The 144179-nt window shown below is 39.2% G+C and overlaps 11 protein-coding genes across 17 annotated transcripts; 4 read left to right on the forward strand and 7 right to left on the reverse strand.

Annotated features, from left to right (window-relative positions):
* The first annotated feature begins 4108 nt into the window (after positions 1-4108).
* On the forward strand, positions 4109-4944 carry LOC145457880 (pleckstrin homology domain-containing family B member 1-like). Its single transcript, XM_080336176.1, has one exon. The coding sequence runs from the start codon at positions 4178-4180 to the stop codon at positions 4868-4870; it is 693 nt and encodes a 230-aa protein (XP_080192302.1). The 5' UTR covers positions 4109-4177; the 3' UTR covers positions 4871-4944.
* Positions 4945-5532: 588 nt separating this feature from the next.
* Positions 5533-8925, reverse strand: LOC145457879 (transmembrane protein 135-like). The gene has a single exon (XM_080336175.1). It carries the CDS (start codon positions 7414-7416, stop codon positions 5983-5985), a length of 1434 nt encoding a protein of 477 aa, XP_080192301.1. The 5' UTR covers positions 7417-8925; the 3' UTR covers positions 5533-5982.
* A 267-nt stretch (positions 8926-9192) lies between these two features.
* On the forward strand, positions 9193-10232 carry LOC145457881 (zinc finger protein 593-like). The gene is made up of 2 exons (XM_080336179.1): positions 9193-9522; positions 9937-10232. The coding sequence occupies exons 1-2, from the start codon at positions 9314-9316 to the stop codon at positions 10127-10129; spliced, it is 402 nt and encodes a 133-aa protein (XP_080192305.1). The 5' UTR covers positions 9193-9313; the 3' UTR covers positions 10130-10232.
* A 632-nt stretch (positions 10233-10864) lies between these two features.
* LOC145457877 (E3 ubiquitin-protein ligase HECW2-like) lies at positions 10865-43947 on the reverse strand. Of its 6 annotated transcripts, none has more exons than XM_080336170.1 (39): positions 43658-43947; positions 40981-41613; positions 40102-40254; positions 38881-39005; positions 35386-35409; positions 34531-34635; positions 33840-33934; positions 32954-33038; positions 28432-28595; positions 27588-27727; positions 27170-27258; positions 26759-26920; positions 26478-26561; positions 25467-26158; positions 25109-25189; positions 24596-24802; positions 23787-23880; positions 23618-23708; positions 22761-22813; positions 22594-22676; positions 21926-22065; positions 21356-21522; positions 20666-20826; positions 20232-20353; positions 19891-20004; positions 19645-19711; positions 18811-18935; positions 18455-18509; positions 18267-18394; positions 18004-18076; positions 17654-17750; positions 17485-17599; positions 16910-17035; positions 16709-16849; positions 15579-15807; positions 14332-14465; positions 14031-14158; positions 12804-13002; positions 10865-12216 (listed from the first exon to the last, which is right to left on the reverse strand). In XM_080336170.1, the coding sequence occupies exons 1-39, from the start codon at positions 43705-43707 to the stop codon at positions 12105-12107; spliced, it is 5643 nt and encodes a 1880-aa protein (XP_080192296.1). In that variant the 5' UTR covers positions 43708-43947; the 3' UTR covers positions 10865-12104. The 6 variants fall into 6 exon arrangements, with proteins under 6 accessions (XP_080192296.1, XP_080192295.1, XP_080192298.1 ...); XM_080336169.1 differs by having other exon boundaries at positions 33831-33934; XM_080336172.1 differs by lacking the exon at positions 40102-40254 and having other exon boundaries at positions 33831-33934.
* Positions 43948-50169: 6222 nt separating this feature from the next.
* On the forward strand, positions 50170-53267 carry LOC145456801 (uncharacterized). The gene has a single exon (XM_080334927.1). It carries the CDS (start codon positions 50383-50385, stop codon positions 51733-51735), a length of 1353 nt encoding a protein of 450 aa, XP_080191053.1. The 5' UTR covers positions 50170-50382; the 3' UTR covers positions 51736-53267.
* Positions 53251-53586, forward strand: LOC145457625 (acylphosphatase-1-like). Its single transcript, XM_080335847.1, has one exon. It carries the CDS (start codon positions 53251-53253, stop codon positions 53584-53586), a length of 336 nt encoding a protein of 111 aa, XP_080191973.1.
* A 588-nt stretch (positions 53587-54174) lies between these two features.
* LOC145456802 (putative tubulin polyglutamylase TTLL9) lies at positions 54175-62612 on the reverse strand. The gene is made up of 15 exons (XM_080334928.1): positions 62234-62612; positions 61803-61834; positions 61244-61333; positions 61059-61170; positions 60882-60998; positions 60216-60281; positions 60082-60150; positions 59836-59976; positions 58951-59038; positions 58762-58820; positions 58114-58176; positions 57832-57965; positions 57174-57287; positions 55310-55434; positions 54175-54659 (listed from the first exon to the last, which is right to left on the reverse strand). The coding sequence occupies exons 1-15, from the start codon at positions 62252-62254 to the stop codon at positions 54583-54585; spliced, it is 1308 nt and encodes a 435-aa protein (XP_080191054.1). The 5' UTR covers positions 62255-62612; the 3' UTR covers positions 54175-54582.
* A 230-nt stretch (positions 62613-62842) lies between these two features.
* LOC145456800 (cytosolic carboxypeptidase-like protein 5) lies at positions 62843-67514 on the reverse strand. The gene has a single exon (XM_080334926.1). It carries the CDS (start codon positions 67204-67206, stop codon positions 63781-63783), a length of 3426 nt encoding a protein of 1141 aa, XP_080191052.1. The 5' UTR covers positions 67207-67514; the 3' UTR covers positions 62843-63780.
* Positions 67515-70346: 2832 nt separating this feature from the next.
* Positions 70347-81174, reverse strand: LOC145457251 (uncharacterized). Of its 2 annotated transcripts, XM_080335438.1 has the most exons (10): positions 80991-81174; positions 77455-77604; positions 76508-76708; positions 75945-76114; positions 75624-75759; positions 75135-75298; positions 74611-74665; positions 72897-74543; positions 72653-72778; positions 70347-70648 (listed from the first exon to the last, which is right to left on the reverse strand). In XM_080335438.1, the coding sequence occupies exons 1-10, from the start codon at positions 81007-81009 to the stop codon at positions 70428-70430; spliced, it is 2889 nt and encodes a 962-aa protein (XP_080191564.1). In that variant the 5' UTR covers positions 81010-81174; the 3' UTR covers positions 70347-70427. The 2 variants fall into 2 exon arrangements, with proteins under 2 accessions (XP_080191564.1, XP_080191563.1); XM_080335437.1 differs by lacking the exon at positions 80991-81174 and having other exon boundaries at positions 77455-77739.
* Positions 81175-85748: 4574 nt separating this feature from the next.
* On the reverse strand, positions 85749-89667 carry LOC145457316 (membrane protein BRI3-like). The gene is made up of 4 exons (XM_080335513.1): positions 89527-89667; positions 89398-89472; positions 87531-87660; positions 85749-86278 (listed from the first exon to the last, which is right to left on the reverse strand). The coding sequence occupies exons 1-4, from the start codon at positions 89564-89566 to the stop codon at positions 86146-86148; spliced, it is 378 nt and encodes a 125-aa protein (XP_080191639.1). The 5' UTR covers positions 89567-89667; the 3' UTR covers positions 85749-86145.
* A 4824-nt stretch (positions 89668-94491) lies between these two features.
* LOC145457252 (uncharacterized) lies at positions 94492-131545 on the reverse strand. Its single transcript, XM_080335439.1, has 11 exons — positions 129429-131545; positions 124374-124459; positions 115491-115632; positions 105164-105377; positions 103999-104348; positions 102982-103103; positions 99884-100016; positions 99369-99476; positions 98981-99091; positions 98016-98131; positions 94492-97506 (listed from the first exon to the last, which is right to left on the reverse strand). The coding sequence occupies exons 1-11, from the start codon at positions 129979-129981 to the stop codon at positions 96601-96603; spliced, it is 2841 nt and encodes a 946-aa protein (XP_080191565.1). The 5' UTR covers positions 129982-131545; the 3' UTR covers positions 94492-96600.
* Between the last annotated feature and the right edge of the window lie 12634 nt (positions 131546-144179).

Genomic DNA, 144179 nt, shown 5'->3' on the forward strand with positions numbered 1-144179 from the left:
ATTGCAACACCGCTACACACGCCGCCTTTATCGTTACAGAAGCAATGATGATAACGGACACGGCACTTGATGACGATCATTTGGATCGATATCTCAAGGGCCAATTAATTCATAAATATAACAAACCGTCACGTTTTACAGTTTTGTCGCACAAGTAAACTGTATAGGTTAATTGCGAAAGCTTGAATCAAATCCGACTATATCCAGTTTTGTAGGATCGATCGGTTTTCATGCTTGTTATGGATTGATCAAGGTGATGATGATATATTATATTCGAAATTGTCACAAAGTCACAGCATTTCACTTCCGTATAATTGATATTATTGATTGAGCTATTTATTACCCGACTTTACAACATTGTGGTTGACTTTTATATCGTAGATCTCGAAATGCAAATGCAATCCCATATCGGTTAACGGTCGCAGTGCTATCATCTCCTGACTACTGTATTTAGCATTGGCGTGTGTTTACTTCGACTAAAACTACTACTACTTAGTAGGATATCACGATCAATATCTTTAATTTAGCTGAATTAGGACACAAGGAGGTGTATAAGTATATACTGCTCATTTTCAGTAGCTTCAAGTCAATGTGTTGGCTTTGTTTCAATTGTTTTGCATCAGTATGTGAAGAACATTATAGGATAAATTTAGGAACGGCGTATCAACTTTTTGGCGAAGTCCCACAGGTCCGAAATTCCGGAACAAAATCAAATTCGTATTGCCCGTAGCCAGAGAAGAGAGAAGGGCAATTCAACGTTATCAATTTTTGGGTATAGGCCTATTAGACATTACGACATTGTGGCAAGACTTATCACTCCATTGCGGAAATATCCGATAATCTGATATATTGAAGGTATGCGAAATCTGCGTACCATGCATGGCTCCATACCAATGCACATTAGGGCTGTTCAAAAATAACTTTTTTTTCCGGATTCCAGCCATTCACTTATTAAATTGTCAGGTTACCCTAAAAAACGCTGCACACCAAACTTGGTTCAATTCTAACAAGTATAAGCCTCCGCATATCCAATTAAAAAATTTAATTTATTAGGGAAAATTAAAAAAAAAAATTCCAATTTTTCTGCCAACCCTATAAAATTGTTGAGCTGTCTTCAAAGACGATGCAAAACAAATTTGACTCAATTCCGACCAGTAGAAGCGGAGTTATGTGAGTTTTTCGTTAATAATTCTCGGATTATCCACCGATCAAGGATAATACGAGGATTATTATCGAAAAACTCACATAACTCCACTTCTACTGGTCGGAATTGAGTCAAATTTGTTTTGCATCGTCTTTGTTTTGCTCGCAATTGAAACACCAATGTTCAGATAAAGTTTTCGACACGAGCATAAATATGGTGTCGAATCGCGGTGTGATTTTGCCAACCACCGTAAAATATCAAACGCTGTTATTGCATTACGATCAAGCTTGGTTTCCCTGCTTCGCACCATCCTCTTAAATATGTCGATTTCCACAGCTATACCTCCAGAAAGTTCACCTCGTCGTCGTCATTTGTGAATCGAACGGTAAAGTCTTATTTTGCCGCCTGCCCATATAGCGCAATGTGCGATTTGAGTGAAGTCTTACTGCGAAACTAGAAGTCTTGATATAGCGATATAGGCCTACGTATGGCTTGCAGGGAAAATAAAGACTATTCCACAATAGGGGTCTTCAAAAATGACTTTTTTCTGTTAGGTTACCTAATTTAAGCCTACACACCAAATTTGGTTCAATTCCAGCCAGTAGCCGCATTGCTACAGGAGAACAAAGTTTCTATTTATTATATAAAAATAAATTACCAAAAATTTGAAAATTTCCTTTTCACCCCATGAACGTGTTAGGTTGTCTATAGAAACGATTTTCACCAAATTTGGTTCCATTCCAACCAGTGGAAGCGGAGTTATAGCCGTCGAAAAAGTTTGATTATCAATAAAATAGTATTTACGGTGACCAATTCTTCAATTATTTATCATAGGTGTGCCCACCGTAAATACTAACCGTAAATTATACGAACAATATTTTCAATATATCCTCTTCTTTTATATTATGTTATTCAGTGTGCATGTGCATGTCTCCTTTTTTTTACATCGTAGAGGCCAGGTGACTGTCTGATTTCGAACACCAATCAATCAGTTTATTTTCATCATTTCAAAACACCACAAAACTGCGATACAATAAGAAGATAGGAAGGTGTCGAAACGACTTCGAGTAGTCTTAGGGATCAGACACACGCCTTAGCCCGGGCGAAGTGAAAAAGAGGCATGCACACTGAATGTAAAGTAAAGCAGAGAATATAAAAAGCAAAGCGTCAAAATTAGGTGGCATGTGGCGGACGGCGATATCGATGTCAGGTCGTGGTCCGGTAATACCGAAGGCTGACTAGCAATGTTACCTCTATTTTTGACGAGTTTGCGCTCACTCACCTGCTCACTTCGCATACCCTTGGACATTAGGGCTGTTAAAAAAACAACACTTTTTTCGTGAATCTTGCTGGCTACTTGATAAAATCGTTAGGTTGTCTTAAAAAACGACGCACACCAAATTTTAATTCATTCCAACCAATACAGTCCATCCTCAAGATTACCGGACAACGACTGACCTATCGATCTCGCTTCCCATGACATGCCGCCCTATTTCTTGTCGCATTCTTTTTCTATACTATCTTCTTTACTTTCATTCAGTGTGCATGCCTCCTCTTTACATCGCCTAGGCCAAGGTGGGTGTCAGATTCCATAGACTACTCCTTGTCGCTTCGACATCTTCCTGTCTTTTCATTGTATCGCATTTTGTGGTGTATTGAACTGATAAAATTGCTAATAAACCAATGATGATGATGATGATAATCGCGGATTTCGTAGGCCTGCAGTTTGAAAATTTTGAATTTACCCAAAGATGTAAAAAAAAAAATTATTTTTCCAATTTTCCTGTCAACCCCATGAAATTGTTGCGCTGTCTTCAAAGACGATGCAAAACAATTTTGACTCAATTCCAACCCCTAGAAGCGGAGCTATTTGAGTTTTTCTTCGATAATTCGGGGATTATCCTTGATCGGTGGATAATCCAAGAATTATCATCGAAAAACTCAAATAACTCTGCTTCTACGGGTTGGAATTGAGTCAAATTTGTTTTGCATCGTCTTTGAAGACAGCACAATTTTATGGACTTGACAGAAAAATTTGAAAAAAAAATTTTTTGCATCTTTGGGTAAGTTCTAAATTTTCAAACTGTACGAAATCCGCGATTATTGGTTGAATTAAAATTTGGTGTGCGTCGTGTCTTGAGGCAACCTAACGATTTAATCACGTAGCCAGCAAAATTCAGGAAAAAAAGCTATTTTTGAACAGCCCTATTGGACATGGACAACAGTGCGTAACGACTATAAAAAAGGTCATATCTTCGGATTTTTTGTGCTCAACTTAGATTTTCTGTGCGCAGAGACCGTGTCAGCACAGCGCATTTGGAGGGAACATTGCTGACTAGTATCATTTATCAATCAATCAATCGACAGATTATATTTTCATATGCCCAAGACACACACACACAATGTACGATGTGATATAGCCTACATGACACACAATGCGATGTAATGAACAGATACGGGGATGCCGACGACCATCTAGTTGGGGTCTCTTGAACTGGCATCCACCTCGAGCAAGAGCCCGTTTTCACAGTCTTCTTCGATGTTATTCTTTCTTTCTTCACCGGTCCTTTTTTAGAACCTATTTCCTGCTTTTTTCTTTCTTTATCGGGTCTGTTTTCTGGAGTTTTTTCGCCGTAAGAACAACGACACGGGGGACGCGGAGCCCAGAATAACCTTCGACGGCGAGAATCGAACCCGCGCCGTTTGCTTGGATGGCGCCGACGCTCACCAATACGCTATCTCCATTCTCCACTACTCCAAACCGTTTAGAGACAATTTACTATCTTTCACTGTATCGCAGTCTTATGGTTTATTGAAATGATGAAATTTTAGCAATAAATTGAATTGAAGCTTAGCAGATTGCAGGGTCAATTTGCAGCTTTTTTGGGATGTGATTGACATCATATCATGTGACCTTCGCACGTGACCAACCCGGATCATATGATAAACAAATAAATCGAATCAGGTCTGAGGAGTGAGCTGAGAGACTGAGTAAAGCGATACGGTTCTGATATATATCATAGTGATAACGCCATGGCGATACCACAAGTTAAAAGCGGATACCTTCTTCGGCTAAGCAGCGTTTTAAAGCGATGGAAAAATAACTACTTTGTGTTATACGCTGACGGGAACCTATCTTACTACGACGACGAAGCGAAACGGGAAAAACACGGCAATGTCAATCTGTATTTCAACGGACATGACATCAAAACTGCTCTTGAATGCGCGGTGGAACCACCGTCCGGACACAATTTCGGTTGTTTAATGTCGATTGTAACAAAAGATAAAGAAGAAGTTATCGTGTGTGCTGAGAATGGCGATGAATGCTTGGCTTGGAAAATGATGGTCGAACAGCCAATGGCTGCAAGAGCTCGAGGACTACAACCAGGCCGACCGCCACAAGGCGTACAACAGTTCTCCCATAATTTACCCCAAAATCAATACCCATACGGCGTGCCTCCCGGGGTGTATCCACATCAACCACCACCACAAGGAGCACAGTATCCTCAGCAACAAGGGCCTGTATATTATTACCCTAACTACGGCCCTGTTCAAGTTCTATACACTACCGCTGGTAAGCCATACTACGTTCACCCAAACACAAGAGTGGTACATGTCATAAGAGATGACGATCCATACTATTATAGAGGGAACGGCATGATGTGGGGTGTGGCAGCCGGGGCCATGCTGGGTGCCGCTCTATGGACACCATTTTTCTTTTTTTAAATCTTTGTTTATGATATTATGGTGACGTGCAAAGTTTTTTCATGCAAATTTAATACGAAGCATCAATGGTCAAATATTCCTATTCTATGTGTCGCTAACATTGCCGGATACAGATTGTATTAGCTCCAATCAAGAAGTGGATTAATGCCGTTAAAGTGGTGCATTCACTTGCTGCAAAGTACGGTAGCCTACGTATATAATATGGTTGAATATTCTTGCCTTCTCTTCATTGATAACCATGCCCTGTGCTTACATAGAATATCACAGGTGGAAGCCTACTGTGATTAATCATACAGTTGTTGGCTCACCTATTCTGTTCCTCATCATTATGATGTTGAGCTGTACAGATTTATCGAATGCACATGGCACATGTATGTTACAACCCTGATCACTGAAATTCCATACATTAAATTTTTTCTGTATTGTGTGAATCCATATGCAGTCAGCTCAAGAATATGAATAAAACAATCATAGTATGCCTGTTGCTTCTTCAGAGGGTTAAGAACTGTCAGTAGCGTGAGTATCCCTATACTGAGGACTCTTCTTTGGAGTACAAAGAGCTATCGGTAGCTGAATAACCCCATACTGATGACACTACTTCGGAGTATATAGAGCCCTCAGTTGCTGAGTAGCCCTATACTGAGGACACCAGCCACAACATGTAGATTTTTCACAGTTTTTGACTTGTTAAAATCACAAATGCTTTGAAAGAGATCACATTGCAAATATAATCATGAAACACCACAATCAAATGCATATATTCATGCTCAAATATCTATTGCATATATATTTGGTATTTTATGTAATTGTTAAATGGTGATAATTCCAAGATCCATGACTTCATCCTTATTAGGAAAGGTCATATCAGGTGCGGTGTGATTTAAATTCACACGAGGCAATCAGTACCTTTCTGGGCACTGAAGAGTGGCGAACGACACAGAAAATGTACAGTTTGAACTTTCTATATCATTCTTATTCTTAGGTCGTCGTAATGGGTGATACTCGATCTCGCCCACCCGTAATCATGATGTACAGAAAATTGATTTCCCATAACAAATTGCCGAACTTCTGAGCACTACTGTACACATATACCGGAACAATCCCTGACACAATTACATGGTGTAAGGCCATTTTCCAAAAAATGCCAATGCCTGCCTCACTTCTTCACTTTTAACCAATGCTGGATCAACATTAGGCACAAAATTCGGGTACAATTTTGAGGCATGCGTACCGAATTTGTCAAGAAGTATTCTAAATACAAGAGGAAAACAATTCCCACTCAAGGAAATCATGAATTTCCAATACCCAGGGCGGATGTTATGAGGCTCCAGCATAGCGGCATGAAACATTACGGCCATACTTGAACTATACAATAACACATCAAAATGCTTGATGTAAGGCAACCAATTTTTGGCGACAGCTTTCATAACCAATATTTCCATCATCTTGGTAACTGCGTACATGCTGATTGTGGTACTAGGGTATAAAGCAGAAGAAAAACCAGCGAATAATCCCGATAACGCACCAAATACTGCGGGATGATCCCCACCAAACGCCCATCTTAGGAGACAATTGGTGACGCGGAATAGAGTGACATAGGCACAAAAAAACTTTGGAATTGAGAATGCAGATAAAGCCGGTTTCAGCAATGATATTCTCAGTTTTATTATGGCTGTGATTACAGAACGATACCGTGTCAAAATCTGTAAGCCGTATCCAATAGAAAAATATTTCACAGCGCCATGACAGATATATCCAAAACAACTTCCACGATGATGACAGCTTTGCACATTTGGACCAATCAAGTTTAAATAATCAAGCAGTTGTTGATAACGAGTTTGTATGTAATTAACCAAAGAATTTCTTCTTTGAGCTGGATTGGAAACAGGTCTAGTCGAATGAGTTGTTTCCTCTACACCGATTATCTTTTGAAACAAATTTTGAATTGTAGGCGGTAAATTACCAGCACGAAACAGACTTAAATACAGCATGTTTGAAAGAGCGAAAAGATAGATTTCACCATGTTTGACTGGTCGCACCCAACCTCTAGCGACGTACATCTTAAACAAGGTTTCCAAAGCAAGGTTAAATACATATATGCTCAGAGCTCCGCGTCGCGATTTTCTTTCCAGTATAATGCTTAAAAACGATGACACAAACCCAGTGACGTACCCGTATACACCATGGAATTTACCAAAAATAGCACGGTACGTGCATATAGCCATCAAGAAATAAGTTCCATTCATAGCCAAAAAGAACGATGATTGCAAAATCGAGATAATCGTCTTTTTGAATATTTTTTTCCGGTCTGCATTTCGATCTCGTAGCTGCATCATAGCGGTAATTAAATATAACGGAATGTAAAGTTTCAGCGAAAATGGGAAAGCCCGGTGAAAACAAATCATCCATGTTCTAACGCAAGACGGCTCCCACGTGTGACCACATTCGTAACAGGAGTATGGTACGCTGTCGAATAATCCCAAGTACTGTCGAGGCGAGCACCTCTCGGTAAATTCAGCAATGGCATATTTGCTCAGTACATTCATTATTCCAATTCATTCGGGAGACTTTGAGATCCTCAAATAATTCAGAACCCGTTGATAGATACAAATTTGACATAAATTGTGATGTAAGAGATCTGAAACATTGTCCAAAATATGAACACCATCAATATAATGTATATTACAATAGACTTACAATAGTAGAGATATATTTCAGAAATTCAGGATGCAAAGAAATAGACTTTAATTCTAGAAGCAGGCACTTTGCTCAGATAGTCTGACCGACATGGTATAATTGTTATGCAATAAATGCGACGCTTGAAAAATAGAGGGTTCGACGGCTTGTATTTCCATTATTCATTTTTATTAACAATCTATTCTATTTCAATCGTACGGTGTTTTGAATTGATCATTGAAAAAAACTAATCATCATTATAAGTTATCACTAATGAAACATTTGGTGAGCACCAATTTTTATCACAGTATTCAGACCAGACAAGAATATCGGTCCATTTACGATAACTTATGACGTGCGAAGACTGATAATAGTCTGAGATTAATGCCAAGTTTTAATTACATAGGACATCCCATCTCTCTTCATATCATAATGTTACGGTATCTTTGAATCGATGAAAACATCAATTGATTGATTGAATGCATGTGTTAATGTTAACGAGTTGCGTTAGCCTTAACTCAAAGAAACAGACTGTTACGTTGTTGTAGGTATGGCCTATTGCTCATAACTTATGACAATCAACTACAATATCACTGCGTACTGCGCAGAAATACAGCAATTACTGTGACTAGTGTATATCACAATCTTGTGGTGTTTTGAGTTGACAAAAATTCAATAAATCATAAATGACAATCTGACTCGCTGACACCTACATTTTACTAACATACCGTAGTTCATGATGTAGGTTCCTAGCATTGCTAATCTCAGTCATCTCCTCATCTCTGCTGCCTAGCGATGTCGGCATCGTTTCGCTTTGGAATTGAATCAAATATGTCATATCATAGAAATTTACAGTGCATATTATTACTATGGTCATACGGTGATATAAATTATTAAGTTATTTATTGAAATAGCCTGCACTGTGGTGTTGTTGTAATTTGCATTGCTACCAGTACCAACTACCACGATTGCTGAATGGGTGGAGGAGTATTCTCTCTCTAAAATAGTCTACTGATTAGTTAAAAGTATATCCAACTTTTAATGACGCTTATCACGAAGCACCAGAGTACAGGTTAGGTTAGGTACAACGTACAATCGTCGTCATAAAATTGATGACAGTACAAGACATAAGACAACACAACGCTTTTAAGTATGATGGTATCGAATGTTTACATTCAATAATGACGGGATCGCGAATGCGGTGCAAAGCAGCAATTCGTCGGCAATCCGAAAGCTGTCGAGCATGTCAACATTCAAGGTAAGACAAAATACAAACAGATTCTAATGAATGAATACTAGTCTTGAGATAATCGGACATTAACGCGGCTGACATTTCGATTTAGCTTACTGAACTGGCGCACGCCACTTCATGCTGATCATTTTTATGCTACCTCCAGTTACTTTTCATTCTTTGTGCATGCTTTTCACTATCTGCAGTCCAAGGTGTGTTTGACCGAAATACTATTCCAAGTCATTTCGTCTCCGTTGCGACTTTCCATTGTATCAGTATCGCAATCTTGTGGTGTTTGAAAATGATGAATTCAACTATGGAATGTGATAGTCACATTCCATAATTCAACTCACTCGATCGGATCCGTTGGCACCATTGCTCACGGATTCCCGACACACCATTGTTATGTTGTCTGTTCGCGAAATACGCATCACTCATCTCAACGTGTGTATAATTTCGTTCGGGCATTTGGTATTATTAGATATTAGGACTGCAGTGTGGAAAGTCGATTTGAGCATCTTTGCACGAATTTAATAATGGGAAACAGCGGGAAAACAAAGGGTTCCGGAAAAAAACGGAGTACGTGCCACAATAACTATGGAAAACGATGGAAAACCAAACGAACCACAAAAGACGTCGATCAAATTCACGAAGATATGGGTCCGAAAAACAGAGAAAAACTACTAAATCAGCCGTTGGATGATGATTTACCGGGAAGAGGACAGAATTATTGTTTACATTGCGCGTAAGTACTTGTATGTATAATATAGCTTGAGCTGTGCTATGTTTAAGCTCTCAACTTTCTGTACGCTTGATAACATTCGTATTATATTACCATAGCTTACAACTTTGCTGGACCCCATAACCCACCCCTGACTACCCCAAAGTTAGTAGTGATGATTCTGAGCTAGCAATCACAAAACAGAACGCCAGTATCACAATTCCTGCGAAACGACTACGCATGTTCTCTAGTTTTCTGACAACTAATATTTTTTTAATAAGCAGCTAGAAATGCTCACTTTTCTATATCCAGAACTACTAAAAAAACTAGATATGTCATTTGTCCAAGTCTGACCTGAAACGATTCATGTGTTGGGTTTGATGGATAATGATTTGAAATATTCAAGTATTGCGCAGAGCCACTGATGTAATTTGACAGGAGGCACTTCATCGATCTCCAAGCTCTGAAGAGCCATTTCAAGACAAAAGTTCACAAAAGGAGGCTGAAAGCGCTCCGTACCGAACCGTATACTCAAGAAGAAGCGGAAAGAGCAGCCGGAATGGGAAATTACATTCAACCCAAAAAACTGAAAGTAGAGACGCAATCGGTTGGGGAGGACATGGTTTCATGAAGCACTACCCACAACATTGCTTATGTGATACTGCCTGCAATAAGTCTAGTGTTGACATGTGTTCTCACTCTACTTCTGACAAATATATATTCAGCGGCCGCAATGCATCTTACTTGTGTCAGGAAGGGACCAAAGTCTTGACTACTAGAAAATTTTCAGCTTTTTTTTAATTGGATCAGAATTAGAATGAGAATTACTGAATTCGTGCAAACTTGAAATGCAACGAAAATCAAGCTCGCTCAGCACAGGGTTGCAATGACTCGAGTCACGATTTTCTGGTGACTCGACTTGGATCGAGTCATTGCGCATGACTTGAGACTCAGACGGCCAAGACCGACATTTCATTGTAATTACGAAGAGAAGTAAAGTAACCGCACTCTTGGAATTTCGTATATTGGTACTGGTTCTTGAAAATGCGACCAGAAAATGCTAAAAGTGAGGAAAATTAGTATATTATAAATTCGAACCATTCGATATCACCAAACAGAGTTATTAAATGTGGGTTTAACAAAACTTTAACTGCAAACTGAGCAGTCAACACAATGACTTGGACTCGGACCCGTGAAAAAGGCATACAGGTTGGGAACCCTCGACTTGAATATGATTATAGACCGCTACAGGGAGTACTTTAAAAGGAAAAGTAGTCTGTTACTGACTGGCCTCAGGTGTCACGGCACTTTGCTGATCCTGTTCACGCTTCTGCCGCTTATAAACACCCTATCAGAATATGATCAATAATACTAATCATTAATTTATTTTTTCCATTACGCAGAGAGTTAAAATCGAGAGAAAGAAAGTTAATATGAAAGAAGGTGTCGTGCTCGTGACTTGCAAGTTGCACATAATATGATAAACGAAATGGCGGATACGTGGTACTATGTACAAGGTAATCAGTCTCACAGTGGGCAAGCTCCATGTGACTCGCGTTTGTACGCGGGATCTCAAACAACGAACTAGAACGCGAACACATTTTCAACTTGAACGGAATGCATTGCTGATACTATGTGAACGATATAGGTAAGCTTACATCCTTGTTGAAGAAATCTCAACCAAATTTTAAAACCTCAAATCGTAATTGGTATGCAGATCGCTTTAGTGCTTAACAACAGGAACAAAATGATAATCAGGCGAAATGCGGCAAACCAGATATAACTAACTTCATAAAACTGTCATTGACTTGATCGTCGGGAACAAAAACTTCAACCCGTCATAATAAACGTTACAACAAAACCTACATTGTACGAAACAGTAGGAAAATAGAACCACTACATTTTCAACACAGGTTAAGGAACCACAGTTCCAGTTTTACATACGTCTGGCATATTCAGTTGTCCTAAATTACGAGGTGAAATATCAGGGAAAACGACACCTGGGTTTCGTGTAATCGGATTTTGAAAATTGGGACAGCAGTCTGAATTTCTGATAGGGATTAGGGCTGGACACAATGATTCGAGTATTGATCCCAATAATTCGAGTTGAGTTGCAATCGTGATTTTTTCGAGCACTGAAATTATATGCTTCTTGCCACTAAGACTTAAGCTACGTAAATTACTGTAAATGACACATCTGTGGAGTCGTGATCAACTCAACGCATCGTCGCAAAGTGCAATGAAATAGGCATTGTCGAAAATACACCAAAATATCTTTAACGTCACCTAGAACTGGCAATATATTATTTGTGGTCGCATAAAAGGTACATATTCGAACTTTCCGCATCATCCATACTGCCGTAACTTCATAATGAGGGATATTCAAAGCCTAACACTCATTTAGCCCAGCCCAAATCTGGACTCTTTGATCAATAGTATTCTCCGAACAGTATTAAAGCAGTGAGATTGCACAGGGGCTTGTGTAGGTCGAGTGTAAATGACGTTGCTGAAATGGCTCGGGGCAACAAGGTACCGAGAACGCAATATGGCGCACATCGAACATTTTGCATCACTCCGTGTTGCTTTGCACTTATTTTCTCCGACGTTCATTCGATTCCGAAAGTGCTCGTTTCTTCCACCGCTATCGTGAGCTTTTCCCATAATACTTGAAACGAGGGGTAGGCGGGTAAGTCGACCCGATTGAAGCACGTATGCGCCCTGTTCAAGTGATAGTATTCAGTAAATAACACCGTCAACTTTCATAGACCATACAAATGTAGAGAAACTTGAAGGATCTGTTTACTGGGTCAGCAGGGTTGGTCAAAATTACCTTTTATCTTGTAATCTTACTAGCTATCAAATAAAAATGCCAGGTTGGCAAAAAAAAACGCTGCACACCAAACTTGGTTCAATTACAACCAGTAGAAGCAAAGTTACTAAAAAAACAAAATTATTTATTCAAATTTTACCGGCAACCTCACGTAATTTTTCAGTTTCAAAAAAAGAAAGATTAATAGCAAATTTGGCTCCATTCCCACCAGTAGAGTGAAGTTATCGATTTCCAAAATTTTAGATTTAAAATAGTAGTGTTAACGGTGGGTGGATCTAAAATTAATAATACTATGTATTTCAAATCCAAAATTTTGTACTCCAATAACTTCACTTCTACCGGTTGGAATTAGGCCAGTTTTTTTGCCAACCTTACAATATTATTGAATTGTCTGCAAAATACGAAGAAGAAAGCTATTTTTGAACAATCCTAATATACGATATACAAGAGACGTAGCTTGTCGCGTGACACTCACCTCGGCAGAAAATGCACCTTGCCCCACTTTTCGATGCAGAATTTCTTTGGTCCGTTGGGGCCGCGTAACGCGCTAAACCCTTCGTAAGGAATACTGCTGGTACCGGTGACAAATTGAAGAAGACGCAGACGACGTTCGTTATCGAACTTTTCCAAAGCTTGCCAAAACCATTGGATGACTTGATGGAGGTCGTGGTAACCTGTAAAGTAATGGATTTGTATTCGACAACTTGAAATATGATATCGTTTTGAAATTCGCCATAAAAATCGATACACAATTACCCGCCGAACCAGCAATTTTCAAGACGACACAGTAGAAAATGGAAATTACCCCGGTGAGCAGTTTCAAAAAGTAGATTTGGTCGTCTAGGGTGGAGTGAAAAATGGAAAGAATTGAACTACAAAAAGTGGTCTTGATATATGGTGCCAAACACCGAGTAAAATACTTCCATCACGGCAAGGATGTAATAACTCGAGTCATGACTCGACATGAGTCACGATTTTCTGATGACTCGACTTGACTCCAGTCAATCTGTGTATTGACTCGGCTTTGACTCGAGTCATCGCGAATGACTCGAACCACGTCATATGACTCGAGACTCAGACAGCCAAGACCGACATTTCATTGCAATTTCGAAGAATAGTAACGTAACCACCCTATTGGTATTTCGGCTATTGGTACTGGTACTCGAAAATGCGACCAGAAACTGTTAAAAGTGAGGAAAATTAGTATATTATAAATGCGGACCATTCGATATCACCAAACAGAGTTATATAAGTGGGTTTAACGAGACTTTAACTGGAAACTGAGCAGTCAACAGAATGACTTGGACTCGGACTCGAACCTTTGCTCGATGACTTGGACTCGGTGAATTGAAAATGACTCGACTTGACTCGTGACTCGGAGCCTTGCGACTCGGTCACAACCTCGATGTTAGGTTCATGCGCTCTCTAATGGCCGTGCAATCTCACCGACCGAGTCAGAAATGTCATCGTATCTCGATAACATCAGGATTACCATACGTCTTCCTTTAGGAGTTTTTGCACTTCGTTTTAAAGAAATCCAATTTTTTTTTCCAGAAACTTAACATACTCCGCAAAAATTTCCAAATTATATTTTTTGTAGCTTGTAAACGGTGCCCTCTTTTTAGGTTCTCAAAATAAGGCAACTCTATCTAACATGATAATGTTGCGTGCACTTATAAGATAGAAATCTTATCACATGTACCTCCTCTGTATTCCGTATTCTGCCTCCAATCGTTGAGATCGATCTCGGCAGTCCCGCACAGCACCAGCTCCAACTCCCTGGCGTCAAATACCGACACTAGCCGAAGGTCGATTACATCGTTAAAACCCCTGCAATACAGATGTTGTAGACATTAATTAAATTGGTAGATTTCATCGCACAAGTTATCATAATTTGTCAGCAACTAGTCGGAAATTGAAAAGGACTTTGTGCATCAACAGTGTGAAGAATTGTGAAGATTTGACGTTCTGGTGAACGCACATCTGCATGAATTCAAACGTACCGAACAATTTGATTGGTCTGCTCTCTGCAGCTTCGATTCACCCTCCATTTCACGATTCGCTCGATGTAATCTTTTTTGTTCTTCTCCGTGACGACAATGTTTTTGCCGTTGGGTTTCAGCTCCTTTTCGACTACCTGCAAAAGGAATGTTTACAAACGTCAAAATTGAACGTGTAAAACGAGACAGCGAAATACATCGAGTAATATAACCAGAGGCGGCCAAGACAGTCAGAGTTGATAAGTAGAAGATGAAGTAGAAGAATAATAAGTAGAAGAATCGACATAAATTTCTACTTAATTACAAGCGAAAGCAGCAATTTTTGTTGTTTTTGTTCTCAAGTCATTCTAATTGTACTATGAACTATGAAGCTATGATTCGGAACGTATTTAATAAGGAAAAACACTATGCAGCTATAATTCTAATTATAATCTTATTTGGAAAAAAATTTGAAGAACAACAACTGTGGCGCTATAATCCAGATGTAATTAGGAAAAAAACTATGTAGCTCAATTCCAATTGTCAACTAATTTGGAGAAAAAGCTATGCAGCTATAACTCTAATTCTTATCTGATGTGGAAAAATCTGTGTACGCATATTTCGGATTGTAATCTAATCGGGAGAAAGCTATGATGCTATAATCCTAATTGTGTACTAATTAGGGAAAATTCTGTAGCTATCATTCTAATCTAACTTGGAAAGCTGAAAACTTTCTAGTTGTCCAATAGGGCTGTTCAAAAATACACTCTTCCTTCAGATTTCACTGGCCACTTGATAAAATTGTTAGGTTGGTTAAAAAAACGCTGCACAGCAACTTTGGCTTAATTCCAACCAGTGGAAGCAAGATTCTTGCAGTGGAAAGTTTTGAATTTATCATGAAAAAATGAAGTTTCAAAAATTTTCTGTCGACCCCATAAAATTGTTAGGTTGTCAGTAGAGATGATGCACACCAAATTTGGTCCAAATCCAACCACTAGAAGCGAAGTTATTGCGGTAGAAAAATTTCTAATTCCATGATTTTATAATAAATAATTGAAGAGTTAGTCACCGTTAATACTATTTTATTCAAATCCAAATTTTTCTACTGCAATAACTTCGCTTCTAGTGGTTGGATTTGGACCAAATTTGGTGTGCATCATCTCTACTGACAGCCAACAATTTTATCAAGTAGCCAGTGAAATCTGAAGGAAAAGGTTTTTTGAACAGCCCTAATGTCAAACTCTTTCAGACGAGTCTCAAATCAATCTGACCTGTCCGAAAACCTCCTCGTCCGCGGTAAAAGTCAAGTCCAGAACGTCCGTGATGTCGTTGTCTTTCATCCACATGAGAGAATTGTAGAACTGCTCGTCTATGTACTGAAGATCGGAAATGTCGCATTTGGCACGGAGCAGGGCCTTGTACAGTGGTCGGGTGAAAAAGGCGTCCAGTAAATAATGATGAATCAAAGCGAGACCGATGATGCGGCCTGCGAATCGGAACCTGAAGAGATACAGCTGCTGTTAATCCTCACCAACAGATAAAACTAATTAAAAAAATATGGCATACAGATTAGCACGCATTTCCAAAAAGCATTTATCTGAATGCCTTCACAGTCATTGCTACACTTGGACACTCGGGCTCAGGGTTGTAACCAAGTCACAAGGTTCCGAGTCACAAGTCAATCACACTTTCATAGTTTTGACTCGAGTCAAGTCGAGTCATTTTCAATTCACTACCGACTCAAGTTCGAGTTCAAGTCAGCGAGCAGCGGGCCGAGTCCGAGTCATGGTATTATGACTCGAGTCTGAGTCCAAGTCATTGTGTTGACTGCTCAGTTTCGAGTCAAAGTTTTGTTACAACCACTTTTTCTAACTCTGTTTGGTGATATCGAACGGTTCGCAGTAAAAATATACTAATTTTCCTCAATTTTAACAGTTTCTGGTCACATATCTACAGCGTGGTTACTTTACTATTCTTCAAAATTACAATGAAATAGCGGTCTTGGCCGTCTGAGTCCCGAGTCATGCGCAATGACTCGAGTCCAAGTCGAGTCAATACACAGATTGACTCGAGTCGAGTCATTTCCGTATTTTCAGAAAATGACTCGAGTCAAGTCGAGTCATCAGAAAATCGTGACTCGAATCATTACAACCCTGCAATAACTTGACTGGTTTAAATTGAGCAAAAATTTTACGCACACCGATTCTCTGGCCAACCTCATAATTTCATGGCGCAGCCAGTAATGTTGAAATAAGTCTAATCTTTTTTTAATAAATCCAAAAATTTCTTCTCTTAGAGAAAAGCTTCTTCAGGTTGAAATTGCGCAAATCTGGTGTGCAGCGTTTTGAGCGGCCCTATCGGACGCGAAATGAACAAGACAGGAAAACCTTTTCTCACTCACCAGTCCATAGGATCGTCAATAAACGCCGACATGGGGCTGATTTGAACCGTGTAGGTGTCCACGGCTGAATATTCGAAAAGCCCGTAGTACGGATTGAACAGCTCGCGAGACACAAGAAAGAAAAACTCCCGAGAAGGACCGCTGCAAAAGACACATATTATGACATCACACACACCCGAAATCGACGCAAAATCGACAAACCTGTAATCGAGGCCCTCTTCTCCGACAAAAGAGATGTTGAGTTTGCTGCGTTGAAGTTCTTTGCGCGAGAGCGATTTCACTTTTTGAAACGCGTCTTCAAGAATGTGGTCCCTCCGAACTTGCATTCTTTGTAGAGATACAAACATTACATTCAAACGAATACTGTATTCATATTGAAATAAACCCAAATATTTTCGGCCGACACTCGCCAGGGGCGATAGTCAGCAACTGGTAGAGAATCAAAAATAACATTGCACATCAACAATTGTGTCAGCATCATAAACATTGGAATTATCGAGGCTAACAGATGACGTAAGCTCTCTATGCTACATTCCCACAGAGGTGATCAGTAATGAAATACTTTAATTTTTCAGAGTGTTCAGGTAGGATTTACCCACACGCCACACAAATTAGTTGGAATTGAGTCAAATTCGGTGAGCATGGGTTTTTTTAGGCAAGTAAAATTTGAATAAAAAAGTAATTTTTGACCGACCATAGTGTGCAATGCCTTAAAAGTTTTGTTAGCAATGATTGAAAAAAAAAACGCATAAAGTAAAATTATATCTGCAACTTACTTGATTTTATTGGGACCCCTCCCGTAGCCTTTGCCTTCCAGCTTTCGGTAGAAATTGTGCAATTTCGACTCGAAATCTCTCCTATAAGGAGCAGGCGCACGCGAGCGTGTGATAGCTGTCAAAAGTAGGACGTTACAAGCTCCGCGAGCGCCACGCAAGAATTACAAACCTTTTGTGATTTCATTTGTGGTAGGTCCCGGAGATCCCTGGTGCGTGGAATTAATATTTCGAGACGTTTCGGCCAGCACTGACCTGCTTGACGTGCTCTGTTGTAAAGATAACAGGGCGACATGATCAGACTTGTGCAAACGACTGTATTTAAAAAATTCGCGACTAGCTTGATTGGTCGATGGTCGTTTATAGGGTTACAATATTCTGAGATCCAAAAAGGAGGGCACTTTTAAAAGTTTTTGAAGCTATAATGGTGGAGGAGCAAATAGGTGGTTTGGAAATTTGGTGTAATGAATGTAATAATGTAATGAATGCAATGGAAGTACTTAAAATACAAAACATTCTTACCTTAGGAACAAAGTTCATGATTTCGTCTTCAAATTTACTCAGCATTATCGTGAGATTGACGCTGTACGATAACCTAAACACAAAAAAAAACCATAAAAACAGCGTAAAAACAATAGGATAATTAAAAATTTGAAAAGAATATTCAATATTCATACTGAAATGAACCCGAATATTCTCGGCTGACACTCGTCAGGGGTAATCATCAGCAACTAGTAGAGAATTGGGAAGAACATCGTATATCCGCAAATCAAACGTATGCTCACCTTTCCAAAGCGCTGACACCTTCCGTTCTGATAATCATCACTCGCTCTTTCAAGGAATCGCTTGTGCCCACATCTGGATGCCTGGCTTTTAATATTTCGACGATGTTAGGCTGTTGCAAGAAGGCCACCTACAAACAGGAAACGAAGCTAAAATCTGCGATGTTACTCAACTGAATTTGGCGACTTACCACTTTTTCATTGTACGCGGTCGGCATGTCTTGGGATAGGGATTCAGACGTTTGGCTGGAAAATTGGTTATCGACAATTATAACCAGAGGTAGTCGGTAATGAAGAACTTGTTCTTTATAAGAGCATTAAAGTATGTTTCGATTACATGCAGGTCTGCTAAATTTTCGACACAACTGTTCACTTGAATAGCATATTCATATTGAACTGAATTCGTATATTTTCGGCTGACACACTAACTAGTAGAGAATTGGAAACAACATTTGTATATCAACAGACGGTATCTAAAAATTGCTCACAGCTATCTTACGATACATGAGTAGCCTTCAGTCTGATATAGAAAATCAAGTTTCCTCACTCTGTGTTACTTGGCGGCACCACTCTGCTCGATTCATCGGTCAGGGTTCGTTCTGGCCGCGGTGGTATGGGTGGCGGCTGTTCCGAGACCAGTGGTGATTGCACAGGTCCCCGCGACTCCACGGTCTGAATTAGTGGGACAAAAGCTTTTCAAATAGTTGGAGACAGTAACTCACGATACTGATGCATTTTTTACTCAAATCTGTATCGAGTATTAATCCTAATAATTAATGAGTGGGGCGATTTTTTTGACATGTCAATGGTTCTTATATCGAGAAGCGCATGATGAAAAATTATGATGTAGACACCATTGTCAGAATGAAGCAACACGGTGCGTCACCAGCAGTGTACGCACAACTTCAGTGTTGTCAGCTAACAACTGCTGCTGTCGAATGTTTTTTCTCCATTCTTGGTAAGCTACTTACTAAGGACAGACACTTTCTACCCTAGAATATAGGAAAGTATTGTTCGTTGTACTTCAACAAATTTTAATTATTTCTACTAATACGTGATGTAACTACTGGAATTCTTCATAGGGCCAGATTTCGTTAAAATGCTAGTTTTTTTCAGGTGACAATTTATCAGTTTACAAGTTTTTCAGGTTTTTCAGGCCAAACTACTTTGTAAGGACAGACAATGCCAACCAGAAATGAAGATAAAGAGTACATTTTTAACATTATGTTCGAAAACACCCAATTTGCATACTCGAGGTCAAAATTTGGTCAAAATTCAGTTTTTTTAGGTAAAAAAAATCGCCCTATTAATGAGTAATGACCATGAAACAACTGCTAAATAAGTCGATCTTTTCGCATAAAAAGTCATTTATTTCCCTCACCGAAGTGCCTGCCAGATTACTGTCTGCGTCTTCAGATTCTGAAGGCCGGTTCTCAATAAGAGGAAGTCTTAAAAGAGAGAAACACGCATTAGAATTACCGCGGAAGTCCACAGACTCTCAGAACTATAAATCTTCTAAAACTATGAATATTGTGAAGTGAAACGCTGTGAAGTTTTATAAATGCGCTTTAAGCTAGACGCCATAGCTTTTGCATATACCGTATCAGCGAATATTAGTAATACCGACCTGGGGTCAATAAATGTGGTAAGCTTCAAATTGTGATCAATAAAAAAGGCTTTTCCGGTCGAATCTTTTCGCGTTTCCCAGCCCTGAGGCAGATCTTGCGACGTCAACGCGAAACTAGAACATAATTGATATAATTAATAACCCAAAATTTCAAATTTAGAGAACATTGTCGTTTTGGGTCAAGTCACTCAGACTCACATGAAAGTCAGTTGACAAGCTTGATACAAAACAAAGTTGGCAATAACGAGATATTGTTGGACGCAATATTGAAGTCGCGTTTTTCAGCAAATTGTTTACAAACACCAAGAGGCTGTAACAAGACACACGACATCGAAACTTACTTGTTAATGAACTTGACGAGTTCCTTGTTATGTTGGTATTGCAGGTAATTGGCGGGATCGCGAGACAGTTTCGATATAATGTATTTTAATACTGAACTGGATTGGAATGCAGCGTTCGCGTCCTGCAATATATCGCAATGAAAGCATGGTGTCAGCAGCTAGTGAAATGTCTTAACATGTAGATTGTAAGAAAGATTCACAAAGGGAAGTAGTTGGATGAAGGATAAGCAGGCTATAGTCCGAGAAATACAACTGGCAAAGAAGATAATACACTCCATGCCACTGAAAAAGCTATGATTTATCAACGAGAACTATAGTTTCGATACTATTTTCCACCGTGGAAGTCTTTAAACTCGATTAGTCATATCGAATCGTATGAAACATGTAATACAAAGCTAAACGCGTTACTGGAAATGACGTATCGTTGGACTTACCACATTTTGAACCAAAAGTTCTCGGAATCCCGGATGAGTTAGGAATTTGCATCCAGGCGATATAAGAGCGTTATCTTTTCTAGGAGTTGCGTCCTGAGAGGCCGCGCCAGAGTCGGCAGCGTCATCCGCTGTCGCAGAATCAACAGCTACAGTATTTGTACCTAAAGTAAAAACATAAAATTTACTTCACAACAGTGCTGGGAGCAAGTCACAAGACATATTGTGTCATTTCAGATTTTGACTCGAGATGAGTCAATTTGCAAAGTGAGTCGATTTGAGCCGTGTAAAAATTCCAATTCGAATTTGACTCGAGTCAAGTCCGCATTTCCGAAACTCCGAGTCAAGTGAAGTGAAGTCATTTTTGTAAAGTAACTCGACTTAATTCAAGTGAGAAAAAGTTGATTCAAATTTTGACTCGAGTCAAGCACACATTTTTGAGTCTAGTCGAGTCAAGTTGAAATTTCCGAAATGCCGACTCAAGTCGAGTAAAGACATTTTTGCAAAGTGACTCGAATGAAGACTCACAAAAAAGCGGATTCAAATTTGTCGAGTCATATCGTGTAAAAGTTTATTCAAATTAGACTCGAGTCAAGTCAAGTTTGTCAATTTAGTAGAGCAAGTCAAAAAATTGACTCAAATTTTACTAGAGTCAAGTCCTGACTCGATTCATCGCAGGAATGTAACGCCTACCTGGAGAATCTGTCTCATCATCCTCCTCCATTACACCTGCCGGAAGCGGGGAGTGTATCCCATGTGCCCCACCGTCAGCCACCGCATCTGCCCGGGACGGCTCACTTTCCTCCTCCTCTCCGATAACCCGACTTTGTCGCTTCATGGCTCGTTTGATGCTCTGATACCTGATGCGGGTGAACGTGGTTTAGAAAAAACGCTTTCGTCCTTGCAGATTTGGATCGCTGGATAACGCTAGTTATTTAATTATACAATTAGAGCCATCCAATTCGAATCTAAGTTGTTAAATGTGTCTTTGCTCTAACTGTCATTCTAATGTAATTCATGAAATGTTCCTACGCTGCCACATTTGCAGTTTTCCTGAAAATGTTGCAGCAGAACTGTATCGTGAACCAAGCTTGCCCTGCTTATGAGCATGAACTATCATTTGAAAGCCTACTACATCCACTGTTTGAGTGGGTATTGCGTTAGATTGCTTCTACTTTCCAGTTTTTGGCCAAATCTACGTGGAAATCTATGAACTACCACTCTGACGTACTAAAATCTAAAAACATCAAGTCTGAAAGTCACCTTTTCATCGCGGATTCGTAATTCCGATCGCCCTCCGTCGAATTCCTGCGTCGCAGGGTCGCGGCCCCTGGGACTATCTGCTGTCCGTCAACCACGTCTGAGAGACCTTGAAACTCCTCTCCAGTGGGCATCGGAGATAACTGATGAAAAATAATATAATATACATTCATACATAAGTCAAACGTTCAAACTACCTAATCTATACTGCTCAAAGATTTTTGGCCAATTCTTATCAATCAGTTCGAAATGGAGAAAGAATTTTGAATAATATATTGATACTGAAATAAACCCGCATATTTTCTGCTGACGCTCGTCAGGATTAATCGTCAGCAACTAGTAGAGAATTGGAAAGAACATTACATATCTCATTCTAAATCTTGTTAGCGCAGCATTAGAGAAACAATGATTCATTCCAGTTGATGAATATGAAACCAGAAACATTACACGGCAATGTACAGGGCCCAGGCATGGAGTAAAAGCCATAATAAACGCTATTTTTGGTGAGTTCAAACTGTTGACTGGCTTGTCACATGTCAGAAAATAGTCACAGTGCCAGAAAAATGAAGTTGCTAGCGTGCCCCCAAAAACTATCTCCTTTAACATGATTATATTATTATTTGTTGTGATATTGACGTTGATACAAAGTGACAAAAAACAGAAAAACTTACCGTGGGGTGATTCCATTGCGTCGTCCTGTTGACGTGATCCACGTAATAGATTCTGCCGTGCCTGTCTTTGAACGCTTCCCAATCTTCAGACGAAACATGAATGATAACAGGCGTCAAACACGAGTTACGCACAAAATCCAAACGGCTCAAAGAGCCATAACACTCACTAGGCGGTAATCCTTCTTGAGAGGGAATTTCGTCTTCGGGAGTGATGTCAGTTCTGTAAATGAGTAGAATATAGTAAGTTACCACAATATTGGTATTTCGTCTATCAGTACTGTTATTGGTAAAATACGACCAGAGGATAATTACTATTCTATGGATGTGAGCCATTCGATACTACCCAACAGAGTTCTAAAAAAGTGAGTTGAACATTAGGGCTCTTCAAAAATGACTTTTTTTTCTCAAATCGTACTGGCTAGTTGATAAAATTGTTAGGTTACCTAATTTAAGCCTACACACAAAATTTGGATTTGAATAAAATAGTATTTACGGTGACCGATTCTTTGTTTATTTATTATAGTTGTGCTCACCGTAAATACTATTTTATTCAAATCCAAATTTTTCGACGGCAATAACTCCGCTTCCACTGGTTGGAATTGAACCAAATTTGGTGAGCATCATTTCTATAGACAGCCTAACACTTTCATGGGGTGAACAGAAAATTTTCAAATTTTTTTTTATTTAATTTTATGTAATAAATAGAAACTTTCTTCTCCTGTAGCAAAGCGGTTACTGGCTGGAACTGAACCAAATTTTTTGTGTAGGCTTAAATTAGGTAACCTAACAATTTTATCAAGTAGCCAGTACGATTTGAGAAAAAAAGTCATTTTTGAAGAGCCCTAGATTGAACATGTCTTAAGCTCAAAATTGAACAGCGAATAAAATGACTCGACCTCGGACTCAACTCGAGTCGAAACTATAAAATTAGCTTGTGACGCGGGACCTTGTGTCTTGGTTACAGCCCCGACTGGCACATTCACTTCTACTGGACTCATTCCAGAGCCCACGAAAATAAACGCACCTGCTCATAATCCTGTGTCTGGAAGCCCGGAATCGTGCGTCCAACGCGGACGGTAATTTCACGGCGCCGGGGTGGTTGGATTTTTTCATTGCTGCAAAAAGTTTATAGCCACGAAGTAAGGACCACAATCTGCATAAGACCGCACTAAACTCATGTAAGTTCATCTAACCCGGTAAAGTAGATTGCCGACCAGTCGAAGGCTTGCGTTTGGCTGACGTTGCCTGTTCGCTTTCCGATGGCCGCGATCTCGGAGCCGAATTATTCTGGAAGTATCGCGACAACATTAACATTACGATCTTTGGTCAGTAACAAAGGAGTAAAAGCTAGGGGAATATTTTCTAACTAGTCAAAAAAGCTTTAAAAAATCAGTCTACATTGCCAAAATTGTTAACGAAGTTAAAAATTTCACAAACTGCATTGTCGTGGTGCGTTAGAGGTTGAACCGACGGTGAACTTCCCATCTTACATTATAAATCTTGTAACCTACTTCATAGTGTTGTTCGTTGTTCAATTATTACGAATCATATACCATTTTCAACCAAGTGAAATCACTAGGCCGTGACAGTTCGAATCAGATACCGGTAATGCAGAAAACAGAAAGGAACCACTTGATTCTTCGAAATATTTTTAAGGTAAAAAATATGTCAAAAATTTTCGATTAAGGCATAATTTAGTAATTTTTTAGGCAAAATAATCGTCATACTGTGTGTTGTTATATGCCGTTCGCAAATCTGTTTTCTTGTAATTATTACACTATAACGACAGAAGTCGAATTTGGCTAACTGTATTTACTGCTGTTCAGTCCCGATTAGAGTCACTCGAAAAGCTTAGTGTTGAAAAAATTTGGCATTGTGGACACGCTGCTGTATTTATTGGATAATTGGAAGGCACAAGATGTTTACAATATATAAGCCATGGTTCACCTGCTGACCATGTTAGATAATGATAAATGGGTCAACATGTGAATGTAAATCGTACTTTTGAATATCTTCTCTTTGCCGTGGAGGTCAACTTTCGTTCGACTTGCAATAGTACTTCAACGCCGCTGTTCCGAATCGAGGCGACAGCGGAATTATGATGGACGTTGATCATGCTCTCCGAATTGACGGCCAGTATCCGATCGCCGACCTGAACGCCGGCTTCCTGGGCCGGGCTGCCCGATTCCACCCTCTTCACGCGAATGTGCTAGGAACAAAAATAACAGGTTCTAGACCCAGATGCGATCAAAGCAGTACGTAGTCTACGTTAGGCTACTACTGTGGAAACAGTGTCATAAATTTCTACTCGATCACACGGGGTGCGTAAACATATTCATACTGAAATAAACCCGAATATATGGGCTGACCCGGTCAGCAACTAGTAGTGATTTCAAAAGAATATTGTATATCAACAATCGTATCACAAAATATTGTTGATATACAATTACCCCTGACGAGTGTCAGCCGAGAACATTCATGCTCATTTCAATATCGATATACTATTCAAACATACCTTTGCATGCGAGCTGTTGGCACCCCCAACAATACTGAGTCCGAGAGATCTACCGCCAGTACGATGGACGGTGATGCTCAGCTGAAAAAACACGTTTTTAGGCAACCAAATAATATATCGGTTTCGAAAATTGAACTGCTTTTGAACAGCACCACGACAACATCTGCTTATCAGAGTAAGAGAGAGAGGGTGTTTCTTCGTCAACCGTGCAAATCGATAACATGACTACCCATGGCCTACTAAAACAGTAGTTTAGCAGGCCATGGACTACCAAAAACACAATTAAGTACATTATATAATCACACGATCGCCATTCTCCAGAATAAGCAAATCTAAGTGATAAAGTAAGACCGCTCACCACTTCGTTAACAGGAGATGAGGTATCGTCAGGTGACAGCGAAGCCCCCTCCCTGTTATCTTCATCCGACAAGGCCGATCGGCTATTTGGCTGAGCCACATTTTTAAAAGACGTCTGCATTACCGCGCCTGTATTTCCCAGATCTTCACCCGAAAAATCGGGTTTCGGCGACATTTTTGCCACTTTTGGCTCGCTTTTAAAACTCGTGCCTTGCCGAGGTTTATTACTAACACCCCCCACGGCCCCGTACTGCTGCTGCAGTTCTAACGAGGTCAGTCGCATTAATGACGGCACCGTTGATTTTTGCGCCCCCTCTTTTTCGGCCGCAGTTTTCGATACTACGGTCAACGAAATTGTCTTTAAAGACGAAACCCCTTCTGGGGGGTCATCAGGAAAAAAACTGACGGCCCCCAGTCGATTTTTACGCATCGGCGATCGTTCTTTGGGGCTCTGTATGGGCAGAGTGGGTGAAGTCTCCATTAAAGCGGCTAAAACAGGGGGTTTGACTGCAGCCTCTTCGATAATGTGTGAAGATTGTTGGTTATCCTGGGTTACAGTGCTCGGGTCGGGCTGAGAATCTTCCGATTCATTATTGTCTGACGATGGATTGATATTTTGCGGTTCGGAGGCTTCTGTATTCTCCGATGTGGCGTTTGGCACGGTAGATTCTTCTGGCGGTACAGCGGTTTCAACTGTAACACAATTGGTACTGATTACTAGGGCTGGAGACAATGATTCGTGTATAAATTCTAATGATTCTTATCGATTTAGTTATAGTCACGATACTAATTTCCACTGCGGTAGCCTTGAAACCGCGATTGCTCATATTGTAGCATACGAAACATGCAAAGCTATGTTGTGTATCATTGCAGAATACATGATATCCCAAAGTAAGAATATACAAGTATAAATAGCAGAGGTGTGTTTCATCAGATGGCTTTTAGAAATAAAAACTACCAAGTGAATCGCGTACCACATCATGTCTCGACAAAAAACCTCAACATACAATACCTGCGACTTCTTCTATAACCGAGGCGGCAGAGCTGGTAGCCGTTTCTGACGTCGCGGGCGGCACATATTCTGGCACGGACGCATCTGTAAATGGAAATATCAAAATTACCAACATCGGATGCAGACTTTACAAACTACTGCATTGTCAGAATGCACAACTAGAACTGACTGAAACACTCATTTTATCGTATCGGAACGCCTGTACAGTTCAGCAATTAAATTTCTTTTAAACTTGCAACTAGAACTAGAACTACTAGTTGTGCAAACCTACGACGCCGTACCTGGCAATTCGGAATTTCCCGAGGACGCGTCCGAGCTGTAATTCTCCTCTTCCATCGGAGACTGCGCGGGTGACGCCGTCTGATCTGAGGAGCTTGACATGGAGCTTCGAGACGAGGCTACCGTCACCAGGCTACCGCTCGGCCTGATCTCCGACAGAGACCCTACAAAGAATGCAGTTGTCAAATGAGCGCCGACACAGATCGCCATCAGTCTTGTTCATAATGCACAAACTACTGAATTTTCAAAATGCGCAACTAGAACTAAAATTAGTACTACTCGCGTGTTCAAACTCGCAATCCGAACTACAGCCAGAACCGAGTTGACAGCATGATTATATTTAATGCATACAGTGAAAAATTCAGAGAACTATGAGCAACAAACAGGAAAACAAAGCAATTGAGATAGCTCACTTCTGGCAGTGGTGACTAAGAACGACAGGCTTCCAGAGGTTTGATCGATCGGTGTCCGTTTTCCGAGGGCCTCAGAGAATCGTTCATCCCTGGAAATACAACTTACAGTTCATATACACGATATCTCGCTAGATGCCAATAAAGCACACTGTTTATCATCAAGAATTTATCATCACTGGCACAGAGTTGGCTAACTAAAAACGTTTCAGCTTTTCCTGAGTAGATTAGAATTGAAATGATAGCTATATTGTTTTCTCAAATTAGATTAGATTGAGAATTACTGAATTCCAGCAATTAGAATGACAATGAGACCACAGAAAGATTTCAGAAACTAGATTAGAAGTAGAATGCAGGAATTTGGTTTTAACTACTTTAATTAGACAACACGAATAGTCAGACCAGGATTGAAAAATCGTACCCCTGTTCGAAAACATGCTGCAATTTCGGGACTGGAATGAGCAATCGGCCGAGAAACCTCCGCAGAATGGGCCTGCTTCTCTCAAATCTGTCTTTGACTTCGAGTTCGACCAAATCCGTGGGAAGGACTTGAACTATGAACTGGAAATGAAAAGATAATGAAATAACACTCCAAATGATAAATATATATGATCAATAAAGCTGTTAAAAACAAAATTCAAATTTTACTGTCTACTCCGATAAAATCGTTTTGCCGCCAAAAAATACGCTACACAACTACATATCAAATTGAGCTCAAATATAATCTTTAGAAGAGTAAATGTTAGATTTACTATTAAAAAACAGAGAATAAAATTACTTTAACTTTAACTAGCTGCCCTATGGAATTGCATAACAAATACGATCAAATTCCAACCCGTAGAAGCCCAGTTGTAGTGCTGGAAGATCTTCGATTTGAAAAAAAATAATAGTAGGCTAGGCAATTAACAGTGACAAATTTTATCATTATTGGTTGTATTACACCCTTATTTGATGGGCGGTGTTTTTGAAACGTTCTAATCAGATTTGTGCAAACCGCTCGATTTTAAAAATGTGCAACTAGAACGTGAAATATAACCAGCCTGCTCCCTTTAAAACTCGCAACGAGATGCACTCACAACTAGAACTACTTACTTTTTGAAATCATCAACAAGAATTAAAATTATAACTACTCAAAAACCAGTAATTTCTTGACTGTCAACCAACCACATTGGAAGTTTGCACAAATCTGAAATTGACAATTCGATCAACCAGCCTGTAAATTTAAAAAAAAAAATGCTATATTTGAACAACCCTAAAACACTCACCTGTTCCTTCCAAACTGGATTGATTGTGTTCCCCGCTTGCTTAGTTCGATAAAGTTGTTTATGGTGCGTTTGCTTGTTACATCTCGGACCGGGAAATACACAGATTTTAACGTAAGGATCGGGATTGAAGAAAACTCCCCTCTTCAAATTGTATCCGCATATATCTGAAAATAGGGATTAGTATTTGTATAAACGCTGCTGAAAAATGATATTCACACTTTACATAATACACCGATATCAATATACTCAGAGGTGGTGAAAGCGATTATGTTTAGTCAGTAAGTTAAAGGTGACCAATATATGTATCATCGCGGTGGAGTTAAAGTTATTGGAGTATAATATTTTGGGTTGAAAATTATAGTATTCATGGTGGCAAATTTTTCAATTACTTGTTATAGATATACCAACTGGAATTTTGAATACAAACAAAAGGGTAAAATATTGCAACGTGGTCATGGTCACGTTCTCAGACACGAAACGGTTCATTGCTGCTATATTGCGTGCGTCCTATGATGCCAAGGCTTATATTATACTTCAAGATTACGGTGCCGTGCCGGATCTAAATTTAAGCTAAGGTATAGGGTCAAGTCCTAAACATTCACATTGCAATCACATGACATCCACTGAAGTGCAGCGAACCAAAGAGTACGACTTTGTAAATAGTACATTTTGTTATATCAACTCTCTAAGAGATTCTTGGAGGTACAGAACATCAATATGCAATTGAATAATATATTCATACTGAAATATACCGGCATATCGTTCTTTCCATTCTCTACCAGTGGCTGACGATTGCCCCTAATGAGAATTAGCCAAAAATATTCAGGTTTATTTCAGTACGAATATATTATTCAATCTTAACTCTCTAAATTCCAAAAACGGTATGGCACTAAATATCCCGGATTTGGCTGCCACCCAAGCACGAGACAATTTTCAGTAATGTTAGGGAAACACCCATGAATCAATTACCAAGAAAGTTTTCTAATTTATAATAAATGAGTCATTTTAATAGCCATCGTTTGAGACCATGAATCAACAATAATAGAACTTCAAACTCCAAGACAAAATCAGAAATAGGACAGACTGTTTTTCCTCAAAATTTGAACTGGGCGGCTGGTCAATTTGAAATAACGACGCAGTCTTTGAACAGAAGCTATTGACTGTCATCAAAATATTTTATTTCAAAATTATGTAGACCATTACGGTGATAGATCACCCTTTTTAATGGCTTCTACACTTCATTTACTGCTCGTGGCGGCTGCTCGTGGCGGCTAAAGATATTACAATCAACATAATATCATCATGCCAGGATATGCGTCTCAATTAAGAGTTGAGTGAACGAAACAATGTTTGTCAATATGGGGAGGCGTGCGTGTAAATATTGACGACACTTGATACGCAGTTTCGCTCTCAAACAAATAGAAAGTGCCGACAATCAAAATATGGGTATTGAAAATCCCCTGATTCACAATGCCAATAGCATGTACCAGACTTTGACAACTAGAAAATTCTTGGCTTTGCCAAATTAGAGTAGACTTATAATTATGGCAACAGAGTTTTTTTTTTCCACAAATTGGATAAAAATCAGAATTATAGCTACACACAGTGTCTTTTTCAAAATTACACTAGAAAAAGAATTCTAGCAACACAGTTTTTCCAAAATTAGAATTAAAGCTACAAATTTCTCAAAATTAGATTAGAATTGGAACCACTCACTCTGCGGACACTAGGAAGTTGAATGAAGTTCAGTACATATCAAATCATAGTTCATTATCGTAAGCATTAGAATAGCAAATGGTTCGTTTCGCACTGTACAGTAGAGCTCTTCAAAAATGACTTTTTTTCTCAAATCGCACCAGGCTACTTGATAAAATTGTTAGGTTAGGCCTACCTAATTTAAGCCTACACACGAAATTTGGTTCAATTTCAACCAGTAGCCGCATTGCTACAGGAGAAGAAAGTTTTTTATTTATTACATAAAAATAAATAACAACATTTTTTAAAATCTCCTGTTCACCCATGAAAGTGTTAGGTCGTCTATAGAAACGATGTTCACCAAATTTGGTTCAATTCCAACCAGTACAAGCGGAGTTATTGCCGTCGAAAAATTTTGATTTGAATAAAATAGTATTTACGGTGGGCACAATTATGATAAATAATTAAAGATTCGGTCACCATAAATAATATTTTATTAATAATCCAAATTTTTCGACGGCAATAACTCCGCTTCCACTGGTTGGAATTGAACCTAATTTGGTGAGCCTCGTTTCTATAGACGACCCAACACTTTCATGGGGTGAACAGGAAATTTTGAAATTTTTGTTCGTTTATATATTAAATAGAAACTTTCTTCTTCTGTATAGCAATGCGGATACTGGTTGGAATTGAACCAAATTTGGTGAACATCGTTTCTATAGACAGCCTAACACTTTCATGGGGTGAACAGGAAATTTCAAAAATTGTTGTTAATCATTTTTATGTAATAAATAAAAAGAAGAGCCCCTCAGTTGTCCTGTAACATTTTCAGGAAAACCAGAAATTATATTAGAATTAAAATTGGAGAATAATAACATTTCATAAATTAGATTGGAAATACAAGTGGAGCAAAGACACATTTCACAAATTGAATTAGAATTAGATTACTTTCACCAGAATTATCTACTTGTCGACATCTGGTTTGTACATGAGCATAAAATAGTATCCACCTCTGATTACCGTACAACTAAGTATAAAATTACTCTTTTGAAATCTTTTGAAAAAAGCATGAATAGAATAAGTAGAAAAGAAATGACTTTGGATGGATACATGAAATGTCAAACAGCAGTTTTTCTTTGTGAATTTATGGCGTCGCTTGCAATCATTTGTTGCACCAGCACCGTGCCTCGGGGACATTATCGGCAAAATAATCAGTGGTAACATTATGTAATTCAAGTCTACAAGTTCGGCGTGGTGCAACAGCTTGCAAAAATACAGAAAAGGCACGGTAATCGTAACAAAGCAATCAGTATTTTAGAAAGTTCTCTGAAATGGTGACATATCCAAAGCGAGATTCTACCAACAAAGAAATCACAGAAATTCAAACAAAGCTATATTAACAACTGGAAACCTGGCCAAGAGACTCTCTTTGTGACGTTACAAGCATACAAAATTAGTCGTATCTGTGCTGTGAATTCAAAGTAGGCTAGCTCAGAATGTCCATTTTTCAAATTTTGAGAAAATCAAGTTTCTGTAAAATTTTCATTTTTTCCCCATATCACAGCCGTGTTCCAAAGTTAACCATGGCAGGAAAAAATGAGAACTTTACAAAAACTTAATTCTCTTGAAATATATACAATGGACATGAGTTACTCTGATTCCACAGCAGACGACATACAAAACTGAGTGCTATATTCACATTATAGTTATTTGCAGTTATTTGACCAAAACTTCACATCTGCATCGTCTAAATCATTTAGCAATCTAAAAATAACTACAACTTTAAAACTTTTCCTGTCGAATACTCTGTCAATAAATTGTGGATCAATGACAGCATACACTGTGTCATCTTTCAACTATTTACATCTGATATTTGAGAGCTTGTTCAAAATGGGAGGGTTACGTCACATGAAACAATACCACGCAGCCCCAGATAATGGAACGACACAACAAATATCCATGCGTGGATCAATGTAAACATGTTCTCATGACGTGATTTTCTCCCGAAACAATATTACAAATATTGGAAAGTTTTGAGTACGGTACTGCATTTTCAACGCTTGTTATATTCTGTTACGTTTTATGGAGTGTGCATGCCCCTTGTTTACATGCTTTAGGCTAAAGTGGGTGTCTCATTGAATGAGTACTACCTACATATTCAAGATATTGCAATCTTGTGATGTTGTGAATGATACAACTATAAACGCTAATGAACTCCTGATTGCTTTAAAACCAAAGTTAAAATGTTAGCAAAGGAAAATTTGAGCCTTATTTCATATTATTGAATAGTATATCCATATTGAAATGAACCCGAATATTTTCGGCTGACACTCGTCAGGGGTAATCGTCAGCAACTAGTAGAGAATTGGAAAGAACATTGTGAATCAACAAATTCTTATCAACGTAACAGAACTGCTATCAAACCGATATCTAGACCCTAATGATTCTTTATCATAATCTTGAGCTATTGTGATAAAATGAACATAGTCGTAACAACACTGAATCCATCAGAATTAGCTTAGGTAAGAAATAGTCCAAGATGAAAAACTAGAACAGCACCGATTTCAAAGCAACTATCACGCAGCTGACATGAAGTCATTGAACATAGCACAAAGAAATATCAGGTATCTCAAGCAAGCGATGTATATCAAGCTTTGAAAACACTTGTGGGGAATATCTTTTGGTATGGATAGAACAAGGCATGTAGGCCTACTGTATCATCACATTCAAAAGTAGGCTATCAAGGAGCCAATAATATCAGGCGAAAACTGGAAGAATTCTAATGCTTCAGGCCTAGTGATTGAGAAAATAATGCGACGTTGCTCACCAGATATCACAATGGTGGTCAAGTCTGGACTTGGACTGCTCAGCGGTGAAGGAACAACACTCCTCATGCTGTCTCCAGTACAATTCTGAATAATATTAACAATTGATTGCATGAAGACCATAGTAAGCATAGTAATTGAGGCAGAAAAAGAGAGCAAGCCCACTATGGAGGTAGCAGTAGATAGTATTGTAACATTGACATTAGCAGTTCACTGACAAACTTCACAAAATCTAGTATCTCGTAATATTGACATAGTAGCCCATACCGTTCCAAACGGACTACTCTTCCATTCCTCAACGGCGACCTATGTCACATTAATATTTGATCATTATTAACTGCTAGGTTTCAACATGTCGAGACTTGGTTTATAACAGCGATTTCACTTGCCATCCAAGAGTTGGGTCTTAGCAAAGGGTGGTTTTGTGGGTGCATGTCTTTGAAATTTTCATTGATTACTTCAAATGTTTATGATAAACAAAATTGAATAATATGTTCAAATTTACATTGAAATAAACCCAGAATATTTTGGACTGTCACTGAACAATGAACATTGTCATCAATTTCTTTCCAATTCTCACTAAGTTGCCGAAGAGTGTCAGCCGAAAATATTCTGGGTTTATTGCTGACGTCGGCTGACACTACACAGGTCCCTATATAACCACAGCCAGACTTGTATAAACTACCAATTTTGTTAATTACCGAGTTACTGGTCAGCTAACTGCTGTTTTTTTTTTGAGTAATTCTAGTTCTAGTTAAGGATTTCGAAAAGCGAGTAAGGAAGTTGTAGTTCTAGTTGCACATTATGAAAATTCAGTATGTTTACAAGCCCGGCGTGCGGCACATCACCACACATTGACTAAAGTACGCAGCCACTCACAGTTCGTACCGAATTGTAGACAATAACTTGCTCCGATGCGGCAACGAGAGATAATCCACCGGTCGAGGTCGGATGATAGTATTTAAATATGACAAAATTTTTTTCTGCAAAACATATTTCAGATCGTGTCATCAGCGCATGCATTATAGATCAGGAATCAGAACAAGGCTAAAAGTAGACACAAAACCAATGAATACCACACAACAGCCTACCCAGTAACAGCTTGAGTAATGTAGAACAAGTTCAGTGTTGCTGGTTGCGAGTTATATTAACTGTGACTTACATCTCAGTTGAAACAGCTACTCTCACCAATGGTATTTGATGATCGTGTCAAAAACGTGATTAAAAGCACTAATACTTTCGTCATGATCAAACATAAACACACGGGAACTTCCCTTTGTATTTACACACAACAGCGGCATCAAAGAATATCATACATGTTACTTCGCGTATCACACGGACAAATAAAATGAAACATAATTACTAGGCAGCACAGGTTGAGGTTTGATATTCAAAATTAAGAATATGATATCATATTTGGTGATCGATTGTTGATAAACAATGTTCTTTCCAATTCTCTACCACTTGCTGAAGATCATCTCTGATGAGTTTCAGCCAAAAATATTTGGGTTTACTTCAATATAGTATATTAAGTTCTGTGCATCGTCTTTAAAATCAAGAAGTCAAAATACAAGCAAACCTGAAGTAAATTTATCCAAATGTTGGTTTAGATCCCACGTTATTTCGCCTTTTGGCATATATCCCACTCCAGCGTTTCGAAAGCTCACAAGTTCAGGCACATTATCTGAAAGAAAACCAGCGACATTGCAGACAAGTGATAAGACATCAAAGACTTGATATAATTCTTCAAACAGGCCTGCTACATGCTATGTGTAGGTTAAATTGTTTTGATCAAGGTTGTCAATTAAGTACAATATTAAAGTACCCATAATGTCTTGTAAACCTAACAACTGTTGCATATATCCAGAAATTGCACAAAACCTTGCAAGGATAGTGACAGAACTTCTACAATGTAAGAGCTACGGTCTATAAAAATGAGCTGATAAGCCCATAAGCATACACATATCAACACTAAGACTAACTATGTGAATTTCTTTGCTTCCGTAGGCTAAGCAACATGCCATGTGAATACAAATCAGGTCAGTGAAACGTGAATGTTGGCCACTGTACAGTCCTTACTCATCTTAGCAAGAATAATGAAATCACGACCAGAAAAGCCATCATCCCATCAGGCTAAAGGAGTTCAGATTACTCAGATAGACTACGATTGAAAATTAAGTATGATAAATCAACAACTCGGGAATAGACCACTGTCAATTATGCAAAGGCATCTACAGAACATGCCAAATTGCCAAATGCCAAAATGAGGATCGGTATAACAAGCAGATTTCATTCACATTATGCGTACTACCAGATCATTCATCAATTCTGGTTTTGAATATACCAGAGACGCCATTTCTGATTTCAATGCCACAAGTAACAAGACATTAAAACATCTATTTGAAACAGTGCATGCCATTTCTCTAAGGCTAACCTGTTACGTTACTTCCGTGTTCTCCTGCACAGGTATGATAGGTTGACAAGTGTGTAAATATTGCACGTAGAAATTTTGAATGTTACAAATATATTTTAAATATAATCTAATAGAATCAAACACTTTAGATCAGCATAGCTTCTCGGGCTATTGATGTGAAACGCCATTTCTATAAACAAACAATAAGATAGGAAAAGGTACTTGTCAAGAGGGAGTTATGCTAAATGACTTTCAATAGAGTGATTGAGCTACACTTCAACAATAGAATTTCTATTGACATTTTCCAAATGTCAGGATAAAAACCTAGAAAATCCATGATTATATTATGCTTGACGCCTTGTTGACTAATTCCTTAATGCTATCCCAGCATTTTTACTATACTTGCTATTCCTAATCATGATGTAAATTACATTATAGCCTACCATAGGCCTACAGTCTGCTGATCTCAGTTTGTAATAAGCTGATTAGCACCAATTAACTCAGAATATCGTCCTAAAAGCCTTGGCATGGAATATCCAAATATCCATCTCAAACATATTCTAGCTCGACATGATTTGAAACTAACAGCTCCGTGCAACAAAAGCACTGTTCTGACGATTTCAAAGGATTACAGCCTATAAAGACAAGGTACTGATGGTGCAATACGGGCAGTCAAGAGACGGCACTTCATAGTAAACAACAGATTCTGTTTTGTCTGTTTTCAATCTTTGTTCTTTCGGGATTGGAAATTCGACTGGATAAATATCACACTCCAAGCAATCAACGCTCATAATATTATAAACTTCCTCAAATCAAAACATAAGCCCGGCTACGATCAGGTAATACTAGGTCTAATTAGGCAAATTTGAGCAAAATACCAAGCAATCTAATTCTAATCTAATTTCTGGTAAACTAATTCTAATCTAATTTGGAAAACATTTTGTAGCTATAATTCTAGTTCCTGTCTAATCTGGAAAATACTGTATAGCTACAATTCTGATCTAATTTAGAAGCTAAAATTTTCTAGTATAGAGATTTTAATCAAAAACCAAATACAAAAAAATCCTATCTGGTACAATCAAGGAACTAATTGAGCTTTATTCTAGTACCCTATATCATAAACTAATAGCAATCAAAAAATATCTTCTTTCTAGCGTCTAACAATTCTGTTAAAAATATCTCTGAAAGACTGAAGTAGGAAATGATACATTGGTAAATATATCTGCTATTTCTTTCTTAGAATTGTGCTCAATATCTCATGCATATTCAACGCCTGCATTTGCACCTCGTATGATGAACAGCAACGACTTATGTACAAACGTTTTTTGCATATAATCATTACGCCCGTACGTTACCTTGTGATTAAACAAATGATCTGTTCCATCAGTTATTAAGAAAAAAATGCAATAGGCCTATATTGCAACAGCCAACATGGCTGTGCGTTCAAGTAACGTAGCTCCAGACTAGAACAACTAGACAATTAGAAATGGTAGAAATATAATTCTAATCTAATTGGTGTAATGTTTCTACGCTGTAATTTTATTTCTAATCCAATTACTGGTTAACCTAGAATGCTACAGGAGACAGCATAGTTCTAAACCTGCCAAGCTTGCTGTACAGACATTTGCCATTCTGCTACTTATGAAAACGAACCCTGCTTTGTTACGAACTCAGCTTGATTCAATTTGAAAGTTTTCGTGAATTCAGTAATTCGGATTCTAATCAATTTAGAAAAACCTGGGTAGTTATAACTGTAATTCTATGCTAATTTGGAAAAAACTGTGTAGCATTAATTTTCAATTCTTATCGAATTTAGACTAGCTAAATATTTACTAGATGCCTAAGTTTGCGTGGTCACACACTATGCCTATTTAGGTCAGTTTGATATCCTTCTATAAAAGATTCATAACAAATCTTTCCTTATAAATCAAGTTGTCAGCTGCCAGAGTACCAGTACCAAATGACATCCACACCTACCATCATCAAACCAAAGTTATAATGCCAAAAACTTGGAGTTCATGCAGTTAGTTGAAGCAAAAAAGTATCGCAACCTGCCATTCGCAATCGCATAGTATTTCTCAACACATTCCAATACGTAATTTTTCTCAATTGCATAAAGCCTCCATCCTGTTTTGATGAACGTGACAAATACAACATGGCTGAGTTGTTATTGGCGGGTCAATGAAGTAACTGCATTCGGAAGCACTAATCGTTTGAATTGCGATTGTATTGTTATTGGATAGTCTGGCATTGCAGCCGAGTTCGTGCCAGTACGGAATCATTACTGCACCGGTACGGATCAAGATATTACCAAAACTATGCATCTAGTTATTATCTGTGATTCATAAGGTCAAGTGTCATAGCAACCTTTCAGATCATTTTGAAGCAGGTGGCGTGTGCAAGTTACCTATTGCTAATGGTGACCGATGATTTTTACGAGTTGGAAATTATAGATAGAATTACCTACCATTGAATTATGCCTGTGTGACGAATGAAAATTATGACTGGAAATTTCGATTTAAACGGAAAAGGAATTCCAACGTAGAATTGCGTGTGAATCGCACATTTTCAATAATTCATGGACGTGTGAATGCATACAGACGAATTCTCCAACTTTTCAAAATTAAATTATAATTATAATTATACTTAGTTTCTCTAAATTACATTAGAATTTCTCAATTTGCAAAAACTGGTCCTTTTTCGATAATTCTTGGGTATGAATGCAAACACACAAATGTCCAGCTTTTCCAAATTAGATTACAATTAGAATTATACCTACAGTTTCTCTAATTAGATTAGAAATGCTTCATTTGAAAAAACGTGTATATTGTCTTGTCGATAACTCTTGGGTATGAATGCAAACGCACAAATGTCCAGCTTTTCCAAATTAGATTACAATTAGAATCATACCTACAGTTTCTCTAAATTACATTAGAATTACTCAATTTGCAAAAACTGGTACATTTTCGATAATTCTTGGGTATATGAATGCAAACACACAAATTTCCAGCTTTTCCAAATTAGATTACAATTAGAATTATACCTAGTTTCTCTAAATTAGATTAGAATTATTCAATTAGCAAAAAACTTGCAAATTGAATCAAGTTCCGTTCATATCAAATTTAAAATTAAAATTATAGTATAGAAACATTTCACAAATTAGATTAGAATTAGACTACCTTCATTTCGCTCTAATTAGTTTAATTAGACAAGTAGAATTATATAGTTGTCCAGGTCGGGAACACAGCGTTGTGGATTTAAAACTTCCTAAGATGAAGGAGATGTAGAACTTATTTTGGTGCCTGCACTGCATCCAAATTGAAATTAGCTAATTCAATGCCATGTCAATGGTGAAACGGTGAAATATATCATTGATGCTAAAAATTTACCTGCTGCTAAAAATTAATATTTTACAGCAAAAGATGTGGATTTTCTGTTAATCCCGAAAGCCTACACCTTACAGAATTTATACAAAATTGTTCAGTTCATTGCATATTAGATATTAACGTTTCTCACCGTCTCTCCTCAAATACAGACTGATACAGTCCAACGATGATATAGAAGATGTAATATCCCAAGAAATAATCAGCGAGGGTTGGTCCGCCTTGTTAAGTGTATATTCCGTCATGTTCACACTTAGGCTGTATATACGAGAACAATAATTATTCGCTATCATCAAATGGTGAGCAGAATGCAGTTCCAGAATATGACATTAAGAGGGTTAATATTTTTAATACCAGCATTAAAAACTACTGTTTTAACATGTTTACAATTTTACACTCGGATCAAAATGCATGAAAAATAATTATGAAGATGATTATCATTCAACTGTGCTATAAAAGTAACTGTTATATTTTAAAAACTGGAAATTTATTAAGAAAGGTATTTCAAAGAAGTACCAAAAACAATTATGCCTGTTTTGAGACAAGATTTTACCAGAAATTACAGGCATGTTACAACAAGCTCGGTGCATTGGCTATTAACCAACAAAATATGACAAGCCTGGAGCAGCAGTGAATCACTATTCCAACCTATTACCTCATACATAATTCAATGCACACCGGGTGTCCCGACAAATGGACAGAAATTTGCTTATTAAGTCAAGATAAGGAGCTTCTTGGAGGTACAGAACTTCAATACACAATTGAATAGTATATTCATATTGAATTAATATACTATTCAATTGTATAAGTCAAGATAGAAGTAGATTATGATAATTTATTTAGAAAGGTATTTTGAAAGCACAGACTGTAGGCTACTCGGTTGGCTACCAGTACTTCATGTATAATGCAATGCACGCCAGGTCTCAAACAAATGAACAGTGAGGTCACAAATCACCATTAACAAGTCGTGCATAAACGTTTCAACATCATATTGCATGCAGATAGACGCAATCTGAGCAAGTGTACATGCAAGGGCGATAAATCACGATTGTCGCACAATAACCAATTGCACACAATGATGTACCAGAACACACTCTTGGAGGTGCAGAACTTCTTTCTACCATTGAATAATTTATTCATATTGAAATTAACCCGTATATTTTCAGCTGAAACTCGTAAGGGGTACCGTAAGTTAAGATTTCAAAACAACTTTGTACATCAACAACGATGATTACTCCTGACGGGTGTCAGCTGAAAATATTCGGGTATATCTCAAGATAAATATATTATTCAATTGAATATTGCAGTACCACAGGTATATGGAACCAAATCGCTGTGCATAGGCTCTCAATACCTCGACACACAGACAGTTTCCAGCAAATTGGAATCGCTGTTCGCAGAACGCATGACCGGTCTTGTCTTCATGGTTGCGGACGGTCCCCTGCCGACCCCAAATATCGGACCCGATATGTCCGTTCTCTTGTAATGACCTTTTTTCTTCTTAACTCTATCGTTCGGCGATAGCAACAAAATAAAATAAATCAACCGATAAAATGCATAATCATGTATGTCATGCTAAGAGATTTCGTTCTCACACCTTCACCATTGAAATAATTAAAATAGATGGACATGCTTCATGATTTCAATAGGATTTTTTATACGATGGGAATCTGTACAGTAATAATCATTGGTTGTGTGCCACACACATTTCGAGACAGAAGACCACAAAATCTTTGTAATTTACAGCTGGACAGTAAGCCCGTTTCGAAAACCAACTTTCAGTGATTATCTGATGAATTGTAGTGTTACCTATAAAAACGCTGCACAGCAAATTTGTCTCAATTCTGACCGTCAGAAGCTAAGTTACTACAATTTGAAATTTCAACCATTAAATAATAGTATTTACACTGGACAATTTCATCTATTTGCTATGACCTAACATCGTCTGAAGTGAGAGTGGTGCTTTTTTAAGGCATTTTCATCTCGAGAAGGGCTTGTGATGGTGCTTGGATAAAGACATTGTTACTTCATGAAGAAATTGAGTGAAATTTTGGAAAATATGAATTTTGAACAACCCTATTAGACAGGCTTACTGGTCCTACAATGCTTTGTAAGCAAATTAGATGTAAGTGACACAGACAAATGAATCTATTCAGCGTATATGATATCAAGACACGGACAAAATGGACTTTAGTAATCATATGAACGATCAAGATACAATATCAATCTCTACCTGTTCCTCAAATCAAACACATCCATGCTGTGTCGTCTATTTCTTTGGTCCCCGTCCTCGGAAGTCGCAAGGTTAACAACCTCCGGGCAACTGAGCACGCTGTGATGATTTCTGACTACGTTATGCCGATGGTTACGAAGTGGCGCAATTGGAGTTGCTTCCGAGGAATCTGGAGGTTCCGAATTAATGGTGGAGTTGTTATTAGACTGTTGAGTCCGAGAGAGGGGAGTGGACATTGAAGACTCGTTTGATGGAATGGTTACATCACAATCATATTCTCCAGATTTCGCACTTTCTGGAGAAGGGTCCTGTGATGATTCGCAGGCATTACTGGTCTGAGGAATTGAGCTAACACCCACATCGTCAGTCTCATTAACAGGGGGAGATTGGGAATCCGTTTCTTGCTGATCTTTGCCTGTAGCTTGTTGAGATGACCCAGTCTCAACAGCTACTTCTGTAGTAGGACTGGGTATATTTTCTGACTCTGCAACATCCACGATTTCTTTTGTATTCTCGATTGTTAAATTTGTAGCTTTTGAACTTGGTGACTCATCGTTGTCTTCCGACCTGATCTTCAAACTGTTCTCGTTTGTCTGTTTATTATTGTCATCTCCTTGGGCGCATTCCGCTGAGCTGTAATGTATATTGAAGTGAATTCACTATTTAAACGCATGGATGAACAATTGGAGTGGCAGAAAAATCAATTATTCTAATCCCCCAAGCTTAAAAACAAGACATCACAGAAGAATGGTAGCCTGCAATCAATATTGAATACATAACTACACAGGAAGATGTATACGACTTCAATATACAATTCATATTGAAGGAAGCCAATATATTTTCGGCTGACACTCGTCAGGGGTAATCGTCGGCAACTAGTAGAGAATTGGAAAGAGCATTGTACATCAACAATTCTATCAACAAATAAGACATCATCGAATAAGATGCTGACGATTGTCGATTACCCCTGACGAGTGTCAGCCTAAACATTTTGGGGTTTATTCCAACATGAATCCATTATTCAATTGACTAGACATTGCAAAACTTGTCCAAATAAAATTGGGGTGATCTGAGTAATATTACATTCAAATCAAACCAGATTTCAGCTGTTATTGTGCCATGGAAGCACTCAAATTTACTGGTTAATCTGCAGGATGCAGAATCATATCTAGAAACAAAGTTAGATCCATATTGTTACCTGAAATCCACCACAATTTACATTGCAGACATAAATGACTGCCAACAGGAGTCATATTATTGATCCTGGTTAGTGGTTACAACAATTATGACTATACATTACTAAGTAGACATTGTCAAAACAAATACTAAGTTAAATTTGAAACCTGACAACAACTTTTGCTCAATAAATCTCAAGGTGCCTCAAGGTTATTAGTCGTTGCAAAACAATCAACGCGAACTACCACTTCGAGTTTGCATAGCCCAATTTGTTCATCAAAATGTGAATATTATAGCACAATACAAATATTTGGAGAGCTTATTAGTGATTTCGCTAACATCAGGGCCTGTAATATACAAATCAGACTGATGTTAATTGCTCTAGAAGCATATGAGTTCTGAGGATTGTTTGATGAGCACACTGCATAAATATAAAGAAATGAGATTAGTATCAACATGATTTGTATATTACAGGACCTTTTAATATTAACAAAAACATACAATTTGGTTCAAATTATACTGAGCAAGAGAGAGTAACTGGCTAAACAAGCATACAACATCAGGCTATATCCTTGCTGGTAGATAAAAAGTGTGACTGCCTAATAAACATTTCTGTAACTTATCCATTGAGTTACTAATAGTGTAGTAGTCCATCAATTTCGAGGTACGGAAGGCTACAATATCTGGTAATCGAGGATCCAGTCAAAATGTCTTGGCTCCTAATGACAGGATTGGATTGTTTACAGGCGTAAAATGTCAACAAATTCAGCTACCATATGCGCAATAAGAAATCCTGGGTTAGAAACACTGGTACTTATTCTCTAGGGAAGGAGTCTAATGTACCTACAAATTCAATCCAAACGCGGTTTGCATAATAAATAATGAATTGAACGATATGAGAGAAATAAACGTCCAATGGCTACATCTTAGATCAAATTGATTATGCCTCATTATTGATTTGAATCATTCAAAGCCTTATATGTATCATGAAAGGTTACTGGTATGAAATCAAAATTCTAGGAATGCACATTGTAGTGAAAATACAGAATCATTGCGGCGATGAATCGAACACGATAAGTATTTTATATCAAAGAGTATATCTTCAAAATCATAATTATACCTTTTTTGAAAATGTGCAACGTTGAAGAATTGTATCAAATTCCAAGCTTAATACTTCGGCCTATTACCAAATTACATATTCCCATCACTTATAGTTCGGCAAAATATTATATGGTCGGGGAGGTTTATGCTATTTCCATTGCAACAAATTGGCGTATAACTGGTATAAGGATTTCATTTTAGGCTTTCAAGGGGGTATTGTAATAAAATCAAAGTGTTGATCGCTTAAATGGCGAAAGTTATAAAATAAAAAAAAAGATAATAGTCACATTTTCATCCAATGCTAGATATAGACACCTATTCGGTTAAAAAAGGTTATTCATCAAAAATAACAGTAGGACTATGTATAAAATTAAATATATATATAAAATACATATCTTACTCATTTTGCAAGGATGGCGATGGCACTTGTTCTGAAGTGATTGTTGACATTTTTTTAAGAGATAGTCATAACAGGACTGAAATTTCTGCAGATGTCGTTTGTGTGTTTACGTAATGTATATTATCCTGCCAAGAAAATGTCAATATTTAGATGTTCTGGTAAATCACTATATATCTTGAGATGGAGCGGATCGCATACACATACAGACTATACCATAACACTATAGAAAGATATTCAAGAACATAAATTATACTCTTGGAGGTAGCCTACAAATCTGGAGTATATATATACAATTAAATAATACATATTTAATGAAATCAACCTAAATATTTATTGTCAGGCACATGTTAGGGGTAATTGTTAGCAACTAGTGTTGAGAATTGGAAAGAAAATTGATACGATTGGTCATGTACAAATGTTCTTAACAATTCTCTACTATAGGCTTTGCTGACGAACACCTCTGACCCCTGACTGAGTCCTGACTGATGATTTGATTCAATACCGGTATCAATTTAATAACAAGGTTTATAATAATAAAAAAATTATCAGTAATGTTGAATATAATATATTGTTATACTGGAATCTCGGCACGTTTCGCCTAATATAACAGGTAAGCAGCGATGATCCTCCAAGTTAAAGTAGTTTACTGAAAATAAATAAAAAATTGTGTGAGCACAGGACAACCGATTCCACAGGGGCAGTCGTCAGTCCAATACCACTGTGCCTCTAGCAAGATACGTTAAACAGGGCGTAACCTCCTGTTCTAATCACCACTGCGGCTTCAGGACTATCAGCAATAATTAATAAACAACATGCTAAAACTAATAGCGATCCCCTGGCAACAGCCTTATCAATATCACTTCGATTCCAGCTATTTTCGCAATCCAACTAAGGTGAGGTGACAACATCATCAACACAATCACGCAAGAATTCCCTTCTATAACGTGCGATTTGGCAGATATAGATTGAAAAGCCTGTAAAATTATCCGAGGTGTTACCAACGCCTCCCGATATTGCACCACAATAATGTCCTTAACAAACGGTACCGATTACCGTACCAATAATATAAATAACCAATAGCATCCGATAATGCCCTAGTTATTTTATCTCTTCTAAATATGCATGGATCCACAACTGATCCTAGGAATTTGCGTAATCTCTTTGTAACACCCCAACAAGGCTTGTGGTATTTTTAAAGACTATGATCTTGCAAGCAGGCGAAGATTCCATATAGCCAGATTTACAGGCCCAGACAAACCCTATCGGGCAAACCAGGGTGTTGGACCAGAGATAGCGAGAAAGATTGATAATTTATTCTATCTTTAATTCTTTATCTACTTCAGCTGTTACGGTTGGAGTTCGTTCGCTTTGTTCCAAAGATTGTGTTTCATATTATTTTTGCGCAATTAACCAGAAATTTACGGACCTACGCATTGCGGTACCGTGCCGTAACTGCCCGTTGTCAATGTAGAGATTGTCAGCGGGGTGCTGCCTGCAAGAATATGCAAGACCAATGATATAAATACATGTATGTATTTATATCATTGTGCAAGACCCACTGCAAAAACTTCAACATCGGATCACCCGTATCATTGCCAAAGCCCCACGGGGGCCTGGATGTGCAACTGATAAATCGCTTCTCAAATGATTTGGTGTTCTAAACTTAGAATATATGAGAAAGCTAGAAATTACCAAGTTTATGTATCAGTTCCATTGCGGTCAATGTCCCTCAAATTTCAAAGACTACTTCACCTCAGAGACAAAAGCGCACAAGTACAGCACACGCGCGTCATCGAAAAACAACTACCATATCATCAGGACTGAATACAAGAAAACGCATTGCTCTATCAAGTATGCCGGACCCCAATTGTGGAACAGCATCTCGCCGGCTATCCGACAGTCGTCGAGCATGTCCGCATTCAAGTAGAAGTACAAGTAATTTCTTCTAAATCAATACTAGCCAGTATTCAGGATTACCGGACCACGACCTAACATCGACCTCGCCCTCCGCCACATGTCACCTCATTTTGTCGCTTGCGTCTTATATTCTCTGTATTACTTTCCATTCAGTGTGCATGCCTCTTATTTATTTCGCCTAGGCTAAGGGGGGGGGGGGGTGTCTGATCTTAATGGCTATCCCAAGTTGTTTCGACACTTTCCTATCTTTTCATTGTATCGCAGTCTTGTGATGTTTTGAAACAATGAAAATATTAATAAACCTGATTGATTGATTCATCCACTCATTGAATATCTGGAATCATGATATATATCAGTGCTTTTCACATTCAAGTCGAAATACAAACAATTTCTAATGAATCAATACTAGTTGCGCTCTAGTTTACGGGACCACGACCTGACATATCGAACTCGCCTTATTCCACAACATGCCACCTTTTTTGTTACCTAGGTCCTTTTATACTATCTTCTTTTACTTTTCACTCAGTGTGCATGATCCTTTGAACATCGTCTAGACCAGGTGGGTGTCTGATTTCGATGGCTACTCAAAGTCATTTAGACACCTTCTTATCTTTTATTGTATTATAGCCTATACTGTATTGAAATCAGGGATATATAGAACTCCGGGATGGCTGACTTCATTTTAGCCTTTACCTAAGTAGGTCCAGAAAGTTACCTGCAATCTGCCTCGAAATATCCACTTTTATGCAAGCTAGCGATACAGCTGTTTCTAGAATAATGATCCTCAACCTTTTGCAGAATAGTTGGTGAGTAAGCTAGACATTCTTCCCAGATCACAACCTTACTGCTGTATGGCCAACCTAGTAAAGTATGACACTGCTGTGTAGCCAACCAAGTAAACCATGACAACTCTGAATTTCAGTAAATCAGGAATGTGTTTAATTTCTACACATATAATCTGCACCAGGCCATAAATAACAGAGTGAATAACGAATAATATCAGCGTCTTCTACCTATTTACAAGCCATTGTCGGAATCCTTGCAGCTGGGAGGGGGGTTATAGGATTGATTAAATCAACCATTTCAATTCGCGTTAATCGACAATTACCATGGAGTATAGGGTTCCATTTAAAACAAACATGTTTAAAACCAGGCGGACCTTGTATAAAACATACTTTTTTTAAGCCATGACGTCAAGAATATTCAATAGTGACGCCATATTGGATTGAGATTGACAATTGAAAATATAGTGTAGATATAGCTCCTTTGACGAAATATCTGTGCTATTGCTGTTGAACCGACTATTTTGAGGGTTCCAGCCATCCTACATCGATATTAGTCGGCTATATCGGGTGGTAATAGTCTGTAGGCTCATACAACACGTATTTTGGAAAGTATTTACACAATTATGGCATAATTTTACAACATGAAAAGAATTTTTTTTAAAGGGCCTCTGTTTAAAACACTGTTTAAAGCATGTTTTAAACATGGTATTTCAAACACCGTTTGTTATAAATGCACCCCTACCATGGAGCATTTACAATAACGAAAAGATAGGACGGCCTGTAAGGACTCGAAATTGTGATAGCAGCATTGTCATCTTCTATGTCACTCAATGAAAGTTGATCAAGAAATCAACACACCATTGATACTTCTCTTCAGGTTCAAATGCAGTCTCGGGGGGTAGAAGTTTGGTCCTTATCATTATCAATTTAAGAAGCATTCGGTAGACCCAGTTGTTGAATTCAGCTGATATTTTGTTCACCGAGAAATAGTTTCATGACCGCAGTGAAGAAATTACCACCATGGCTTAACGGTACATCACGAATGGGCCTCCTGAAGCCTTTCATGCCATTTATCAGTTAAGAAATATTCAGTATCATTGTCTTGCAGATTTTCCGATAGAGCGATAGATGATTCCATGTCAAAAAACATCTCGGTGAGGAGGCAGGAGATCCAAATATTCAGATTGTGGCCATCTTTGCCAAGATTTCAATGGGATGTGCCCAGTATAATATATCAGGATATCCACTGTTGACATGATGCAAATGCTGGAACATTGCGTTTGTTTTTCTGGAATCTGCGACAAAAATGAACAAATGATGTATTTAGAGACACAAATTCACCTTAAGAATATATATAGAATATAGATGTAAGCAGAGTTGGTCAGTAGTGAAGAACTTCTACTTCATTGCAGTACTCAAGTAGATGTTGCCTATTTTCGAAGATACATCTTGTAATTTTGAAGCAGCCATCTCCAAACTTGAGTACCCTGCAGGCATTTCACTTTCTACAGCTACTTGAGGAAGTTTAAATACCAGTACGCCCGGGAATACGACTGTTACTTAAGTAGCAATGCAGACTACTTTAACCACATCAGGATTAATGTAAATAGCTCATTTAATAACGTATCACTAGAATCAGCCAAACTTACCTTGGGCCGACTGAGGAGAGGTCCATGCGTCATTGCGACGATTTGACGAAACCTTGCAAATTGAAAGCAATCTTCAGAGTTTTCTCTTCCTTCGTCGTACAGGCCTATAGCCTATAGGCTATAAGTGTTTATATGGTAAAGACAGGCCGTATCTCAGGGTCGTATCGTGTCCTGACGATTGTGTTGGCTTATCCATTCAAGGGAGTGGGCATCTTCACGGCTTCAGTAAGAGCCAATGGTCAACAAATGTCATGGCCATATTCTGGGAGTCAGCCGTTGGCAGTTCACAACAGTGCACTTCTGTTGAAGTATAATTCCAGTACTGTAGCCTTAAGGTGCCGTTCATTAACAAACATATGCCTGCCTTGTTTTACCAGACACGTAACTGATGAATAATATCTGTAACAAGAGATTGGATTCAACAGTTGTTATGGACACTTACAACTGCAACGACCTTGACGTGTTGTTTTTGTATTAGATTCAAATGGTTGGTTATCCTTAATTGAAATGCCTCTTGAATCTTGCACACCGGTAGTGTACTCAGTGGCTCCAATTCTTATACTAGGAATAATCCAGCAATGATCTGGAATACCGGTAAGCCTGCAATACCAGCACAACCTGCATATTCACATATTAGCACAAGATCTTAACAGACGAAGTCCCTCCTAACGGTCGCCTTCATAGTTGACACGGCACAGTGTAAATGTACACTTGTACTATTACAATGTACAACCTTGGATGGTGACATACATTCGCATGACATACCGGTAAATGAAAAACATACCGCAAGGCGTAATCGAAATCCTAATGCTGATATCAATGTCAACGTTGGAAATTATTGTACATTTTGTTATCTTCTCACGATTATTAACGCAGCAAAACATGTTACATAAGATACTACAGAAGCAGAGATATTCCGAAGGCGAGTATACCGGTAAATTGCTGCTGAAGGAATAAGGCCAATACCGCAAAGCTTCAGACTACCTGAACATCTCATGACCTGGTTAACCTCTAGCTTTATTATAAAAAAACATAAACATGGATATTATATGCCTCTACCGCTCTCAAAGACTCAAAATTAAAGATAGATGAAGCGGCTGACCAGAACGTGCATCAAAACTGAATGCGCGAATCGGGACCTACTTAGGTAATACGGCGATGACGCAATTGACGCAGTCAGCCATCCCGGAGTTCTATATATCCCTGATTGAAATGATGAAAATTTTAGCAATAAATTGAATTTAATTGAAGCATAGTGATGAACGTACTCTTAGAAGAAAGAGGTAAGTTAGGTTGAATACCCTAAGGGGATCCATGATCAACGGGGTGGCTGGCAAAACCACTGAGCAATATAAACACGCAAAACAGGCACGCACACCGGATAAAATGAAAGGAAAACATAAAAGTAAGCAACAAAAATGCTGCATGTGTTGGTAGGCGAGGTAGATATGTCAGATTGTGGCCCCGCAATCTTGAGGGCAGACTAATATAGCTTCAGCAGAAATTGCTTCTATTTCGATTTGAATGTGGACATGCCGAGAGAGACCTTTGGAAATTGGCGACTTAATGCTAGTATGTTTGGCAACAATGCAACATCGTTTCAGTCTTATATGATCTTATAAACAAGCCCATTACCACGGGAAAATAATTTTTGAAGCATCTTTTCTTCTCATGTAAATGTGCCGCAATCGTTTTAGAATTTTTCTAGTGTACCAAAAGCTGAAAAAGCAAGCCACAAGCTTTACAGCAGATGCAATATGGTTGTCAGCGGCTTTCTGTTTCAGTTTGCATCTGTGGTGCAAATATTGGGGACAGTATAACAGAAAATATATAAAGAGAGAAATTACAAGGGCACTTCAGAAGGACCAGGTACTGTAGGTGGCAAAGTATAGATAACTATAGGCAAAGTCAGCAGCATCCTCCTAGCGACTTTACAATCGTTGACCAAAATGCCGTGAGAAGGCGTTTACTAAAGCGTGACCGCTGACCAAACATAGCAACCTATCAACAAGATTCGTTGAAATATCGTTCAGTATTGCTTACTTTTGTTTCATAATCTTCTACGTAGGAAATATAGTATTGCAGAGTCGGATTATGCTGTATATTTTGGTCTGTGCTCGAAAAACTGTGTCGAATTTCTGTTATTCATACCTCTAATATTGCTAAATAGCATGATTTTATTTAAACTTTGACAGTTCGCACGGACTGAATAATTTATGAGAAACTCAAATTCTGCATAGATATACTGGTATGCTATACCATAGTTTTCTGCTTTGAAGAAAATCGGACGTACCGATATGCAAGGATTTTCTGTCTGATGGATTAAAGAAGATGCCACAGTCATTGGAAGCATTAAACCCCTTTTCACTACACAATGGAGTTCGATTTTGATATCGGCAAAGTTCTGAAGGATACTATAACTTTGGTTACCGGTTGTCAGTTGGAGAAATGGACCGCCTATCGAGAGCTTCAAGAGATTATTGACACGGCCGGAGCAAAATCAGCAAACGCACAAAGATTATCGGCTCCCATCACTTCGTTATCGAAGTTAAGGACAAATTCTCATAGAATATATATATTGACCAATAAAACTAATACAGCAAAAGCAACAGCCGTGCTGGGTTTTATCAAAGTAGGCACAAAACAACTCTTCGTTTTAGACCACGAAGGTGTCCATCATCAAACCCATCCGTTATGTGTACTTGATTTCTATGTGCATGAATCGCACCAAAGAAAAGAATATGGACTCAAACTTTTCAAACATATGCTACAAGCCGAACACGTACACCCTTCACAATTAGCGGTAGATCGCCCGTCCCAAAAATTTAAGTCATTCCTGCGCAAACATTTTCATTTATGGGCGACTATACCGCAAGTAAATAACTTTGTTGTTTTTGAAGGATTTTTTAGAAATAATAGCAACAAAAAAAGCAGAACTCGCAACAAACAAAATCATTACGATGAATTCCGCCCCCTATCCCGAGCCTTCACTGAAGGTGCGTTACATCAAAGTAATCACAAATTTCAAGGCGATTCGTTCGATGGAATACGACCAGCTTCTAGTACATATTCTGAAAACGATTACTACGACACCCAAAGTCATGTAATGTCACAACACAGAAATCATCGTAACAACGCATTTAGTAGATATTCAAATACGAACATGTATGTTCCGTCTCTTCCAGACAAGAGAAGGAGATCTTCTCAAAGCAGAAATGATGACGAAATAGTAACAAATCCTTACAGAGAATCTCACAATCCCAAAACAAAGATGTTTCAACAAGCGAGAATTCTATCATCCAAGAATAATGAAGAAAATGATTGTGCAAGAACATCCCCAACAGTTGAGCTTGACATCAAGAATATAACTCCTGAAAATGAAGACATCATCTTCAACAGAGACTACACCACGGAGAATTCAAGAGCAAAAGCATTTCAAGCGAATGAAACATCTCAAAACGATGTTGAAATTGATAATAATCCAAATTCTATGAGCAACGGAGACACTCCAGCGCTGAAACCGAGAAAAGAACTCTTCGAAGCTAAAACCGGTCATAATTCGTTGAGATATAATTACAAAAATCCTGCTGACATGTTGGAAGAATTGAAGAAAAAGGACAAGGAATTGAGTAGCAGACGTTTAACTAATCGTGAGAAGTATTCGTTCGGCAGTACATCATGGAATGTTTTCGGAATACCGTCACCGTCACGTTTCGCCAATCGTTGAAAATGTTCTCACTGAATGCATTTTTGACATTGGTTAATTAGTATCAACCTTTATATATGCTGATTTGGTAATGATTAGAGCTCGGTCGATTATATCGGTATCGGCCATTTGCGATAAAAAATGTCAGCAATATTTGTAACATCACAGCATGGTAGTGGGGAGCTAGAGAACAGTGATCTGCAACTGACTAGGAACACTGATCTGTCTTCTTACAGGTGTCCAGATCCAGCCTTTCTAGTTTATTTCATGTGCAAGCATTGCAATGGCTGGAAGGCTGTTCTAATAAATGCTCTAAATAAATGTGCTTTTAGCTAGATGCCATATCCATATCTTTTGAATATTGATAAGTGTATATTTGTACAAGTTACCAGTTTTATTGGTATCTCCTCAATAATCCGATTCAGGCTCTAACGATGATCAACAAGTCTATAAAATTAGGGGTTCACACGATGTACAATAACAGTAATTCAAAAACGCAGCATTCTAGAACTTTGTGCGCAATATCAATTACCGTATTCAGTTATTTGAAGGCATCGTGAGTATTATTATAGGCATGATTATAAAATTGCCTTCTTTTTATTATGAACGGTCATTAATATTTTAAATTCCACTGCACTCCATTCATTAGCTATCTTCATATTTCTACGTAAAAAAGACGAAATTCAATGAGACTAGCCTTGTTGATATATTTGGACCTTACTTGAAATCGTTGAGACTGCGTAATTGCTGTATTCCTTTTTATTTTTGATGAGATGCACTTTTTATGCATGTTTTATAAGAAACGCAAATATTGTGGGAGGAACGATATGAATAGTTGCAATTACGTTGATTCTGTATCAAGCAGATTGAGTACCGTATATGCGATTTCATATTATGCTTGTCCGGAATGTGTCTCAATATGCTGGTATTGTACCAAAAGTTCTTATAGAACTGTTACATGATATGTCCATCACCACTGGCAATCAGCATAACCTGACAGTCTCTTGGATCAAATGAAATATGAACTGCCAAAGTGATAGAAAAATTTGCTGTGTCACTGTTGGTAACAGGCATTTCACAACGCCGTGTTCGTGTCTGCGCAAACAAATCAATTAAGAGTTTTGTATTCCAGTGGCAAACAAGTTCACAATCTCGTTTGTTTTACGGCTCATGAACTCACTGTTCGCTCGCACTATACCATGGTTCTGTAGCTTACTTAGTCTATAAAAAGAAGCCCTACTTTGAGTCATTATATTGTGTAAATATTCAATCTGTGTTACTTAAATTTACAATTCCTTGCTGTCTAGTCCAGATGTAATGTAAAGGCTGACTTGTAAGACTTGAACTCAATGTTAGCTGTTTTCCTACCGGTTATTTTAAAAATATTACTTCCATGTCTTGCTTTGCCAGCTTGCATTATTTTCTGTGCTACAACTTCAGTACGAATTAGCATTTCTGCAATTTAGATAATTCGCTACCTAGTTTTTACACTATTTGTCAATGAAATTCCGTGGACAGGCTCGATAAAAATGAGCAATGTCATCGACGAAGAATCTGCGATCATCGAATTTTGAAGTGTTTGGTAAAGTTCAGGGAGTCTTTTTCCGGAAGTACACAAAAAAGAAATGTGACCAAAATCAAGTCACCGGTTGGATCATCAACACCAAACATAAAACAGTGCAAGGCACGATAGAAGGCGATGCGAATTCCGTTGAAAATGTAAAAAGGTGGCTTCAAACCACTGGCAGTCCGAAATCCAAAATAGATAAGGCAGAATTCTTTGGGGAGCAAATGATTTCCATCAAGACATTTGAAACATTCAAAATCATCCGCGACACCGCAGAAGTGGAAAAAATAACATTTCAAAGATGAGACATTACTATTTTCATAAAGACTCTGGAACAGTCACATGTCAATGAATACAGAGCCATAATCAGAGAGGCACATGAATAAGCTTTTGCTCTGTGAAGTTGTATATATCAAATTATTCGCCCATTACATTATCTTCTCTATCCTTCCTGCCTGTTACAGACCAAATGTGAAAAGAGTAAGAGACTAGATCAGTCATAGCAGTTAGCTAGTTGGTGTATGATCTCGGAAAGTAAACTTCCGAGTCAAATGAAATTATCTTGGTACTACAAAACGTTTTGTGATGCGATATTGATGTTCTGACTTCTGAACCCCTGAATTTTCAAAATGTGTAACTAGAAGTAATCACTTTTCAGAAATAGAACTAACGACCTTTGAAATACCGCAACTAACTAAAACACAACTAAATTGATTCAGTTCTGCAGCAACTCATCAATCATTATTGAGCTAAGAAATATTGGAGGTGTAATCAAACTTGAGTTTGACATTGGTGGGGTGACGACCACCAAAACCCACCCCTGGCTATGGCACTGTTGGTAGTGATGACTCAGAGCTAGCAATTCACCCAAGATTTACATAAGTACACATAAATAGTAACCATCCACGTTTATTCATTGCAGTAGATTCAAACAACAGTAAACAGTTTCAGTATTTAAAATAGTAGCATTTATTGATGAAATATGACATATCCTCACTCAGCTACTGAGTAATGACTCATCCAAAGGCACAGTTGTGATATATTTTATAGACTCTTTAATACCAGGGTATAAATATGAATATGTTTTAAAAATGTATTATGAGGATCTGTATTCTAAAGCGTCACGGATAGTTCCATTGCTCTATTACAAGTTTTACTGCATTACTTAAGCAGCATATACAAAAAAATATGGCAATATATCACACAGAAATGTAGAAAAGTATGCTGGGAACGTAATCTCTGACGTTACTAGCGAAGTGAGAATTCCACGCCGGACCGATAAATATCGAATTCGAAGAATTTCACACCGTGCCAGCTTTCTTTGACTGAAGAGATCGGAATAGCTGGATGAGTTGGCGTTTTCTGTCATTGTGACAACCTGAAAGAATACGAATTGGTTTGAATTAGTAGACAGGATGAAATAACACCAGAAATGAAGAGTAGCGGGCTGTTAGTTGTACAACTAGAAAAGTTTCAGCTTTTGCAAAATAGATTTGAATCAGAAGTGCACCTACACAGTCTTTTCCATACTATATTAGAATTGGAATTACTGAACTTGCACAAACTTGGAATAAAATGCTTTCGCAAAGTTGCCACACGGGCCACATTTAAAAAAGCTAGCAGGGTGAGTGCCCTATATTTTCTGTTTTATTACAAGTGGGCCGGACACAAATAGCTAGGTAAAAGCGCAGGCTTGATATGCTTGCTGACTAGCCTTTTGAACCCTTTGCCAGACTTGGGCAACTAGATGATTCTAGTTGTCTGATTGGAGAAATGCTAGCAATCAAATTCTAATCTGATTTGTGAAATGTTTCTGTGCTTCTAATGTCAATTTCTGGTTTCGCTGATAATGCTACAGGAGTAACGTATAGTGCAAAACGACCCCATTTTAGTGTGCAAACATTTGTCGTTCCCGTGCTTATGAGAGAGATCTCTGATTTGAAATGAACTGAGCTCAATTTTCAGTCTGCAAGTCTGCCCAGCATCAACTCACATTTTCACAATTCGATACAAATTGTAGTAGCGTACCTAGGAATGTGTTTGTGGCATAACTGGGACCTCCAAGACTGTCCATTCCGGATTCATCGGCATAGATCGGACCGTCATTCCACATCAGATCGAATCCGCCAGCTCGCTTTTCTTTACCCGTCATTCTGGCGAATATTATGCACGGTGAATACGAGTGTTACAAATAGGGCTGGGTGATGTCAAGTTCCTGAGTGATATTCCAGTCGGGGTTGTAATGACTCGACTCGCGAATTTTTGGTGACTCGACTTGACTCGAGCCATTTTTTCACAATATCTTGACTTGTACTCGAGTCATTGTGCATGACTCGAACCAAGTCACATGACTCGAGACCAGGAAGGCCAAGACAGACATTTCGTTGTAACTTCGAAGAATAGTAAAGTCACCGCATGATTGAGATTTTGTCTATCAGTCCTGATACTTGGCAAATAGGGCCGGAAACTGTTAAGACTGAGGAAAATTAGTATATTATGAACGCGAGCCATTCTATATCACTCGAGCAGGGTTGAAAAAAGAGGGTTGAACCGGATCGAACTGAAAACTGTACAGTGAACATAATGACTTGGACTCGAGTCGCTTCTAGCTGACTTGGACTCGGCGGTGAGTTGAAAATGACCAGAGGTGGTCAGTAACGAAGTACTTCTACTTTTTCAAAGTACTCAAGTAGTTTTCCTCTACTTCTGGTACTTACCCAAGTAGATCTTTTTTCCCGCTACTTCTTCTTCGTAATATTTTGTGAACTACTTACTTACTTTTCGCTATTTCCAGTTTGTCATTTTCAGTTCGAACGGGCATTTTCAGTTTGTCAAGTAGAAGTAGTTTAATCCCCCCCAATAAGAAAGATAGCCGAAGGAATTTGGAGGCTGTGTTCACGTAGTACAAACATTTAATTTGCATAAAAGTCATGTAATACCCAGAATTTTCGTTGCGATTCGCACACAGTAGATATGGAGTGAAAAATATGTCTTAACGAAATTATCACTGAATATAATTTATATACCGGGTTGGCGTGGTTCCGTTCACACCACATTGTCGCCTATATCAAATATTTCATCACAGTAAGTATAGCCCCCATAACGTTTGAAACTACCATTTCGCAATCTAGCAATTACCTGTTATACCTAGCAGCCCATGAAGTGTCCTAATCTGGAAAAGTGAACTTTGACTTTTTTTTAACGTTAGACCTGTTTTTAGCAGACCACCGTTGAAACATTCTGGATAAAAGACATGAAATATGTTTTCCGCTGTTTAGAAGTAGTTTTTGCATTTTTGTTTCAATTACGAGTATTATACGTTGCGTTCTAATTATAGTGTCCGTTCCTTTGTCTGGCGAATATACACGTTGAAGTATAAAAGCAACTGTAGTAATGCTTTATATTTTCCGAAAATAAAGCTATACACTATATGGCATTTTCACGAACTGCCATATTTTTAATTAACTTGACTCGAGTCAGAACTATAAGTGAGATTGACTTGTGACTTGGTTACAACCCTGATGCCAGTATCGATCATTATGACGCCCATAACTGTACGAATGATGCGGAAAGGTGAAATATGCACCACAAAGAAATGCAACGACAATTCTCCATCACATTAAAGACACTTTGTACAACGCGGTGCATTGATCTCGATTTCACAGATATGTCATTTTCTCTAACGTGCATAGCTTGGTGCTACATGTTCGTATGCTGCAATACGACCGATCGAGGTTTTACACAGTGGAAAATTGTATCGAAACTATAATTTTCGTCGATAAATTAACACTTAGTGGCAAGGAGCGTTTAATTTCAATACTCTAAAAATTCATCTGTCAATACTCGACTCGAATCATTGTGTCCAGTCCTAGTTACAAATGCAACTGCTCACCTTCCTTCCAAATCTACGATATTCAGAGTGTCCTCGAGAAGGCCATACTTCAAATCGTAGTCCTCTTGGTTACTGGCTGTCAATGATGGGGATGCGTTCACTTCAAGAAGCCATCTGAAACATTTCAAGTATCAGTTTATTAAGAATTTTGTCATTTCAAAACACCACAAGACTACGACACAACGAAAAGATAGGAGGGTGTCTAAACGACTTGGAGTAGTCTTTGAAATCAGACACCCGCCAGGGGCTAGGCGATGTAAAGATGAGGCATGCGCACTGAATGACATACAAGAAATGCTGCTGGTATCTATGCCTACAGACAATTTTCAGACAGATTTCTCTGTCCTGATCCGTTAAATATATCATAGAAGAGAAATATGAGCATCAAACTTGTACAAGAAGCATTTTTCGAAACAAAATTGGCCTGATTATTATTCGTAAAATTATTTTCCATTTCATCAGCGCGTCACATATCCACAGGTATTCAGAAACAAAATACTTCAACTTTTCAAAGTAATCAAGTAGGGTTTGCCTACGTTGGCTTCTTACTCAAGTGATTATGCATTAAGACTACTTCTACTTGAATAGATTTAAAGCTTATTTATTTTCATTATATTACTTTACTTATTATACATTACTTACGTCATTTTTCACTTACAATTTCAAGTTTGAGTCGACTAAAATGTCATATCCATACAGCTCGAAGCAGTGTTTGTCGTTGATGATGCATTTCTGGACGCTTTGAAGGCTTTTGATAAAGATTTCATTCATTTGACGAAACATATTTTCCACCTGAAACATGAGTGTACATTTGTCTTTAGTATAATAATTCAGCTTCTGAAAACAAGTGTTTCAACATAAGTTATAATTCAATGGTGCTACATTTATTGTAATGTACACAACCATTGCCTTTCATTTGGGGTTCCACACAAACACTCACCGCTTCATAGCCATGCCTGGCAGTTAAATATGTTCGCAGTTGTTGAAGTGACCATTTACATCCCTGAAAAACATTGGCATTGGATTAAAGAATAAGTGTAAAGTCTTCACAATATTCCCGAATATCAATAGCAGAAATCAAGCTGACAAGATATCAATATACTTGTACCATGTTTTTGAAAAATATGTTTATTCAGAGAATAGGTGACAGAGAGAGAGAGAGAGGGAATCTTTACAAAACTCAATTGGGCACAATGTGATATACAGATCAGCAAGGTATAGATATAACAGAGTCATCAAAGCCAGGCGACTCAGGCCAGGAGCATCTTACCGCAGAAGTCGTTACCCTCTAAACTTCAGATTAACTAAAAAATACAAGGAATGAAAAACAAGGAAAAATAAAAACACACACATCATCCCGGAAAATTGGAAATCAAATGTATATAAGCTCATTGCAAATATAATTTAGCAGTAGCTTGAGAGAAGAGAGTCAAAACATTTTTTTTTACCTCAAAAGTAGTACTGAATTATAATATGTTAAAGCAAATTAATGACAGCGTTGTAGAGTATATGTGTGTCTCAGCGTGTAGATAGAGTCATAAAAGAGACTGGAACATGGAAAACCAAAGACAGTGGGATTGCAACAAACCTTATCAGGGTCGTAGTCAGGAGCTGTCTTCTGTATGGCGACATTCGTCAAATGAACATCTAATTAAGACAATTAAGGCTTCAACAGAGAATAGAATAAATTATAGAAATGCAGGGTGGATAACTTTTAGGTAATGCATTTCAAATAAATTATATAAAAACATGCGTCGACATTAATTTTCAAGGATACAACTGTCGTCAATACTGTCCAGCGAAAATCGAGTGTTGGAAAATCTGGCAAATCCGTCCCGATAAAGCCAAGCTTTCAGAGGAACATACTGAAACGAGTAAACCATTGCTTCTTAAAGATTGATTTGTAACCAAAGATCGATTATATTTGAATCCCGTTTGCGTTGTCTAGGACTGTGGTTCTCATCCTTTGCAGCTCACGGTAATATTTGATAACACATTTTGCGGATTGGTGGAGTTTGAAAGTCAAAATCAACCCTGAATGCTGCTATGACAGAAGTATCCAACTCAAAATACAGAATTGGACCATTAGTTAATGAGAAATTGGCTGTTGGGTGACTTTTGAATGAAATGTTCGCTAGATTAAATTATATAGTCAAATTGCAGGCCTACTGCTGATTTTTGTGAAATTAACTTCCGCATATTACTTGTCTTAAACAGTTTGGTGGCCTGAGACTTGCAGAATTTAGACGTACGATTAATTGAAAGTAGCCCACGAACTCCATATCAAGTGAGAAAGTGTTTCAAAAGTAGTTTTCCTGAATCAATCAAAAATTTGGTGTTGCAAATCTCTAAATAATGGACATTCCTATATTTGGCAAACTGGCTGGAAAGTTGACGACAACCAGCGGTTAAGAACCACTGGTCTAGGATTACAAAGTATATGTAGAGAATTTATTGAAGAGATTCTTGGAGGTACTGACATTCAATATACAATAGAATAATATGCTGATATTAAAATGAACCCGAATATTTTCGGCTGACACTCGTCAGAGGCAATCGTTATTACTAGTTGCTGACGATGACCTCTGACAAGTGTTAGCGGAAAATATTCGGTTTTATTTCAATCTGAATATAGAATTTACTGAAAATATCGGCAACTTACCGAATTTACTAAAACATAAACGCGAAGATCAAATTTTTTCCCTCCGATCAAATACGGGTTTTCGAGATATCTCTGTACAATATAAGTCTCGACGTCTTTTGTCTCTTCCCTCCGTTCGTCTCCATTTACTCGATAACCCTCCTGGTTTGGAACAAAACATCAACAACCAATCATACCAACGACGTCATTCATAGAAAACAAACACGCTAAGCCTGTTATTAAACAGGTAGATGAAAGTTATGTCACCTTTTTCCAATCGGTGATGTCTTTTAATCTTCTGAAAAGAAAGATGCCTTTGCCTTGTGATTTCGCAACCTGTGACGCGAGTGAATTGAAGTGATGTAACTCGATTCTACACAGAGTTTGTAAAAGATACCGACCGGCTTCATTATCCACACCGTTCCCGGATTCTTTTTAAACTCTTCAACAAATATATGATATTCACTCTGTTACAAGAGACATCAGTAAGTTATTTTTGCTGTTGTGGAGACAATTTACGAAATAATAAGCAGGTTGTGCACACATTGATGCTGGCACAATATACTCAAACATACATTACTTACAAGTCATGAAGGCTGGGCACTCTCGAGTACCTCAGTGATTATTCTGGATCGAGTAATAGGCGTTGAGACAAATATTCGAGCATCACTCATTATGGCGTCATAACAGTATGAAAGATGTGGGATATCTTTAAATATGTCCCTTTTATGCAGCTACAAGAATAAAATGCCTGTTCTACATTGCATTTAATATAATTTGGATTCTGTAGACCATACTTATTTCATTGCACTTTGTGACAATGCTGTGGGTTGATTATGACTTCACGGATGTTATTTCCATTGCTATGTGTAACTATATAACTATACGACTAATCTAGGTTTCAATGCTTCCACAGTGGAAAGTAGTATCAAAGCTATAACTGTCGTTGATAAATTAACTCTTAGTGGCGGTTGGGTATATGCCGATGCGAGTAATTTATATTTGAGAATATACTTGGGTACAAAACAGTTTTGGAGAAATTATTGAGACGCAATAATATTACTCACCGGTAACTCGTATGTTGTAGGAAAGAAATCACATTTCGTTGCTTCCGACTTTGATTCTCTTTCTAATTGCTTTTTCAACCTTTTCAAATTTTTCACCATCAAATTCTTCCTTGTCAACTTGAATAAAAATCAGAGATTATACAATATAGACAGGTAGTCATCAACATCATTAATTACCTCATAATGATTTCTAAAATGGCATATCCTAACATGTTCCTCCATGTAGATGTGATCGAAGTTCTCACGTAACCATCCTACGTCGCACCAATAAAAATCCCAATCTTCACCTCTGTGTAGAAGATGGTAAACTCTTAACGCTGATGACAGCTATGTCACTGAATACGAAGCTTTGACAAACGTACTCCTTTGATTCCACCCATCCAGGTCTCTGTTTGAGCACGTCGGCGATTGTATTATTCATTGCACATTTGTATCTGATTGTTCTGTGGTCCCTAAAAGTTAAATCGGCAATTCATAGTATAATTTGTGCGGTAAATTGAATATGGGTTTGGTTGGAAATATATATTGATAACTGCAATAGAAGAATGAATTACAAAATATATACAGTCGCACATTAGTTATACCTTCAGTTGAGATTAGGGGTCACCAACACGGGGCCCGCAATCTGATTTCAGAGTTCGGAAGAACGCTTAGTAAAGCATTTTGAAATGCTGAAATTGATTTCAGTTACAAAATATTGTTTTTCTTCAAACACATCTATTCTCCTGTGCCCAGCATCACTATTCCTCACTGGCCGAAAGTGCACATACTGATTATAGTAGCATATCAAATTCTTACGATGAAACAATACCAAAATTGCCAGCTTGTATAAAAGATCAACAAAAATTTGTTCCCTAAACATGATGTTCTATGCTACTACATTGGTACAACTAATCAGACTGAATATAACACATTTCATACCCAGCCACTTTCTTCTGGAAGCCACGTCCAATCTGGAAACAGGGATACAGGTCATAAATTAATGAAACAGAATGTAGCAATTTCTTTCATACAATCAGCTGAAAGAGCGACACAGAGTATTCATGGATGCTATGTAAACCAGAGGGCACATAGGGCATGGCCCTCATGTCCTACCTAGCTATGCACAGAAGTAGTCTAAGTAGTCAGCATTACTACTCAGGTAGGAATAGAACTAACAAGTTAAATTTCAACTCAAAACCAAGTAGACTTGACTTAGACTTAGACCAAGTAGGATTATGTTACTAAATGGTAATGTTATATTGAAATCATGAATGTAAAGAAATACATGTTTATCATTGAGCGAGCGTGTCTCCCACTTTTCAGTCCCTTGAAGAAGACCTAATTCAACAAGAAGTAATGAATGAACTCACCCTTGTACTTTTGGACAACATTTTCACATTCAAGCGTTAATTCAAATCAGTCAAATCAAACTAAAAGAACATCAAAGTTTTTATACAGTGTTCCCCTCTAACGGGATCATATAAACATACGCTATCTATTAAAATAACAAAATCGGAAAATAATAACAGAACAGGAGCGCCAGCAATAGCCTCCGTGTATAGGACTGGATGTAAAGCTAAAATTGCTCGGATGTACAGTACACTGTACAGTGTACACCTGTAAAAATTGTGAATGCATCACTCAAAAACACTTCATGGAAAATCAAGCAAAAATTTCATTTATACATATAACAGGATGGGAAGTAAAGCTCTTTAAACTGGAATGTATACCTACGTTGCTTTTGATTATTTCAAGAACATATTGCATTTTAAATACATCTTGATACGGTATTAGGTGTTCAATAATCGGTGCTTACCGCATGAGTATGTCAGAAAATGGCTGTAGGCAGATGTAGCAGCATCTCAGAATGGGGGGGGGTCTCTAGTTTGAATATTTTGAGAAAGAAATTATGTCTTACAGGCCCATATAACTAGTTAAGCCGGCATAGTACATTATACTTTTGTTGGCTTATAGTGATATTGAGGTCCAATTATGAAATTCATTAATTTTGCTCAAATTCAATTCAAACGGCACGCACTAATGAGGATTAAGGTGAGGCCGGTACCGAATATCAACTTGCAATAGAATAAATCTAATAATGATCGATAAAAAATCAGGATGACTACAAAGCTAGCAGTCAATCTGTTTGCTTGACGTGGCAATAAGAAAACGGTATTATCACTACAACTATTATGCATGAAATACTACAAAAGAAATAATCTCGGAAATTGGCACAAAGTAAAATATGTTACTTACACTCATTTTTGACATTTTTGGAAAATCGGTTAGGCATATAATCAGATCTGAAAAACGCTATATCGGAGTCCATTCGCAGTAATGTTTTGATTCAAGTGAAGACCTTTGAATTGGTCAGGGATGTTTCCAATTGTGGATGCTGGCATTTTGCTACTTTGCTGCGGCAGTATACATCATTATCTAATCATGCATTGGAAATACGATCAGCAAAAACGGAATTCCTTTCGCCAAACAATTTCATCTCAACATTAAGCTTCATTTCATATCACAAATCTCATATTTGATTGGATAGCATATTCAGTAGGTGGTCATAGAATATCAACAGATTATATCAACCTACAAATACCTAAATGCCATAACCGTAATGATGGTAGTATATCCCAAAGCAATCGTGTTGCAGCTGAGAGGCAAGGAAATACAAACATTATATCGACAGCCAATCAATATTTTCTCCAAGCCACAGGGCTTAATTTATTACTGTATATAATCCAAGTCAACAAGTGTTTCATGACGATTGTCCATTCCACGCAAATGTACAGACATTAGAATTGAAAAACATTATTCATCTTTTCAAGAATCCAATACTTTTCCATGTGAAGCTCCATCCGATAATCCGCGACAAATAAGACATCTTCTTGTCCAACATAGTCAATCATTAACTCTACAGGAGTTCAATCTCACTCTCTCTCATTATCGGACTACAGTTCATCATCATAAGATTGGCGTTGATAGCTGTAGGAGATGTGTTATTGCTCAAATCTCCAGACGGGCTTGTGTTTGGAGTCGGTGCTGTGATAAATTGATGTGTCTCCGCTGGCTCTTCGGGATCGGCAAACATTTTAGGCATTCGTGGAGCAAGATGAAGTGCTTCTCCTGATAATACTGGCTCGCATGACACACGTCCATTTTGTCTCGAATTGGTGGCGCTGCGTGGAGGTTTTAGCGGTTCTGGTGTTAGCTTAGTCACGCTACGACGGCCGAAATCGCGTCCTGAACTGATTTTTCGCGGGGGTTTCAACTTGCTTACGAATTTCTTGCTGCCAGGCGTCGTTAATTTCCTGTTCTCTACTTGCATAGATGCTTCTGGAATGAGACCGCTGTTGGGTTCGAAATGCACAATGGGTGGGCGTGTGGTAGCCTGCGAAGGTGCTTCTGCGTGACCATTCGCAAGTATACCGTCGTCTTTGGAATGAATCAGTGGTTTACGTGTTACACTTAATGGTAAATGCTTTTCCACGCCGTTCATAGAAAATACGATCGACTGTGGCGTAACTGTACCGTGCGATGTAGCAGACGCGATATACCTTGACCTGTTGAGGTCTGATCGCGACAGCGTCATTTTCTGATTCAACGGTGCTTCAAAAGAATTATTTCCTTTGCCTGTAAAAGCCGGTGGCTTGCATACTTGCGGTCCGATAAATCCGCTTTCCCGTAATCTCGGATATTGTATGCCTTGCGGTTTCTGCTTCGGACTGATTCCAGTAAAAGGGCTTTTGTTGAGCATGTATGCTTGCTTCTTGGCCATCAGCACTGATTTATTATCTGGAATTTTCAGCTCCAAATCAGTGAGATGGTATTCTTGCGCTAAGATTTGCATGATCAGATAGTTTCTGACGTGTGGCGGTATTGTATGATACGGCGGCGGTATGGCTTTTGGGTCGAACTGCCCGTTTAAGTTTTCGTGATGGCTGAAAAGGTTGGCCGCGCCTTCCAAAGGCAGAGGAAGATTCGGGTTGTTTTCCAAACTTTTTATATACTGCAGTAAAGGATCGTTTGTATCATTATGTTGACCGTTGGTCAAAATCGGTATTCCTGATGGAAATGGTGCTGTGGGAGACATATTTGGTGTGCTGGGAGATGCCAAGTTTTTGGTACCGTTGTTCATTGTAGTGAATGATAACGTAACTGGTGTGTCTGCAGTTGATTTCGTTTTGGGCGCTGGTAGTATGGGACGACCGTTTTTATCGTAAATTTTCTGCACATGTCTGCTGTTATTATTAACAGTGACTTTGATTAAGGATTTTTGGCGGTTCGAGAATCTATTCCCTGATTGATACGATCCGACTGTTGTTGTCGACGCTGATTTAAACGCAGACAAGTTACCTCTGACGCTGACCTTTTTTCCGAACGAAGTATTGTTCGAGTTGTTTTGGTTGCCATTTCGCGAATTTTGCGTCTGCCCATTTTTACGGGCTTCGTTACTGCTGTTGCTGTTTCCAGAGTATCTGCTTTGACCATTTTTCCCATTATTTACAGTATTCCCGTTACCATTGGCATTACTTCCAAGGTTTGCGTTAGTAATCGGTATGCGTGTCGTCATTTTCCTCGGCAGAATCGGAGCACCCCTCGATGATCTCACGTATCGGATCATCCAATTCCGTAAATTATCGAGCGACGTGAATTCAGATTGCTTCAAACGAGACCACGGGTTGATCCCGTTAAAATCTAACGCGGCGATAGCCATCGCTCTTCCAACGCCTTCAAAAATTTCGGGCGTGTATTTAGGAGGGAATCCAGCGGGTGGCGGTGGCGTAGCTCTACCGTGAGCACCGGCCGCGATACAATTTACAGTCCTTCCCGTGTTATAATTACATTCGAGCGTGTAACTATGTATTATGCCGGTTGTCTTGAATATAGCAACACGCCCGCTGCCTTCTTTGGACATTCCGTCTCTTTTATCTTTGAGGTACATGTTTCTTTCGGTGAAGTTGCATCCGTTGAAGTCAAAGTGCGGAGTGTTTAACGAGATTAATTTCGGAAAAAGCAAATTATCCACTTGATGGTCTTCGTTTTCCAAGTGATTTCCGTATATGAAGCATCCACGTTTTGAGGCGTGTCCGTGCAAGTCTACGTAAAACGCGATTCCGCTTTCGCGAGGGGGCACGCTGCTATGATCGCCGCGATAATATTGAGAATAAGAATCTGCGACATTTTCAACTTTGATCGTTTGTTCTGGCGTTGTCAATTCAGAATCATCGTCGGAGGCATCTCCGATCGTAAAAAAATCATCATTATTGTTCTTCTCTGTAATTGATGGTCCATGGCCGTTTTCCTTAGCGCAAATCCTATAAAAATGGTGGTAAAATAATAACAGCGATCTTGACGTGTATATCGACGGGTGCAGATTGAAATCGGGTTGTAAATATAGCCGATTTAAATTCACTCCTTTTTGGTCTGTCCTGTAATGGCCCCTGTAGACTCCATCTGGGTTTAGCATTGGTATCATTTTGATTACGTATTTGTCTCGTAACACTTGAGCTCGAGCATCATTATCGCGAAGTACAAACTCGAGAAACCCGTTAAATACAAAACTCGCAGGCGTCTCGCCGGGATGTACTCTACTGCTGACGTAGTACACCTTTTTTCCTGCAAATTTATGAGGTCTCTTTATTGTGTCGTCTTGAAATAGATTTTCTAACCTAGGCTCACGTTCGTCGGACATTCCTTTGCACGATGTGATCGTTAGCAAATCGATTTTGCGTTTATCAAGAGAAAGACACGCCACTTCTCTGTGATAATATATAGTGCTGTCTGGTGATTGACCAGGTCGAAGTTCAGCGCATCCAGGGAATTTTTGGTCAAGTTTCTCTAATTGATCTTGACTTTCTGTGTATGACCACGGGTAGCAGAAGGCAAAATACGTAGTACCTCCTTTAGATTCGGAAAAACGATGTGTAAATGATAGGGTAAACTGTCCGTCTACGACTTGATAAGTAGCGCGGTCGCGTACACGCTCCCATTTAGGTTTTGAAGGCACAACTTTCACCATAGGCGACATACCTTGACTGTACAGTTTACCTTGCCTATTTAAATTCACAATGTTCAGTTTTATGATCTTGCTTGGATTATATCCTCGTACTCCGAAATAAAACCACGATCGGTTTCCATTTTCGAACGGCGTACCTCCACAATCTGGTTTTGTGCTGACGTTGAATTCGTAGTCCGGTACGATCCGTATTCCGTAAGGATCGGTGGTCGGACCATCGCTGTCGCTATCCGATTTTTCGACCTTTTCCACGGAAGCTAAATTTCCAGAATCGAACTTTGACGTGAAGAGAAGCCCGCCGCATCTGATATCAGAACCCATAACTATGCAATAGTATTCATTTTAACAAGGAACACCTGTGAATAACGGAACAGAAATAGCCATGAACCTTATGCATTGTAAAACACAGTCAGCTTCATTAAATGTGATTAAAAATATATTTCCTCAAAACAGCTACAACTAAGTCACAAACAAATCTGTTAAAAGTATGGGAAGTCAACATTGACTGAACTCGAAATCAGAATCAGAATTGTGTTTATTTGGTTCAGCAATATGCAGTCAATATACAATTAAGAATAAAAGTAAGGTGAACAATATGTGAAAAAAACAAGGTGTAACAAGGAGATCTGGATATCGTCAAGAATAATACAAAAAATATATGCAATTGGTAAGAACACAATTCTTTCCAAAACGAACAGAAATACCAGATCCTATATTTCACATGTATTTCCTTGAAATAACTGTGAAGCATAACCTGAAAAGTCACACCGATGCATATCCGATTTTCAACCTTGATATTTAATTGGTTCCAGTGATATATGCTGCATCCTGGGTGTGATCTAGGTAGCCTAAATCTTCTGCAACTAATTGCAGTTGATAGAAATTTTCCCCACATTGTGTAAAATCGCAAAATCTGTCACAAGAGAGGTGACTGGGGCACGTTTAGAGGATTTATGTCCCAAGCATAAACACATCGAATAAAATGGATTCCTAATGTTAGTGTGCTACGTTTTGTGGCCATGTATGAACTAGAGAAGGAGCAGACAATCAGTTGTACGCTACGCAACTCTACTAAACATGATTCATTACGAAAATGTGAGGTTAATGTCACTGAAATTTATCCTCTTGTACGACTCCTGTATTGTAGGCTATTGGTAAAACATGAGATGAACTTTTCCACGCTTTCTATATGCACCGTACCATGCAGTGGAGTATATGTCATTACCGGTATGTTTTAAATCAAATAGGCATGATGAGACTTGAGACAGTGTGTTTACTTCAACGGAGTGCGTAGAACCGTTCTCAGACATCGTTTGGGTATGCTAATAGCCAGGCTGATTAACGCGAATTTGATTAGAACAGAAAGCATTGCTCGACATCTTCTAAAGCAATTCAAGTTAATACCCATCCACTGGAAATTAAACCTTCAGCACTTCAACTGTTATGACGTTTCAGATTCCATTTCCGGCGTAATTCGCGTCTCGTATCCTTGGCTACAAATTTCACTGAGCTGTGTAAAGATATATCGCCGATAATTTTCACGGTCTGTTGATTCATAGAATTCGACAAGCCAAAATCAATCAATCAATCAATCAATCAGGTTTATTAATATTTTCATCGTTCAAAACATCACAAGACTGCGATACAATGAAAAGATAGGAAGGTGTCGAAACAACTTGGAGTAGTCTTTAATATCAGACACTCACCTTAGCCTAGGCGAAGTAAAGAAAGAGGTGTTGTCTCCAGATTTGGTCAAACTACCGGATTTTCAAAATGCGCAGCCTGAACTAGAAGTAGAATTACTCACTTTTCAAAATCCGCAACCAGAACCAGACCGACACAGAAATAGCAGTTAGTTGAGTGACAGAGGTGGTCGAAGTAGTCAAGAAAGCTACTCAAGTAGAACTAGATGTAGCAATGAAAAAAATCTACTGAAGTACGAGTAGAAGTACTTTCTTCATAAGCAACCTAAAACTACTCGAAGTAGAAGTAGAATTGACTGACTTTAAATCTACTCAAGTAAGTAAGTAGTTGTGAAAACGATCGTAATTCGTTCGCATGGACTGTCAAAAGCTACAAATGCTGATATGCGGAAGGTTTAGAGAGCTTGATTCATATTGATACCAGCCAGGAGGTGTCAATTTTTGACAGAATAAGTCGCAGTCCACATCATGGGATGTAAATGATGGTATTGATATGGAAATGCGATACTAATCTTTGTTTACTCGAACACCCCGTTTTAGAGAACATCATGGCAAGCGCCCTCCCCCATATTAAGGCCCCAATAGTTCGGTCGAAGAGCAATACGGATAAGTTGTATCGGATGCGGCTCTAACACTTTGCGCGATTATTATACGTTAATTAAAAATATGGCATATCGTAAAAAATGCCATGTAGGCTAGTGTATAGCTTCGTTTTCGGAAAATATAAGGCATTACTACACTTGCTTTAATACTTCAACATGTATGTTCTGCAGACAAAAGAACTGAAACTATAATTAGAACTCAACGTATAATACTCGCAATTGAAAGAAAAATACAAATACTACTTCTAAAAAGCGGAAAATATATATCATGTCTTTTGTCCATAAATTTCAACGGTGGTGTGCTAAAACAGGCCTAACGTTAACAAAAGTTCACTTTTCCATATTAGGACACGTCATGGGCTGCTAGCTATAATAGGTAATTGCTAGATTGCGAACAGTAGTTTCAAACGTTATTGGGGGCCCATACTTACTGTGATGAAATATTTGATATAGGCCACAATGCGGTGGGAACGGAACCACGCAACTCGGTATCTATATTATATTCAGAGATACTTTCGGTAAGACATATTCGCCACTCCATATTTACTGTGCGCGAAGCGCAACGAAAATTCCGGGTATTACATGACTTTTATGAAAATTAAATGTTGGTACTACGTACGTGAAAACAGCCTCGAAATTCCTTTGGCTATCTTTCTTATTGAGGAAATACACTACTTCTACTTGACAAACTAAAAATAGCGAAAAGTAAGTAGGTATAGTTCACAAAATATTACGAAATGAAAGTATCGAAATAAAGATCTACTTGAGTAATTACCAGTATAGTAGAGGAAAACTACTTGAATACTTCGAAAAAGTAGAAGTACTTCGTTACTGACCACCTCTGTAGTTGACCCAAAACTATATAGATTGGTAGTTTCTTCAAGTCTGAGTGTTCTGATTCCTAGTGCATGCCTAGGATATTAGATCTGTAAGCCCTGTCCTTGGTTTATGCCTAATTGTCCTGGATTCACAAAAATAATATCGTAATCTAGGTTCTTTTATGAGTTGCCAATTTCCCCTGCCATTTTAGAGGTCAGAAGAATTTTCGGCTCTCAATAATGGTTTACTTAAAATCTGTGGTCACTCCCTTATAGAAGTCCCAACTATAGAAGATATTTAACGAAGTCACCACCTTCGAGTCAGACAAGTCAATCAATTCAATAAATTAAAAGATTTATTTCCAAAACCAACATGATCAAGGCCTATTATGTAACACTAGTAGGTAAAACTACACGCATTAGTTTCGATTGTTCAAAAACTCATATAAACTGAGGCCATTCAGTCTAGCTTCCGGAACTTCAAAAATGTCCTGTGATGCAAAAATGCTCCTTGGCTTTACACGACCGGTCACGCAGAATCCACATGAATTCGGACATGATGTCAGCATTTCCCGATAATTGCTCTCACATTCGCCCCTAGCGAAGCTTGTGAAACATTTTCTTCTTCTATCAACGCAGCCTGTAGAGAAATTATTTCGGTAAAACGGGAGTTTTTCGTAACTATATGATTCTGAAATCATGGATTGAGTGAGTATACTAGTGTGTAATATAATATATAACCGTTTTGGCGGGCATTTTTGCTACTTGAACATTGGGTTTTCGGTCGCTAAACCGCAAACGCCTAAGATACATTACCGAGGGTTATAGCAATATAGGCTCGAACCCACTGAGCTATATAAACACGAATCTCAGTAGAGTTGTTCTAAAATCACTTTTTTTCCGGATTCCGGGGATTCGCTGATTATATTGTTAGGTTGCTTAAAATAATAGCTGCGCACCAAATTTGGCTCGATTCCAAATTGTAGACGTGAACTTACAATAGTTTGGAAATTTTTCGGATTTTACGGTCAAGCCCATGAAATTGTCTAAAAGAAAGATGCTTACCAATTTTGCTCACTTCCAACCGGTAGAAGCGCAGTTATCACAGTTGAAAATTTGGGAATCCAATAATTATAATGAAAAACTCAAACAACTTCGCTTCTGCGGGTAGGAATTGCGTCAAATTTGTTTTACAATTTCATGGGGTTGACAGTAAATTTTGGATTTTTTTTTTCAATTAATTTCAATAATAAATTCAAAATTTTCAAACTCCTGTGCGTTCTCATCTATCAGAGGCAATCGAGCCAAATTTGGTGTGCAGGGTTCTTAGGCGACCTAACAATGATCAGAGACTCCCATGAATCTGGAAAAAGTTATTTTTTAACAAGCCTATGTCCAGTCTATACGCACCATTATAATTATTCATGAAAGTATGGGTGTATTTGGAGCATTAACACCAACTAGGAACGGTGTAAAAGGCCAATACAGTACAAGTATATGTGTGAATATCTCTTGCTGCTATCACTCTCTCTCTAATAGTTTCCTTAAACGCATGAGCGATCTCGTCTTCTTGTTGTTGTGATTGCGCGACGTGTGTGCATGTATGTATTAGCACCCACGTCTTGTGAGTTATTGGAGTAATAGGTATTAGGCTAGTCGATGCAACTGTTCTTTTGTATTTCAGTTTGATCATTTATTACGGTATTTAACCTATGAATAAATGCAAAGTTGCACATGATCAAACTTTAATACAAAAGAACAGTTGCATCGACTAGCCTAATACCTATTACTCCAATAACTCACAAGACGTGGGTGCTAATACATACATGCACACACGTCGCGCAATCACAACAACAAGAAGACGAGATCGCTCATGCGTTTAAGGAAACTATTAGAGAGAGAGTGATAGCAGCAAGAGATATTCACACAGTATAGTGTTGCTGACTCAAATACACCCTGCGCCAGGGTGTAAATCGTGAAAACACAGGACGGCAGTAACCGGACCACGGTGTAAACGAAAATCGTGTATTACGCTGATTTTCACCCAAGAAGAGGGTGTAAAATTAGTAACCGGCACTTTTAGGAACACAATTGTACACTCACACCCTTGCAATCGGTGGAAATGAGTCAAACTCACCAATTCTTATGGAGATATATTGCAGGGGTGTATACAGCTCTGTTTTGTGCTTAAAATTTTGGACTCTAAAAATGATATTTACAGTGGGTAGTTCTATCATTCTTAATTAAAGAATTTTCCATCGTAAATACCATTTTTTCGAATCCATAGTTTAGTACTCCAAAAATGTTGCTTCTGCTGGTTGGAATTGAACCAAATTCGGTATGAACCGCTTTTTTCCATAAATTAACAATTGCATGAGGTTGAAAGTAAAAGTTGAAAAAAAAATCTTAATAAATTTAAAATTTTCTGACTCTACTATACTAGTTCGGCAGTTCCGCTTGTAGAGATTGGAATTAAGCTAAATTTGGTGTGCAGCGATTTTTAGACAACCCAAGTATTTTATCGAATAGGCAGTAAAATTAAATTTGAAGAAAAAAAAACATGGATTTACAGTGAATACCATAGATTTAACTAATTGCTGTCAATAACACCTGATATTGTAAACTTTTCAACAAGATCTCTTACTTTCTCCACACAATTTGCAAGTTAGAGGACACGTGGTCGCCATGATTTCGACATTTCGGACTTCTGCGTCTTGGCAAAAGCCAAGTCCCCCAGCCATTCGACATCCGGTAGATTTATCATCGCACCCTGTAGAAAGATTACCATTTGTTGATTTGTTTTGCTATAAACCACCTATATGGCTATATATAATGGATGCATATTCAAAAACATGCTCATTATACTCATTCGATAAGATTGTACTGACCGCACATCCGACAGCCTTTATCGCACACTTTTTTAGACTTGTACGGTTTCTTGTGACACAGTCCGGCCCTTCGTCTTTTTACGCAGGTTGAGATTTCGTTTTGACAAATTTCAGGTTGCTCTGTGGTCGAAAGACGAGTCTCCAGGGGTACCATGATAGTTGTTACTAAAAATGAGTCAATGCCAGATTCAGTGGTCGCAGTATAAGCTGGTACGAACGTGTTTGCTTCGGACGGCTTATCATACTTGCTAGTAGCCTCAATCACCCTCGTCGAAACTCCGTTTAGTTCTGTCGCGGGAATTTCATTTGTAGAAGTCGTGACCTCTGTTGTAGTTTCCCTTACGATGCTTGATGTTGTGAATTCACTTTCTTGGTTATATTCAGTAGCATTCAAAGCAGATTCCGCGGTGGATATCTCCGCAGAATTTGCTGTCGAAACGGCCTCCATGGTAGAGCTTCTTTCTGCTAGCCTTACGGTACTGGTTGTAGGAGTATACAAAGCTGTGGTGGGTGTGCTTGATGTTGTTTCTTGCGTGGTAGGGTCTGATGAAGTTGTTGATACAATCCTTGGCGTTGTGGCTCGTGCGGTGGAATCACTTTCTTGCTCTTTGGTCGTTTCTACTACTCTTACGGTAGTGGTCGTAGGAGTTGACGAAGTTGTTGTTGATATGCTGGGCGTTGTTTCTTGCATGGTGGGTTGGAACGAAGTTGATGTTACTATCGATGATGTCGTTGTGTCAGTGGGCTTCAAAGCAGATTGCTCGGTAGATATATCCCTAGAATTCGCTGTGGAAACAACCTCTTTGTCAGGGCTAGTTTCTACAACCCTTGCTGTAGTAGTGGTGGCAGGAGTAGAGGGAGTCGCAGTTGATTTCACGGTAGAGTTTTCCCTATAATTCTCTGTAGAAACAGCCTCTTTAGCAGCGCTAGTTTCTACCATCCCTGCAGTACCAGTGTTTCGAATAGACAAAGATACCTTTGGTGTTGTTTCATACGTGGCAGGCTCCTCAGTTGAAATAAGCATATTATCAACAGGTCCAGTAGAGATTTCTTTTTCTATCCCGACATGCGCGGTCACATTTGTCGAGGGTATTTGTTTGTCCGTTATCGTCGGGTTTGTGGCAAGTTCTGATGTCTGCAATTTAGCAGTTGAAAGCGAGATCGAATCTGTAGTGTGTGTTGTTTCTTTCTGGTCAATAACGCGGTTTTGTGTTACTTTTGCTGATGTAGACAACGCTGCTTCCGACGTAGTTTGTATTGTGGGCGGGTTGGTGGATTCAACCTTTACGCTTGAAGTTGTGTACTGGTTTGTGGCTACATTTTCAGTGGTGCGTGAAGAAATAGTAGTCGAATATTGTGAAGGCTGCGTGTAAGCTGCTGTTTTAGTTTCGACCTTCTCACCTTTCCCGGTCTGGGTTAATATATTTGTATGCGTACTAGTGACAGAGTTATTCTCCGATGTGAGACTGGTAGACGTAGAAGCAACATTTGTTGATGTAGTCTCTAGTTTAGTTTTTGATGCTGTCGCAGTTGAATCAGGGGTTATCGAGCTTGTCTGAAGGACATGCGTAGCAGTAGACGATGAAGGTGTGCTGGTCGCTTCTATCTTGGAAGTAGTCGTATTTCTTTCGGTAGGGGGCGCTATGCCTGCATCATAAAATTGAACGAATATGACAGATATCGTCTCGTTAGCAACATGAATTTGTATACTTACCGCACCTGTAGGCTTTTACTAGCTTACTCACGTCACCTCCTGTCAATCTGCTACCCTGAACGCAAAAGATATGAACAGTGTTGATGGAATGGTAGGGGTAGCATGGTTAATAGATCGCAAATGCCGCCCTTGGAGAAGACTCTGTTTATCACTTTAAACCAAACTCAAATTTGCTCGCGCGCAAATTTCCTCCTCGTTTTGATGACACCGCCGGCCGCATCATCAATAATGGGGGTATTCAACATCTTTCCAAATAGGCAAGCAGGCCTAATTTGACGGGACCTTGCAGAATGACATTCTACATCCATCGTGAAAATGTGAATAGCCTATATCGGGGTTATCGGTGAAGGCGCTATAGTTATTAGTTCTATCGGTATCGGATATCGCCTGGGCTCTAATTATGGTTATATGGCCGTCCCAAAAAGTATCCTTATATATTTAAAACATTTGCGATAATTTTAACACGCCTGCCAGTAAGTTGACGCCTGCTTCAGTAGCCTTCATGCATTCTACATTCAAAATACCCCTGCTGTTTGGAGTCGTCTTCCGTCCAATGCCATCATAGTCTTCGAAATCTGATCCTTAGAAAACGCCGTGTCCCTGTAATGCATGATGGACCTTGCGTCATATTCGTCCCCGTTCGAATCCAACGAGGATGATGTCATTCGGTAGAAGTTTGCCTCCAGACCTTGAGTAAATCAATAACAACGTTGTAGATATAGCTGACAATGTTACGAACTATTACCAATATATATACCGCGGTTTTCGAATAATATATTCATATTAAAATACTATGAAACGATTGTTGATATGCAATGCTCTTTTCAATTCTCTATAATTGCTAGCTAATACCTCTGACGAATGCCAGCCGAAAATATTTGGGTTTATTTCAATACGGATATACTATTCAATTGTATACTAAAGTATGTAGCCTACCTCGTAGAGTATCTTAAAATATATATAACGGAAACTATTTTATCAGAATCACTATCACATAAAATAATATAAATCACCAGGCTGTATGTTCTCCCATATGACCTTGACATGATCGTCCCTGTCTGGCCGTTGATGTTCATGAAAAAATCCAAGGGCGTGCATCATTTCTTGCATGACAATCCCAATGTCGTTACATCCCGCGGACAAGTTAATCTGAGTTTGTGGTATAGAAATAGCTAGAATTTACATGTATTTGTTGGGTGGAATCTCGCCGAAGACAGGTTGCCTTACGCCGCTATACTGCGTCTATTTGTCAAGTATCGACTTTTCAAATCAAACAGAATTGAAATCGACAGTGCCTTCAAGATATTTCATGTGCCATTATTCAATATACATACCACATTTGGCTTCCCAGACATTCTTCTCCCCACGTAAGACCAACAACCTCCTTTTCCGTCGTCGGAGAAATCCAGAAAGTATTTTTGGCTCGTTCTGCGAATAAATTTCAAGCACACTCTCCTCTCGAACTGGAAAATCGCTTTTCTTATTGTTGACCACGTCGCCGTGTCTGAAAAGAACGACAAATGTCGATACCAGTGGTTTGCAAAGTCTCAGGTTTGGATATAGCTGTGTTGCTGTAATTCTAATTTAATTATAATGTAGAAATAAAGGTTTGTAGCTGTAATTCTAATTCTAATCTAATTTGGAAAAAGCTGAAAATTTTCTAGTTGTCCAAGTCTGCCCAGGGTTTCGCCGGAGATCAAGACACATAGCATAATGCACACTGATCTGAACAACATATTTGCTTCTACAGGTTAAAATCGAGCGAAAATTTGATGCGCAGCGTTCTGTTTAGCCAACTTAACATTTTATCGGACAGCAAGTAAAATTTCATGAAAAGAGTTATTTTTGAACAACACACTACTCTACAAAGATATTTCTAAAACGAAAAACTACATACCGAGCGAATCATTGACCCTAAACGGGATGACCCATCGATGATTTTCGAGGATGTTGTCCCATTTCCAAACCCCAATTTCGGCCTCTTTCGAACTGTCTGTCATCGTTTTAGTACCCTGCTTGTCATTCAAGTTTGTTATGCCCATGAGAACTTCCAGAGCCAGGCGTGTGTTACTTTCAAGTCTCATGTCGCCAAGTCGATCTGCAGATGTACAAATGAACGGACTTAAAAACTGCTCACTATGATTAATATGCACAAATTGCACATACAGTCGACTCGTCTTAATTCGGAATCCGGATAACCGGCCGTATTCGACCAAAATGCCCAGGAATGACTCAGAAGTAAAAATTGTGTCTATATAATCTCCGTTTAATTTGGACACAGAATCGCAATTCCTATCGTTCCTGTCATTAGGTTATAGTTAGCACAATAAACAGCACTTCGTTCGTCTTATCACAAAAATGAGTGATTATAGTGAAACAATGACGATCGATGTAGTAACCATCGACAATGCCTTTATACAAGGCCGTGACTGCTTCACATTCGCTTTTTATTACGTACAATTGGGCGCATCTTCTAGACCAGATTGGTACAGAAAAGTTTAGCAGAACAAGTTAAATTGCGTGCAAAAGTAAACGAAAAATATTAAAGACGCGTCCTTGACAGATCGGCAGTTGAATGCGTCTATATTTGAACCCTACAGTAAACACAGTATTTGTTAAATGGTTTGGTATCGGAAACACTCTACAATACAAGTAACCTTGTGCGTTTTATGCGATCTGTGCCAATTTGCATTTAATTTATTACGCAATAGTACCGTATGTATAATGCGCTGTGTGACTTTTGCCCGCATCCATGAACCGAACAATTGATAACCAACTCTATTCGGCCAAAATGGTCGGACATAAAGTGTCCGAATCAAGCGGACTCGACCGTAATTGAATTACCTGCATTTTGGACGCATTCACATACTGGACATCCGTCCTCTCCGATTGCGAATTGGATGCATCGCGTCACCCCGCACAGCTCTTTCGTATTTGCACATGCTTTACTGAATCTTGTAGCTTGCACGGTGCCGAGTATGACGAGCGCACTTACTATGAGAATAACCTTGGGTTCATTGTTCTTGTTCAATGTAGGCCAATAATATCGAAACTTTTTGCCCTTTTCCAGTAGTGCCATGAGACACAACTGTCACAGTCATGCTACCTATAATAGCCACTGTTAATGGAAGCCGCCGTACCATCATAAGACCTATCTATAGCGGTATTTCAATACTACAATAATAATTTACAATGCCAATAATTTATATTAACATAATCAGTCGGGGGTTATATATGATATTATCAGTTCGGCTGCCAACTGTTCTCCTATAATTAGGGTCGTTCTCCATCAGACAAATGATAGAGTCAAGTGTACCTGTTTGTTACGGGTGTGACTCACGAAAACATGCAGAACCTGACTCAGCATTATACCACGGTATAAATCAGAACTACATTTTAATCCAAATGATACCTGACAAATCGCAATAAGCACAAATAGAGTAGGAAGGAATGTAGGCACTTAGGATTTACATAAATACCTTACGGTTTACTTCCGGTACACCATGAATCAATCGGAACAGCCTCTCCCTCAAATTTACCAATAATAATAATCAAATCATCGTCAGATCGGTGTCCGGTCAATACCGAGAAAACCTTTACCGAAAATGCCATTATCGAGAATGGACACCACCGAGAAATAACGTTACCGAGAATGCAATGTATGCAATGCAGGCATGTTAGGCTTATGTACAGGTCGTGTGTATAATATGCACTGTAGAATGTGCATTACGGCTTTTCCACATTCGGTGTCGATTCTCAGGTATAAATTTCTCGACAACGCCATTTCACTAAGTTCAATTCTTGGCATTGGCCATTCTCGGTGGTGTACATTCTCGGTAATGACAAGGGCAAGTTTTTGCAACTTTTTTTTACAGCTTCCGGCAGCTTCCTAAATACTCAAAAGTTATGTAGAATGTTGTTTTAAACTGTTTGAAGGAATCTTATAGTGCAACTTTTTGCAACTTTTCTTCATTTTTTTCATCATCATCATCATCATCATTGGTTTATTAGCAATTTTATCAGTTCAATACACCACAAAAAATGCGATACAATGAATAGACAGGAAGATGTCGAAGCGACTTGGATTTGTCAATGGAATCGGACACCCACCTTGGCCTAGGCGTAGTAAAGAGGAGGCATGCACACTGAATGAAAGTAAAGAATACAGTATAGAAAAAGAAAGCGACAAGAAATAGGGCGGCATGTCATGGGAAGCGAGATCGATAGGTCAGTCGTGGTCCGGTAATCTTGAGGATGGACTGTATTTATTTAGTAGTAATTGCTTGTATTTCGACTTGAATGTGGACATGCTCGTCGACTGTCGGATGGCCGGCGGATACTGTTCCACACATCAGGTGCGGCATATTTGATGGAGCGATGATCTTTTCGGTCGATCATATGATATTTGGACGACGTGGACGCGCGTGTGTTGTACTTGTGCGCTTTTGATTCAGGGGTAAAGAAGTCATTGAAATATTCGGGGCAACGACCGCAGTGAAACTGATACATAAACTTGGCGATTTCTAGTTTCCGCATATCTTCTATGTTTAGGACGCCGAATCTCTTCAGCAGCGACTTATTGGATGGGCAGCCAGGCCCCTTTGGGGCCCTAGCTATGATTCGGAGCACTTTATGCTGTAGTTTCTGCAGTGGCTTGAGTGCAGTTTTACTGGCAGCCCCCCAACAGAGGATGCCATAATGTAACTTCGATTGGATTAAGGATTTAAAAAGTATCAGGAGAACCCATGCTGGCATGAAGCGCCCAAGGCTGTAGAACAGGCCAGAACATGAAAGTTTTTGCAACTTTTTTATTCGAGTTTTCATGCAACTAACTTTCTACTGGAAATATTTGGCACTATATTTAAACAGATCGCTTAATAATGTCATTGTCGTTTGAATTTGACGTACATTCAGGCTATACCGACGAATATTATATTTTACTGGGTCCATTTTTCAGGCTATTGATTTTGTTGAAGTCGCTAACACCGAGTTTTGCTACAGTGCCTTGGATATGGATCGATTCGAGCATGTCCATATAAATCAGGGTTACCATATTTTTGTGACTCAAATTACGGACACTCTTTAGCGCCCACTAGCGGATTTTACAGTGAGTTATGAATACATGGTCGGTCAATATGACGTCACACTAGCATCATCTTGGGCAACTCATAGGGTAATCGATGGAACTCCGTGGTGGTTATTATATGCATCTGGTTTTTAAATTTTGTAAATGAATTCTGTCGAAAAGATTGGCTTTTCCATATATCACTATAAAATGCGCCAGCAGGCTGCACATCCGGTGGTTTCCAACCTTTTATGGTCGCGACCTCATTTCCAATTTGAAGATGTTCCGTGGTCCAGCTCAAAAATTGATAGGTTGCTTTCTAAAAAAGGTCAGCTTGCCCAAATTTACTCACGGCCTATTTTGAAAGCTGATACCGTCCAACATCTTCGCTATCCCCAGAATAAAGGCAAACAACCATGAGGTTTAGAGCAACTGTCTTTGACTAAAGTATTCAAACGGCCCCAACCAAATCAAGGAACATGCCGTTATCTTATTATTGCGATGGCAATTAGACTTGGTTCAGTAAATGATGGTTATTTTAATTTACTTTTGATTGCATCTTTGCGAGGGCGGTAGGACGTGGTTCCCATATTAATATCAATAAACGTTGTGCTAAATCGCGCGGAGCGCGAAGAAAAATTTCAAAAGCATGAATCTGATTAAAAATATTCTCGTTTATGTTGATTTACGAAAAAAGTTTGAACCTACTTAAAGCCTTCAAAATTCCGGACATTTAGGCATATTTTAGAATTTCCTCCCGGACGCCTTTTTTCAGTGAAATTCCGGACGTATGGCAACCCTAATATAAATGCAACTTTTAGTGCAACTTTTGTGAAAAATATATGGAAGTTTTGTCGAATTTGACTGCAACACAAATTTGCCCTAGTAATGACCATTCTCAGTAATGTCCATTCTCGGTAATGTCCATTCTCGGTAATGGCATTCTCGGTAATGTCCATTCTCGGTATTGGTTTTCTCGGTATTGGTATTGATCCGTCAGAACTAAGCTAGCGATTGAATACATACTAAGTAAAATGCCGACCTACACCCAGCGCTCAGGTGGGCGTGTGATTTCAAAGACTACTCCAAGTCGGTTTCGACACTTTTTATCTTGTCATTGCATCGCAGTCTTGTAGTGCATTGATCCGTTTGAACTGATTGACTGAAACCTTAATTGGATTGAAACACACAAATAAGGAAATGCAGGATAGAACCCTGTCACCCTCATGCTACAAAACTAACCTTGAAGCTCTTAGGAGAGCAAATATGGCAAGTATAAGAAGCTAGTACAATAACTATATGGTCTATTGCTTACCGATAATATTGAACATCATCTCAAGGTGTATTATATAGCTCGCGATTGCTTTGTGCCGGGTATTCTTGGAGCTAAGCTACGACTTTCCAGACTGCAATCCTGGGAAATCAATCTTTCTTGACGATTCTACTGCTAATCCTCCGTATACGACAGTAACATATACGGCGTCCTTTTTAAGGCATCTTTTCAATTTCTAATACTCGCAGTGCGTGAGCCGCAGTTCGGTGCTCCCCACCTTTCTAACGAGTGTTATTCTTCTTTTCTTGATTTATGCGATACCGTTTAAATTAGAACTATAAGCTAATGAAGGCGATGAAAGCATTTTCTTCGACCTAAAGGCTTACAGAAATCACATTTGTGCCAACTGCAATAAATGGGATTTAGAAGCACTGAGTCATACTTGGACGGACATGTTCGTTAGAGAATGAAGTGCATGCAACATGCGTAACAACATCGCCCGAATGCTGACCCCTTCAAAGTGCCACGGAACTGTATTACGATTCTTAATCATTGAGTACTATATTCATATTGAATTAAACCCGAATATTTTCGGCTGATACTCGTCAGCAACTAGTAGAGAATAGAGAAGAACATTGTATATTGGTGATACGTTTGTTGGTAGGCCTATACAACAGTGGTCACCAACGCGGTCGTAGTAGAAAATATTTAAATGAGACATTTGGAAGTCGAAGCGGAGAAGGGTTTCATATGAACAGGAGTTGGACGGACATTGGTCAGTTGACCCTAAGGAACATGCGAACGTAGTTTTCGATCGGGGCGTTGCTCGTGTTGGCCCACGCGGAGGCTTCTTCTATTACAAAACCTGTGTCGGCCAGGTCAGAGGTGAGATCGATATCCCAGTCAATTGTGCTTGAACCTACGACCAAATACGAAGTAGAAGTAGCCATCCACAAACTGAAATCGCACAAGGCCGACGGCTATGACCAAATCCCATCATGGTTTCTAAAAATGATAAGCCTGCATATCGGTCAATATATGGCCCATTTTTTCAACTTCATGATAGAAAATGGAGTCTACCCAAGCTATCTAAAAAAAGCCAGAGTAGTCCCTGTACACAAAGCTGGGGATAGAACTAATGTCACCAACTACCGTCCGATATCCGTTCTCCCATGCATCGGGATTGTATTCGAAAAGTTGCTCCTCTCCCGCCTGTCCTCATTCCTCGCCAAAATGTCTGTCATTTCCCCTCAACAATTTGGCTTCCGAAACAAACACCAAACCGCTCATGCCCTCCTAACAGTGGCCGAACAGTACTATGATATCTCAGAGAAGCGAAATGTGGGATGTAGCATTTTTCTCGACCTAAAAAAAGCGTTTGACTGCGTAGATCATAAAATTCTCATCTCGAAATTGGCGCGTTACGGACTTCGGGGCCCACAACTTGAGCTCATGAAAAGTTACCTCACTGGACGCCAACAAATTGTTGCGATCTCAGACACCTTGTCCTCTCCTCACCCGGTGACCTGTGGTGTGCCCCAGGGCTCAGTACTTGGACCGGTCCTCTTCACCTTATATGTCAACGACATTTTTGAAACCTCCTCATTGAACACCACACTGTTCGCTGATGATACTCACCTCCTCTCTTCCGCATCTTCGACGGCAGAGCTAGATGCCCTGACTGGTGACCAAATGCCCAAAGTCCATGAGTGGACGGCCCAGAACAACCTTTGCATAAACGCCTCGAAATCGCAATTGCTGACAGTAAATTCAAAAAATAACCTAACCGTTAATATCGCTGGTCAGCCCGTTTCCAACACAGATAATGCCAAATATCTCGGAGTTTTACTGGACTCGAACATGTCCTGGAAGAGTCATATTCAGTCCCTAGAAACTAAATTATCACCGAAGTGCGGCCTGTTCTACAGCCTTAGGCGCTTCATGCCAGCATGGGTTCTTCTGATACTCTTTAAATCCTTAATCCAATCGAAGTTACATTATGGCATCCTCTGTTGGGGGGCTGCCAGTAAAACTGCACTCAAGCCACTGCAGAAACTACAGCATAAAGTACTCCGAATCATAGCTAGGGCCCCGAAGGGGCCTGGCTGCCCATCCAATAAGTCGCTGCTGAAGAGATTCGGCGTCCTAAACATAGAAGATATGCGGAAACTAGAAATCGCCAAGTTTATGTATCAGTTTCACTGCGGTCGTTGCCCCGAATATTTCAATGACTTCTTTACCTCTGAATCAAAAGCGCACAAGTACAACACACGCGCGTCCACGTCGTCCAAATATCATATGATCGACCGAAAAGATCATCGCTCCATCAAATATGCCGGACCTGATGTGTGGAACAGTATCCCGCCGGCCATCCGACAGTCGACGAGCATGTCCACATTCAAGTCGAAATACAAGCAATTACTACTAAATAAATACAGTCCATCCTCAAGATTACCGGACCACGACTGACCTATCGATCTCGCTTCCCATGACATGCCGCCCTATTTCTTGTCGCATTCTTTTTCTATACTATCTTCTTTACTTTCATTCAGTGTGCATGCCTCCTCTTTACATCGCCTAGGCCAAGGTGGGTGTCAGATTCCATAGACTACTCCTTGTCGCTTCGACATCTTCCTGTCTTTTCATTGTATCGCATTTTTGTGGTGTATTGAACTGATAAAATTGCTAATAAACCAATGATGATGATGATAAACGGTAATCTAGTTAACATTCCCGAGTTTCGATGCGGAGATTGGCGCTTCGGTGCGCAGTGCGGCAACGCGACTGAGCCCGGAGACGGCGGTTTGAGTTATCTGTTCTCGGTAAGGGGCGGAAACTCTGCCCAGTGCTCTGAATGTCCAAGTCAGGGGGTTCGTAAACTAGGGTCCACGAACCCCTTGGGGCCTGGGGTTAGCGAACTAGTTTTGGGGGGTCCGTAAAATAGCAATATATGCCATCAAGAATAAACTATACAATAACAGATTATCCTTTCAGAATGACGTCGAGAGTTGTACTGTGACTACCGTGTCCATATTAGGCTAATCATCAGTTCTATCTAGTCTAGACATGGAATAGCCTGAATAGTGTTGAGCTTGACGTGATGACTTTCCGGTAATCTGCTTCTGAAATTTAGGGGGTAAGTGCAATCGCGCACAAAACTAGAAGGGGCCCGCGATCAAAAAAGTTTAAGAACCCCTGGTCTAAGTGAAGAAATCCAACTGAGCACGGATACATGGCGGGAGCAACTTAGTAGCCCGTCGCATTAATCAGTACCTAAGAAATTTCGTGATCTACTTACTTACTTTTCGCTATTTTCAATTTGTCAAGTAGACGTAGTTTAATCCTCCAATCAGAAAGATAGCCTGAGGCTGTCTTCACGGAGTATCAACATTTAATTCTCATATCTGTACTATGCTGAGTTATCAAATAATTTTAGTTTTTTTCCATTTTGACAACTTCATGTGACATGTTTTGCAACAAACATGGTTACAATATGTCGTGCTCGTCAAATCATTTGGCGAGCCATGAAAAATCATCTCGAGTGCCGGGGGTTGCCGACCCTGGTCTAGATAGCAGCCGACATTGATGCTACCGTAATCAAGTATAATGAAATATTCTTCGGCAGAGTCTAGATATAGGCCTACTTGCCGACACTGACAAAATAGAGAGATATGGTACCTTAATTCGCCCGCACCATCGAGATGCGATACGACCATTATAGTAAGGTCATCTTGTCTGCACCCTCACTTTTTTCTCCTCAATGCTATCCGTGGATGGTGAGCGCCTAGCAGGATAGCTGCGGATACCAGTTTTTGAGTCTTTGGTCTGACCCGGCCGGGGATCGAACCCACGACCTACCGATCAAGAAGCCGGACGCATCACCATAATACACCATCTCGCTCTCGCTCGGTTACATACGACCACGACCAGTCTACTGGTACTGGCTAATTTCGCATTATCGCACGTGGTTAGTCCAATAAGTTATGAGGTTTATTGCAGATGGTATAAGAAAATAATCAGAATTTAATCCATGAATAGGAAGTCGATTATAGCTATACCCCAACTCATCAGTCCACACGGCACTCTTCTTTTGTTGGGCAAGAATGCTGCATTGTTGGTGTTTTTTTCGGATACAAGCTTCAAACAGCTTCTCGCCATCTTCAATTTATAACTCATTCCGCGAGCAATATTCATGATTCAACCGTGATGGAAATATTACACAATCCATTACAATATCAGCAGGTCACATGATGCTAGATCACGGGGTCGTCCACCGCACACAATGAAATCACGAGGTCGCTACAACGGATGCAATCGGTAGAACGCATCGACATGGGATGCTACAAAAAGGTACATACAGAAATTACTCGCATCTCGGCCTGCGTGGAATACTCATCTTTTTATGCATATCGAAAAACCATTACTGTCAGAGTTATAGAAACTATTTCATGCCACGGCGTGCAATGTCGTCTATAAAGGAAATGTAAACACGCGATCGCAGCACGTAAGTCAACAATACATTACAAGGAGTATGCACAATTGCACATTTGACACAAATTTTAAAAAATGACTAATGTACATCCGCTTTTTACAACTCCAGGCTTGGACAACTATAAAATTTCCAGAATTTCAAATTAAATTAGAATTATAGCTACATTACAACTAGAATTACTGAATCAGTTCACATCATTCGCATGAGCATGTGAATAGAAAATATCTGCACAGCAAGCGTTGCCTGTTTGGCAATACCGGTACACAGATCTCCTAAGTTATGCCAATCAAAATTAGAGCTAATCAACATTTCACAAATTAGATCACCAGCATTAAGCTATAAACATCATAATTAGACAACTAGAATTTAGTTGTCCAAGTCTGCACAATTATCAAAGACTTAATGCGTGTCGCGCTGCGAAAAAGAAAAATATGAGCTCAGTGCTACTCTGTCTGCACCAACAAAATAAACGAGAACATGGCGTGGAAAATAACACACAATTATAATACGCGCATTCAACAATATTCGAGCACAAAAATTCAAAGGTAGACGACAAAAATTTAGCAGCTCTCACAAGAGCCCTGGATAGCAATGAAAATAATGTTTCGTATTGACAGTTTTATATGTTCAGCGAGAAGCAATATCCTCAGATCCTCCAGAAGATATGATTTACTGGCACTGATCACAGTTGACACTGATAAATTCTCATCCGAATATGGCTCCGCAATTAGGACATCTCCTCTGTCGCATAGCTAAGCAGCACAGAATTCCGATCGGGAAAAATAAAATGGCGCAACACACCCCGCAGCACGTGAAATCGTCTTCGAGAACCCCGACCCTGAAATCAGTTCTCAATTCAGTCGAAAACAAATTAACACAGGATGAATAACGCTATCGGTTCAAACTACGAAGTGAGTCGAACTGGCGACCAACCAGACAATTCGGACATTAAGCGTATCAGACAATGAACCAGGGTTGTAATGACTCGACTCAAGTCACGATTATTCGATGACTCGACTTCACTCCAGTCATTTTTTCAAATCCGTAAAATGACTCGACTCGAGTCATTTTACAGTCAATTTACATTGTGCCCGACTCGAACCGAGTCATATGACTAGAGGCTAGGACGGCCGAGACCAACATTTCATTGTGACTTCGAAGAATAGTAAAGTCACCACATGATTGAGAGAGATGCCGTCTATCAGTCCTGATACTTGGAAAATGGGGCCGGAAACTGTTAATACTGAAGATAATCACGATATTTTGAACGCGAGCCATTCTATATCACTCGAGCAGAGTTGAAAAAAAGTGGGCTAAACTGAACAGTGAACACTATGACTTGGACTCGAGTCACAACACTTTGACTCAACCCACTACTCACTGACTTTGACTTGACTCAGGGGTGAATTGAAGATGACTCGACTTGACTCGAGTCGAAACTAAAAAAGAGACATTGAATTGTGACTTGGGTACAACGCTGCAATGAACACTAGGACAGAGGTGGTCAATAGGGTTGTTCAGATTTGAAAAATTGTCAGGAAACTTCGATGCTTGTGACCAAAATGATGGTTTAGTACATAAAAACACTTTTATGAGCAATTTTGGTCATCTTCATCGTGATCTTGTATCCCCGAAAACCTGCCAAAGATCCACGGGGCAATTCTCCTTACTAGTGGATATGTAATGTTGACCGCGACACCGGTTTATAGCTTTTGTGACGTTATCAGTTGACAACGGCCGGTAAGAGATAATATATTGCAATAAAATAGCCATGTTTTCAAACTGTACTTGAATGCAGTCCAATTAAGGCCAAGTGTATATCGATTTCACTCTGCACAACCTGTCTATCATGCTCATGGGAGTCATGTATTGGTTGCACCATTGACATCGGCTTGATTTGGATCGTACATTGAAGAAGCGCCGTTGGGTTGCAATTCGTGAACAAATACTGATATTTCCAGCTAGTTTTCAGCCATAAGGTATTATTCAAAGGTATGTAATGTCAGTAATACTTTTCTCAACTTCAAATCATCTGTAAAATACCGAGTTATCTTATTTTATGGTGGACTGCAATTTATCAGATCAATCACCTGCAAGCTGGACAGCCGCCAACTACAACGACAGAAGGAGCAGGTTGGTGAATGATTGTTGTTTGGCCGGCAACGGTCGTGTATCCCCCGTGACCTGAAGGCACACCGAGCAGCGGCTGTTTGGCTGATGCTGCAAAATATTAAAAGTGTGGTTTAGTGAAAATTTGGGGTCTACTGTGCTGAATCCACGTCGTGACTATCACTAATCAGTGTTCCCAGTGAACATGTCAAAATTTGTGGTGTTTCTAACTGGTTTAGGGTTAAGGTATCTTGTAGCATTCATAACACTTAGTCACTTACCCACAATCCTAATCCTATAATAACCCAACATAACTCAAACCCTACCGCCAAATCCAACGTTAATTATTACGATACCCCAACCCTACTGCTACAGTCCCCCCCAACCTAGACTAGGACAACTACATAATCCTGGTTGTCGAGAGCTTAATGCTGGTAATCTAATTCTAATTTAATTTGTGAAATGTCTCTATGCTCTAATTTTAATTCTAGTCTAATTTCTGCTTTCCCTGAAAATGCTACAAAACTGTATGGTGCGAAATGAGCCAATCTTGCTGTACAGACATTTGCTATCCTCATGCTAATGAGAATGGACTCTGATATGAACAGATACAATGTACAAGTTTTCGCAAATTCAGTAATTCTATTGCTGATCTAATTTGGCAAAACTGTGTAGTTTCAATTGTAATTCTGATCTAATTTCGAAATGAAACTGTAGCTATAATTCTAATTTGAGTCTAGCTCGGAAAAACTTTGTAGCCATAACTCTAATTCGAGTTGGAAAAGACTGTGTATCAGGGCTCTTCAAAAATGACTTTTTTTCTCAAATCGTACTGGCTACTTGATAAAATTGTTAGGTTACCTAATTTAAGCCTACACACCAAATTTGGTTCAATTCCAGCCAGTAACAGTTTTGCTACAGGAGAAGAAAGTTTCTATTTATTATATAAAAATAAACAATAAAAAATTTGAAAATTTTCTATTCATCCCATGAAAGTGTCAGGCTGTCTATAGAAAAGACGCTCACCAAATTTGGTTCAATTCCAACCAGTGGAAGCGGAGTTATTGCCGTCGAAAAATTTTGATTTGAATAAAATAGTATTTACGGTGACCGATTCTTTGTTTATTTATTATAGTTGTGCTCACCGTAAATACTATTTTATTCAAATCAAAATTTTTCGACGGCAATAACTCCGCTTCCACTGGTTGAAATTGAACCAAATTTGGTGAGGATCGTTTCTATAGACAGCCTAACACTTTCATAATGTGAACAGAAAATTTTCAAATTTTTCTTTGCTTATTTTTATATAATAAATAAAAACTTTCTTCTCCAGTAGCAAAGCGGTTACTGGCTGGAATTGAAGAAAATTTTGTGTGTAGGCTTAAATTAGGTAACCTAACAATTTTATCAAGTAGCCAGTACGATTTGAGAAAAAAAGTCATTTTTGAAGAGCCCTACTGTGTATGCCTAATTGCCTACCTGTAATTCTAATTCAAGTCAAATTTGGAAAAATCTGTAGCTATAATTCTAATTTGAGTCCAATTTGAGAAATAAAGTTCAACTTAAATTTTACTGCTAGTCTCATTAGGAAAAGATGAAAATTTTCTGATTGTCCGAGTCTGCCCCAACTCCAACCGCACCCTAGTATTGTGATACCACAGCCATAACCCTAACCAATTATGTTCATAGGGGTGGTCATATTGTTACGGTCAAGAAAGTACACCAGACCCAAAATTTGAACACAGTTGTGGTACCAGATGCGTACACACTTTGTCACACACACACACCAGCAGTTTGATGCAACATATCAATAGATATCAGTCAAATTCACATTCAAAAGTAGCTTACTTCCGTAAGAAGATGGCCCATAACCCTGCGGGGGTGCGTTGGGTGGCTGTCCCCAATTCGTTTGGTATCCTTGACCTGAATTCAGAGACATACACCACGTTTCTTCCATTGAACAGAACAATTACATACCTTGATAACCATCATACGGTGGAGGTTGTGGAGCAGACATCTGTATGAATTCTGGCGATAACTCCGATCAGTGAGTAAACTATAATGATAAGTTAACCAAATAGGATACACCGGTTAAGTGGTTAAGCAGCAACTGACTGCAAAAAATACAGTAAAGTTTTACAAGAGAATCAATATTTATCTGGTAGTATTCAATACTTGCACTAATAGCTATTCCATTGATCGTTGAGAAACAATTCATTCATGTCATTACAGTAATCAGACTTGGACAATTCGATAATTCTAGTTATGTAATGAGATGAAAATGTCAGTAATCTAATTCAAATCTAATCTGTGTAATGTTTCTATGCTCTATAATTATAATTACAATCTAATTTCTAGTTTTCCTGATAATGCTACAAGAGAACTGGCGCAACGAGCCAAGCTTAGTGTACAGACTTTTGCCATTCTCGTGCTTAGGAGTATGAGCTCTGATTTGACATGAACTAAACTGATTTTAGTTGTATTTATTGTTAATTCAGAATTTGATGAATTTTTCGAGTTCTTGCGAATTCAGTCATTCCAATTCTAATCAAATTTAGGAAAAACTGTGTAGCTACAATTCTAATCTAATTTGAAAAAGTTACGGGAATTTTCCTGATAGTAATAATATCATTCTATTTTGACAGTCAACCTCTCATTCACTGATCACTAGTTAGATTTTAGTTACCCGACGCTGATAAGCGCAGCAGAAAAATAACGATATTCGAATTCACATCTCAATATGCCCTATTATACTTTTATGATCAGCTTACAGAGAAAGAAGAACCTTTACGCGCAACATCGTCAAAGCTTCCATGCAACAGAGAAAATTAGAGTATCCCTCTCAGCATCACGTGACTTTGTTGTTGTCTGCTGTCATATGACTTGTGACTTATTTGCCTCACTCGCTGCCACTAGAGAGGGCGGATTCTCAAATCCATAACCTTTATAAAGGCTATGCTCAAATCCGTATTTCTCCTGCTCCAGATAGACATTCGAAATCAAAAGTCTGTTAAAATCCAGCTGAACCGGACAAACCAGCTATACAATCACTCATGTCCAATTGCCGACATAAATATCTGACGCCCGAAGCAATGTAAATATCCAGATGCAGTCCGGCCACGATCAGTATCAGTTTATTATCATTTCAAAGCACCACACCACTGAGTTATATAAACACCACACGACTGCGATACAATGAAAAAAGGAAGGTATCGAAACGACTTGGAGTAGTCTTTGAAATCATGAAATCACACATAACTGACCTAAGGGGGTTAGTTATATATAATGAAACCTTTATAGATATGACCGTCTTTCTCCAACACATAAATCCCTAGGGGTGTTGAAAGTTCGCGACCTCGGCACCTATGAAATTGCCAAGACCATGTTCCGATATCACCATGGCGAGTTCCCATTAGCCGCATATTTATGCCATATACCGGTGTCGGTGTCCATTACCAGGGAACTAGATCGACATCTGGAAATATTTTTAAACCAAATTTAGCCGCTAGTGTGTGCCAGAGATCCATAGCTGCTGTAGGCCCACGCAGACATGCCACTATAATGCCACTCCTGTGTTTTTCCACCCAGATCTGAGTTTTTCGAGCATCACCTGGGTTTCTGGGTTTTTGTCCTTGAAATCTGGGCTTTTTCCACATCATGTTTACCAAGTTAATTTTTTGTTCGAAAAATTATTATATGAGATTCGTAAGATCATAATGTCGAAAAATGCACGAGCTTCAGTTGTCGATTGACTGCTTGATTGCTGCATTGTCGAGAATTTTGTTATATTGTAACGACATAGTTTTGAGACGCGGTTTCACTGCTAAAATGAAAGGGCGTGATGGGATGGAGCTTTATTGTATACCCAGCACCGTAACTGCCGCACCCCAAACCCCCCAATTGGGGGGGGGGCGAGCTCGAAGGGGGCCCAAAATTATTTCGTGAATTAGCATAAATCATAAAGTATTTTTTGAAAAGTTATGTCAATTTTTCAAAATTTTTCAAAATTCAAGAACCCACTTATCTTTATTATTGGGTATTAGGCCATTACCGCGCTACGACCCACCAAGACCTACAATCAAGTTTTAGGCCATATAACATGCGACTCCAAGAAGTGTGCCAGAACGATTGGCAGCGAGGAAACCTTGGCCGAAAAGGTCTATGCCCTTATGCTGACCGAAGACTGCGTTCAATATATAAAATACACATAGGTTTAATTGTACATAGGCGCCTAAATGACTGACGCCGAATGTTCCTGTCTTTGCAATCTGAACCTCACAAGACAAATACCATCCCGCTGGGAAAAAATTTATGCCAGTGAAGAAATACCAATTTGAAATCGTGTGCGTCTCTTAGTTTAGAAGCCTACGTTTGGGCGATTCTATATGTTTTGATATAGCAGACTGGAAGTCACGAAATAACATCATGTAACGAAGTCATACCAACGGGTCCGCCCGCCAGAAGATGTTTAGTTATTATTTACGGGCCATCCCGTTTTCAAGACACTTCACTCAGCTCTACCGGTAAATCTAATTACGTGAGTAGAGAGGAAAATAAATTGATAGCATAATATATATGCAATCGTCGATCTGATTGACCGATTTTATCATAAATTATCGAAAATTTTCGCGCTTCGCGCTGGCTCACAATACAGTACGGATGATTTCGTGACAAACGCGAACAACGTGATGGGGGGGGGTCGTTTTATCACCCTATGGGAGCCCAAGACCCACGTTTTTGGGTGGCTGACGAGGTGCTGTTTCGTTCCTGCCAACGGGTATACGCCTGAAGATGTTTAATGATTAATGGAGTGGTCCTACCTTTTCAAACACACCTCACTCAGCTCTACCGGCTAATCTGATTACGTGAGCAGAGAGAAGATAAAAATTGATAACAATATAGGCAATTCCCGATCATACTGACCGATTCAATCATGAATTCTAGAAATTTTTCCGCGCTTGGCGCGCTTAGGCGACAAAAGCTGATTCAGTAAACAAACTCCCAAATAATATGATAAATAGCGGTAAATAGTGTAGCGCCGGAGGGGGGTCTGGGGGGCGAAGCCCCCCAGAAGTTAGGTCTATAAGCCTATGGGGGGCCCAAGACCAAAGTTTTGGGGGGGGGCTGACGAAGTGCTTTTACGGCCCTGTGTATACCAATGTCCAGCTCGCAGAAAGTCATGTTCATAGGGCAGCTCATTGGAATTCGGAACCGTTTCCTTACAATTTATGTCGATTCAAGACTTGACTGCTATAGTATCAATGAATAAAATAAGATCTTGGTTGCTTTCACAGCTCATCATCCACTTGCAAAGTTATAATTTTATTTATCACACGACCTTTCGGAGCAATGCGCACCAGTTATTTTCGTAGCATTGCGTCAGAAGGACAACAACAACCGAGCAAAATGTATAGTATGAACTGTTATAGTTTCAATACCCAGGGCTAAAACTTGGTTCTATGTCAATATGACTGCAATTAATGACTGTCAGTTTCCACTTTATCAGCTTCCGCATAGGAATTTGAGTGAAATATAGGATCTGGGTTTTTCTGGGTTTATTTAGCGTCCACTTCTGGGTTCCTCCGAAATATCCCAGTGGCATCTCTGGGCCCACGGATTTGAAACTACGTATCTGTAGAGCACAGAGGTTTCGTTTGACATTTTGTCGGAAATTTCAGTTTCAACTCATATATCTTCATATTGAGAGTTCGGTCTGGTATCGGATCTAGCTGTTGTACTGCCGTTGTACTATTGCGTATACGCGTTGTTGTTGTTGCATGAATTATGGTGCTCGGCAGCAATGGCCCTGTGCACCAGGTCGATTCTATTTGCATCATTCAATTAAATAAACCTTCTGGTCATCAAAACAAATTCGCTTGCTGGGGAGATCATGGCGGGATGGGTCAGTAATCAGGGCGTTTTCTATGGAAAATGACACGCCTTGTTGCCTAGCTGCAAATTACAGGTGCTCCCGATTCTGTACTAGTGTTGCCGTTTTACACTTTACTGTTTTTTTTACAGATTTATGCCAGAACCAGCAGTTTTTCGTTGTTTTGTGTTCCTGACCGACAGATATGTGATATCAATGATGGACCACCATTAAGCCACGACTACAGGTCGTCTTTCTGTTCTGATGTTCCATTTATAGCTCACAGTCATCACCACGAACAGTGCTGAAGTTAGGGGGTGTATTTTCGGGGTCGAATCCCCTTCTATTTCAAATTCAAAACCCCGGCCCTTTTCAAATGCCGATTGTATATCCCTAATTTATTATCAACTAATTTGAAATTTGGTAATTCGTATTAGTTGCTTGGAAATCGAATCTGGTTAGTTGCGCATTTTGAGAATCCAGTAGTTTGTACATTAAGTATGGATATATTGCGTAATTCATGATATTTAGCCTTGAGTTAAATCGTTTTTTATGTTCTTGCTTTATTGTTATATCTAGTCTTGTCACGGTGCTGATAAGAAGTTTCCTTACAATTATCACAGCCTGGAGAAAGTTGGTTTTAATGAACCGATGTTTGGAGTTACCATACGCCCTCTTTTAAGAGGATTGTCATCTTTTTTCAATAAATTGAAAGCATCTTCGAAGGGCGCCTAAATGTCCCCTTTTTGAGAATTTGTCCTCTTTTTTCTAGAAAGAATATTAAAATGGTATCACAAACTAGACCCCGAACGTCAGAATTTCGTAAAGAATCGGGTAAGACGGAAATCGAGACCTATTTTTTTAGTCAACGGGTTAGCGGGTAATTCGAGAGTCGAGCTGAAATGACGACGTTTTTAGTCAAGACAGTACCATCGGTGGCTTTTAAAATCACCAGTTTTCTTTTCCGGTGCTGGAGCTTTCACAATTTTTGAACAGCGTCCTTATTTTCGGATCTCAAAATATGGTAACCCTACCGTTGTTGCGCGAGTCGTCTGGCGTTCCACGAAAAGCAATTGCCGACAAATCGTTTATTCATATGACGCGACAAAGTCAACATAAAAATAACCAAACTAATATGCAGCTATGACTTTATACAAACGCGATGCAATTTGGCGAAAACTGCGTCCGTCGGCTACACCGTAAATGACGCTATATCTCGTAGTATAACAGTGACGTCACAATAAGTCACCCTGACGCAATAAAGTCATGGAGTGGCGCAAATATGAAATCGAGCGAACAGGATTGCAGCAATAGCATTAAAAAAGCTATAGTAAAAAAGCATATTAGACTGGTAAAAATATTGGCTGACGGCTAAATTCAACTCAATGAAAAGCGTACGACTCGATAAGATTTTCATCAGAAGGGTTTTTTAATCTCTAATTACGTAATGAAATATAACCATTTTGCTCCGATCCGCAGAAGACGCCTGAAAAGTAGGGCCGTGCACACTGCACAATGATTCGAGCACTCGATCCTGAATTCAGTATTAATTCCAATGACTCGAATCGATTAGTGAGACATGATTATTTCGAGTACTGAAAATGCAAGTTCGTTGCCACAAAGAGTTTATTATCGACGAGAATTATAGTTCCAATACTATTTTCCACTGTGGAAGCCTTGAAACCTCGATTGGGCGCATCGCAGCATACGAAGCATGTAGTATAAAGCTACGGACGTGTTATTAAAAAGGCATATATGTGAAGTCTTGATCAACCCACATCATTGGCAAGCGCAGTGAAATCGGTATGGTCGAAAATGTATCACATGATCCATTATATGTTGTAAAATTTTGCATTATATTCTTTGTGGTGGAATAAAAGGCACATATATGAACTTTCCGTATCTTTCATACTGTTATGAAATCATCATGAATGCTCGGATAATCGGCTCGAACTCTAACAGGATCGCTCAGGTACTCGATTTTGCACAGTCCTACAAAAATGTGAGGTGATAATATCGTACTACAAGACTGCAAATGGCTTATTCCAATACATTGATTCGTATCGAGTCGGGTTATACACGGAATATACAAACAGCTATCAACTTACTCGCACATGTATCAAATATCACGCTAGCAATGCGGATAATATCAATTGAATATCAAAGGCAGACGGACACACAACAGACTAGGGAAGACAAACGCATTCAAAATTCTAGCACACGGATTCGGATTGACAAGAATTCTCAAGGCGGGCAAGGCAGGCAAGCGCGGCGCATTACGGAAGGCACCGGTAGTACAAAATAGATTATTATTATTTACACGAATAAAGTATTTGCATGCCCGACAGAATAGGGACTGACAAGTCTCGAGTACGCAGCTTCAACTGACGATTTCAAGTAAGGTATAGTTAGATTTTAATCGCTTGGTAGCAGCATGGTACAGAGCAGGAATTCAACGGCGCAAAAATGTGTTAAGATAACTACATAATAATAACTAAATTTTTGTCAGAAGTCGCTTGCAAAGTCTTACAGAGATAAGCAATCAGCAATCTCGATGTCATCGTAGTTTAGTTGGAAGGCCTAACGGATTGACTGAATTTTCGAATCTTATTGCAAAGGAACGTCATTTAAGTCGCGTGACGTTGTAAGACGGCGTTCGGTACAGAGATGGTCAGCAACTGAAAGCATATATTTTCGTAGTTTTCACTTCATGAAATACAAAAGCAACGTCACTTACGCATTGCATTTTGCCAGGTAGTAACGTGAAATCATTCTTGATAGATTTGCAACAGTTAACAACCATCTAATCCAGTGGTTTTCAACGTGGGCGATTTTGAGAAACAAGGGGGCAAAAATACAAGTGGGGGCGATAATGTTAGAACGTCCAGTGAGATATACGTAACTAACACGGCCGAAAAATGCACGTGATGACCGCTTATTCTGCATATCACGCGTAAGTTGACTAAAAAAGTCAACCCAACGGAAACCATCTCTGGTTAAGTTGCTAGGTTGCCTATTGAAATTGACATTTTTGAATCTATGATATCGCATGCTACGCTGCCACTTTTCATTTCGTCGCACGCTCAAATATTGGAAAATCACGATAAGTCAGAGTAAGTAAGCAGTAAAAAGAGCAATGCTCGCTAACGCTTTTCAAGGCTAGCGCAATAACAATCTCTTTCTTAACCGCTCAAATTCCCATTACGCCCATCGTCAAGTTGCCTCAAGTCCATAGGCGATTGCGACCCATTTTCAAGCTTAACATGGCTATCATGTCTAGGCATCTGTACGTTATTACTAGCGCCTGTATTTACAGGCGTGATGCTATGCACGTTCGCTGTGTACATCTGAACAGGGAGTAAGCTATCGCTTGACATAGCCTGCATTTGGTTGTAATGAGGATCGCGGTACATAGCCTCAAACTCGCCGTTTCTGGCGAACGTAGTCAGAGCTATGTTGATGTCTTCGTCGAAATCACGCGGGAAATTCACGTCCGCATCCGGAACTGGTAAAGAACAACTGTTAGCATCATTTCCAGACGATGATGAGTTACTAGAATCGCTTCTACCATGCCCGGTAAAAGGCTCCAAAGCCATCGCACCTTCACAGTAAGATTGTGCAGGCGATTGTCTTTCAACATCGCCCGTAACGCGTAAAGCAACAGACAAGTCTACATCTTCGCAAGAAGTGTAAGGCTCTGTCTTGTAGACAAAATCTGTAGACTGTGTATGATTATGCGCGTGTGATCTAGGCGAATTTCTAAGGACATCGTGTGATGTTAAGTTTACAACGTGTCTCTGCATGTGCGAATTACTGCCACTAGCAGATGACATATCTCTTAGTCCTGCTTGTAATTGTAAATCTATTGGGTTGCGTCGGGATTGCTGCATGAGCGATTCTGTGCGATGCTGTGAACACATGGGCGACATGTCTGCGTAGTCGCCGTCGCTCGCTGCGCTGTAGGGTAACTTGAAGAGTTCACAGTAGAGGCTGGGTAGGGTGATGCCGGGAAATTCCTCGACGATTTTGCGGGCGTACACGGCGTGGATGTCGTACGCACGACGGATGAGACGGATGGTGTCTAGGACCTGGTGAGGACAAGTGATTTAGGATTAGTTACTGTTGAATATAACATAGCGACTGACGAAAACTAGTGGCTAGCTAGACACATGATGAAATACGTGGCACAGAATTTAGCTAGCATTATATGTTTATAACGATGCTAGCAGTAAATGGAACAATATTACGCAACGCCGGGCAACCAGTAGCTAAAAGCGTTGACAAATGTAAATCTGTAGCGCAAGTCACCGATTACCAAGATATCAAGGTATCGCTATAATAGGGTTACCATATTTTGGAAATGAGAAAAGAGGACACTTTATCTACACTTTCAGACTTGCAATACCGGAGTAAAATCCTGAAGAAATGATAAATTTATTTTTGCACTTCGTAGTCGGTTGACTAAAATAAGGTTAACTTTCCGGACCAGCTCCGGAAGTAGCCGCCGCAGCGTTACTTCTGTGCTGATTTACTGTATCTCAGTCGAAGGACAATCCTCTTAAAAGAGGACGTATGGTAACCGTACGCTATAAATCACCTTCTCAATGATGGCGGGATCGTCAGGATGTGTGGCTTGCAAAGATTGGCGAAGAAGAGAAATAAGCCTACGATGCAAATCAGCGATAATATCACGAGAACTAAGCTGAGGGCGATCTGGAAAATAACATGGAAGTCGATTAGTGTTATAAATTTTATCGCGCTCTGTGGGATTAAAGAAGATTTTGTCACATTCTCACACAATTACCTGATCCCGAAGGCTCAACAATTGCGCCAAATTACATTGTGTCTTCTCAAATGCCGGTTTTACAAACGGACTTATATCCAGCGCCCAATAGACCTTCAAATACACTGCAATAGCGCGCAGTGCATGGATAAATGCAAAATCAATTCGATTAGTGAGTGATGGGGATCTAAGAACAGTACTTGTGTCCATTAATCAGACAAATGAAACATCAAATTCAAGATTGATTTAGAGATTTGGAACGTACTAATCTGCATCGTATCGTAATATAGAGTTCACTGACTTACAAACCTCATCACAATGCTGCAATCTCAAATTGTTATAAAAAACTGTTTATAAGTATCTTACAACTCGTTTAGGATCAGTTATGTATGAATAGGAAGAAAATTTATCAAGTTTTGTAAATTTGGACATTTGCGACATTTACCAGGTATTCACATGTAATATAAAACGGCAGCATCGAATTTTCCATTAAACTTAACTTTCCAATGATTGCTTCAGCATATTTTTCGTCGTTACAACCTAGAAGGGTAATTAGAACCATTTTTTTCTAACATCGCGTCAGCACAATCCTCCAAGTCTAAGACGCCACCTGAAGATATCGCGTCGACACACTTAATTACTACCGATTACTATCCGCCGCGGGTCTATATTGGCCCGCTGAATACATTTCCCGATGAACTGTTACGCTATAAGCCTCGTGATTCCAAAAGCGATCTTAGGCCTGCTGCTTCAGTTGCAAAAGGAATTCGTCACATCACCTGCAGTTATCAATATTGCACATGAGAATAACGCCAGCTCCTCGTCGTTCATGTTCAGTCTCGAGAGTCGACGGCCGCACTCGAAGATAATCGCGATCAGATCATCGCAGCCTGAAAGCAGTTTTGAACTCGAGAAATAACTGTGGACTCGACGACAAATGGGAAGGAAACACAACAACATCAAGTACAGTTCATATCAGTTAGTTCCCAGAAGCAGGAGAGTGACAATAATGTCTGTACGGTAAGCTTGGCTCGTTTCGCACTATACAGCTCTACTCTAGCGTTTTCAGGAAAACCAGAAATTGGATTAGAATTATAATTGCAGCATAAACATTTCGCAGATTAGATTAGAATTAGTCGAATTGGACAACTAGAATCATCCACTCACCCAGCGCTTGGAACGACACAAGCGAAGTAAACGAGCCCCGGAAAAGCACAGTTTCGTTTCGGTAGTTGAAAGCCCTCGCCATGAACACCAGCAACATGTCGAACGCTCCTAAAACACAGCGGTAAATTGCAGATTCGACCAAATGATTCTGATTGTTTTCGTACGTGCGTGACAATACATACCGTATAGGTAGGATGTCATACATGCATGATAATAATTGAATGATATATTAATATTGAAATAAACCCGAACATGTTCGGCTGACACTCGTCAGGGGTAATCGTCAGAAACTAGCAAAGAATTGAAAAGAACTTAATATATCAACCACCCTATCACCAAATATGACGTCACTGACATATTAATAATTAGAAAAGTGAAAGCAATCGGTTTTGTACAAAGTCCAAACGTTCCTATTCAATTTTTTTCAAACGTAATCAGACACAAAAATTCCATGTGCCAAAACTGCTGTGAGGCTCTACACACGTCAGTATCTTCGCCATGGCCGGGGTAAATACCTGGCGTCACTAAAGCGATCTGGTCGTTCTGCGAGAGCTCTTTGAAAACGACAATTTTCTTGGCGAACTCGATGATGCTGCGGGTCGCCGTCACGAATTCGGACGTACACGCCTCCCACATCGATCTCTTGTTCTGTGATTGGGGAGGAATATGTTTCGAAACAGCTTCTTGGAAGTACAGAACTTCAATATACAATTAAATAATGTATTGACATTGAATTAAGCCCGAATATTTTCGGCTGATAGGCCTCCTCGTCAGGGGTAATCGTCAGCAACTAGTAGAGAATTGGAAAGAACAATGTATATCAACAATCGTACGATACGTATGATACGATTGTTGATACACAATGTTATTTCATCTCTGCTACTTGCTGACGATTACCCCTGACGAGTGTCAGCCGAAAACATTCGGGTTTATTTCAATATGAATATTCAAATATACCTCCATGGTCTCGGTAACATCAAGCAGAACACAGCGGCCTCGGGGGAAGTGAATCGTGATGTAGGTAATCTCATACGGCATACGCTCATCGGGGAAGAGTGGTTACTAGGGGCCCGTAATGATTACTATGTAGGGATTTCCAGTATTGCATATACTTGACACTTTGGGGTGGTGTCAATACTACTGCAATGCAAATTATACTACAAATATGCATGATACAATACGATTGTTGATATACAATGTTCTTTCCAATTCTCTACTAGTTGCTGACGATTACCCCTGACGAGTGTCAGCCGAAAATATTCGGGTTCATTTCAATATGAATATACTATTCAATTGTATATTGAAGTTCTGTACCTCCAAGAAGCTCTTCAAATATACATGACGATACAAGCAATGCAATGATAAATTCATCATTTCTACATTTATACACGGATGGTAAATTCAACGTCCAAACCGGATGAACGAAATATATGTACCTTGTACGTGATGTAGAGATACATACGGTTAACGGAGAAAGATACAGCTCGTATCACAAGGTGGGAAAATGTACTAACACAGCAGGGATTGGTTGTTTTACATGGTCGTGGAAATGCAGTGGTACAAGAAGATTGCTACTATACAAGTGTCCATAGCGAATTCTGACATGTAATAGGTGCTAAGGACCCTAATACAATGTAAAGTAGATAGTAATGCAAACAAGACATTGATAGTTGACACTTTGTAGCAGCAAGATATTCAATTTCTCATTGACTCGCACGAGAACGCAAGACCAACTTTACAATTACCAAATCAGCCGTTACTATAAGTAGGGCTGATCACATTGATTTGAGTATTAATTCTAATGATTTGAGTCAAGTATTTAGTAATGAATTTTTCGAGTCCTGAAATTACACGCTCCTAGCCACAGAAAGTTAATATATCAGCAAGAATTATATTTTCGATACTATTTCTCACTATGGAAGGTTATGAATCTCGATTGGCCGCATCGCATCATACGACACATGTGGTGCAAAGCTACGGACGTTAGTACAATTAACATATCTGTGAAGTCCTGATCAACCGAAAGTATTGTCACAAAGTGCAACGAAATAGGTATGGTCGGAAAAGTAGCAAATCGTCTTTGACGTGATGTGAAACTGGCATGACATTCTTTTTGTGCATATTTGAACTTTCCAAATAATTAATACAGTTATAAAGTCATCATCAGCAGTGAACTCGAATATTCGACTCGAAGGCAGGCAGGCACTCGACATGGCAAGCAAGCCCTAACTATAAGTACAGACCTGTCTTATTCATAGTTAGAGCCGTTCTGTGAAACATTATACGAAACATTATATGAAATTGTGGACATAATTTCTTATTCTCGAATGCCGCGACGAAAACCATTCGACCAAGTTGTTTACCGACGCTCCGCGATCATTTCAATAATATATTCGCGTCTTGACACACTTTTATCTAAATCCTATGCTTCGTCAAAAAGAACTGACTACGAAATTCAATATCGCATGGGAAATGTGTTGTTGTTTTATTTCCTGCTGTGCGAATCTTATTGTTTTGCAGCTACTTCCGTCAGGCTTCACCGCCGGATTACGTTCCAGAGGTTTGAGGATTATGTCGCATGGTCGTTAAGCAAGGAGGGAAAAGGCATTATCGTAACAGTACTAAGTAATATTCCGTCTGGAAACAATATTTCGAACACCCGATATCATCGGATATACGTAACGGTACTGATTTTGGGTCAATTTTGTCAAGATAGAAATGAATAACTACATCCACATTATAACAAATCGCAAGGTGCTGGCTGTGACCGCTTGTCTCAAGTCATCACGCAAGATGAGATAGATACTTATCCGTCGAATAGCATATACCAGTGGAGGATCGAAGTATCTATACCTGATGATAGGGTAAAGGATTGGGTCCCAGGTGGCATGCAATTTAGTTCAATCCGCTAAAGTAGACAAGGCATGTGCCTAACAGGGCCTACTAAAAACCGAGGTTTGACTCCCCAGAATCAACTCCATCAATTCAAAACCACGAAACAATGAAGTGAATAGTATATTGATATTGAAATAAACACGTTTGTTTTCGACTGACATTCGTCAGGGGTAGAGAATTGAAAAGAACATTCAAATACGATTGTTGATTGTTATCAACAACAACTGGTCTAGAGAATTGAAAACAACATTGTGCAATGTACATCAACAATCAACAACGAACAACCAAAATATTGCCAAACAATGGAAAGATACAGTACGGAGTGGAAATGACTTTTGAGTTGTCTTACAATCATACCTCCAACAGTCCTAGAACATAGAAATAACAAGAGTGCACACTGCACACTAGACGGAAAGCAATAGAAGATAATGTCAACTTGATGTAGATAGCATAACGGAAATAACTAGAAATTGATCGAACGTTCGCGTTAGTAGGTCAAGTGCCGCTAGGTGTCAAACTACGTTACAAAGTTACGCCGATTTGATCGCACGCCGTTTCCTGTGTATCGTTTCATCTGAGAGATTGTTGCAAGATTTCATTGCAACACAAGATTAAGTTACATAAAGGATTAAGAACGCCAATATGGGTCAATGGTCTTCGTTTACCAGAAGCTAGGAAGGGTATTGAACGAAATGTAAACAATGCTGAATTTGATTACCGTTCTCTTCATTTTCTCGACCTCATTCGGGCTGTTAACGCGCGACGACAGCACGGCCAGCTTCGTACGGCTGTGCAGACACGTTTGGTTGAAGGCTTCGATCACATTGTTCCTCAGGGATTCTGAATAACAACGAGAATCCTTGATGGCAACAAATCTCAATTATGGAAAGCTACTCGTGTTTACGTGGTAGATTCACAACCCACTGGTTCATATGGCGGCATGCAACCGATTTGCAGCAACTAGACTCGCACCAACATCAGACTTGGACAACCAGACAATTGCAGTCTCATTAGACTGGTTAAAGCGAGAAGCTGCTAATCAAATGTTTCTATCCTCTCATTTTAGTTCTAATCTAATTTATGGTTTTCCGGAAAATGCTACAGGTGAATAGCCCGATGCAAGCCAATCTTGGTGTACAGGCATTTGTAATTCTAGTGTTAATGAGTATGGACAATGACTTGATTTGAACTAATCTTGGTTTTGTCGTGTGTTCCTTCTAATTTGGAATTTAATTCAATTTCCTAGTTTTTGCGAATTCGGAAATTCTACATATCTGATTTGGAAAGAACTATGTAGCTATAGAAGTAATTTGGAAAAACAGAAAATTTTCTAGTCGTTCAACTGCGCGTGTCATAGCCAGGTGGTCGGTAACGAATTACTTCTACTTTAGAAGTACTCAAGTAGATTTTGCCTACTTGACCGGCTTACTCAGGTGGCTATATACTTCATAGTTTTCTGTTTTTCTCGCCAAACCAGGCCTAGAATAATCATTTTTAAACTCACTTGTACATTACTGGATCTACTTGTAGGAGAAATTTACGACGATAACTCTGCTTGTGCTTTTCAGGAAAATCAGAAATTAGATTAGAATTAAAATTAGAATCAAACTAGCATTTATATTACCAGCATTTCGATCTAATCAGTATAATTATGCAACTTGAATTATTACTAGAATTATCTGGTTGTCCAAGTCTTCATGCGCGTACGATATCATGCTTAGAATCATCACCTTACCATTGTGCGCTGAATACTCTGAAGTCGGCGAATTCCTGTGCCGCGCCCCACGCGAATGCTGAGCTTGATTATGATTAACATCGCCATTGCTGATTCTGTAACGCCTAAACTCCTCGCTCATTCTATGAATATCATCAGGAGACGCAGCAGTCGCGTGACGCAATACGAGACGTTGTTCTTGGCCGTGCATAGGGGTTCCGGAAGAACTCGGGGTTGACATTGAGGATGGGGATATTTCTGTGCGAGAAGACGCGCCGTTGTGGCCGTTCGCGTGGACGAATACGTTGGCTCCATCTGCTGGTTGCAGATGTTGGAAAGAAGTCATTTCTGCGATTTCTGCGATCTGGTGGCTGAATGAAGAGGAAAAGCGATCATTAGGACTCAAGAAATCATGGAATATTACGGAAGAGGAATTTTATCAATATTATAGGTTCATAGGATCGTGATAAACAACTATAAATTTTAAATGAATTGGTCTTAGAGTATATGAGATCATACATACCTTACTCACTCAAATACTATATCGCGGACGGTAAATGTAGGAGACGAAAGCCCGATTTAAATTACATAGAGATAGAGGTAATCAAGTGATCCTCCGCCTCGAATAATATTACAGAATCCAGGGTCATTGAAATATGTCGACTTTCGTGCTGGTACGACAAACTAATTATAATGTGTGTCTCAATTGCAAAATGCAAGAAGTTGGCCGCCTGTCCATTAATTAGAGAAATAAAACATCTGATCTGACCCGTAATATGTGAAAGCCAGGAATGCTGTTTTGTATTTTTATCGCTAAATATCGACAGTACAATTTTGCAGCTTTTACCAATATCATAGATATTAACAAATAGCAAATTCAAAGTTTTTGCAAAACAAATCGAACAATCGAAATGGCATCAGTAAATTTCTCATTGAATTGAAGTATTCAAATACTGCTTTTGAGTTGTAGATATCTGTGGTAATCACATTTTGGGTCAATTTTTATGTTTGAAGGTCCACCGGTTCGCAAAAGGTTGAGACCACTGATGTGGAGGCTCTAATACTGATCATTTTCTAGCGACAACAAGGAGATACGTTTACCGTTGCGGGTGGTCATAATAGGGCTCCAGGTTACTTGGTCTGGACACTGCGTGCTACTAGACATGACTCGCAAAAGACAACTCACCCGTTCTGCGCACTCGCTGACAGCAACGCCTGGCTCTCTGCGTACTGTTCCATTCCGTTGCTAGCGTTATTATTCTGCGGCGCGGCGTGCTGCTGCTGCCCGTTATTATTATTATTATTTGGGGCGGCGTTCGTCACGTCAAGAATACCGTGCTTAAGAACTTCCAGAAACAGCATGTCTCGTTGCTTTTTCGACATGCGTCCGAACTTCACAGCTGAACGAAATTGGGAAGATTATTCAGATTTGAAACGGTCGAAATTGCACGCAGACGTGGTCATCTGGTCAAAGTAGCCAGCGTTGCTGTAATCAAGAAGTGACTGCTGGAGGTGAATGATATTCTCAGTTGACAGTTGTATATTCAAGTAGAAAATATAGAAACGTCATAAATTTCCATATAGGTAGAAGCAACGATTTACTAATAAGTCAAAAGTAAGTACTCAAGGTCTAGTTTTGCCAGAAAATTCGAAAACTCTGAAGTAGATACAGTGTAAAATCATAAACATTTGAGCAAGCCGTGAAAGTACGCAAAAATTTACAGTTGTAGTTTTAGGCTCGTATTTAACATAATAAAGTGAATATAGTGCTGCCGTACTTTGTTCATTTGAGTAAAAAACCTCAAGTTGATTTATCAGATTAGATATACCAAACCAGAACACTACAGAATCGGATATACATTATACAAGCGCAATTACAGAAATCTGTGCAGTTCCGCGGCAGAATTATGACGCGTTAATCGACGCCGACCACATTTTATTTGTCATAATGCCAAGTCATGTAAGTGTAGTCATATAACATGTGTTCGGGGGAAGTGATTCCGCCTCGATACCAGCTAGTTTGTACAATCTCTTACGCACATTTCTACAAGCTAGAAAACGAAAATAACGTCACCACGTTACTCAATTGGCTGCAGCACAGTGTCGGTTGTCCGCCATTTTGTTCACCTGTGCATCAAATCAAGGTGAGGTCTGATTTTGATACTTTTGCGATAAATAGAACATCGAAATCATACGGTAGTTATGAATTGATCGTGATTTCTGCTGCAAATTAGCTGCGACATTAGATAAACGCAATACCCCAGGCAGGACACAATGATTCGGGTACTCCAATCTGAATCGAGTTGTAATTCTACTGATATGTGTCAAGCCGTTAGAGACTTAACGAAATTGTACTAAGAGTTATTAAATCAACTAGAATTGTGGTTTCGATACTATTTTCCACTGGCGAAGGCCGTAAACGTCGATTGACCGTATCCCAGCCAGACTTGGACTAGAGAATTTTCAGATTTTCCAAATGGATTAGAATTAAATTTATAGCTATACAGTTTTTTTTTCAAATTAGATTAGAATTAGAATGACTGAATTCGCGAAAACTTGGACGTTGGAGCAAGTTCAGTTCATATTATGTCATAATTCATTCTCATGAGAACGAGAATGGTAAATGTCTGTACAGCAAGCTTGACGCGTTTCGCACTGCATAGTTCTCCGGTAGCATTTACAGGAAAACCATACATTAGATTAGAATTAAAGTTAGAGCATAGAAAAAATTCTCAACCGAGATTAAAATTAGAATTAGATCAAAGACACAATTTACAAATTAGACTAGAATTACATTGCCGCCATTTCGCTCTAAACTACTCTAGTTAAAAAACTAGAAATATCTAGTTAAGTCTACTCTCAGTACACGAAATATGTAGTTCGGAGCTACGCACGTTAGTGAAAATGACTTTTATGTGAAATCGTGATCCGCAGCATTGTCACAAAGTGCAATGAAATAGGTATGGTCGAAAAAATACCAATTAATCTTTAATGACAAGCAATGAAACAGTGATTATGATCCACAATTCCACAATCAAGACACATATACACGAGTGTGAAAATATGCAATCTAGAACCTATCAAATATATGACTGGTAACAATCTAAGAGCGATGACTGAATGCAATACCCATTCTCAACCCAAAATGTCAATACACATTGCTTACGTTTGGCACCATCAGAATTGATATAATGTTTGCTTTCGCGGACGCATTCACGAAAAAAGCTGAGATTTATGACAAATTCTTCGTTTAATTTTGAAGAGGGGAAAGTTTTCGGGCAATGCATCTGTTTGCTATCCAGTGCACGTCACATATTTTTGACGCAGAAGCGATAATTATCGGGGGCAAGTTTGATAAGATTTGTTATTCATGAACGCGAGCGTTTGAACTCAGATATCGCTAATATTAAGTACACAGAATGCGCCAGGAAATTAGGATACTAATGTCATTTCGAAAATAGCGCCGTAAGGACACGATTTTCATTCTTACATTAGCAATTCAAAACAGATTTCACTCTACCTTTACAGACATTCCTAATTATGAATGAATTGAATACAACTGAATCGATATAAACGGTCTTCACTTTCTATCAAGAGATTTTTTGAAGGTACAGAACTCCAATATACAATTGAATAATATATTGATATTGAAATAAACCCGGATATTCTCGGCTGACACTCACCAGGGGTAATCGTCAGCAACTACTAGAGACTTGAAACAGAGTTTGTCTACAAGACAACAGTCGTATCACAAATTTCTATCAATTAAAATCGCGTTATGAACGCATTTCCGACGATTTCCACACAAGACTTGTTATTCTGAAACTACATTCGACAAATTTCATATGGCTATGGCACCAGGACCAAATTTCATTAGATGTTACAAACAGTACATATGATGTGAGCTCTTTCGTCTATCTTATCGTTTATCTCTAATCAGTCACGTAATCGTGGGTACGTAGTTAGGTGCGACACCAGTGGTATAACGTTGTTGTTGTTTGTGGTATTCATGGTGTTTGTCGACTACATGGTCATGTACACCAGGCCGATATTCATTATTTTTCACTCCGTAACTGCCGACTTCTAGCACGGTTTTTTGTAAGACACCGCTTACGCGGATGGCGAGGAGGAGCCTAGATAAACCTGCAACATTTAGGTAGAAGTTCTGGAGTCGACCTCGGATGGACTTGAACCGACAACCCATTGGTGCTGTAGCCGTGGATTATACTACTACGCTATCTCGCCACAGTGGTATAGCGTGACAGCAATATAACGCATAAAACGGTTTCGTGGTCCTAGACTGACCACGCTGACAGTAGCCATGAAATAAGACCTCGGAACGTATACATTACGAACATTTGAATCTTTCAGAGCTTCAAATAAGGTGTCAATATAACCCGAAGCCATTGATTGTACTAGCATTCATTAGAGTAATTGAATTCGACCAAACTTATTCACGCAATGTACCGGTAGTTCTGTATAGGGACCCCAGATAAGCATAATAAGCATCCGCCTGATCGGTCTGTAAGCAAATCGAACTGCATCGATCAGCGAACAGGGCCGTATAGCATACTTGTAACTTGATAAGATGTTTGTTTATCCTCCATCCATCATCAGCTTGATTGCCTGCGAGCAAGACTGACAGAGCAATTGCAACATCAGCGAGTCGCGTGATCATGATTGGACTTTGCTTGGGTCGTTAGCGGGCGGAGATTACAGGATTCCGGCGGATAGTTGAAGATCGTCAACTCGCTTGTCAATAGAAATCGGGGTCGATTGGGTCTTAACTGACGGGGCGCATGTGATCCCGACCGAAGAAATAATAAAGAACTTTTGCCACGCTACGCAAATAGGGAGAAATAAACAAGGTGCGGGATCAATAGTAATAGATTGCAAGCGATTGGAAATAGGTCGAAAGTTCACGGCAATAGTAAAAAACCTCGCCATCTGATCCACGTAAGCTCTGCCTGACGAAAAACCTAAAGCGAAGGTGGGTCGAGCTAGAAGTTGGTGGATCAGGAATCGTTGTTAGAAATACCGGCCTGGTGTAAATGACCATAGCAATCGTAACGCCATGAACCAAAAACAACAATAACAAAAGTGAAGAATAATACGCTATTAAAAACCATACTCAGCTATAGGCGTTGAGCATAATACAAAATAGGTATATACGACAATAATACCACATATATCATTCTGAATGGCATCTGATTGCACAAAGCTAAGTCGACGCTATATCAGGAAATGGATATTATTATCGCAATAATGCGTTGATAACGACAACACCGTATTACTCGTGAAATGAATTTGCGTAGATTTACTTTGCGATCGTGTGGTATCTGACTTCCCTCTCCTAATTGCTATTTCGTTCCAATAAACACCAGCCCCACAAAATCTGCCGAATCGGTAAAATTTCAGCACTCTAATTAGCAACGATTTTATCATGCAACAATCTGATTACCCGACACGGCCGGAGTTCATGGCGCAGTTATGTTTTCGCTGCGTGTGGGCGAGATATATATCCCTTTATCCCCCTTGAAGTTGCGGTTGCTTTTTATAAGAGCACCGGACGATAGAGTAGACATTATTAAGTCTTATAGACAATTCAGACAGTGACGGGATTTCCGATTCTGGTTTTTCTACCAGGTCTATAATTCAAAGTTCAACACCACCCCGTTATGAACTATGAAAGCGCCTGACGCAGACTAAATTTTCTTAATATTTAGTAGATCGGCGAGTTCAACCTTCTGCCTTTAGTGCAGTGCTTCTCAAACTATAGGAGGCGTGGAAGCATCCGAAGGAAGGCGCGAAGCCGCCTGAGAGAAATGATGTTTCTTGAACTAGGAATGACTTTAATTTGTGCTGGATCTTTCAACGTTCCACGTTTCAACAATGGCAATAATCCTAATGGTATTTCGATTTGAAATGTCATATTTGCGTCGTAACATCCACACACTGATGCTACCAGACTGATACCGACTAACCAGAAGATGTCCTTGAATGAAGTGTAACTGGTGAATGCGTGTGGCAGTGCCATTGGTTTTTGATCGCTAAAATATCTATGTGCTACACGAGCTACCATTGCACATGATTACGATTAACAAAATAGTAAACTGGAAATTTTTTCGCGCTTCGCGACATTCACCTCCAGCTCGTATTTGTTGCTCTCCGTATAATCCGAATTGTATATTTCGGAAGGGCTGAATAATGAACAGCCATAACACCGTCCGTGCCACCAAACAACGCGTTGAGATTGCAAACATTCTGGTTCAATATTTCTGATAGGACGAAAAGGGGGGTGCGAAATTTTTCACTATCATCAAGGGGGGGGGGGGGAGTGTCGAAAATAGTAAGTATACTAAACCTAGTTAGTAATGTAATGCAGGGATATACGTAAATCCAGCTCAAGTGCCTCAAAATGTCGAAGTAATGCCTTACTGATCAACCCTGTTCGTTAGCGAATGCGATAGTCTCATAAATTGCAGATACGTTTCAAATAGTTTAACAACAATACTTCAACGCCCTTCGGATAATACCGCTCATTCTTCACAGACTATATTCACCAATACTTCGACGAGAGGAATATCCACACAGCCTGCACAATTGATTGGAAACTCGAAACAACTTACATACGCGAGCTGGTTGCCGGCTTTGAGACGACATTCGCTCATAAAAACTTTACCGCATATTACGTCCATTGGGATCTTTTTGAGTTTTGCGCCATTACTAAGTCTGACAGTGAGCAGTAATAATTAAGTGAGCTCAATCTGAATCGTATCGACAGTACATTGGAGATAGAGTAATGTGTCACTGCGTTAACGCTGTGGTCGGTACGGTACGGCGGTATCGGCACCTCAAATCAGAGTAGGCAACTAGAAAATTTCAAGCTTTTCCAATTTTGATTAAAATTAAAACTATAGTCTCGCAGTTTCTTCTAAATTAGATTAGAATTGGAATTAATGAATTCGAATTATTGAATTTAACTAAATAATTCAAGTTGCGTGACGAGGCTAATTAGAGCTAGATTCCGGTGATCTAATTCCAATTTAATTTGTGAAGTATTTCTATGTTTTAATTGTAATTCTAATTTAATTTATGGTATTCCTGAAGATGCCATAGGAGAACTGTACAGTGTGAATGTCGCTGTACAGACATTTGACATTCTCGTGCTTACGAGACCGAATTTTTGGTTCCGACAAGAACCAAACTTGATTTCTGTAGCATTTCTTTCTGATTCGAAATTTCATTTTTAAGTTTTTGTGAATTCAGTTATTCCAACTGAAATCCAATTTGAATGAATACTGTGTAGCTATAATTCTAGTTGTAATCTAATACGGTGACATCCTGTTTTGTGATAAGATTGTTGATACACAATGTTCTTTCCAATTCTCTACTAGTGGCTGATGATTATCTTGACGAGTGTCAGCCGAAAATTTTCTAGTTCATTTCAATATGAACATTGAACATACTTGAAGTTCTGTCCCTCCAAGAAGTTATTCTAATTCGGAAATATGAAAAGTTCCGGAACAGTAGTTCAACTATAGTCGAGCGCGCACACACGGTTACGTTGAATGGAAACTGTCGACAACCCAGCCCGTTCGCATACTAATCCCAGCAGCGGCGGGGCGCGTTTCTTCGCTTGCCTCTGACTAACGGCTTACGCCACCGGATAAGGTGGAGGTGACGTCACGAAAACAAGTTCCAAAGGGCACGCACCCCGCATAATCGCCGCCGGAGAGCCGAGATGGTGCGCGCAGAACCGAAAAGCACTGACTCAACGCGGTATCGTGCGGTTGACTCATCAAAATATAATTTCGACATTCCGCCGTGGACGATTCGAGAATTTCCCCGGTTTGAGGGTGACGCGCGAGTGCGCACTGCGCAGTGGGTGATGAAGCGTACGCGAGCCGGTTTTGAATTTGAAGAGACATTTCGAGACACGAAACTTCAGTACACAATCCCCTACTATAGCTGCTGACGATGACCCCTGACGATTGCCAGCCGAAAATATTCGTGTTTATTTCAATATGAATATATTATTCAATTGTATATTGTAGTTCTGTATCTCTACGATGCTCTTGAAATATAACTGAATATTACACACTCCTAAACGCCCAATATTCGAGTTTGGTATTCACGGTAGACACAGGGGTTTTGTGAGTAGTGTAGTGCAGACTTTTACAACTAGATATATAACTCCCGTAGTATAATTAGAATATTTAGAGCGAAATGCAGGTAATCTAATTCTAATCTAATTTGTGAAATGTTTCTATGCTCTCATCTAAATTGTAATCTAATTTCTGGTTTTCCTATGAGGATGAACTGTGATTTGATATGAACTGAACTTGATTAAATTTCCAAGCTTTCGCGAATTAAGTAATTCTAATTCTAATTCTAATCAAATTTGGGAAAAAAACTGTGTAGCCATATTCCTAATTGTAGTCTAATTTGAAAAAATGTAATTCTAATTCTGATCTAATTTAGACAGGCTGAAAATTTTATAGCTGTCCCAGTCAGTTTCATTTCAATACGGATGTAATATTATTCAATTGAATATCAGCCAGGTGTAAAATGACCGTAGATGTCGAAACACCACGAATAATCAACATTATGTACGTCACTATCTTAACATTCATTTTAACATATCACTATTTATGGCATTACGCGCCACGGTCCGGGGTAATTTAATCGAACTGTAACCAAACGAACTTTTCACGGCACATTACGAAATCAGCCAACGATAGTAAGTTGTGCAAGGTAAACGCGATATCCAACAAGTTAGTAAAAACGATCAATAGAAATACGAAACAGTATGAAGAACAAAAGTGACGACTGTACTTTGCTATCTGTTATCGCATGTGTCGTTGCACATTGTCGAACAAGGCGGAAATAGATATTGATTAGGTAAAGAATGAGCAATCAATCACCATGGTCGGCAGACTTGTATTTAGTTCGTTGACGGTCAACTATAACCAACGATTTTTTGAGAAGTTCTAGTTCTAGTTGTCCTAGTTGGCAATTTTTAAAATTGAGTAGTTCTAGTTGCGAGTTTTAAAAATTGAGTAGTTCTAGTACTGGTTCTAGTTGCGAGTTTTAAAAATTGAGCAGTTCTAGTTCTGGTTCTAGTTGCGAGTTTTAAAAATTGAGTAGTTCTAGTTCTGGTTCTAGTTGCGAGTTTTAAAAATTGAGTCGTTCTAGTTCTAGTTATAGTTGCAAGTTTTAAAAATTGAGTAGTTCCAGTACCAGTTGCGCTTTTTGAAAATTCAGTAGTTCGTACAAGTCTGATGGTCGGGAAATACGCATTATTATTGGCAACTGTCTGTTCTCTTGTACCATCTTTAAGAAAACCAGAATTAGACTAGAATTAAAATACGAGCATATAAACAGATCACAGATTTAACCATAATTAGATTACCGGCATTTCGCTTTAGTTAGTATAATTAGTAAACTAGAATGATCTAATTGTACAAGTCTGCCCTGCACACTCTACGATCGTCTATTTGATCACGAAAACTCACACCCTGTGTATAGTAGGGTTGTCCGTAATTTGGAAAATCTCAAAAAGGATGCGTATCCATGTCTCATTCTATAGATTATTGATGAAAAACGTCAATGAGCCTGCAATAAGCACACAGGAAAGCCGTTAAGATTTGTCTTAATGCGTTTGAAAGTAGCTGCCGTAGAGTCGGCGTGTCAGCGACCACAGAACGGCGAGAAGACTAGTAATCACGAAATGACGTCTACTGATTGGTTAATCAGCTATGCTTGAATGATCACGATCGCAGCGGCTTGCTGATATGTGCTTCTACTAATTCAAGAAGTTTGCTGACGATAATATTTCTGTAAACGGCTCATTGACGTTTTTTATCAATAACACTGGTCCACAAAATGAAAATAAAATTTTTAGGCAGAACATCTGACAGCCATTTCTGGGGTTTTTGAGGTTGCTGATTACGAATATCACATTAGTTTTGTCAGATTGGCTCTTTGTCAGAAGATATTCATACCCCTAAAAAAACCAAAATTACAGTATTTACCCTTAACTATTTCACTTGTTAGGAAGAAAATTGTATTTTTTTTAATTTTATACTGCGCATGAATAGATAATTGACTATGAAGAACCCTCATGTGGCTCTCAGTCATTCTATCAATATCAACATGACATGATGCTAAATATTTCTTCGTCAAAAAAGCGGTTTGTGAGCCTAATAAATTGTACTTTTGCACAACGGAAATACATATTCTTCTGTATCAATTGGTCATTCTACCAAGATTAAAGAGGAGTATAAAACTATAAAATTTGTTCTTGAAGAGTTCAACTGCAATACTCAAATGCGTCTCATTTCTCTTGAATGGTAAATTGATAGTTTTTCCGCTCAGTCAACAAAGTGGGTATACCTAGTAACCCTGACAAACGAGAAGCTTAAATATGGTATCTGGTATATTCGAATTGGAATGAAAGATTGCAATTTCATATTTGGAAGGAGTTTACTACAAGTAATTTCTCCTAAGATGTAGTAAATAAAACGTTTTAGATGATCACAAAGCACCCAACTACTAACAGTTGGTCCGAAAATTCGTAGCTGCATTTCGAAATCTTGAACACAAACATGAGCATAAAAGTTCACTTCCTGTTCAGTCATCGTGATATATTTCCTGATCATCTTGTTGATTAGCAAGGGGAGAGGTTCGACCAAGATATCAGAACAACAGGAGAAAGATATCAGGGCAGATGAGATGAACAATTGAATATATTACGGCAGACCATTGCCGGAACCTTTCGAGAAACTGCTCTAAATAGCTTACAGGCGAAATTCGTACAATAAAACAATTGTGCTTTAAAATAAACTAATAATATTATATTCCAACTGATTATTTCAAATTTACAATAGGTGGTTGACGTAAATCTGATTTAATTAATGCCACGTTGTTTGAGTATCTAAGTAACGGTACTTATATACATGACTAGAGTTTATTTATGATATATGTGAAAGTATGTAACTACGATAAATGTATTACCCCTAAATATAGTGCCGTTGCTGCATTTTGATTTAAAAGAGTCTTCTGTGTGTAAAAATAACAAGTAGATTGGATTTTCAAACTTTATAGTACGACTGAGCCGATTTTATATCTAGTCATTACCGCGAAAATAGGGGATTTTGCTCAAAATGGCCCCATGGGTTATCTCCACAACACGATCCAATTTGAAGTAACTAAGGTCATATTCGGAATCTGTGGCCTTCAGAACCCCCAAAACCACTCTTACTTTGTCTGCCTAAAAAAATGTGTTGACCAGTGTAATCTATAGACTGATACATAGATATTGGATACGCATCATTTTTGAGATTTTCCAAATTATGGACAACCCTAGTGTGTAGTCACATACAGAAACGCAAACATAATATAAATCAGCAACATACACATGCAATTATACTAAAAATACAAGTGCTGCCAAACCAAACCCCCGTGGACAAGACCTTACACTGAAAGCCCCACAGTTAAGATCAACTCACCCTCACGCGACATACCGCTACGTAAACACTTCTGTAGTCTGCAGTACTGGCATCGATTCCGATTGGTCCTGTCGATCACGCAGTTTCCCTGCCGGGGACACGTGTAGGTGGAGTTGTTTTGCTGGCTTCTTCGAAAGAATCCCTGGAACACAGAATAGGCATTGGGATGATATGTGATGATAGTCAGATAGTCATCCCTCAAGATTACCGGACCATAATTTGACCTATCGACCTCGCCGACCGACACATGCAGCATTCATTTTTCTCGATTCCTTTTATGATATCCTTTTAAATCCAGTGTGCATGTCCCTTATTTACATGCCGTAGGCCAAGGTAGGTGTCTGATTGAAAGACTGATTCTGATTCCAAGCCGTTTCGGCACCTTCAGCTTCATATCTTCTCATTATATCGCAATCTTGTTGTGTATTGATTGGAACAATATTTTCAATAAAATGATGACGAACTGAAGTGGCTAATGACGAATGGATTGCAGAGTTACGAGCAACAATATAAAGGGAGGGGTGTCCGGTCTAGAGTTAAACAACTTAACTTTCTTCAAATTAGATTAGAATTAGAGCGATAGCTACACAGTTTTCTTTAATTAGGTTCGAATTACAATTACTGAATTCGCAAAAACTTCGAAATGGTATTGCATTCTGATCTAAGTGAATTCAAGGTCAATCACCCCAAAACCAGAGTTGGATAACTAGAAGGTTTTCACCTTTCCCGGATTAGAATTATAACTGTACAGTTTATTCCAATTTAGACTAGAATTAGAATCATAGATACTCATTTTTTCCGAATAATAGCTACATAGCTTTTTTCAAATTAGATTACAAGTAGAATTACTGAGTTTGCAAAAACTTGGAAACGAAATCGAGTTCAGTTCATGTCAAATCATAGTTAACTCTTATAAGCATGAGAATAGGAAATGTCCGTACAGAAAGCTTGGCTCGGTTCGCACTATACAGCTCTCCTGTAGCATTTTCGGGAAAACCAGAAATTAGAATAGAATTAAAATGAGATCATCAAATTTGGGTGCAACTAATCAAATTAGACAACTAGAATTAATTTCAAGTCTGAGCAAGCCGTTGTAAGGAGAAACCAGACAAATATTTCGTTCCATTTCTCATTGCCTGTATCCTCAACATGCATTTAATCTACGATAGCCATTAGCTGACTGAGATCATTATCATTCATTATTGACTGCTTATTTGGTCATTTTCAACACCATCCGCTACGTCTGGCCCGAATATAGCCTCCACCATGGCGGTAGGATTGTTCAAAAATTCCCTTTTTCCGGATTCCGGGGATTCACTGATTAAATTACTGGGATGCCTATAATAACGTGGCTCGCCAAATTTGGATCGATTCCATCAGGTAGATGTGAACGCACAGGAGTTTGAAAATTTTGAATATAGTATTATTTAAATTGAAAAAATATCAAATTTTACTGTCAACCCCATGAATATGTTAAGTTGTCTAAAATAACTATGCTTAACCATTTTTGCTCAATTGCAACCGGTAGAAGCGGAATGATTGCAGTTATAGCATTGACGGTGGGCAATCCCAGAATTATGAATGAAAAATTCAAATATCTTCCGCTTCTACGGGTCAGAATTGCGTCAAATTTGTTTTGCATAGTTTGGAAAAACACTGTGTAGCTATATGTCTAATTTATTTTCAGTCTAATTTGGAAATGACTTTGTAGCGATAATTCTAATTCTACTCTAATTTGAAAGAAAAAAATTTGTAGCTGTAATTCTAATTCTTATGTAATTTGGAAAGGCTGAACAATTTATAGCTTTCCCGTGTCCAAGGATGCATCTGAACATTTGGTAGTTCTGGTCTCGAAACACGCCAACAACAGGAAGACCATCGTTTTTGTATTGCCTCGCAAAATTTTCAGCTGATGATTCCTGAGCTCAGCAGATATGTATTGATTGTTCGTCAACCGCACGCTGCTAAAACTATCTTTACGTATTGCGGTATATTTATGATCAACCTTACTGGAGCAGTTCGGCGATGGGGTTGTAGTCAACACATTTGGAAATTGCGTATCTGTGCATAATTTATTGCGGACACTGGGCGTGGCATTCCGCTAGATGTGAACGCCGATTGGAAATTGAAAACGCATTGACGATATCAGGCCAACACACAACATATCTTAAAAGCTATACAGAGATGGAAGTGCCGAGAGTTCGTACTTCGTACATATGAAGCAGAATTGGACTACTAGATGATTTACAGCTTTTCCACATGGTTGTAATCAAGTCACAAGGCTCCGAGTCACAAGTCAATCTCACATTTATAGTTTTGACTCGAGTCAAGTCGAGACATTTCAATTCACCACCGAGTCAAGTCCGAGTCCAAGTCAGCGAGCAGAGGGTCGAGTCCGAGTCATGGAATTATGACTCGAGTCCGAGTCCAAGTCATTGTGTTCACTGCTCTGTTTCCAGTTAAAGTCTTGGTAAACCCACTTTTTATAACTCTGTTTGGTGATATCGAATGGTTCGCATTTAAAATATACCAATTTTCCCCACTCTTAGCAGTTTCTGGTCGCCTTTTCAAGTACCAGTGCCAACAGACGAAATCCCAATAGTGTGTTGGCTTCGGAATTACAATGAAATGTCGGTCTTGGCCGTCTGAGTCTCGAGTCAAGGACTTGGTTCGAGTCATTCGCAATGACTCGAGTCCAAGTCGAGTCAATACACAGATTGACTGGAGTCGAGTCGAGTCATTTCCGTATTTTGAAAAAATGACTCGAGTCAAGTCGAGTCATCAGAAAATCGTGACTCGAGTCGGACTCGAGTCGAGTCATGACTCGAGTCATTACAACCCTGCTTTTCCAAAATGGATTAGAATTAGAATTACAGTTGCACAGATTTTCCAAATTAGATTATAATTAGAATTGATGAATTCCCAAAACTTGGAAATTGAATTCATTTCAGAATTAGGGAGAAACACAACAAAAATCTAGTTGAGAATGACAAATATCCGCCCGTTTCGCACTGTAGGCTAATGTTCTCTTGCAGTAATTTCGGGAAAACCAAAAATTAGATTACAATTGAAATGAGAGCGTGAAACATTTCACAAATTACATTAGTATTATATTGCCGGCATTTCGCTCTAATTGTAGTTTAATTGGACAACTGGAATTAGCTAGTTGTCCAACCCTTACATGAAGCAAACCTAACATCCCGCTAGCTCATCGTGTCCAACTAAATTATTTTTTATACTACGTATTTCACACATCTTAATCGAACATCTACTTTCTGTCATTTTACAATTGAAGTATGAACTATATGTTGCGATGTGTCTAGTCGAGGACAGATATTTGACAGCTTCATAACGGGGCGCGCTGTAAAACGGTATCCATATCATTAGCAACACGCACAAGTGATCTGTGATGAATGGGTGTGTTGCACTAGTCTGGCAGTGTCGAGGAGACCCAGACAGGAGCTACGTTTTCGCCCCAAACCATATATAGTACGTACCAATTATGTTGTATCAACATTCAGCCGTTAGTTGAGGAGATCATTTCGATAAAGATGTTTTTCGTTAGTGAGGCGTCCAAGGTATTATTAAGCGAATAATTATATATAAAGTATACCATTCTCATTACGCGACAATAGCAACCATAGTAATAACACAAATGCGTTAAATAATGGTTTATTGACGAGTTCAGTTACATCGAACACAGTATATTTAAAACGGCAATAGCACTGGTCAACACAATTTATGTTGACTTCGATCTGACAGTTGTCTTTGACTAACTTTTGGGCACTGAATTAAAAAATGACTTCGGTTTTTCTCTATCACATCAAGTTTTTGGGTTCGGCACACACCACATTGTCTCATAATCCACATAAATGTACCGTTTTTAATATTTTGAGTTTGGTGCATAAAAGGTTTCAAGAACCACTAGCAAACGAAAGTATCTCAATAGTCTTCAAATAAACATCTGTACTGCTCTATTTGGTTGATTTAAACTGACATTGCTTCTGAAGAGCAAATGAAGTGCGAGTTTTAGGGTACAGATTTATGCTAATAACTCTTTCTTTAATGGACTGTCTCGCTTGATACTCGAGCAATAGCTCGAATAAGCTCCAATATACTATGGTATCGTCACCCCATTACCTTCAGATATTGGGGAAGCTGTCTCGTTGCTCATCGCTGACTACGCCAATGTTTTCCGGGAAATTAGCGATATAGCTTTACCGAAATGCTTTGTATTTTGATGCCATATATTGCAGATGAGTTCGCTGAAACTTCTAATATAGCTTCTGAGCAATTTCGATACAATTCTATGTTCATGTATTCCCAAGCAATCTCATGACAACATTTTCAAATGATAACCAAGCATTTCTTCCAAATCTGATATTGACCCACCGAAACGCTAATCTGTGATGTGTTGCAGAATTTATGAACCAACACATGCACCAGTAATAACTTTTGTAATGACAGGCCAGTAAAGGTCAAAGTGAGGTTATGGACGGAACACTTGCTTTCAGTTGACAATTCTTCACCGGATATTTTCATTAGGCCAAGCTTTGTGCATGGGGCTAGAAAATAATTATTTCTCTCTCAACTAGTGGCTCTTCTGAAATATTGCGATCAACAGATTCAAATTCAAATCTCGGAGGCCAGTTCCTTATGACCTAGTGCTTTTTTGGATGTCTGCTACCCCACATATACACATATAACGGGTGTCTTTATCTAGTACATGCGTATCCTTGGTGTTTGACCTCTCAGAAAACACAATATTTTAAAGTCGGTACATTCGCACATATGATCTAATCGAGTTTGTTATATTACAACAAGTCAATGTTTCTGTATTTCTTACGAAGACTGGCTGAGTGTGCAATTTTGTTACTGCACCGTATAGGTTGCCATTTCGAAGAATGCCACACTTTAGGATCCTTTTTGAGATGCCATTGGAATTTGCAATTCACTTGAGTTGTAAGTCGGGATTTCAAATACCTCCACTAACCCACGGTATCCGCAGTATTATCCCAATGCCAGTATCACGGCAATACACAAAGCTGCCGAAAGTATAGGCCACGATAAATAGGCTGTTACTCCTGATCGAAAGTGAGATACCTTCTCTACCTTGCCAAGTAATCGTTTCTCACATCGTAAGAATGTTAAAAGTTCCGAAGATTTCTATTCCAAGTCCCTAAGCCTATGCCAGATCATTAACTTGCGTTGATGGACTACTCTACTTTCTGAATCATCTTCAGTTTCTAAATCTTCATTTTTAGGCCTGCTATCTCTAAGATCGTCGTCTTGATCGAAATCGTCGTCGAGCGTATAGGAGTTAAGTTACACTGGATCAGCTGAATGAGGCATAGGACGTTTAGCTGACAGTAAATGAAATGTTTATTTTTCTTGCCTTATCCTGCAGTTTGCATCAAATCAATGTCTAAAATTTCCTTGGATGATTACATCCTCTAACCAAAATTAGGCTAAATCATCGGCCTAGATCGCTACCAGTACCTTTTTGCATAATATTTCAATTGACCCCTTTGGTATAAAACTTAATATATTATTAAAGTGTGGATTTGAATAAGGTATGTAAAAGTAATATGGCTAGATTCGTGAAAATTTGCATATTTTGGGCATATGTTGTAGAGCAAAAACTTGACGTGATAGAAGAAACCAGCATACCAAAATTAGTCTAAATCAAGTGCGAAATCGAAGTCAACAGATTTTTCGTTCAATATTGTTGCCCAGCGTAGTCAGAAAAAAGTCTCAATGTCGGCGTATTACACATGGGAGACTTAAAACGAAGTTAATCGATATCATATTAAATTAATTTTGAACTTGTGTGTTAAATATTTCTTGCCTCCTCAGTGTAACAGAGATGGCTCGAAACAGATCGAAGAAAAACATACCTGGACATTCCATTATGCGATGATTATGCTTGGTGACTCAAAATATGCATTCAGTTCGTTCATCTCGGTTGTCGCTGGGCATTTATTAGGCTTTTTATTTCTATTGCGCATAACGGATATGTTCCAAAAAAGATTCAGCCGAGATATATCATGTCGAGAATTCATAGTTCAGACTTGCACAAACTACTGGATTTTCAAAATGCGCAACTAGAACTAGAACCAACGACCTTTAGAATCCCGCAACTAACTAACTAAAACACAGAAAACTAATAATACGAATCACTGAATTCGGAATGAGTTGCGAAATATTGGAGATAGAATCGGCATTTCAAAGGAACGGGGTTTACAGTTTACAATGGGAGGGCCTTCGACCCCCTGAATACGACACCGTTAGTAGTGATGACTCTGAGCTAGCAATGGCCGCAAGAAGATCACACAACCAAACACCGGTATTGCGATTCACGCCAGACGACGATACGTGTTCCCCAGATGTTCGGCAACAATATTCTAACGCGCAACCAGAACTAGAACTACTCAAAAAACCGCAGTTAGTTGGTCGTAGCCGTTAGAGGTAGCTATATATTCGAAACACACAGGCTATGAATTTAAAGGATAAGTATTCGTGCGTATAATAATCACGAAAGTAACTAATCGGTCGTTATTTTTATGAAAAGATTAGAAAATCCAGTCAATTCCCTCTCCGGATGTGTACTGGTTTCTGTGAGCAACAGCACGATATCGAGATTGATTAAACAAGACCGCGAGTTTTCGTTGACATCAGATATTTTGTCCGCGTGATTCACAGGGTCGGGCGAAATTTTGGTGAAAAGCGATGGATGGCGCAGTTATCGGAGTGGATGTTATGCGTGTTTGTCGAAGATATCTTGTGTGGATTGACTCAAAATCGATAGAAAAAGCGACAAAGCAAACGGGGAACGGACGGGAAATGTGACTTGAATCGGATTCGGGAAAATAAGTCCAACCATAACCACACTAGAATCGTAGCTATTGTCATGTGGATTAAATTTACCCATCATACGATTGGACTGAAAATAGTGTCGAGTTTCGAATACTGGTTATACAGTATAGACACTATGCAGGAATGTCTTAGGACAGTGGTTCTGAAACTGTACTAATATGGAGAACCGTTACGCTAATCTGAGAGCCTTCGGCGAACCTCAAATTTTCACCGAGTCACAGGAACAAAAATCTACGGCATTACACATCTAATACATTACTGCAGAATACCGATGCACAAGATGAATTGTCAATCAACAACAGTGTTAAAGGAACAAATCTGTCAAACATGATTTAGACACAAAGCAAAAGGATGATGATGAACATCTACTGGAAATCAGTTTGATTTCTGCTGTATGAGACGCGTGTGTGTGTCCAGACCCCAGCGTAACACTGATACAGGATCAGCAATCACTGGTTAATAAACACAGTGCTAGTGTGCGTGAATTGCAATTGGACAATCAAAATCATAATATTGCATAGGTATGCAATGCAATGCATATACGTCACGATCATAAGAGTAGTTTTACGCTCATTGCGATACTCTGACAGAATTTTCTTTCCGTGTCAGACCAATTAGACTAATCAGAGCTGAATGCCGATAATGTAATTCTAATTTAATCTGTGAAATGTTTCTATGCTCTAAATTTAATTATGATCTATTTTCTGGTTTTCTCGGAAATGCTACAGGAAAGCTGTATAGTGCGGAACGAGCCAAGCTTGCTGTACGTGTACGTACATGTACATTGTACATCTCATAAGAATGAACCATGGTTTGATATTAACGGAACTGAATTCGATGCCCAAGCTTTCGCGAATACAGTAATCCTAATTCCAATCTAATATGGAAAAACTGTGTAATTATAATAATAATCTTAATCGAAGTTGGAAATAACTGTTCGGCTATGATTCTAGTTCTACTCTAATTTGGAGAGGAAAAAAACACTGTGTAGCTGTAATTCTAAATCTAATCTAACTTGATTTGATTCTGAGGTTTAAAGGATAAAAGAAAATCGCAACTTTCACACTCGGGATATTTCATACCACGATTGTGTACGCCGCGTGCCCACTGCAGCCCATAACCACACGCGCGACTCCAAGCATCAAACTAGGTCACATTAAAAGAATTTGGTCCCTAACAAAGAGAGAAAATAGTAACCGCCAAATCCATTATAATCTAGTCCATTACCGATGTAAAATAAATAACCTGTTGATAAGCCACATCTCAAGAGACCCTCAAAGAGACGTACTCTCCCTATATGGAGCTAAACGCCTTACCTGTGAAGGCGAAATACGTGTCAGTGGGTCACTGGTCGGATTTATAGTCTTGGTTTTGAATGATTTATTAAACAAAGTCGCTAGTGACGCCAAATTTGATACAGCTAACGGTTGATAACAGAATTTGATATGCTGTTAGGTTGGGCAAAGAAGTAAGGTTCGTAACGAACATTTAAATACGGCTTGCAGGACGCATTGTAATAACAATATGTAGCAATCGCTAAATTAAACGCACACTGGACATTTGCTGCATCAGAAATTACGATGCACATACAATTCCATAGCTTACGATTGTGAAGGCACGTAGAATTGCAGCAAAAATTCTAAAAGCACCGGGCGATTTAAAAAATAAATTTGGGATATCATCGTAATTGTATATTGTAATTGTAATTGTATACTGCGTATTTACATTTTGTTCGTCAGTGCATGACGCGGTACGGCCAGACTTGAACAAACTACTGGATTTTCAAAATCCGCAACTATAGGACATGGACCAGAACTACTTACTTTTCAAAATCTGCCACTAGGACTTTCATATTGACAAAATCGAATATTTTTAGCTGACTCTCGTCAAGGGTAATCGTCATCAACCGCTAGAGAATTAGAAATAATATTGTATATAAACAATCGCATTACCAAGTAGCCTTACGCCTAGAAGTTCAACCGCACGTAACCACAGAAATCACCGTACCTTACAGCCTTCACAAGTCAATACGCCGTAATGGACACCGGACGATTTGTCGCCGCATACTTTGCAAGGAATGTTTTCGATCTGAGCTGAAACAAGACAGGTGATACATAAACAAATAAGCAACGCACACAAATTACGTTCCACAGTTGCTAATCATATTCCCGGGCCTTTGATGTCTGATTGATTACTCCGGTTATGCAGAGTCAATCTTTTTCGATAGCACGGGAGCCTTCATGGTGACTTGCGCGATTCCGAGCGAGTCGACGCTTAATTTTAATACGCGTAGCTGTGTGTATTCGTGGGGGCATAACCGGAAAATTGATTGATGGGGAACTAACGAAGTGAAGACAATTGTCATCAAGGCTGTCGGATAGCCTTTACCACGTTAAAGGGCTGGCCAGAACAATAGTTTACGGACCATGAACAGAATAGGACTAACCACAAAGGGCGCTGAGATGCTATTACGTCATTTTTCAATTCGATTGTATGCAGGAAGAATAGCGGTCTTCATATGCAACACAGACATATTCAAGATAATGCTAGTTCCAAGTACCAATGTGCATACTGAGCATTCTAACATCAGACTTCAGACAGATCGGACCAAATGTCGTTTCGGATGTTGTGAAATTCCTTACATCAAAAGCACTTGAATTAGCCTTCAACTTGGCCACATTGTGCTCATCAAGCGAACTGTCGTCCCGATTAGCGTGCTAACTGGACATCGCAAATTCACAAAGCTGAACATTAGTGGAAAATCGTGGGGTAAAAACATGAAGATATGACTCGACGATGGACGCTGCTCGTTTACTTAACGATATTACGTACGGCGTCTGACATTATCGAAACAAGGATTCGCCCAGGTAACGCCCCTTGGCAAAGCTGTGAAGTGAATTTTCCTCGCGTCACATCGTTTCCAACTTCAAAACTATAAATTATTTCGTAGATTCGCCTGTGGATGTGCAAGATCATATCATTGCAGGGCTTGTACCGATTGCACTTATAAAGCAATGCTCCGTAGTGTAATTATCGAGACTATGGTAGTACAAAGGCCTCTACGATGGCGCGACATCGAAATCTGGCCACTCATTTGAACAGCACCATAGCAGATGACTACCACAGAGTATAGCGAATAAGACACATCAAAGCAACAGTGGTCAACTCAAACTTGCAAGCAGCGTCTGTCAGTTGTTTGATCCATAATCGCCTCAGCCTAGAGTCAGATTTCCTGCAAAGTCTCTCTCGGAAACGGCGCGTTTGATAGCCGGATCCGAGAGAATACGCGAAGGATTTTGATCGCGAGATATTTTGGAAATCACCTTGAGTCAACAACCCTCGATGCGAGATTTTGAGTGTGGACGCGTACGGTACACTCAGCAAAATTGACAGTGCTTACATCCCACAATTTCGGAAACGCAATATCGCCATGCTCCCGTTCGGTTACTACTACGAACATGGCGGAAGTTTCGAAAGTTAAAAACCATAATGTATTCATAATTTACCGCGGAGATAACGCGTGCAAAACAACGCATTCCGGAAAGACCCGCAGTTACGTAATTCGCGCGAATGAAACCCCATAAAAACGCCGGTCCCGGCGCCTTACAATTGCTTATGATCGGAACCCAATAATACGTGTGCCCGAAGTTGAAACAAGATATTTACTATTATTTATTATAATCTGATAGTGAGTGACTCTTCGAGGCGCAGAACTTCAATATACAATTGAATAATATTTTCGCATTGAAATAAACCCGAATATTTTCGGCTGACACTCCTCAGGGGTAATCGTCAGCAAGTAGTGAGAAATTTATATAACACCAGCCATATCACCTAATATGACGTCACCGGCACACAAAAATTGGAAAATCGAGGCGAAGATAAAATCGTACATTGATTGTTCGTCTCGGTTATTCAAATGTTGGAAGTTCTATTGAAATCTCTACTCTCAACATAAAGATATCATGCAATCTGATAGTGATTCGCATATTATCTATCAACCCTCACGCCCAATCTGGATGACATTTCCAAGACTAAAACGCTACAATGGAATTAAAATCTACCGCCAAGCCGTACTCTATTAAAAGGAACAGGCCTTGAGCTTCCTTGTGTGGCTTCGGTAGGCAAGTGATGAAAATAATATAGGAATATCTAGACAAGAATTCACTAATCACCGCGGATCATATTATGGACATTTTTCGGGTCAGGGAAATACGGAAGCTGAGATTAACAATGCGCATACTCTGAAACATGCACAAAATCAGAAATCGAGCTGATTAATATATTTACATTGAAATAAACCCGAATATTCTCGGCTGACACTCGGCAGGGTTAATCGTCAGCAACTATAATATAATTGAAAAGGAGATTGTATGTTAACAATAGCATCGTTATTGAACCGAAACATACGAAACCTTAACAGGAAGTGAGGACGAACTGTCCGTTTTGATTTTTTATTGTAAGATTTTGCTTGGGTGAATGCACCGCTAAATTCTCCATTGATAGTTCCGAAAATCATTGTCCTTGATCACGACAACGCCTCCCAAGAGAACACAAGGGCGGAAATTGTCGCTAAGACTTTATTCTGTACTTCCCCAAAAGCGATCCATCACAAATACAATCCCACGAAGCATCAAGCATGTTTCGTTGGGCACTTATCAGACTCGAAAAACAACGAATCTAGTTATTCGACGGACAATTAACTAGTTTTTTGAGTAGTTTACTTCAATATGAATATACTGTTCAATAGTTTACTTCTAGTTGCTGATTTTCAGAAGCAAGTTGTTATAGTTCTAGTTGCGCATTTAAAAATAAATTCACTTGCTGATCAACAAGACAACACGTATCGATATTTGGAGTGAATCGTGGTACCGGTGTTCTGTTGCGTGATGTTCTTGCAAGCATTGCTGGCTCAGAGTCATCACTATTCACAGTGGCGTAGCCAGGGAATGGAGTTTGTGAGGCGAAACCCCTCCCACTGGAAACTCGAAACCCAGTCCGTTTGAAAAGCCGATCCGATCCGACAAAAATTAATGACTTGCTTCGGAATTGAATCTAATTAGTTGTGTCATAGTTAGTTAATTGTGGATTTTTAATGGTCGCTAGTTCTAGTTCTAGTTGTGAGTTTTAAAATGGGAGCAGTTGTAGTTCTAGTTTCGCATTTTCAAAATCCAGTATCGTTTGTATAAGTCTGGTCGTTATTGTTCGTTTCATTTTCTATGTGGTAATATGCTGCACTATGCAGTGTACACACACCGAGCCCAAAGACAGTGTGACATCGCATCTTTGATCGCCCTGCCAAGGGACATAGAGAGGCGCGATTTTTCATCCGATTTTCAAGTTATGTTGGCAACACTGGCGATTAGCAGCCACGCAGCCCGGCGTCAGCGCGGTATTGAGCAGCACGGATCTCTAATCCGCGAATGCTTGAGACAGACAATGGTTTAATTACCTCGTTTGATCCGAGTTTATAAGATAAGATTAATTGACTGCATAAATATGCAAACGCCCACCCATTGAATAGATCTTCCGTCAGACTATCCCTTTGCATTTGCATACAATGCATAAATTCATCATTAATCAACACTATCGGATTTCTAGCCAGTCACCGCTATTAAAATCACAAAAGCAAACTATATATCCAGCATACGTTCAGCAGCGTTACCTACGGAGCTTATTAAGTTTGTCTGATATACGCGGCGATTGTCGCTACCAGAAGAGCATATGTGACAGATGCAGACACCAAACACACGCGACAACATTGCGATTTCGCGATAGGATTTGATTAGACACCGTCCGAAATGCTGTGAGGTAATGGTCGCCGTCAAAGGATAATCCCACCATCACGCAGCAAGGTATTCCGTGATATTAATCGAGCGCAGTTTAACTGATGCTATTGGCATAAGTAAAGTCACGCATTTACCAAACTTGCAATTGCCAATGCTGAGTTCCGTAATGATAAAGCCGGATTTGCAAAAGACTGCATCACCTTCAATCTGAACCCACAGCATTGTCACAAAATACAATGCCTATACAATCGCCTTGGTCGAAAATATACTAAATTACTTTTATTTGGTGTAGAAGAGACATTATATATCATCTGTGGTGTCAAAAATGGTACATATCTGAACTGTCCACATCTTTTATACTGTTATGAAGCCGTAAGTATAAAAAGGCTCGATACAGAATCGAATCACTCAGGGACTGGATTTCGCCAAACCCTAATCACAAGACACACAATGACCACGACCAATATAGTCCGAAAAAAAGCTTACAAAAATCAGGGTCGGTATTTCCTACAGGAGTCAGCGTGAAGCTATAGTACCAATTCATCTCGTTGTTTATGATTGTCACAAAGTACGGTATGAACTGCGACCGCGTAACGCACAACGTATGCAATGCATACAACGTACAAATACACGCACACGCCTCCTGTACCTTTTTTCCTACCTCAAGCTGATCATTATAAGGACATTCCATTATCCGAGATGCTTTTATGGATAAATTATACGGATAGGGTTGCCTTTAAAATGAAAATCAATATAAAACAAATATGGTTATAACAAGGCCCTTGTTTAAAACTTGTTTTTTTTTCAAGACATGACGGCACAAATAGTCACGTCATAGTGGATTGACATTGACAATTGAAGATATAGGGTAAATATATCTGCTTTGACAAAATATCTACGTACTATAGCTGATGAACCGACTATTTTGAGGGTTTCCAACCATCCCACATCGTATACGTCGGCTATATCGGGCGGTAATCGTCCGTAGGCTCATACAACATGTTTTTTGGAAAGTATTTACACAATTATGGCATAATTATACAACTTAAAAAGGCCCTTGTTTGAAACATTCTTTAAAACATGTTTTAAACAGCCATTTGTTTTAAATGCTACCCTACGGATAACACAAGTGACGCCTTTTGCGTCACGGAAAAAAGATTTGGTGCCTTTGCAATGACGTTTTACCATACCACAAGTAATGTTTTAAGCGATATCATGATTTCATGCATTCTGATTTACAACTATAGGATGGCAATCGGTCATATCTCCTTACCTCTAGCTGGTAAATTCTTCAAGGCATCGCGGAACCTTCTGTTGATAACGCTTTGTGGTAGATGCATGCAGTTTTCGAAGTACGGAAAACCGTCTGACGTTGATTCGCCTTCCATGCCGTGGTGATTAAACTGACTTGAATGTCCATTTTGAATGATACAACTCGGATGGCCGTTTCTGCCGTTCGGGTGAAGCACTTCGTGGATATTTGAAGCGCCGTCTTGGTGCAGATGCTGGAATTGAATGACCGAATGCTGTTGCTGTTGAGTTTGGCTCGGGTGCAGCCCTGGTTGGGGCATATGCGGGTAATAATGACGTGGAGGCGGTACGAATTGGGTTTCGCTTGTACCATTTGAGGCTTGAGCCCCGGAAAACACCGGTAGGTTGATTGATTGTCGAAAATGGTGGTTGTTAGGGGGGTGAGGAACGTTCATAGGGTCTTGCGACTGGGGCAAGTTATTCAGTTCGTCATCGACTTGGACAGAACGGGCATTTTGTCCGTTTTCGTTGTTTGGAAGGGAGTGCCCGTCGGCCTCTTCCCTATTTTCGCTCATTCGTTCTTTACAGCCAGCTTCCTAACATAAACATCTTTATCGCTTCATCAAAGCGTAGCGCGAGAGTTGCTGCGTCATACAAAAAACCTGGAAACGCGGAAACATGATATATTTTCAATTCTGCTGATTCAGGGAACGGCATTTCTCAACACTGACCACAGCTGTGGGCAGTAAACATGTGACTTAGGATCGCGACACAGGCTCGTATGAACGCGCGCGACCTTCCAATGACAGTAAACACCGAAGCGCCATTGATTCATCAAAGTATCCAAGGCCTAGGAACATATCTTCTAACTGATTACGTGGCAAAATATGGTGAATTCGGGTGCAGACGCGTTCGAGCAAGGTTCAAATCACACACTACCGCACCGTCACAAAAATACTGCACATAACCCAATCAGACAAAACTACGCAATACTGTGTACTTGATTGTACTCAGTTATAGCACTTTGTTATTTATTGATTGATTTACTATTACCATTGCAATACATGTCTTCAGCTACATCATGACGAACATTGATTTATTCAAAGCATGAGTGAAAGAGACGACAGCGATTGGTTATTCCGAATCAGAAAAGGAATGAGTGCCGAAAACACTCGTTTTTTCTCAATATGAATATATATGATTCAATCTGATATTAAATTTCTGTGCATCAAAGAGTCTCTAGAAAAGGTAAATTGCGGAAAAGGTACTGACTTCAAATTCTGAATGCGTTCAGTTCCGTTCCCTATGAGTCCTACCTTACCGCATATTTTTGCGCTCGTAGTGGGATTCACAGTGATTACAGTGGAGAGAAACTCCACCAATCGCCGCAAGTGACCGTCTCGTAACCCTGACCTTTACGGCTGTTCTGTCTGCACTCTTGACCCTACGCGTTCGGCGTTACCGGTACGCAACCTTTTACGGACAAGCTCCATTTTGGCCTGTTTAATACGAGCACGAACTCAGATCAGCAAGACCTGAATCGTTGCCGATATGTACCATTTGCCATCTCAAAACCCCTGGTTGGTGCTGCTATTAATCTTACAAGTGTCGAGCGCCTTCAGGACCATGTTTGCTTGTACAGACGATTTCATTTCGGAAGAAAACGTCGACAATCTTACTCATGTGAAACGCAAAACATGTGTTTCTACCGTGTTATTGATTGAATATATACTAAAGACAACATGACATGCTACACAATTACGATCCTGCTATATACCTAAGCCGCTATCAATTTGACGAAGTTGCAAGACCACCGGCCTAAGACGATAAATATAGAACCGCGAAAATCCAAACCGCGGTCGGCAAGTTACACAAAAACATCCCGACTCTCTGATAGCGTAGATAATTAGTATTATGCCAAATCGTATCGAATCTGCATTTCGAAAACATAACATTTCTGAATGGATATTTCGTTTGCTATCCTTCAACCGTCTGGACTTATCTGTTCAGAGTCTTTGAGTAATGAGCAAGGCTGTATATGTCACGCCAAAAGAATCTGAAGCGACACCCACATATAAGACTGAGTACTGCGCTCCTGCCAACAAGATCTGGGTAGTCATCTGGCCATAGAGAGCGAGTGAGAAAAAAAAGACGTGAAAAAGTATACCGACTTTGATTAACTATTATATTTCAAAATGACTGCTGCGTGAACATTTGTTTGCGCGTCGTTTCCCCTTCTCTCGTCAAGTCGCATTATTACGATCACATTGTTCAATAATTGCGACAGACGCCAATCTCAAAGTCGTTCATATCCAGACCAAGTTTAACCAAATATATTTAGTCGGGACAACAATCACTCATCTAGATTCATAGCGTATTGGCGACATCGGTACATTAGCATAAAAAGAATGAAGTTTCGAAAATACGTCGCTGCACATCTGTGCATCGCTATGCCATTCATTCCCGTGATTAATTTATTCAGTTCTATGCCTGAGAAGATTAGTGGAATCTCAAAACAGCTCAAGGTACTCCGAAATTGAATTCCTCAACAGTATTTTGCTAAATTCTACCCAGCTTACACGGGAGGAAGCGCAGTTAATGTGCGAGATAAATAGACTAATTATCGTCATTGATCATTACGCGATAATGAATGCTATTTCCCATCCGTGGACTGCGCGGAAACGAGGCATTGCCAACTAAGACTCATCCCAACGTTATCAGATGTTAAATCCATAAATATATCACGTCAGGGCCACAGATTCGATATGGAATACTTGAATTCACTTCAAAGAAATTCATGATATCAAAACCGTAGATCCGTAACTCCGAAGATGCAGTATCTGCCAGATAAACACAAAAGCCGAGAGCTGTGCGACTAAAGTATATTGCAAGCCTTCGCCCGCGTATCTGAATGAGGTTGAGTATATGACAGCTAAGAATTAGAATGTCAAAGGTAAGCTCACTGAAAGTGCGCGTTTTAACCCAGCCAATACAAGAAAATCAACAAGAACCAGTCGCAAAACTTCAATACTCAACCAAACAACCCCTAATCGTTCTACCGCCATCAAACCCCTGTAAACCGTAGTGCAAATAGAAATTTATCGCGTTCCTATGCGGTGCTTTAATTAATATTGCAGTCAACAGCTTTCTTGAGTTTTCAAGAAATATAAACCTTACTGCAGCTCAATATCGTGCGCAAAATCATCATTAGATATCAGACCTATTCGAAATCCTATTATTACAGCCATTCGGGCAACAAGCGATGCATGCGCGTACTATCAACTCTGCCACATAATTCTGCCCATATTCTTTAGTCAAGAACACAGCATGGGCTCCCTTTGTCGTAATGAGCGAGGTTGTAACAATGGAACTAATCAATCTCGGACGACGTTTGTTCTGCGGATTACGACTCTGAATGAGCCTCTGCGCAAGACCCTGAAATTGACGGCCCGCGATGGGAATGGGAAACTGGCGCCGAATAGCTTCGTGCAGAACGGATGCGGTCAAATCTCAAGTATATCGTTGCCCTGTTGCACGATACAAAGCGACTGCGCGTGATTCGTGCAATTATAACGCCTATTCCGGTATGGGCTGATATTTTCGTACATATCCACTGTATCTAATTTTAGTTACTGGTTTAGACTAGGCGAGGCTACATGGGTGAAAATATACGTTAATTGTAGATCCGCATGTAATCAATGATTAGAGAGACAAGTATAGTGTACTCTATCACGAATGTCAATGATTATGGCATATTAGTGGTGTGTGCCCCTTCTTCCTGCTTGTAAGTTCATAACCTCCTTGTGATCACCGATTTCACTGGGTAAAGTACTTCATTTCCGAATCATATCACCGTCGTTTTAAGTAGACTAGTTTTCAACTAATCAGCGTCGTCATTGTTTCATTAATTACACAAACGCTACCGCAGGCCCTGTGTGGCGAGATAGCGTGGTGTAATCCACAGCTGCAACACCAATGGGTTGCGGGTTCGAGTCCGACCGAGGTCGTCTCCAGAATTCCTACCTAGGTGTTGGACGTTTATCTAGGCTCATCCTCGCCATCTCATCCATGTAAGCGGTGTTTTATAAACGCCTAGAAGGGGGCCGTACAACAAATCGGCAGCTACGGAATAAAACTGAAGGAAATTGGCCTGGTGTAAATGACCATAGTAGTCGACAGACACCACAAATACAACAAACAAACCACAGGCCCTATTATAATCACGATAAAAAAGCTTGGAAAAAGCATCATTTCATTGAGACACGCCTGGAACACGATGCTTGGTCCTGGCAAAGTGATGAAATGTGACACCGTAGATATCATTATTTTGTAAAATGCTTGCAAATTCAAATTATTGCAATTAGTCCCGCACTGGTTAGAATTGACTCCAATTTTGTGCGCAGCGTTTTTGTGGACGACCTAACAATATTTTTAACTACCCAGTGAAATATGTAAAAAATGGTCATTTTTGAATAACCCTAGTGCTCAGAGTCGCCAGACAATCTGCGTATAGCCAATGTGTTACAAAAAGCCTCGCAGCAAACTGGGCCCTGCTATAAGTGAGCAGTAAGAGTAAGAGTATCAGCTATACAGAATGTAGCTGTCGCCCACCATGAAATTTAAACCACAACAATCAGTCATATGTACGAAAATCATTAACTAATATAAAGGCAAGAATGAATACGGTATATATGCTGCAAACGTTTACAATATACTATTATATCTTATAGTAGCATATATTGCCTCTATTTCTTTCATATGATAGTGTTATAGTTACGTTTGCCTACAGTGGATACTCGAGTACTCGAATCTTAATCGAGCATTAATTCTAATGATTGGAGTCGAGTTGGGAGAGATGATTTGTTCGAGTACTGAAATTATACGCTCCTTGTCACTTAGAGTTAATTTATCAAGGAGAATTCGGGTTTAGATATTATTCTCCACTGTGGAAAGTTGTAAATCTCGATTGGTCGTAACACAGCGTGCAGTATACGCACGTTAGTGGGAATGACATAGCTGTGAAATAGTGATCAATCCAGGTCATTCTGACAAAGTGCAATAAAATAAGTATGGTCGGAAAAATGTTAAATAAGCCTTAATGTCTTGTATATCTGGCATTATATTCTTTGCAGCCGCATATAAGGTATACATTTGAACTTTCCGCAGTATTTGTACGATTGCAAACTCATCATGAGTGATAGTGTAATATTGGAATCAACGCCCAATACTCAATTCATAATAAAATCATTTAGGAAGTCGATTTTGTCCACGTCCAGCGATAATGATGATGTTAACGATAAACGGCGCTCCAGCGGACATATACAGAATTACCGTCACTTAGAACAGGGAGTAATTCCACCGGTTTACAATAAATCGAGGAAATTAGGGGTACAGTTTCGGAAATTAGACGTTCAAAATACGTTGGAATTCAGAGACCTGTCGTGCATTCCTGTGCGCAACGTACGAAATTGTGCTGTACTGTATTTCAATTGGACAGACATTTACTACACAATGATTTGAAGAGCCGTCGTCTTCTTGGTAATTTTGCTATACTGCCGAATCAAGACAGTGACGATATGAAACGTTGAAAAGTGTTTCACACTATCTGCAGCAATCCACACTCGGCATTCTAACATCGCATTCGCGCGGAAGTTTATGTTTTAATGAATTGATTATATTCGCTAATCCAACCGGGCCGTTGTAATATGATGATAACCGCGGTGCGTTGTCTGAAGTGTATTCGTATTCTACGGCAGAATGATGCATGAATGCACGTGACCTCGTTTATTGCGTTTTGCGCGATTTATGAAGAAATCCGATAGCAGCCCGCCTCCATCCTTGGAATAATATCCCTCGTAAATCACGAAAAGACTCGAGGAATTGTGAAGAGTATCGTTACTGTGAAATCTCGGCGACAACCGGTTTTCCCATTATGACGCACTAACCGCACATTCTGATGTCATGCCACACCGATGGAAGGGTTTTCGATAAACAAACTCAACCGATGTAAAAGCGCGTCGACAAAACCAAAACGTCACCCTATTATTAAAATGTGTACGGGGGTAGGAATATTGTTAAAAATGGATACGTGCTCACTGCTCAGCCTGCCCGATGAGGTCGCTTCACACATATGCACTGCCATTCTGATAAGCAAATTAATTGTACAATTGAATAATATATTCGTATTGAAATAAACCATAATGGTTTCGGCTGACACTCGTCAGGATAATCGTCGGCAAAGTAGGCGTCAGCTTTGATGATACGATTGTTGAATGTTGATATGCAACGTTCTTTCCAATTCTCTACTACTTAGTAACGATTACCATTGACGAGTGTCAGCCGAAAATATTCAGTTTTATTTCAATATGAATATATTATTCAATTGTATATTGAAGTTCTGTACCTTCAAGAAACTATTTATTCAATTGTACAATGTACAATGTACATATAAACTTGACCCGAGGCCTACGATAACGATATCGCAGGCACCGTTTGAACGGTGCCCGATAACGACTAATGTCAATAACCAAATTTGAAGCTTTCAATCATAAAACAATGTAAATTATTTCTACAAGGCCTATGATACCCAAAGTCCATTGTCGCATTGACATTGACATTGATGATTTAGTAAATGTTTCAAAAATCCTACCCTACATGTTTCGCTATACCACTGAGAATATAAATACAGAGATAGACAAATTCAAGCATGGATGGTTGATCCACTCCGAAATCAATCGCCCGTCTTTACCTGTATGTGGGCCATAGGCTACATATCGGAAGATATGGAAGGTAATTGTCGTTTTAACGCTTGCCACACTTCAGACTACAATAGGAGTCGCGAAATTCCCCTACGATGACTCGATATCTTTCATATTCTCTAACACCTGATATCACATAGGAGATTATGATGTCAGAAAATGATGGAAACGTGGCCAACTGACGCCGGCTTTGCGGGGTTCCTGTTCGTTGAAGATGCTCTGCCGCTTTGCTGAACGTGAGTTACGTCGCCTGACTTGATACGTGGACATTGGACAATGGATATTTTGTAATAGAAGCTGTAGGCATAATATCGCTGCAACCCTTATCGTTTTTATGATACCATCTGTTTCAAGAGACTCTTGTGGGTATAAGAAATGTAGTGGTATGTATCCATATTCTTCAATCTTCTGTTTTACAATTAGTTCAGTGTGAATGCCTCAGGCCAAGATGGGTGTTGATTGAAACACTATTACATCGCTTCGTTTCCTATCCATACATTTATCGCGATATTTTGATTTTTTAATTTATAAAATTTGAACTTACCGTATGATATTCTAGATTCCATGGAAGTCAGTGGAACGTGACGTTATACAATTGATGCGTACGATTCCTGCGCCCTAATTTTACTTAATTTACAGTTACGATCAGCATTATAGCATTAATGCCTTATTTTTACATCGCCTAGGCCAGTTGGGTGTCTGATTTCAAAGACTACTTCAAGTCGTTTCGACTCCTTCCTATCTTTTCATTGTATCGCAGTCTTGTGGTGTATTGAAATGATGAAATTGATAACAGTAAATTGAAATGAATTGAATGAGTATTGTTATATACTGACTTGCAACTCACCCGATCATCCTTTTGGCGGAGGCTTATGTTGTGCGCAACATGCCACAGTTGAGAGAATATTACCACGTATGTATGGCATGGCTATAGTTGGCTACTTCTGAAATTAATAAATATTGCTATCATATCTCCAAAATCTAAAGATATATATTACAGTTTTTATGTAGCTTACTGAATGAGGTACATGCGCTCTGTTCCAACAGTCGCATATGCGTGTGTTCCGTGTTTTTTCGGTGTTGGCAAAATTTTCAGAACAAAGATTTGCGGAAAGCAGTATAGGTATATTTGTCGCAATTTCTGATAGTCTATGAAGGTATTCATGCTAGATTGTCGCTGTTGGTTACTGCACAGTTGAAAAGATCGTAGGCACGAGCTGTGCCTTTATTCCTGGCGATTATTATCAATGGGTTTGTAATGACTGGTCTTTCCGAATATCAGCAATCGTTTATTGAAGATGTTGTTGCGCTGTACCTTGTTATACTGTGAACGACAAGAAGAAATGACTACAATTTCAAAATGACATAACTTAAGCGTGTATGGGGAATTGTGAAGCCGACTACATTCAGTGACGGTACGTATCGAATGATATAGCAGCCTCTCAATGATCGTGCTATATCAAAAGTCATGATTAAATGCGCCGCTCATTAATTCTTCGGGATGTCCACGACAGATGTAACTACGCAATCGCCTGCCATTTCCTGCATCTCTTAACATTTGTTCGCGACAATATACCAGAGAGAAAGGGAATTTCTTTTGTTTTAATTGACAAGGAGCCTAATCCCCCTGTTTGAGCTGCGTGATATCATCAGCGACCCCAACCGAGCTTTCAAGTTCGCTCGTGTTCGCGCCATTGTGCGAAAATATCACCCCGCGATAGAGCCTTTGTGTTATTCTGCCACCTTCGCCTTAATATTGTGTAACTGTCGCCAATTGTCTCGCACAAGGCGGGATTACCAGCGTGAGAAAGTGGAGAATAATCAATATTATTTGTTTCTTCTCCACCGCTCTCTAACGCTTTAGAACTTCCGTATAATGCGCGAAATCGAATGCATTATACCTTTGTACCTCTGAGAGTTATAAAATAACTAATATAGCTTTGATGATAGAGTTCGGTTGTTAGTTCGTGATAGGCTTATATGCAGGGGTCGATGTAGAATATGCGTAGGCCAATATCGATACAGATCATGTTGGGCATATACCTTGTTAATTCAATTCAATTAATTTTTTTAAACAATTTCGTTATTTCAATATACAATTGAATCGTTTATTCATTTTGAACTGAACCCGAATATATTCGGCTGACGCTCGTCGGGGGTAATCGTCAGCAACTAGTATAGAATTGGAAAGAACATTGTACATCAACAATCGTATCACAAAATATCTTGTTGATATACAATGTTCTTTCCAATTCTCTACTATGTTGCTGACGATTACCCCTGACGAGTGTCAGCCGAAAATATTCTGGTTCATTTCAAAATGAATATACTATTCAATTGTATATTGAAGTTCTGTACCTCCAAGAAGCTCTTCATTACTTCAATGCACTACAAGACTACGATACAATGAAAAGATAGGAAGGTGTCCGAACGACTTGGATTAGTCTTTGATATCACTTCGATTATCATGAACGTATGGAGTTGGATTGCCATTGACCTGCATTCTGATTCATCCAGAAAAATGACTTAAACACTGTATTTCTTACTATATTAGCGTAGGCGCCGTATAGAGCCGCATGGTATCAGCAGGGTTGTAACCAAGTCATAAAATTCCGAGTCACTTAAGTCAATTGTACGTTTAGGGTTTTGAATCGAGTCAAGTCGAGTCACTTTCAACTCACCACCGAGTCAAGTCACGGAACAAAGGGTCGAGTCCGAATCATTGTGTTGAGACTCGAGCCTGAGTCATTGTGCTCACTGTTCAGCGTTCATTATCGAGTTGAAGCCACGTTCGAGCCACTTTTTTGAAACTTTTGGGTTATGTCGAAGGTCTCGCATTCATAATATAGGTCACTTCTAATATGTTTATTCAAAGAGATAAAAAATCATTTTCTGAGCCTATTTTTTTTCAAGTATCCGTTCTGATACACGAGACTTGAATCAAGTCATATAGAATGTCGTGAGTCATATGACTGAGTCGAGCCATGCGCGATGACTCGAGTACAAATCGAGTCAATACATTAGGTGACTCAATTCGAGTCAAGTCATTTTCGATTTTCAAGGGAATGACTCGAATGAAGTCGAGTCAACGAAAAATTACGACTCGAGTCATTACAACCCTATGTACCGCCTCAGCTCTGCACTCATTCAGACTTCTTATTGGTTTCCCGACATTTAAAAATGTGACGCAGTGAAGAAACGACAGTTGAGCGGCATGCGACACTTGAGCTGGACAACCCTAACCCGAGAATTTTTTCCCATTCCCCAATCTCCGGCCTACCATATTTGCAAGACCCAAAAGAGGATTTTTTTGCCGGCAAGTGAAAAGAAAGCAGAATTGTCAAGTTTGAGTTTGATGATGTTTTACATTTCCTCGGTAGTTGCAGGCAAAGTTACAAAAAGGTAAGCAATGAAAAGTTACAAAACAACAAATTAAATATATTTTATATATATTTATATATTATATAGGCTACCCTCAACTTTCCCAGTAAGGAATGATCATTTATAACGAGATCGCAAAATTGTGCGAAACATCATTGAAATTATATACAACCGTCAAGATCATCAACATTTATCCAACTAATGGGCTGGATACAGTAATTTTTGGAAATAAAAACTTCTCGCCTAATAGTAGGGTTACCATACGTGCTCTTGTAAGAGGATTTGTTCGCTTTCTCGACTTTTTGAAATAGTCCTCGGAGGACGCTCAAATGAAATCTTTTTAGAGAATTTGTCCCCTTTTTTGAAAATTTTGGTCAAATATAGATTAAAATTCGACTGAGATATAGGAAATCAGTGCTCAAGTAACGTTCCGGCGGGTATTTAGGGAGTTGAGCCGGAAAGTTGACCTGTTTTCTTTTTAGTCAACCAACGGAGAATTCATCATAAGTGTATATTCCTGGAGCCGAGTCGGAAAAATGACCTTTTTTGCTTTAGTCAACCAACCACAAAATCGGGAAAAATTCACCATTTTCCCCGGATTTTACCAGTATTGTGAGTCTGAAAATGTTAGCTATGGTTACCATACGTCCTCTTTTGAGAGGATTTGTCCTCTTTTTTGACTTTTTGAAAGTGTCCTCGGAGGATGCACTTTTTTCCTCTTTTTTTTTGATATTTTGTCCTCTTTTTTGCGAATTTTGGTCAAATTCGACTGAGATGCCGTAAATCAGCACCGAAGTAACGCGCCGGCGGGTATTTTTAGAGCTGAGCCGGAAAGTTGACTTTATTTTAGTCAATCGACCACGAAGTGGGAAAAATTTACCATTTTTTCTGGATTTTTCATCGGTTTTGCAAGTTTGAAAATTTTGAAAAAGTGTCCTCTTTTCAGATTTCCAAAATATGGTAACCCTATAGTTAGCCCTCTAGTTTACCGGACCACGACCTAACATCGATCTCGCCTTCCGACACATGCCATCTTTTATGTGACCTGTCCCTTTATATTATCTTCTTTTACTTTTCATTCAGAGTGCATCTGTACACGCCTCCTTTTTTACATCGACTAGGCCAGGTCGGTGTCTGCTTTCTAAGACTCCTCCAAGTCGTTTCGACACCTTCCTATCTTTCATTGTATCGCAGTCTTGTGGGGTCTTTGAATGATAAAATTTTTGGCAATAAATTGGATTGAATTGAATGCGAAAAAAGAGGTAATTTGGGCATTATTGAGCGTCCTCGGAGGATCATTCACTTCTCTTGAGAAAAGAGGACAAATCCTCCTATAAAATAGGACATCTGGAAAGTCAACCTAACCGTAACTTTAACCCGCGTCATGGAAGGCCGGAGGCCCAAGTGACGTATAGCCATTGCTCATGCTCATATGGGCACGGACCCTCTGACTATCTCAAATTATATGTATTACAAATCTCGCGAAAATAATAACTTAGTATCGTCTGCAGTTTTAGACAACCAGTATATTAGTCTGCACCATCGAGGAACCAAGGAACGGTTGGATACCAGTTCTACGATCAAGTCTTAGGTCTGACCCGGCCCGAAATTTGGGGTTCGCCGCAGATTAACGTCATAATAGAATAACTTGAATAAAGGCGAATATTGTCGCTGTGGAATCGTAGTAGCTTATATCCATTTTATACAGAAAGAGAATTAAGTTTTTGTTTAGCTTTCATTTTCTTTCTGCCACATCTTGGCCATGTTTAACTTTGAAAAAATGTGGCAATCATAACCATCGTCAGGAAATGGCCGAAGAAAAATAAAAATTTACAGAAACTTGATTTTCTCGAAATTAAAAAATTGGATATTAAAATTTAAAAGTGGACATAGCTACTTTGATTCTACGGCGATGATATTTTGGTAAACGAAATTCATGTTGGCTAACTACAAATATCGTTCTTATGCTCACACTAACGTCGACTAGTCGCAATAATCCGAACGATTATAGATATCAACGAATGCCGTTGATCTGATGAAAATGATTTTCATCGAGTAAAGGTAGTACTGTTTAAATTCGCGCGTTCCGTATCGATAATATCCTATTAATTCACCAGTCGCAATTAATTCCGAATTTCGATTAAATTGAGGTCACTATTTGCGGCGAGTACCATAGCCGCTATCAAGCATCTCCCAAGAACTAGTGCGGAGCGGATCGACAAATTTTCTGGTCCTACTCCGATCCTGCTTTAAGCTCCGGTCCGACTCCTAGGCAGGATTCTAGAAATGTCCGGGATCCGGTCCGAAAAACTCCGATTATAATTATCTATGGCAGAGGTCTCAAACACGCGGCCCCGAGAGCATTTTGAGCGGCCAACGACAGCATTTTGGAATTTCAAGTATCCAACAATATATTCAAGTGCCACATATCTTTTTTAGATAGAAGAACTTAAAGTTCATGCAAAAACTACTATGAAAATCACTGAAATCTCAACAAACTTCACATCACTTTTAAAAGCTACCATGCGGTAGAAGATCAGCTATTACGTCACATTTCTAGTTCACTATGATAAAACATGACCCGTTGATGATTCGTGACTAAAAATTGTGATTTGGTTTGGTGCGACCCTCTCGTAAAATTACTCGATTTTGGATTGACTGTGCGATTTAATAAAAATTACTCGAGTTGAATCGGGTCAAACGTTAAAATCAGAGAAGGACTTGCGACTCGGAAAGGTGACTTGGTAATCCTACGGACGCAACAATCTGTGAAACTGTCATGGGGAATAGTAATATATCAAAAGGTCGTATAGCTTGCGTTGCGCAGGGTATATAGCTATCTAATCAGGTCAGTATGACCACCATTGGCATGATGTGACCCCCGTGACGTATAGTTGGTTACTGGCTGGGTGTTGTTTGTTCTCATTATCCATGTTATTATCGGTGGCGAGTAAGGTACGAGCGCTCTACAGCTCTAACACCAATACACTCTTCGCCGATTGGACATTTATCTTCCAAGGTTTCTAAACCAGGGTCAGTAGGGCCCATCGGGGTACGAAGCACCACATCAGGGTGTACGAGATGCATTGTGGAATTAGGCCTCTATGCTGGGGGATATTTTCTTGGCCAATTTATCCAACTGGAAAATAGTCTTCGCGCTACGCGCGATTTTATGTGAAAGGGCTTTCTGATTTTAATATAGGTACCATCAGAAATTGTGTCGAAAATGGACAGGGGCTACGAGAAATCTCATTGAAAGCACAAGGGGTACTATCGCTAAAAACGTTGAAAAGCAATGCTATTACTATGGATGATTATATTTAAGTTGTTATTGATAAGTTCCAATCATAATCGAAGGCAAAATCTAGCGCTGATTTAATTTGACTTTGACAATTACAGTAACAATAGCCTATATACTTATCGCGACTATATATCAAAACCAGGATTAGGCTACACCGCTGAAATGCTCTGATATCAGATCAATCTTCAGTAGATTTTAAAATATTCTACATAAAATTGTGGCGCGTCAAAGGTCCACTAGCTGCAATATTATATATATCCCGACACAGGAACAATTTTATCCAAATATTTGAAAATGCGATTTTTTCCGTATCAAGAGTGAATAATACAATGGTAAATTACATTTACACGATGTTTTGCAAGGTCCCGTCAAATAAGGGCTGTTTGCAAATTATACATTGAATTTCCCTATAACATGCTGCGGCCTGCGACGTCATCAAAACTAGGAAATTGGCCCGCGAGCACATTTGATTTTGAGACCTCTGATCTATGGTGTTGAATGTTAATTAAATTAAAAACTCAAAGATCAAGCCCAAGCCTCATCTGAAGTAATTATGCCAACTTGGACTTAGCATTTGGTTTAGTAATTTCCATGAACGTTGTTTCACTTTAACTATTGATTCGAGGGTGGAAGAAGGCCCCGCTCTACCAAGAACACATCACACATACACGCGATTGTGACGAGATAGCGTATTGGGACGTTCCACAGCTGCGGCACCAATGGGTTGCGGATTCGAGTCCGACTCTAGAATTCCTACCTAAGTGTTGGAGGTTCATCCAGGCTCCTCCTCGCCATCTCATCCGTCTAAGCGGTGTTTTAAAAAGCCTAGGAGTGAGTCGTGCTGCAAGTCGGCATCTACGGAATAAAAATGAAGAAACTTGGCCAGGTGGGTGTCTGATCTCGAAGACTATTCCAAGTCGTTTCGGCACCTTCCTAGCTTCAATAGTATCGCAGTCTTGTGATGTTTTGAAATGATTATATTTTATGAATAAACTTAAACTTGAACTGTAAATGACCATGACCATGACCATAGTGTTCGACAAACGCCATGAATACCACAAACAGCAACACACGTGATTAGACTACTGTCGCCATCTAGTGGAAATCCTTTTTCGAGAAAATTCCACGAAAATACGAGGTGCATGGTGGAAACATTACTGGTAGGGCTGGGACCAATGATTCGAGTACTCAAATATTAATCAAGTTTTAATAGAATGATCAGTGAGGGACTTTTCGAGTACTGAACTATACGCTCCTTGTCACGAAAAGAAAATTTATCAACGAGAATTAGTTTCGATACTATTATGCACGGCGGAAGTCTTGAAACCTTGAT

The sequence above is a fragment of the Botryllus schlosseri genome, chromosome 15, assembly GCF_051294905.1.
Source record: "Botryllus schlosseri isolate E-star chromosome 15, Bs_hap1, whole genome shotgun sequence".
NCBI lineage: Eukaryota > Metazoa > Chordata > Ascidiacea > Stolidobranchia > Styelidae > Botryllus > Botryllus schlosseri.

What these genes read in the sequence shown, in the direction of transcription:
- LOC145457880 (XM_080336176.1), top strand. Translation starts at nt 4,178, where the DNA reads ATGGCGATACCACAAGTTAAAAGCGGATACCTTCTTCGGCTAAGCAGC.
- LOC145457879 (XM_080336175.1), bottom strand. Translation starts at nt 7,416, where the DNA reads ATGAATGTACTGAGCAAATATGCCATTGCTGAATTTACCGAGAGGTGC.
- LOC145457881 (XM_080336179.1), top strand. Translation starts at nt 9,314, where the DNA reads ATGGGAAACAGCGGGAAAACAAAGGGTTCCGGAAAAAAACGGAGTACG. An exon ending in AATTATTGTTTACATTGCGC is followed by an intron (nt 9,523 to 9,936) that starts GTAAGTACTTGT and finishes GTAATTTGACAG; the next exon opens with GAGGCACTTCATCGATCTCC.
- LOC145457877 (XM_080336169.1), bottom strand. Translation starts at nt 43,707, where the DNA reads ATGTCAACAATCACTTCAGAACAAGTGCCATCGCCATCCTTGCAAAAT. An exon ending in ACACGGAAGTAACGTAACAG is followed by an intron (nt 34,636 to 35,385) that starts GTTAGCCTTAGA and finishes GTTTTCTTTCAG; the next exon opens with ATAATGTGCCTGAACTTGTG. An exon ending in AGACACAGGATTATGAGCAG is followed by an intron (nt 22,814 to 23,617) that starts GTGCGTTTATTT and finishes ACTCATTTACAG; the next exon opens with AACTGACATCACTCCCGAAG.
- LOC145456801 (XM_080334927.1), top strand. Translation starts at nt 50,383, where the DNA reads ATGGAGTTCGATTTTGATATCGGCAAAGTTCTGAAGGATACTATAACT.
- LOC145457625 (XM_080335847.1), top strand. Translation starts at nt 53,251, where the DNA reads ATGTCATCGACGAAGAATCTGCGATCATCGAATTTTGAAGTGTTTGGT.
- LOC145456802 (XM_080334928.1), bottom strand. Translation starts at nt 62,254, where the DNA reads ATGTTGTCCAAAAGTACAAGG. An exon ending in GGACAGTATTGACGACAGTT is followed by an intron (nt 58,821 to 58,950) that starts GTATCCTTGAAA and finishes TGTCTTAATTAG; the next exon opens with ATGTTCATTTGACGAATGTC. An exon ending in CTGACTACGACCCTGATAAG is followed by an intron (nt 58,177 to 58,761) that starts GTTTGTTGCAAT and finishes AATGTTTTTCAG; the next exon opens with GGATGTAAATGGTCACTTCA.
- LOC145456800 (XM_080334926.1), bottom strand. Translation starts at nt 67,206, where the DNA reads ATGGGTTCTGATATCAGATGCGGCGGGCTTCTCTTCACGTCAAAGTTC.
- LOC145457251 (XM_080335437.1), bottom strand. Translation starts at nt 77,689, where the DNA reads ATGGCACTACTGGAAAAGGGCAAAAAGTTTCGATATTATTGGCCTACA. An exon ending in TAGGGTCAATGATTCGCTCG is followed by an intron (nt 76,115 to 76,507) that starts GTATGTAGTTTT and finishes CGTTCTTTTCAG; the next exon opens with ACACGGCGACGTGGTCAACA. An exon ending in TAAAGGCTGTCGGATGTGCG is followed by an intron (nt 72,779 to 72,896) that starts GTCAGTACAATC and finishes ATCTTTCTACAG; the next exon opens with GGTGCGATGATAAATCTACC.
- LOC145457316 (XM_080335513.1), bottom strand. Translation starts at nt 89,566, where the DNA reads ATGTCTGCTCCACAACCTCCACCGTATGATGGTTATCAAG. An exon ending in ACCGTATGATGGTTATCAAG is followed by an intron (nt 89,473 to 89,526) that starts GTATGTAATTGT and finishes CTCTGAATTCAG; the next exon opens with GTCAAGGATACCAAACGAAT. An exon ending in TGGGCCATCTTCTTACGGAA is followed by an intron (nt 87,661 to 89,397) that starts GTAAGCTACTTT and finishes AATATTTTGCAG; the next exon opens with CATCAGCCAAACAGCCGCTG.
- LOC145457252 (XM_080335439.1), bottom strand. Translation starts at nt 129,981, where the DNA reads ATGAGCGAAAATAGGGAAGAGGCCGACGGGCACTCCCTTCCAAACAAC. An exon ending in TGACTTGTGAAGGCTGTAAG is followed by an intron (nt 115,633 to 124,373) that starts GTACGGTGATTT and finishes TCTGTGTTCCAG; the next exon opens with GGATTCTTTCGAAGAAGCCA. An exon ending in AGAGTATTCAGCGCACAATG is followed by an intron (nt 103,104 to 103,998) that starts GTAAGGTGATGA and finishes GTTGTTATTCAG; the next exon opens with AATCCCTGAGGAACAATGTG.